This window comes from Carex rostrata, chromosome 7 (genome assembly GCF_964058835.1).
Source record: "Carex rostrata chromosome 7, lpCarRost1.2, whole genome shotgun sequence".
Classification (NCBI taxonomy): Eukaryota; Viridiplantae; Streptophyta; class Magnoliopsida; order Poales; family Cyperaceae; genus Carex; species Carex rostrata.
Genome location: NC_135924.1, coordinates 13,294,712 through 13,421,389, shown reverse-complemented (window position 1 = coordinate 13,421,389; position 126,678 = coordinate 13,294,712). Strand labels below are relative to the sequence as shown.

General features: G+C 34.8%; 21 protein-coding genes and 2 long non-coding RNA genes across 28 annotated transcripts; 7 read left to right on the top strand and 16 right to left on the bottom strand.

The window, feature by feature from the left end:
* The first annotated feature begins 6,809 nt into the window (after window positions 1-6,809).
* On the top strand, window positions 6,810-8,712 carry LOC144556980 (gibberellin 2-beta-dioxygenase 8-like). The gene is made up of 3 exons (XM_078305500.1): window positions 6,810-7,475; window positions 7,706-8,033; window positions 8,398-8,712. The coding sequence occupies exons 1-3, from the start codon at window positions 7,015-7,017 to the stop codon at window positions 8,629-8,631; spliced, it is 1,023 nt and encodes a 340-aa protein (XP_078161626.1). The 5' UTR covers window positions 6,810-7,014; the 3' UTR covers window positions 8,632-8,712.
* Window positions 8,713-9,223: 511 nt separating this feature from the next.
* LOC144557639 (Pentatricopeptide repeat (PPR) superfamily protein) lies at window positions 9,224-13,158 on the bottom strand. The gene is made up of 3 exons (XM_078306238.1): window positions 10,580-13,158; window positions 10,015-10,340; window positions 9,224-9,765 (listed from the first exon to the last, which is right to left on the bottom strand). Exons 1-2 carry the CDS (start codon window positions 13,099-13,101, stop codon window positions 10,217-10,219), a joined length of 2,646 nt encoding a protein of 881 aa, XP_078162364.1. The 5' UTR covers window positions 13,102-13,158; the 3' UTR covers window positions 9,224-9,765; window positions 10,015-10,216.
* Window positions 13,159-20,562: 7,404 nt separating this feature from the next.
* LOC144557515 (uncharacterized) lies at window positions 20,563-22,271 on the bottom strand. Its single transcript, XR_013512684.1, has 2 exons — window positions 22,161-22,271; window positions 20,563-20,836 (listed from the first exon to the last, which is right to left on the bottom strand). It is a non-coding gene; the product is annotated as an uncharacterized LOC144557515 (long non-coding RNA).
* A 3,942-nt stretch (window positions 22,272-26,213) lies between these two features.
* Window positions 26,214-29,779, bottom strand: LOC144557319 (transcription termination factor MTEF18, mitochondrial-like). Of its 2 annotated transcripts, XR_013512609.1 has the most exons (4): window positions 28,514-29,779; window positions 27,838-28,248; window positions 27,173-27,329; window positions 26,214-26,836 (listed from the first exon to the last, which is right to left on the bottom strand). XR_013512609.1 is itself a non-coding variant. In XM_078305878.1 (1 exon), exon 1 carries the CDS (start codon window positions 29,712-29,714, stop codon window positions 28,578-28,580), a length of 1,137 nt encoding a protein of 378 aa, XP_078162004.1. In that variant the 5' UTR covers window positions 29,715-29,779; the 3' UTR covers window positions 28,422-28,577. The 2 variants fall into 2 exon arrangements, 1 of the variants encoding a protein (XP_078162004.1); XM_078305878.1 differs by lacking the exons at window positions 26,214-26,836; window positions 27,173-27,329; window positions 27,838-28,248 and having other exon boundaries at window positions 28,422-29,779.
* Window positions 26,596-27,793, top strand: LOC144557321 (uncharacterized). Its single transcript, XM_078305881.1, has 3 exons — window positions 26,596-26,788; window positions 26,904-26,990; window positions 27,149-27,793. The coding sequence occupies exons 1-3, from the start codon at window positions 26,596-26,598 to the stop codon at window positions 27,229-27,231; spliced, it is 363 nt and encodes a 120-aa protein (XP_078162007.1). The 3' UTR covers window positions 27,232-27,793.
* Window positions 29,780-30,588: 809 nt separating the features above from the next.
* Window positions 30,589-31,863, top strand: LOC144556849 (transcription termination factor MTERF15, mitochondrial-like). Its single transcript, XM_078305325.1, has one exon. The coding sequence runs from the start codon at window positions 30,616-30,618 to the stop codon at window positions 31,756-31,758; it is 1,143 nt and encodes a 380-aa protein (XP_078161451.1). The 5' UTR covers window positions 30,589-30,615; the 3' UTR covers window positions 31,759-31,863.
* A 2,544-nt stretch (window positions 31,864-34,407) lies between these two features.
* On the top strand, window positions 34,408-37,031 carry LOC144557320 (zinc knuckle (CCHC-type) family protein). Its single transcript, XM_078305880.1, has 5 exons — window positions 34,408-34,857; window positions 35,104-35,226; window positions 35,637-35,736; window positions 35,866-36,032; window positions 36,611-37,031. Exons 1-5 carry the CDS (start codon window positions 34,519-34,521, stop codon window positions 36,830-36,832), a joined length of 951 nt encoding a protein of 316 aa, XP_078162006.1. The 5' UTR covers window positions 34,408-34,518; the 3' UTR covers window positions 36,833-37,031.
* Window positions 37,032-44,764: 7,733 nt separating this feature from the next.
* Window positions 44,765-50,669, top strand: LOC144556381 (inactive leucine-rich repeat receptor-like serine/threonine-protein kinase At1g60630). Its single transcript, XM_078304729.1, has 4 exons — window positions 44,765-46,012; window positions 46,394-46,642; window positions 49,688-50,038; window positions 50,184-50,669. The coding sequence occupies exons 1-4, from the start codon at window positions 44,875-44,877 to the stop codon at window positions 50,543-50,545; spliced, it is 2,100 nt and encodes a 699-aa protein (XP_078160855.1). The 5' UTR covers window positions 44,765-44,874; the 3' UTR covers window positions 50,546-50,669.
* Window positions 50,670-55,854: 5,185 nt separating this feature from the next.
* On the top strand, window positions 55,855-69,041 carry LOC144556452 (ARM repeat superfamily protein). 5 transcript variants are annotated; one of them, XM_078304809.1, is made up of 18 exons: window positions 55,855-56,200; window positions 56,437-56,555; window positions 57,080-57,125; window positions 57,530-57,602; window positions 57,699-57,756; window positions 58,027-58,122; window positions 58,410-58,527; window positions 58,874-59,140; window positions 59,507-60,457; window positions 60,799-61,047; window positions 61,447-61,640; window positions 62,112-62,334; window positions 62,630-62,749; window positions 63,091-63,455; window positions 63,748-64,141; window positions 64,721-66,534; window positions 67,070-67,360; window positions 67,843-69,041. In XM_078304809.1, the coding sequence occupies exons 1-18, from the start codon at window positions 56,105-56,107 to the stop codon at window positions 68,798-68,800; spliced, it is 6,432 nt and encodes a 2,143-aa protein (XP_078160935.1). In that variant the 5' UTR covers window positions 55,855-56,104; the 3' UTR covers window positions 68,801-69,041. The 5 variants fall into 5 exon arrangements, with proteins under 5 accessions (XP_078160935.1, XP_078160934.1, XP_078160933.1 ...); XM_078304808.1 differs by having other exon boundaries at window positions 59,507-60,466; XM_078304807.1 differs by having other exon boundaries at window positions 57,512-57,602.
* A 2,891-nt stretch (window positions 69,042-71,932) lies between these two features.
* On the top strand, window positions 71,933-72,830 carry LOC144557391 (protein LURP-one-related 5-like). The gene is made up of 2 exons (XM_078305958.1): window positions 71,933-72,235; window positions 72,317-72,830. Exons 1-2 carry the CDS (start codon window positions 71,990-71,992, stop codon window positions 72,689-72,691), a joined length of 621 nt encoding a protein of 206 aa, XP_078162084.1. The 5' UTR covers window positions 71,933-71,989; the 3' UTR covers window positions 72,692-72,830.
* Window positions 72,831-73,736: 906 nt separating this feature from the next.
* Window positions 73,737-76,463, bottom strand: LOC144557372 (uncharacterized). Its single transcript, XR_013512640.1, has 5 exons — window positions 76,315-76,463; window positions 75,415-75,543; window positions 75,136-75,266; window positions 74,728-74,830; window positions 73,737-73,992 (listed from the first exon to the last, which is right to left on the bottom strand). It is a non-coding gene; the product is annotated as an uncharacterized LOC144557372 (long non-coding RNA).
* A 694-nt stretch (window positions 76,464-77,157) lies between these two features.
* LOC144557182 (putative invertase inhibitor) lies at window positions 77,158-77,700 on the bottom strand. The gene has a single exon (XM_078305711.1). The coding sequence runs from the start codon at window positions 77,698-77,700 to the stop codon at window positions 77,158-77,160; it is 543 nt and encodes a 180-aa protein (XP_078161837.1).
* Window positions 77,701-79,135: 1,435 nt separating this feature from the next.
* Window positions 79,136-79,678, bottom strand: LOC144557181 (putative invertase inhibitor). The gene has a single exon (XM_078305710.1). It carries the CDS (start codon window positions 79,676-79,678, stop codon window positions 79,136-79,138), a length of 543 nt encoding a protein of 180 aa, XP_078161836.1.
* A 1,435-nt stretch (window positions 79,679-81,113) lies between these two features.
* Window positions 81,114-81,656, bottom strand: LOC144557180 (putative invertase inhibitor). Its single transcript, XM_078305709.1, has one exon. The coding sequence runs from the start codon at window positions 81,654-81,656 to the stop codon at window positions 81,114-81,116; it is 543 nt and encodes a 180-aa protein (XP_078161835.1).
* A 1,435-nt stretch (window positions 81,657-83,091) lies between these two features.
* LOC144557179 (putative invertase inhibitor) lies at window positions 83,092-83,634 on the bottom strand. Its single transcript, XM_078305708.1, has one exon. It carries the CDS (start codon window positions 83,632-83,634, stop codon window positions 83,092-83,094), a length of 543 nt encoding a protein of 180 aa, XP_078161834.1.
* Window positions 83,635-85,069: 1,435 nt separating this feature from the next.
* Window positions 85,070-85,612, bottom strand: LOC144557178 (putative invertase inhibitor). Its single transcript, XM_078305707.1, has one exon. It carries the CDS (start codon window positions 85,610-85,612, stop codon window positions 85,070-85,072), a length of 543 nt encoding a protein of 180 aa, XP_078161833.1.
* A 1,435-nt stretch (window positions 85,613-87,047) lies between these two features.
* LOC144557177 (putative invertase inhibitor) lies at window positions 87,048-87,590 on the bottom strand. Its single transcript, XM_078305706.1, has one exon. It carries the CDS (start codon window positions 87,588-87,590, stop codon window positions 87,048-87,050), a length of 543 nt encoding a protein of 180 aa, XP_078161832.1.
* A 1,435-nt stretch (window positions 87,591-89,025) lies between these two features.
* Window positions 89,026-89,568, bottom strand: LOC144557176 (putative invertase inhibitor). The gene has a single exon (XM_078305705.1). It carries the CDS (start codon window positions 89,566-89,568, stop codon window positions 89,026-89,028), a length of 543 nt encoding a protein of 180 aa, XP_078161831.1.
* Window positions 89,569-91,003: 1,435 nt separating this feature from the next.
* On the bottom strand, window positions 91,004-91,546 carry LOC144557175 (putative invertase inhibitor). Its single transcript, XM_078305703.1, has one exon. It carries the CDS (start codon window positions 91,544-91,546, stop codon window positions 91,004-91,006), a length of 543 nt encoding a protein of 180 aa, XP_078161829.1.
* Window positions 91,547-92,982: 1,436 nt separating this feature from the next.
* On the bottom strand, window positions 92,983-93,525 carry LOC144557174 (putative invertase inhibitor). The gene has a single exon (XM_078305702.1). The coding sequence runs from the start codon at window positions 93,523-93,525 to the stop codon at window positions 92,983-92,985; it is 543 nt and encodes a 180-aa protein (XP_078161828.1).
* A 1,435-nt stretch (window positions 93,526-94,960) lies between these two features.
* LOC144557173 (putative invertase inhibitor) lies at window positions 94,961-95,503 on the bottom strand. The gene has a single exon (XM_078305701.1). It carries the CDS (start codon window positions 95,501-95,503, stop codon window positions 94,961-94,963), a length of 543 nt encoding a protein of 180 aa, XP_078161827.1.
* Window positions 95,504-96,936: 1,433 nt separating this feature from the next.
* LOC144557171 (putative invertase inhibitor) lies at window positions 96,937-97,479 on the bottom strand. Its single transcript, XM_078305700.1, has one exon. It carries the CDS (start codon window positions 97,477-97,479, stop codon window positions 96,937-96,939), a length of 543 nt encoding a protein of 180 aa, XP_078161826.1.
* Window positions 97,480-125,280: 27,801 nt separating this feature from the next.
* On the bottom strand, window positions 125,281-125,823 carry LOC144557170 (putative invertase inhibitor). The gene has a single exon (XM_078305699.1). It carries the CDS (start codon window positions 125,821-125,823, stop codon window positions 125,281-125,283), a length of 543 nt encoding a protein of 180 aa, XP_078161825.1.
* Between the last annotated feature and the right edge of the window lie 855 nt (window positions 125,824-126,678).

The window sequence follows — 126,678 nt, the reverse complement described above, 5'->3', positions numbered from 1 at the left end:
AGATTTAGTCACAGCACGAGATGTAGTCACGCGAATTACATTTAATTAGGACCGTTAGATCTTGATCAAATGGTGAATCTTGAATAAACTAATCTAAATCATGATTAAATGACCATGCGAGTCACGTTTGGTCACGGTACGTTTAGGCACACGTGGCATGACTATTCGCGTGCCGTAATCGCCCCTTGACATTTTAATTAGTCACGGCACGGCATGTAAAAAATTAACTTGGTCACAGTAAGGCACAGCATGAGACCAAAATCATGACGTGTTAGTGACAATGCGGCATGACACATAAAAAATTAACTTGGTCACAGTACGACATGACACGAGATCAAAATCACGACGTGTTAGTCACGATGCAGCATGACACAACACGTTTTTTGCACTCTACCCCCACCCCCTCGTTTGATCTCTTTAATATTTAATTTTAATTATTAGGGATGATTCGTATGTCAAGAGTATTTTCTGCTCATCAAATTTTGATTCATTGAATAAATCTACGTAAAAATGCTAGTAATTAAAAGCAGAAACTATTCAACTAAAAAACAAAATTATTACGAACCAACTTTTATAACCTGAATGAGAATTCTTGTAACTATTAAATAATTGAGTGATTTACTTTCAACATTTTTTTGATAAAAGAAGCTAGATGCCCAATTCCATTAGAAAAGAAAGTTAATTAACTTGCATCACAAAAACAAAATGTTGAGCTAAGAAAAAAAGTACTTTTACCCTAACAGTATAAAGCTCCAATAATTTCACAAACATAACAAACAAAAGCAGTTTGATAAAGCTAACACAACTAAGCCACACCTGGGGATTAAAGTATGAGCAAAATTTGTCGAAAAAGCCATGACTAAGTCAGTTATCTGCATCTTCATAGGGCACAACAACAAGGTAGGTACTTTTTGCGAGAGAAAAAACGCATTTATGACGGTACTCCGTCGTAAAAAGTATCGCCACTAATAGAAAAAACACGTTTATGACGGTACTCCGTCGCGAAAAGTGCCAGTCTTTTGTAGTGGGGGACTATCTGATTCCCTGGATAAACATTATACGGTTCCTCTTCTTCCAATACCTGGAGGTTATCAGAATTCCAGCTGGCCAGTGGTATAGCATCCATATCCACCGGCAACCAGAGCGTTGTGGAGGTCTGAACCTGTGGCTTCACTTGCCCTGCCCAATAATGCACAAGAGAAACAATTAGAAAAATGAGTAATGCAATATTCATTTGTTTAAGATCCAGTATACCTAAACTTCCAAATTTCTTAGCTAAACAAGCAGTCTGCCAATTAATAAATGAATATTTTGTTCGTTCTGTAGTACCTTGCCATAAGAATTTGCACCTGATTTGGTCTATTTTTTTTTAAGGACAAACATAGGAATTTTATAAACAAAGAGAAAATAAAGAGGGACTGAAGAGGACTGGATTTAGCAATGTGATTCTGCCCCCTATCGATAGTAGACTACCTTTCCAGTTTTGAAGTTTCTTCTCTATCTTATCAATAAGAAAAAATCAGTCTTTTTTTTTTTTCCAATTTTTGAGTATACATTGGTAAGCCTAAATATTGCAAAGGAAAAGATAAAGGATTACAGTGAAATATTTGAGCATAGAAAGTGATTTCTGGGATATTGATTGGATACATTGAAGTTTTATCAAGATTCTAAATAGCGTTTATTGTGTCATAGCGGGAAGCCTAAAAAAAAACTATAGCGAATAGCGTTGCTATAGCGAAAACTATGCTACATAGCGTTTTTTTTTATAAAAATTATATCATATATTTGTACTAAATATTAACATTATCTAAGTCTCATAAACAATAAATAACATCAAATTGATTAAAAAATTATAATATTCATATTGAACCAATACAAAGTCCAAATTGCGACTCAAAATATCCATAGTAATACTAATATTATAAACTATCAATCTTTTTCTATTCAAAATATATTTAGCATGATGACATAATCTATCTTTTTTCTATTTAAATTTTAAAATAACCTAGACATCCTGGCATAATTAACTATCTTAATCTATTCAAAATATTCAAACTATCATATAGTAAGTATCATTTTGTTACTTCAAGAAATATCTTAATATATTCAATATGAGCCTTTATTTAAAGCCCATATAAATTGAAAAGAAAAAAAAACAGCTCAAGTTGCATAGCGCGTTGTAGCTTCCTTATTTGATTTCGTTTGATGGATCTCTCATTTAATAATTAATAGTTTAGTATAAAACTTAGTACGTCAATTGCAAAAAAAAAATCACGGTTAAAATCAAATCTGAACCTTTATTTAAAGTCCATATAAATTGAAAAAAAAAACAGCTCATCTTGCATAGCGCGCGCTATTTGCGCTACACGCTATGCGCTATAGCGGACCGTTATTACCGCTATAGTGCCTGTAGCTCAAATAGCGTGTAGTCTCCAAAAACGCTATAGCGCGCTATTTAGAACACTGAGTTTTATGGTAATTAACTTTAATCCCAAATAAGGCTTCAAAAGCATAAAGAGCCCACCAAGCCTTTTCAATATTGTGTTCATCAGCTTTGAGAAATATGATAGTATCGCCTCCATAGTGGCAGTTGGTATGAGGATGATTATCTAAACTATTTGGCCTGATTACTATAAGATGATTAGTAGTTTTACCTTTGAAATATTTTATTAAGGGTATCAACAACAAGAATGTAGAGATAAGGAGATAGAGGAACTCCTTGTCTCACACCTCGTTTATAGAAAAAATAATTTGTTAATTCTCCGTTTATGTTGACACAATATTGTGAACTATATAGCCATTCTTTAATCCATTGTATTCATTTGGGACCAAAACCTCTATGCTCTAATAGATTTAAAAGGTATTGCTAATTGATTTTATCGTAAGTTTTTTCGAAGTCAATTTTAATAACTATCCCTTCTTCTTTGCTATGGTGACAGTAATGTAAAATTTTCTAACTTAGAATAATATTGTCAAGTATATATCTATTTCTAATAAAGACTGCTTGACTATTGTCTATAATTTTATTCATAATTGTTTCAAGCTTTACTTTCAACTTTTACTAAAAAAAACAAAAAAACACAAACTTATTGTCATGAATAATCCGATAAGTCCTTGCTTGGTCTTTGGTTTGTGACTTGCATAGTTGCATGTGAGTATGTGACATGTAACCAGTCAATTATGAGGGTTCAATAAGTGGGTATGGGTAAGATTTTTTTTCGTTAGTTTATTGAGTATGGATAAGAAAATTTTTTTGTTATCCAAATGGATAAGGATATGAATAATGACTATTTCGTACCCGTTACCTATAAGTTAATTATAAAATCTAAATATATATTCAATTCAATTTCCAATTCATCTAAATATATATTCGTGTTTTTAAATTTTCTTTCTTTATAAAAAAAAACTAATTTAGTTGGAATTGATTGCACATTGTTGTGTATTTTAGGTATCGGATAATATGTCAATTTAATACACTTTTTTCACTTTTAAATTTATAAAACCTTAATACACAATAATTGGTCGGTTGCAAGTATACAACCTATCTTTGTAGTAGAATAGGTATCGATCCAAAGATAACAGAAAATATTATTTTTTTACTAAATTAATTAATTCTAAAAGGTGCAAATAAAGTAAATGGGGAGGGATTTGTTGCAAATTGGTTTGGTTGGGTTCAATATCCAAATAAGAATTTAACTAAATCAAAACAATTTATACAAACAAATAAAAATGAGTTTTGTGATTTAATAAGAGAGAAGTCTAGAGGCTATCGGCATACAATCAGTGTTGCAAATTGGTTTGATATACAAACAAATAAAAATGAGTTTTGATGCAAATTGGTTTGATATATATACTTTTTTTTTCAAGTCTTCGTACCTCCATTTAATTACTTGTGATAATTAAGTTTAAGTCGGGCAAACTAAAGTATAAAATTACAAACATATATAGAGAGATAGGCTACCATGCTTAATTTGCAAATTAAAGTGAGTGTTTTAATTTGCACTCATGTCTCTAGTTTTAAAATTCAAATAGTCAATCCGAACTTCTCAGCATGTTATTTATATTGAAATGTGCTTGGAGACCAAATATTATATTTATTGAAATTTTTTTACTATTTTTTTAGGATGTTTCAAAATCAGTGTTTTTCATTTGTTTATTTAATGAAAAACGGTTTGGATCGACTATTTGGACTTTAAAAATGTAAGGTGTAATATGGTGTCACAAAAAAAAAGGTGCAAGTGGATCCCTCCTCTCTCTCTCTCTCTCTATATATATATATAATTCAACATAGTTATAAAAATGTCTTATACTAAATATTTATCCATCCAATAATATTTTGGGATTAATCTCTGCACTTATTGTGCCACAACTACAAAAATAGAAAGCATTTCATATTGAACCCTTGGAGGGGAGAGAGGTGTTTTATTTTTAAATTTTTATGGTTTGCTGGTCATTTTCCAGAGATGTAACTCTGACTCATTCAGAGTCGTTTTTAAATTTTTGGCGGCAATTATTATTACACTATCATCCTGTCAATGTCATATAAAATTATAGTGTTACAATCAATTTTTATTTTATTTTTTTTACATATAGTCTCAATTTTAAACTAACATGCTTCAAATTTCTCCCCAAATTGCCCAGCACATGTGATTGATATTTTAAATACATTTGATTAGCACTTGATAATATATTTACAAAAATATGTAACAATTGATACAGCCAAATTGAGGAAATTGACATTTGAAAACAAATTTAAGGAATGATATGACAAAGAGTTTTTTTGAGTAAATGTTGGAGTTTTAAGTCATTCAACTATTTAATATTAAAAAAAGTTGGTTATTTCTGATTTTGAATCTGCAACCTCTCAGACAGAGAGTATTATTTTTGTCATTGGTTCTCAAAAATAGAAAAATAGTTGGCAGAGGGAACTATTCACTGTGAGCCAAATCTTTTTACCTTTATAATTAGATATACTAGTATCACCAATCTGATGCAAAGGATGGATTCTTTTTAAAAAAAAAAATAGAATTAATCCATTTTTTATAAGAAAAAACAACTAGGGGTCGGTGGAGGAGAGAATAAGTAATGGTCCTTGTTTCATTAAAATAATTAAAATGATTCTATTTATAAAAAAATCCATAAAATGTACAGTTAATAAGAAATAAATCTGTAGTTATTCCGGTCTCAACTGTTTATATTTTTCATATGCAAATCTTAATGAATCTTTTTTTTTTTCATTTGAGAATCTCATTGAAGTTCAACAGTTGAGATCAGAATAATAGATTTTTGTCATTCCAAAGGAATATATAACATCATATTTATTTCCTAATTAAGTTTTTTGTCAGTTGAGGACAAGACTTGTTGGATTTTAAGTTAACAGGGAAATTAAATATCTCTGTGACAAGTAGCTCCATTATTTGTTCAATGTAATGTGTTGGAAACAAAAGTAGAAAAAAGTTAACCTTTTATGGATATATATTCATTTCCTTTTTGGTGTAGAACAAATTGGGAAACAATAAAGAGAACTATTCCTATCATTCATTTTATCTTCTTTGATTCCAGCAAGCAGCATCCCCAGCTGTTGCATGTGAACTAGCCATGTCAATTATCTAATCAGGGGGCATGATATTACCACTATTTAATTAATCTTTTTATTAACACAACATTATCCTATCCGAATATTTTCATATATAGACTAATTTGCCCTCCATTAATTATTTTCCTTAGAAGTTTCTAGAATATAATAATATTCATTCTTTCTCTCTCATATATTATTATATGATTTTATTTTGTTAAAAGTTAAATTTATCAATTAAATATATATTTCATAATATCCGTTATTTATATTCATCGTACTTTTAAAATCTTAAATATATTACAAGAATGAAAGATTTTATTATTTTATTGAAAATCTATCAATATATACATTTATTTTACCCAACTTTACAAGTATCTCACAAATAGCTTGGTGAGCTTAAGATTTAAGAACACCCCAAAATCCCATATATACTATAAAGTATAAAGTAAATAATTAAAGAAAGTGGTACCTTGGGAACAAATATTCCAGAGCTCCTTTCTTTGATCTTTTTAATAAATGTTTTTCTTTATTGTACTTTTTAATGGATTGTGCACCTGGTGTTCTAATTGAAAATGCATTATATAATTTTGCATGTTCAGTTTATGATGATTCTAATTAATTATGTTCACTATCAGACATCATTAGAAAGAAATAATTGTTTTGCATTGATACAAGTGATAGTTGGAGACCTTTTCTGTTAGTTGTTATAAGATAACAATTCTTTATAAAGTATGTATAAATTTTAAAATCAGATGACAGCAGAAGAGTACCTTTCTTTTTATAAAAGAACATTATTGCATGTTTTGGTTTCTTTTTTCTTTGATAACATATGAGAACTAGAGAAAGTACAATAGCCATGATATAATATCCAGGAAGTACAAATTCACTGCTTCCTAAAATAAAATTATGATATTTCCACTGGGAATGCACTGTAATTAAATAAATGAAACTGAATAACCCATCTCAATATATCAAGAAACTAAAATATTATCTATAAAACCAAAGCAACTTAGCAACCTTTGTTAGAAGAACATAAGGGAAATACATACCTCACAAAGAAAAAAAAAAGGTAACCTATCTCAATTATGATAATGACTGCATTATAAATTACTGGAATGCCAAATTTAAAATCTAGGAAATGCATACCTCACAGAAAGAATAACAATATACATATAATCAAGGAAATGCATACCTCACAAAAAGAGGCGTACTAGATCAAGAAATGTATATCCAAGTCAAAGAAAAAACAAAAAGGAGTATGTATACTGGCAGCAAATCTAAAAAAACATCCCTCTTATTCAAATTCCATATAACCGTATGCTGTTATTCGGCACGCATGGACCACTATAAATAAGTAGCACTCCTATGAAGAACACCATACATGAAAATAACACAATTCAGAGAAATTTACACAACTTGTAACAACTGGCACAGAGATGCCATACTATTTAACCTCTAACCCTCCATTGGAAGAATCCTACACGAAATTGCCCAGCAATGCTTTGCTTCATCAACAAAGCTTGAACCGAGATAACACAAGCACAAAAGAATATGAAATCCCCACCATAAACTTACATGGCTTAACCAGCGGTATCTTACAAGAGAGAATTAAATGCAAAGAAGATATTGCAAAAGCCGCCTCAGAATGGGGCATATTTCATGTGTTAGACCATGGAATAAGCCAGAAGCTTCTGCAGGTCACGAGGAGAGAGCAAGTCAGGTTGTTTTCAATGCCGTTTGAGAAGAAGAGGTCTTGGTGTGGCCTCCCATATGGCTCTTACAGGTGGGGCACACCTACTGCCACCTGTCGGGAGCAGTTCTCCTGGTCTGAAGCGTTTCATGTGCCTCTGTCAGATACTGGAGACAATTGCTCGAGCGAGGAATTCAAAACCTTCAGGTACTTGAGTAAATATCCCTACTAGGTGGAACTAGGCAGCACATGCAAAAACACCACATCATCAGGCAAATGCAAAATGCCAAAAAACGAACACTCAAGTCTTTTTTACTACCCAAAAATTAAACACAACAATATTTATTTGTTAGTAATATTGGCATTATCATGTAATGGCCATGTCTACCCCCAAATACCTACACTGCTAATGCTTAATCAGAATTTCTTTGTAGCAGAGAGGTGATGGACAAGCTTACAACAGATTTGTCAAATCTCGCAAATATAATAGCAAGGGCATTATCGGAATATTTGGGCGAACCTAGCACTAGATGCATTACCAAGAGTTGTAGCAAGAGCACGTCCTTCTTCAGACTAAATCACTACCCGAATTGCCCCCTTTCAGGAGAAACCTTTGGCTTGGTGCCCCATACTGACAGTGATTTTTTGACCATAGTGCATTCTGATAAGGTGGGCAAGCTACAACTAAAAATGAAGGATTCAAAATGGGTATCAGTGCAGCCGAAGCCAGGTGCTCTTATTGTTAATATTGGAGATCTATTTCAGGTATGAGCTTTTTGTATTTAATGTCAGATGAAACTGGTACAGTAATCCTTAATTAATCATGTACCACCTTGAAGGCTATCTCGCTATTCTTATTTTTTTTTTCTCGTCTTGTGCTTAGTTTCATTCTATGGTGAAAATGATATTATGTAGGGTTACTATACTTGTTTAGTACACCAGTCTAGCCTAATAGTCATCAGCAGGGTACAACTATGAGTTACTTTAATTATACTTCCAAAGAAACATTATTTCCAATCTATTGAACAACACAACTGCCACACTAAAAAGGAGGGCAAACAGAATCAATTTTGTTGTAGTTTGAAGTTAATGTGTTGCACAATCCTTAATTTGAATATCTCAATTACAGGCTTGGAGCAATGATGTATACAAGAGTGTAGAGCACAGAGTTATGCCTCATCGCGGAGTAGATAGATATTCCATGGTGTATTTTCTCTGTCCATCATACGATTCTCCAATTGGAAGTTGTACAGGCTGTGCCCCTATTTATAGGAACTTCACCTTTGGGGAGTTTAGAAAGGAGGTGGATAAGGATGTGAAACAATTAGGGTGCAAAGTGGGACTCCCAAGATTTCTCTTATAGATATGTCTAAGTGGCATTTCAACATGTGCTATAGTGTGTTTTCATCCCTTCATCTTGTATATCTATGTTTTATAGCTCAGAGCCAATGGTTTCTTTTAACTAAGTTGATTGAGTAAGGAGTGCTTATATATTTTCCTCTTTTAACTGTGTTTGAAAGTAACTCCGTTTGTGTAGAAACTACACAGCCCGTCCCAAGCCAGGAAAAAGGAGGGTTCGTGATAGACTTGGCGAGCCAGCGGTAGAAAAAAAACAGCCTCTTTATGGAAATGAAACCTTCACGAATTGGTCAGGAGTAGTACTAGGATGGGTGACCTCTTGGGAAGTCCCTGTATTACTGATTCCGATTGGATTTCATTTCTAGCTTACCCCAACTTATTTGGGAATAAAGGCTTTTAAGAAGAAGAAGAAGAAGAAGAAGAAGAACTATGTTTGAAGGTATAAGGGATCAGGAAATAACTATTATCCTATCTTAGAGTGGGGACAAGAGTTATCCGTTGCTTCCCCGCTTTACCCACTTCCAAATGAACCCTTGGAACAAAATTCAACACTCCTCTAATTATGCAATATTCTACACAAACAGAAGGAATATCGCTTTATCAAAAAAATGCAAGTCATATTGTACATTTGTACAATTACAAATTGAAGATATGTGAAATGTGTTAGAAAATTTTCTAATGGGGAAAAAAAATCCTGGCTTTCATGAAGAACCAGGGGATTCATTTACAGCAATATAGCACAACACCAATAATAAATTAAGAACATTGCTCACTCCCAGATTCTATCTCTGAAGATAACTGTCTCTATTTTCAGAAGACCAAAAGTTTCCATCCTTGCAATTATTTTGCAATAAAAGAAGCGCAGAATAATTGCAAAGAACCTAAAATTTCTGTTACATTACAAGCATCTTTGGATATGACTCCCAAAGATTTCGGCATCGCATGTCAGCTCGGATTTGATGAAGAGATCATTATCTTGTTTCATTTGGCTTTCATAGGTTTTCAATTGGAACTATAAACCTTCTTAACTTACATTATCTGAAAGATACCTGCTGGTTCAAGCTTGTACTGACAGCCTACAGCCCTATAGCCATTGCAAATAAAGCTAAACAATGCATCCTGGCTGAAATATCGGTAACTGTCAAATAAGAAGAAAAAAGAAAATTTCTACTTCAGTGCAACGAGATATTGTACGGGCCAGTACTGGACATGACCATTCAGTGAAAGCTACCAACGTTACAGTATCATCTAGTAGGTTTGTACAGGCAGAACAATTTTTTATTAGGCTTAACTAAGCAACAGCTATTTAAAAAGTAACTACAAACTGAGATTTGAAAAATACAGGCATACACATGAATATAACTAATTAGAAAGGAAAAATGGAAACCTGTAAGAAATGTTCTCTTCAATTGAAGAAACCTATATGGACCAAGTATCCATATGCCGGGAACAGTGTGCCTCCATAGGCCACTAAGCTAGGCCCAAAACTGAGCATATAGAAAAGATCCACTAATCAAGATATTCACTTGGTTTGGGCATAAACTTGGGCCATTGCTTGCTTCGACTCTTTGGTTAGTATAAAATTAGAACTAGCCTGTTACTTCCCAATCAATTAGGTCAGAATTTCTCGTTCTAGGATTTGGAATGCCGCTCTGGCCCCACCCCTTCTGGACCCTCTTCAGTACTTTTAAAGCAACACCAGACCCATCATCCCTAAATTCAGAGCAAAGTAAGCTGGGTCACAATATGATGGTTTGTCATAATATTTTATTTTTTTCATTCGTTTGTTTATTCTGACAAATAGAAAAGATGCAGTTCAAAACATGTCTAGGAGTCCTTGTTTGTGTTCTTTATCTTCTATTTTATTCAATTGTCAGTCTGGTTTGTGATTCATGTATTTTGTAGAATATAAATAGAGAAATATTAACAAAGAAATTTTAAAATAACAGCACCTGTGCAGTAAAGCACGCCAATTTCTCTCCCTAGAAGCCTTTTCTTTGAGTCTGGCTTGTCTATCATTCTTTGAAAAAGGATAGGTCATATCACTGGACGCCTCCAGTTTACTAGCCATGTGCATCATCTTTTCTGAAAGCTTATTAGCCTCAATTCTGCTTCCTTTTTTATTTAATCCATCTATTACGGGCAAAAAGGCGGCCGGGTCAAACACCGATCCCTTGTCAACCATCAAATTAATCAAATTCAATGCTTCATCTACCTTCTCTTTCTTGCAAAGCTCTTCTAAAAGGGATATGTAAGGAAATTTCTCAATCAAGAACCCTTTTTCTACTGCAACCTCTAGCATATTCAAAGCTTCAAGAAAATTCCCACAATTGTGAAACTCACTACACATAAAGCTATAGAGTGCTTGTCTTTGACCGCAAGTACTCAAAGCAGTGTCAAATAGTCCCTTAGCCGTGTCAAAATCAGGGACACGAAAGAAAGCCTTGATCAAGATTATGAAGGTGGTCACATTTGGGGCTATACCATTTTGCAACATTTCTTCGAAAAGTTGTACGGCTTTGCTTACTGCTTCTTGACGTTCGCATAATGCTCGAATTAAATTATTATAAGAAATGATGTCAGGAAGAATCCCTCTTTCTTTCATCTCAGCCATTAAATTAACAATTTCATGAGGTTGATTATTGTTTTGGAGCCCCCATATAAGCAAATTGTATGTTCTCAGACTAGGATTGCACCCTTTCCTTTCCATGTCCCTCAAGACCTTAAGAGCTGATGGCACCTTCCCATGCTTACAGAAACCGTGAATAAATATGTCATACACCATGGAATCGACTAAAATACCCCTTTCTACCATCTCAACCAATTTTTTCTTAGCTTCACTGAACCGGCCAGCAGCGCACAAACCGGAGATGATTATGGAATATGTAAACTTATCAGGCTCGCATTTTTTATTGCTATTTGAATTATCTACTAGACCAAGGTACAAATTTCCAAGGACACCAAGAGCAGCACTGCCATACTGCCACATAGAATCTACAATTGCAATAGCCTTATCTAACTGCCCATTCTTGCATAATCCATCTATTACTATGTTGCAGGTTACACTATCAAGGCCATACCCCTTTGCATTCATTTTCTCTAGCAATCTATCAGCTTCATATATGTTACCTTCTTTCAATAAGCTCTTCAACAAAATATTACATGTGAAGTTGTTAGGGAAACAATCATTCTTGCACATTTCTTCTAGAACCATTCCAGCTGCTGGTGCATTGCCATTTAAACAGTATCCTTGGATTAATGTTGTGTAAGTTACTATATCGGGTTCCATTCCACCTTTTCTCATCAAACTCAAAACCGACTTGGCATAAAACATCATGCCTGCCTTACATAACCCATCTATGACAATATTATAAGAATAAATATTAGGTTCAACCCCCTCGTTTGTCATTTCATCAAGCAATTCATGCGCCTCCAACAGTCTCTCATTTTTAACCAACCCCTTTAACCATCTGTTGTAACTCTCAACCCTTCTTAAAAAGCCATTACTTTTCATTGACGAAATTAGAACTCTAGTTTCTTCAACCAAGCCTTCCTTACAAAATCCATCAAGCATTATATCAAAGGTTGCTTGATTTGGTCTTGGCAAACCCATTTCTTGATCCTCCTGCATATCTTTGAAAATTGAATATGCCTCCATAACTTTACCGGCCTTACAAAGAGCTGTAATTCGACAATTGAATGTAACAACATTTGGAAAGAGACCCTCTTTTCGCATTCTCTGCACCAATTTCTCTGCCTCATTGACCTTTTCTTCTTTACATAAACCCCATATCAAACTGTTGCAAATAACCAAATTCATGCTGACCCCAAATTGCTCCATCATGTCAAAAATCTTCATTGCTTCGATGCTTTGGCCACATTGGCAATAACCATTTATCAAAATCCCAAAAGTATGTTCATTTGGGGGGCAATTTCTCACGGGCATTTTATCAAACACCAAACGGGCATTCTCCACCTGGCCAGAATCACATAAATACTTCATGAAAATGTTACACGTGAAGGTATCGGGTTTAACACCAGAGATTACCATGTCCTTATATATAAGCTCCACTAAGTCGGGACGCTCGAACTTAAGCGAGAGGTGCAAAAGAGAGCTGTACAAGCGAAGAGGCGGAGGCGCTGAGGGGGAATGAGAGCGTAGAGAGAGAAAACAGGAGAGAGCAGGAGAGAGGAGGGAAAGAGAACACAAGGCTAGTGATAGGTGAACGAGAGAGACGGAAGGGGAAGGGGAAGGGGAAGGAAGGGAGACGAGCAACAGACGGAGAGAGTCTAGCTGGGGAAGATGGTTGGAATGGGCGAGGAGTCTGGAGAGGAAGGAAATGGAGGAGAGGGTGATAACTGGAGGGGAAGGGGAGGTGGCAAGGCGGAGGAAGAGGTGCCATGCGAGGAGAGGATCGGAGGCGTTGCGGCGGAGGAGAAAGGTTAGGTTGGTGGTGGCGGTGGCGGGTGGCATGGGAAGGTACGAGGAGACTGGGCCCCGCTTTCAGACCTTTTGAATTTAAGTTTGGGAAATTTACACTTGTAACCCATGTAAAAGTAAATTTATCAGACCGTACTTTCTTTCTATAGGCTCCTCTAGTCGTCTCTCTCTCTCTATTGGTCTCTGGATATGAATGGAAACTTGGCGTACTTTATGTTAGCTGTAAGAAAGTGAGAATTTTCTTTTATAAACCATAATTAGAGAAAAGATTTTTATAAAACTAACGTGATTACTTCTTTTTTTACACAAACTATAAAAATCGAAATGTCATTTCTGTTCCAATTTTTTGTTTTTTTTGGACCGAAATGGCAATTCAGTCTCAGGTATTCCATTTAAGCATAACATCTCATTCAAACGCACGCGAAAAATAACTATCCAGATATTTTGTGTTAATGTACAATTAATGTAGAAACAAAATAACATTTAGTATTGTCATTTCATTCTCAGTGCATGAACTAGGTTTTGTTTGATTAAAATTTTAAAATTTTGTTGTGTGAAATTAGCTACATAAATACTCTAATTTTATAAAATAAGAAACTGGTAGATGCCAATACATCATTGGCTTGGAATTGAAGGAGTCTCCCCTCTAAAATTGAGAAATTGACCCGAGTGTTCTCATTGCCATGCTATTTTATTTTTGTGCATGCATGTGCAAAGGGAATGCTACCTACTAGTCTTATATACAATTTCAGCCCATTCATTGAGTAAAATGCCATGTTCTCCTAAATTGTATATCTCTCCCTTCACTATTGACAACTTCTCTTAAGCATAGTGAGTGACAAATGAATTATTCGGATTCGGTTCCGCAATGTCAAAAATTTGTGATTTGAAAATAATTCGGGTATAATTCGGGAATGATTCGGAATTATCCGAATTAGAGATCTCAGTTCTGCAAGAAAGAAAAAAAATACCAAATTTTTTTTTTTTGGAAAAATTCGCAAAATTCATCAATTATTCGGGTTTAATTTAGTCAAAGTTTGGTCAACCGAATAATTCGGCGTTCGATTCGGCATCACCAAAAAAACAAATAACTCCAAAAATACAATTTCCAAATTTTATTGTTTTTGATTAAAATCATTATTAGTTCGATTCTCCCTCACAATTTGTTTTGATATTGTTTCCTTTTAAGAGTTGCTCTTCAATTCTTTAGTTTCATGGGCCGTCATTGTTGACGGATCATCCTCCAATTAATTAATTAAAATCCACTTGTTATTATCAACAAAATCTCATTTACAATGATATGATATGCATTGACTGAACACGCTGCCAACTCTAAAACCTTAACCTAAGAATTCTATGCATTTGGAAAAGACAAAACAAAAGCACTTTATTCTAACTACCACTACAACAAAGTAGACACTTTTTGCGAAGGAAAAAACGCATTTATAACTGTCGTTCGTCGCAAAAAGAAAAAACTGAACAATGAGAGTAGTCCGTCGCAAAAAGTCATTTTTTTATCCTCACGAAAAGTGTCTCATTCTTGTTGTGTACGTACACGGCATATGATATATATAAGTATAACTATGGGCGATGCACCAACCATGCAATTAAGGCAGGGAATTTAATGAATGCCAATTGGATGGAGAACAGAACCACTATTTGGCCAATGCAGTGCTTAATTTGCTACGGGAATAATAAATCTGATCATGCATATGCTTTGTGCCATGAATTGTATATTTGATTCATCTATGAACTTTATATCTTGCTTTGACTTGTAATGTTTTGATTGTTTTCTACTATTTTATATTAATTTTAGACTACAAGTTGATCCAAGTGGTGCTCACCTCATTATTAGTTTTAAGTTTTCACACCCACAATTAAAAAAAAAAGAGAAAAAAAGAATATGAATAATACTAAAGAGAAAAGAATTAGAGTTGTTACTCGTATCATTGGCAACTACACTACTCTTATCTAAATCTTATTTTAGTTTGAGCATTTCATCAAATACCTTTAATGCATTCATCTATTTAATACGATAAACTCAAAAGATCAAGCTTTTTAAGTGCATGTTTTACAAATTCGAATTTAATGATTAAAGGAAATTACTTACATAATTTGATGCATATTTTTTGTGGATTTCGTTTCTAAGTCTAGCCTTCATAATGAGATTGAACCTATGGACAATACACAACAGTAAATAGAAGAAACTTGAAGGAAAAAAGAGAACCAATTTCTCATTTCCTTCCATCTAAGAGGGAAGAGAAAAGGTAAGAAATGGAGAATCCAAAAAATTAGAAAGTACGAAAAATCAGAAATCAGAGAGAAGAAGATACATGAAATCTGATTTGAACCGGGGTTTTACGTGATTTTCTCCAGCAAAATTTTAATACTTACGAGCCGGTTAAATCAGTTTTCACCGATCATTTACTTATGCGATAATTTAAAAGAACCGAATCGGCCGGGTGATTGGTTTCGGTTTTCTCTGGTCCAATCGACCGGTCCGGTCCAGTTCTGGTAACATTGACTTATGCAATAATTTAAAAGAACCGAACTGAATAGGTAATTAGTTCCGTTTTTTTTGGTCCAACTGACCGGTTCGGTTCAATTCTAATAACACTGTTTATTTAAGTTCATTATAGTTAAACTTTCCAATACTAGAAGCTAGAGCACTTCATATATCAACTAAAAATATTTATGGTATCATTAACAAATAGTCCACAAAGGAGCATTGAAAGTTCACCTTGTAAACATATGTGGTCCGGTTCAGTTCTGATAACATAGGTTAGGTGATGTACATACTTTTTCTGGTACACTGATGTAAATTGAGGTGTTGTACATGCTTTTTTTCGATTATATATTCTAAAGAGAGTGTATTATAAAATAGAGAAATTTGAGAATAGTAAATAAAAATAGAGAAAAAATAGTGATTTTTAGATTAGTGTGAAAATGGTGTCATTCGGATTAGTAAAAATGTTGTTTGGATTATATATTTGGAATAGTGAATAGTTGTAACCGATAAATAATAGTATTAACAAGGTGTTAATTAAGATGAAATATAGGCAAGTGGTGTTAATAAACGAATTGTCACAACGTGAAGATAACATAAAGTAGTGTCAATTTTGTCATTTCGGGAGCATGTTGACGATATAATACGAACACGATGTTAGATGAGAACGAACACAATGAAGCCCTGATTCAGTCAGTCACACAAATCAACCCATGAGGTCACGGTCGAACTGGTGAAAACTTCTTCATATACTCAAGCGGCGGTGAACATTTTCCAACCTCGCTAAATAGCGGGGTAGGCGAGAACGAACACGATGCCCAATTTGTGTCGATCACACAAACCATAGAAATGATGCACGATGCACGAACATTCTCCCTCCTTATCAAATTGCGAAGGAGAGGTACACAGGGTCTCAAATATAGTACTAACCTCATCCTCAACCTGAACCCCATCATAAACTTGGTCTGAAATATACCCAGACCTCTCACTACTCAATGACGAACATAAGAAAACTGGGGAGGAATAAGTCGGTTTGATAGGTGGCCAAGAGGAGGAAAAACAGTATATTAGCACTAAAAAGTGGAATACTTTTCCCAAATCAATGACCAAGAAGGTGAGAAACAGAAAGTGTTAGGTGAGAACGAGCACGATGAAACCTATGTTACCACGATCGAACCGGTGGTAACTTCTCCATATACTAATGCTCCGGCGAACATTCTCCCTTCTAGCCAAATTGCGAATAAGATATACCTGAGGTCTCAAACGGAGTACTAACCTTACCCTCAACCTAAACTCCATCATAAACTTGGTCCGAAATATACCCAGACCTTTTACTGGTCAATGACGAACATACCAAAATCGGGGAGGAATAAGTCGGTTTGATAGGTGGAGCAGCGGCAGCTTCGAACTTGGGCACTGTTGAAGTGGGAGCTTGTAAAACCTCATGCCCATAGAAGAAATGTAATGTGGTTAGTTTTGAAATTTGTTGCGATTTTTGGTTCGAGGATTCTAAGTAAAGATTTTGATTCGGATCATTTTTTGGGATTTTACATAGGAGGCGACGAAGTCGGCCAAGAAAAGGAAGAAGATTATATTAGCATTAAAAGTATAATATTTTTCCCAAATCAATCTCCAAGAAAGCAAGAAACATAGTGTATTAGACGATAACGAATACGATGAAGCACGATTCAATTGGTCACACAAACCGACCCATGGGGTCACGGTTGAATCGGTGACAACTTCTTCATATACTCAAGCGGCGGCGAACAATTTTTCTCGCTAAATAGTAGGCGAGAACGAACATGATGCCCGATTTGTGTCAGTGACACAAACCGACCCATGTTGCCATGGTCAAACCGGTGGTAACTTCTTCATATACTCGAGCTGCAGCGAACATTCTCCCTCTTTGCCAAATTGCGAAGGAGAAGTACCCGTGGTCTCAAACAGAGTACTAACCTCATCCTCAACCTGAAGTCCATCATAAACCTGGTCCGAAATATGCCCAGACCTCTCATTACTCAATGCCGAACATACGAAAACTGGGGAGGAATAAGTCGGTTTGATAGGTGGAGCAGCGGTAGCTTCGAGCTTGGGCACTGTTGACGTGGATGCTTGTAAAACCTCATGTGTGTAGAAGGAAGGTAATGTGGTTGGTTTTGATATTTATTGTGATTTTTGGTTCGGGGATTCTAAGTCGAGGTTTTGATTCGGATCATGTTTTTGGATTTTGACATGAGAAGCGATGATGTTGGCCAAGAGGAGTAAAAATAGTATATTAGCACTAAAATGTAGAATATTTTTTCCAAATCAATTACCAAGAAGGTGAGAAACAGAGAGTGTTGAACTAGAATGAACACGATGAAGCCCAATTCAGTCAGTCACACAAACCGAACCATGAAGTCACGGTCGAACCGGTGGCAACTACTTCACATACTCAAGCGGCGACGAACATTTTCTCTCCTCGCTAAATAGCGAGGTAGGCGAGAACTAACACGATTCCCAAATCGACGACCCTTTCGTTTCTTCTCAAATGGACAATGAAAAACCAAAATTGGCGTGAAAAAAAAAAGCAGAAGCAGCCCCAACTAGAAGAGAATCTCTCGAAATAGTGTGAATCGGACTGAATCGAAAAAAAAACTTGATTGAATCGGCCAATTCAATCCAGTTTAACCCAGTTTTTCGTCAAAAACTCACATACCGCGTAACTCAATTGGATCTAATTCCGATCCAATTCGGCCAAACAAACCATGAAATAAACTTGTAACTTAATTTGAAATATTAGCACTTGACATTATACTAAGTTAATTTGAAAATTTATAAATTTGAGATATAAACAAATCATTCATGATTCATAAAGTATATTGATTTCATGATTTGAACTTTTCATTTGAAATCATTATAATTGATTTTGAAGTTAACCTTACTAAAGACTTGGTGATCTTAAGATGACAAATTATAATTAATGAAGGTCTATGTTATGAATAATAGGGCAGATACTGACAAGAAAATATTATTAGAGCACAAAATAAATATAAGCAAAATATACTGACAAGAAAATATATATCCTTTCTAATAGTTGCACAAAATAATTATTGAAGCAGCTTCACAAAAAAAATATCGACTTTTATGCATATAAGAGCTATAGGAATACATTATAAGCAAATTACATGCATATTCGATGTTTTCGTTTCATTCTGATTAGAACCAAAGTGAACATCAAAACCGACACTTACGGGAGATCGAATCGTCTGCTCCCCTGGAGGCAAGAATTTCATGTCCCCAGAATTACTGTTAGTGGACCTCAAATTCAAAAATGAACAGTGACCGGCTCTCTTTAAGAGTGACTGGTCTCAATTACAAAGATAGAGAAGACAGAATTTTCCAGCACCGAGGAACAGGGGTCTGCTCTCCACTTACGGTACGACCGAAGCAAGACAAATTAAACTAAGTGCTCTCCTCAATATTAAGGGAATCAGATAATAGCCCACGAGTCACACATTGATTCGATTTTCTGGTCAAAGTAGGCCCCGGATGGGCCACACATCTGCACTAGAAGAGGCATGACATGCAGTTATAATAGAACTGTAAATACGTGATATGTAATGTCACAGCTTAAAAAGAGCATTTTTTTATAAAATCTAAAAAAGAGAAGTCATAGTTATTTTCATAATTATTATATTTTTCTTTTGTTGTTCAATTGTTAGATTCTTCTCATAATTTTGGTGTGAAATGTAGAACCGATATGTGCTCCTTAGTTATGAATAAAAATGAATTATGTGTGAAAGCTATTATTTATATCTTATAGTTATTAAATTGATTGTGTGAAAAAATAGTTGTTCGTATTAAATTGTTAACTGCTATTGATAAATTAGTAGTTTGAAAAGTATGTTAATATATAGTTCTATAGTTTTTCATCTAAGATAGCAGAGTAAATTAAATATAATATTAATTGATCTAATGATTTGAATTGATTGTTTGAGCAAATTAGAACGTAATGATTCTAATGAAATAGCTGCGCCACCTGCGCCTAATGATAACGGGTACCTAACCCTTCAAGATGCATTCAGAATTGGAGATAGATTTCAAAAGAAAATAAGGGAAGAACAAAAATCAAGAATAACATATTAATAGTTTAGGCCATAGTTTTGTCGAGAAGTAAATTAGATTTTTAAGAATGTTTTATGCAATGTGATAAGTTTTTATTAATTTTTTTTTCCTTCATCAATAGCCTGTAGGTTTATTACAGCTGAACTCCCTCATCATAAATTGGGAGATTAATACCCTGCCTATTCTATTTACATCTTCTACCCTGATTAGCTAAATCATGAGCCAATTTGATAAATTCATATTCTCTGGGACAATAGGCAACTTTGATGTCAGCTGTGCTATTTTTTTGAACCCTCCATGCATCCCATATTTGACTAAATGATCTCCGGTTCATAATGTTTGGCATCCCATCAAATCAGTGTTTTATTAATCGGTTCTTATTCAGTCTTCGGAAAGCCACCGAATACCGCATATACAGTATGCGGCCTAATATTCGGATTTTTATTCGGATTTATATATTTGAATTTTCAAATAAAAATGATAGGCATTAACTCTAATAAACATAGATAAACATTACAAATAAACATAAATAAAACATAACACTAGTTAGAACAAGTTAAGCATAAATAAAACATAAGTTCAAACTTAAATAAATAAAATTATAACTTATTCGGTTCTTATTCGGATTCTTATTCTCTATTCGGAAATATTCAGCCGAATATTCGAAACCGAATATTGGACCGAATACTCATTTTCTATTAGGATTCCAACCGAATACAAATATTTGGCCGACTAAACTGACTTTTAAAACACTGCATCAGACAGTGACTTGACTATATCTGTCACACCCCAAACCAGGAATTCTGGATTAAGGTGTGATCAACCTCGCCTCGTGCTTAATTAATCATTAAGCACGCAAGGCTAATCATAAATAATAAATCAAGCAGCAGCGGAAGCAAAATAATATAAATGTCAAGCATCAGTCACATAGCAAATAAATAAACATACACATACATAACATATAATTCGATCCATCTCGGATCCAAATAACACCATCTATAGAAGGGGATACATGATCTATCGAGCCCGTATATATAACACAGAAAATACGGGACTCGTAAACCTAATCAAAAGCCTAACCCTAACTAGGTCAAGTGGTATGGCCCTCAGGGACAGCTCCTGACATCTCCTGCTGCGGACCGCCAGAACCTGTACCTAAAACCCACGAAACAACTTGTGGGCGAGCAACGAATCGCCCAGTATGTGACCCAGAATTATCCCCTCAGGGATTCTCTACGGTCAAAGCACTTTTATTTATAAAATGAATACAATTGAAAATATGCACATGTGCGAACCTATATTAATAGCTAATAGAATTTACAATACTTTTGAATGATGCCATGATGCGATTATTCTATTATGCCAACATGCGAAATAAACCCAAAATAAAATCAAGGTGTAATATCGGATATAAATCAAGTCGGAATCCAGTACTCCTTGCACTGTGTGCCCAAATACAATAATAATAATAATAATAATACGGATAAAGTAATCACCCCGTGCCGTGCCAATAGGATCAAAAAGATCCAAACAATATAATCCAAGGACTGTGATCAGAGTGCAATGATACACGATGCCTAGTGACATCGAGCATTGCTCCACAAGATAATAGCACACTAGCTGATGGTTATATCAAATCCAGTGTGTCATCTCGCCTAACGATTCATCACCCAAACATATCCAATAGGAGAAATCATACAATGCAGGTCATAAAAAGTTAATATCTTCCCTCATGAGCAGGAGAGAACTCTACCGTCTGGCCAGTCCAATAGGTACACCACGCATGATTCCACAAGGCTCGAGACCGGCTGAGACCGGCTGAGTCCGGCTATGAGTCCGGTCATTGGGTCCGGTGTGAGCCCGGCACAACCGTAGGCTCCCGTTGACCCCCGTTGACTCCCGTAGGCTCCCATAGCTCGACCTTGGAATCCATTCTAGGCAAAGTAGCTCCTAATGTAGGGAAGGAATAAATCCCAAATCGTATCGTGCCACAGAACTCGAGATCGGAACTGCTCACATGAAATAGTAAAATGATCGAAAAAGGGTATATATATCAAAGTGTATATATATAGTATAATCCTAAAGCCATCCAAGGATCAAGTGACCCTCAGCTCAGTGGCTGTCGGGCCGTTCCATGCCAAGTGACACCAAGACGGAACGAAGTCACTCGGCTCTGCTCAGCTCTCACCAATGCATGCGTATGCACGTAAAATAATAATATAGTCTTCTACGAGAAAAAGACTGCTAATAACCTAATATTCTAATAAGATATATATATAATATTATTTAATTACTCTACTCTTAAAATACAGTAAATTCGAGTTTTTCAGGGTTTATGCAATTCTACCTACAGTGCAGAAAGGATAAACATGCTCTAAAGTTTTAATGCAACTACTTAAAAATAAAGTGCGGATGTCAGGTCAGATGGAACGACTGGTAAGAGTACGCCCACGAAAAGAATAATTCAGATATCCCACACCTGTAGGGCTGGAGTCTCTGTCGCTAATAATCAGCGCGCTCCGCGTATGCTCCGAACAGCGGGTCAGTCGGATCAGCCCAATGATCGAGCTCGTACGGGATCTGCTGATCTGAAATTACGTAATTATAACTATTTAAGATCTACTCTAAATTATTCTAACCGTTGTCCCAGTTAATATGTAAATTAAATTATCAATTATTTTGATTTTATAAAGATTACCGATTCAGTCAGTCCGACTAAACCGGTTAGTCAGATATTAATTATTTACTTTGATTTAAATTATCCAAATTTTAATTCTAAATAATTTATAGTTTTAATAATTTAATTTGAAGATAAATTGCTTATAAAAATTCTAAAGTCGAAATATTCGCAAAATTATTATTCGTGAGTTACAAAAATTTTATACATGTTCTTACCTATTTAATATATCCTAATTACTCAGCTATTTGTTTTATTCCAACTTAACTATAACTATTCTAACCGATCGAATTGCAGTTTTGAAAGTTAATTTATTATTAAAAATTCCTAATATTACTATTCTTATAAAAATGCATAAATTATGTAATTATTACTAAACTAATAAGTATTATAATATGCTTTTAGTTATATTATAATTTAGATACGTAAATTGATTTTACAAAATTTTAGAAAAAGAAATGTTTACGTGTTTTTAATTATTTTGAACTAAGCCGCACAATTTGATATTTTATAACTACTCTAATTTTACGTTTATCTCAGCATTTCGAATCTAAGTATAAAACAATACTTTTCGTTGCTAATTAATTGTCCTTTTATTAATTAGCAACGAAGTTTTTATAAAAGTTTCGAAAAGTTTAAAAGTTTTAATTAAAACTTATTTATTAGACTTTTATTTTATTTAACATGTGGAGTGTTTTAGTTTAATCTAACAATTATGCATCTTAGCTTTTAAACCAAATACCATAATTTTTATTTCAAATGCTAAGTTCAAGCCCAATTCAATTTTAACAATTCAACTATGCATTTATTAAAGGCCCAAGCCCTTAATCCATTTATCTATATTTTTATACATGTCATTTCGGCCCAGCAAGGAAGAGGCCCAAAGTCTAATTAATATACATCAATTCAAGGCCGAAATTACCATATTTCATATCAGATTTGCATAGAGGCCCCTCCCTTTTAATTTATTAACACAACAAGGGCAACTAGCATATCACCCCCCCCCTAAATTTTAGAAATTACATCAAGGCCCCTGCAAATCATATACTGGTAAAACCAGCGCCATAAACTACCAGTAACTGCCATACACTACCAGTAACTCAAGGCACGAAGGCCAGCAAAACAGAACAGAACAAGGCAACAGGTCAAAGGGCAAAACACCCAGCGAAACAAAACAGAGCAAGGAAACAAGTCAAGGCAAACAGAACCAGAATGGAGCAAGGCAAGCACAGACAAAGCAACAGGTCAGAGGGCAAGGCAACACAGCCACGTGCATTGGCTTGCCGGGAAAATCAACAACCCGGGCAAGCCACAATTCTAACGATTATAACTTGACAAGGCACAAATCAATCAAATAAAACGAGGCATTTCGAAAGATTACCCGAATAAGCAAGGGAAGAGATGGAGATGAAAAACAGTCGGTTCCAAGCACGGCTCGCGTCTCGACCGTCTAAATCGATTTTTCGTACCATTGAAAGGCCCGTTTCTTAGAAATGCCTCAAGAACAACCAACAACACAGATTCACAATTACAACAGAAAAATCGAATTCAAAAGAGGGTTTTTCTCAACACATGAGAGAGAGGCAGAAAGAGAGAGAGAGAGAGAGCAACCAACCAAAGGGGAGAGGGAGGGTTTATATACCCGAAATAAGAGAGGAACCACACGCAACAGGGACAGCCCGTACGACCGACTGACAGCGGAAGAGACAACGGCGAAATTCGCAGCTTCGCAATAAATTCGCCCCCAAAAGGGGCGTGGGCGTTCTGACTTGCGATGGGACAGTGGGAGAGAGCGGGGAAAATCGAATCCAAGATCCTTCTCCTGGAAGGAACGAGAGAGGGGATTTCCTTAGTGGGGGCCGTGGGTCAGGGAGAGAAGAGAGAGTGAGCTAGGGTCTTGAACGGGAGAGATGGAGGAGGCGGAAAAGAGAGAAAAGAGAGGAGCGAGGGTGGGGTTACACGAACAGAGAGAGAAGAGAGAAATAGAGAGGGGGGTTTTAATTAATTGATGCTTTAAGATTCGTGCCAATTGTATTTGAATGGTTGAGATTCCTCCCGGAATGAAATAAGAGAGAGGGATATAAGGTGCGAATCCGAACAAAATTTCAATTTGGTTAAGAGTGAATTTGCTCCAAACATTCAATAGGGAAATGGCTTTGAGATTAGTGCTAATCATTTGAACGGTTGAGATCTCCATTAATTTAAAGAATGGAATTGGTCTTCTAATCAAGTCGAACTAACAAAACTTTTGTTTAAAAATTATACAATATTTTATTTCACTATCTGATTGAAACGAGAACATATCTAATTTATAAATTAGTAACATTTTTATAATTACGAATCTTTCGAATATTAAAACTAGTTCCTAAGTTTTATAGTTTAGTTTCAAATTTTATTTATTATGTATTAACCTCATAAATCCGGTTATTTTCGTTACTAGTTAATCTAATTTTATCGATTAATCATGTTCTAATAATTCACGAGTAATGAATTCATTCTCAATTATTTGATTTCTCGAATTTCTCGAATATTCCGAATTTTATCTTAGTTTTATAAGTTCTAAACTTTTATCTTTAAATCTTAAGTTAGAAATTTTTAATCCTATGATCATTTATTTTCGAAATTTTAGTTTTGTTTTAATTACTCGAATATCGTTTGATGCACCATTTACTTAAATAAAAATTTAATTTAGGAGTGATTTTAGTTTAGCTAATTAATCCTGTTTTAAAAATTCGGAATATAACAATATCAACTTGTTTTACCTTTTTATTTTTTTTGTGGAGGGATAAATAGTATCACATGTTGTTGTCATCTTTTAGCTAAAAACATTTTTTTAAGTTTAATTGTTTTAGTGGTTCTGAATTGAATATAGTTAGAAAATTATGATTTTTGTTGTTCTTACATTTAAATGTGGTAATTTTGAATTTTTGGAATATATAATTGTGAATGAAGGCACAAATGATAGAGATATTGGATTGCCTCTTTTATTTAGCTGAGAGGCAATGTAGCTAGGTTGTATTAGATTCAGGTGGGTTGGGTATTTGATTAATTCTGGATCTCTACCAAACCACCTAACAAGCAATGTATCTGAAATTTGGCTAGTTAATCCTACATGAAAAAGTTTTAACTATTTTTCTCTACTGAATGAATGTATAAAAAAATATTATTATAGCTTTAAATTACAATCTTCTGTAATATAGCAGGTAATGTAACAACTAATTAGTTTCTTGTAGCTGATTAGCTGTACAGAAGGTTTTTTTTTTTTTTAACAAAAGGCAACTTAAGGTATTTTCTGATAAAAGAACAAAACTTTACGATATGAAAATAAAGATAATTGCAGTATAGCTCCAAAATGTACTGATATTGAACCCCTGATGGAGTCCCTGATTTTTGGCTCCAATTAGCCATATTGTTTTCCCAGTGTATATGACAAACATCGTGCTTTTGATTCATAGATAGATTGAAAGTTGATGGATTTAGAAAATGAATGTGTTTTTTTGGAACTTGCTTTACTGGCACCATCATTGCTATTCTTTAATCAGTGTAAGATATTGAGAAATCGCCATAAATTGTGCGGTTGTACCTTATCATAATGTCTCCCATTGCCGCTTCATAGTTCTGAAAGCATAAGCAACTGATTTGAATATATGCTATTTTGCCTTTTTAAGCCTTACTGATTGATCATTAGAGGTAAAATATTAGCAAAAAAAATAGTTTCAAGCACTTACCTGAACCCTAACAGTGGAAGAAACGCATATCCATGAGTTGCTTCAAAAGGATCAATTAATTTAATTATTAATCGAAAATATTTGCTAAATATTGAGAGCTAGTTTCTACATGATATTAGAGTAGAAAGAATAGAACAGTATCATCAATAAGAAAACATATTATTTACAAGGAAAAAAATAATTAGGTATATATAATTATATATATATATAGATGTTGAAAAAACATAAATAATTAAGTAATAGTTATTTTTATAGATCGATCCTAATAACATTGCAACTAAATTATAACAAGCATGCTAATCCTATTACTACATTATTAATTACAAAACATTTGTAGAACAATACTTTACCCCCAAGGTAAATTTGGTAGACAAAATCATTATAGCCAAGTGAGGTAGCCTGGGACAGATTTGCAAAAATATTATTCAAAAGGGACTGCATAAGGTAATCTCCTTCTCGCCGCCTCAAACACCTCGAAAGCATACTCACTTGCATAAGGTAAATTTGGTATGGTGGCATTTGTTCCTGCTGTGACCGGGTTCAGATGTAGTGGCGAATTTGAATCATTCTTGTTATTGCTTGCATCTACTGGCTACTCCAAATTAAACAACTTCACTAGTGATCAACCGCACCCTCAGAATATGTTTCCTAATGTTTCAGCTAAGAAATCATTGGTCAAGGTTACTGCTTGTGATCCTAAAGGTAGTTACAATTCTGCTACCTCTTTATTTCGTTTCTTTCATCACACATCTGTTATTAGTGTATCACAAATATATAAAAAAATATTAGCATTTGACAAATTTTCAAAGTATTGTAGGTAAAGCAGTTGCTGCACTTGGGAATCAAGAAACCAAAAGAATGGCTTTAAAACAATGGATCAAAGATAACTACATAAGCTCTCCAGGTATGTCTTGGCTGTCTGTGGTCTGTACTAGTCATATTAGGTCCTGATAGGCGTATACTAAGATCTGATTCTAGCTTTTGATGTATTTCTTTAATTTTCTTGTTACTTTAAGTGTGTAAATTCATTTTCTTCAATGATATTTTTCTGGGTGAATGTAGATCAGGACCAGCCTGATTTAGTACCAATTCCATTGGGTGAGAAGTGCCAACTGTGTGCCATTGATCTTGGATTCCTGCCATGAAACTCTAGTTCTGGCACCTCTACTGACCCTCCAATCTGTGCGATTCTGCCATGTGGCCACACCTTGCATGCCTCATTGTTTATCTTGTGCCTGATCACCTGCAAACAACGGCAAATAAAATTAGTGTCATGAAAAAATATATGGGGTCTTTGGAGATGTTTTCTGTTTCTTTATTTCTGACTTCTTTATATTTGGAAAAAAGAGTCATAGATAGGCAAGGTAGATATGACTGGGGCAGCTAATTGTTCAGACAATGTAGTTCAGATTAAGTTGTGCTGATAGGGTATAATTAGTTTTTTTAATTTTGTTATCTAACAACAACATCGTGCCCTCTTAAAAGGTGGAACAGATATCTTAAGGTCTAGAATTGATCTTTCTCTTTACCAGCACAGAAGGTTTATTTGCAGTTCTATTATGCTGATATCTCTTTTTCATTGCAAAATTGATAACTATAAACTATTTATTCCGGTTTGTGTTAAGTTGATTTAACGTTTTTAACTTTCTCCAACATCAATACATCAGGCATTTATTTGATTAATTTACTGTTGTAAAACTGAAGCCATTATCCATCCGATCTATGTTTGTTAAAAGGATAAGAAATTTGACCTTTTGAAAGACTGAAGAATTTGCTTGCATTCTCAAAAACTGAAATCTCAAGAATTGTCTGTTTATTAAAACAAAATTGCACTCAGACCATGAAACAATATTTTGGAGAATGCCTCAAGAAGCTGGGGTCCATCAGGAAAAACAAGCAAGGATTCAAATGTCTTGGAGGGTGTCTTGGATTTTTTGGTACCTTTTAAACCCTACATTTGTTACTGCCATTGCTAGTGTGTGGATGGTATCAGAAGCCCACAAAGCGTAGATGCTAGGTTCACTAGGCATTTCTTGTGTTTGTAACATAAGTGGCGCATCGAGATCTCCTCCTCATTGCACTGATTACACTTGGATTGAAGGAGTCGATCATGTTTGTAACTCCATTTGTCATGACCCATATCTCTCCTTCGCTCATCATCCCTAGTTTTTTAGCATTTCACAAAATAGATTAAAGCCTCTGGAAGATGACATGTGGACGACAAAAACCCTTGTTTGACATTTATAAAAGGACAACATGAAAGCAAAAAGATGGAGATTAAATTTCAATTGAGAGATGAAGAAGTATAGTGTAGATGAAATTTAAGCACTCAATCTAAACAAAAATAACGGTTGATGATCATTTTACCAATAGTTACAAAGTGACACTTGCATAAAAAATATAGAAAAAATAATCAAAAAATCTAACCCGGTAAAAAATGAAAAATGCAGTATCTAAACCTTCTTTGGAATTCAACTATAGATACTCTTAACTATTCAACACCCCCAATTTTCCCAGCATCAGCATATGCTCGGTGGAGATCAGGAATAGCATTTTCATGTGGCAGAACAAACTTCTCCACAAATTCCTTATCACTTGGCCTAATAAAAGAAGCAAATTTTAGATTTGCCCCAGGAAGTCCTTTTGACATCAGAAGCTTTCTGACAAGGTTCCGTGGAATCAGCCGGTTTTCCAAGCTGGACATTAGCAAAAATGGATTTCGGATCACATGCAACTTATCAATACCAGCTTCCTTCATCAGGAACTCCATTTTTCTACCAATCATCTCTTCTGTTTTGGTCAACAACAAAGGGGCTTTACCAACCAAATAATCTACCTCCTTCAGTGAAAGCCCAAGATTTCTCAAGTTATTTAGCCTTGCATCTATGGTGTGTTGACTCAGACAGCATACAACAATCAATGCATCCGTAAATATGCCTGATGAGCGTGCATTCACCAACCCCGCAGCCTTTTCAGCTTTCATTTTCACAATTTCAGGTCTATATGAGATCACTCTAGGAGCTGACTTCATCAGCCGGACAATCTGACGAGGCGATAAACCACATTCCTCCTGAAGGAAAGATAAGTTGGGCATGATAACATTTTCCCAGTTGCTACCGAGAGGTGCACCCCCCCACACTTTGAGTACCACAGAAAGACTCTCTACCGATCCAAGGAACTCCATCCAGAAATCAAGCTTTGGCAAAAAATTGAACCGAAACAGATGAGGGTTGCGGGAAATGAGACCTGAGATGAATTCAGTAGAGAATCCAAGCTCTTGTAGCTTGCCAATGTTTGGTCTCCAGTTCTTCTCCACATGGGAGCAAAGGATGCGAGGATCCCGTGACACGGCGGCTCTTATATCTGACTCGCTTAGGCCAATCTCTCTCAGGAAACAGAGCACTGTGTCGGGCTTCTCAGGGGACTTGAGGTGTGGGATATGCTTGGATGCTCTGAGTGCCTGGGCGGAGGAAAGACCGCATGATTGAACGAGGTACTCTACAGCGAAGTGGAGATTTGGGGGCGACGCTTGAGTGGGAGCGGTGGAGGAGGCGAGTGGTGTGCTCCGATGGAGAGGAAGAGATGGACGGAGGCAAGGTATTCTCCCCACAGAAAGACTCATAGACATAGATAGGCACTGTCTCACTGAGCTCAGCTTGTAATGGTCGAAAGGTTTTTGACCTCAAAAGACGATGGCTGTTCCGTTCGGATGAGGTCAGTTAAAACAGCAGTCCCGATTCTCTGCATTTTCAATACGGACCGTCGGATCCGGACCAACCCGACAAACCAAGCGTCTGTAATGTACGGTAATACTTTAAGATTCGTGCTAATATATCGAACGGATAGTATTCAGTTAAAAGACGATGCAACCATATGAGCGGATTGGATCCAATTTCTCAAAAGTGAACCTTTTTTTTTCCAGAAAGGCCCGTGACAAGAATATTTCCCAATCTGTCCTCCTACTTTTTTGAAATTGAAATTACAAGCAGTTGATATTGAGAGAATATGAGAACAGTGAAGAAAGCCAAAGAGATACCTTCGAGAAAGAAAGAGGCATCTCCCGTGTGCGACGAGAGGAAAAGAGAGATCGTACATTTGGAGTCGAGACTGAGAGCTGCGCCTCTTCGCCTCACCTACAGTCGAGCTCGCCATGGAAACCGCTGATATCAAAAGAGGGATGGAGAGGGATAAAGTACCAATTTTTAAAAAGATTGAGGTCTAATATAAAAAGTGTAGTTAGGTCCGTTTTGACGTTTGTTGCACAACTCTGTAATTGAATCTTGTTAGAGGGGTTCAAATGAAAGGTTATAAATAATGTTTGGAATTGTTTACAGCCGAGCCGAGTTGAGAATAAAACATAGTTTTGGGCTTTTAAACTAAATGTGGGTTTATTTTAATCTTGTTTAAATCTGCACCGTCGACCCCTTTAGATCAGCTATCTAGAATTCTAGATCGTTAGCACAGTTATCCGAAAGAATAGAAATTGAATTTAATCCACTCATTTGGTTGTATCTCCTCTTTCAGTGGCCATGTCTATGTATCCGTTTCTTGTGAGAATCCATAGCCTCTGTCCATCTCTTCCTCTCAATCGAAGCACATCACTCACCGCCTCCACCGCTCCCACTCAAGCGTCGCCTCCAAATCCACACTTCGCTGTAGAATACCTCGTCCAATCATGCGGTCTTTCCTCCGACGAGGCACTCAAAGCTTCCAAATATATCCCCCACCTCAAGTCCCCTGAGAAGCCGAACGCAGTGCTCTGTTTCCTGAGAGATACTGGCGTAAACGAGTTGGACATAAGAACTGCCGTGTCACGGGACGCTCGCATCCTTTGCTCCAATGTGGAGAAGAACTGGAAACCAAACATCGCCAAGCTACAAGAGGTCGGCTTCTCCATCGAAGACATCTCAGGTATCATTGCTAGCAGCCCTAGTCTGTTTCGGTTCAATTGTGCGTCAAAGATTGAATTCTGGATAGGGGTTCTTGGATCAGTAGAGAATCTTTATGTGGTACTGAAAACGAGGGACGGTGCGCTTATCAGTAGCAGCTTGGAAAAGGTTATTTTGCCTAGGTTGTCTTACCTTAAACAGCAATGCGGTTTATCTAATCATCAAGTTGCTCGGCTGATTAAGTCAAATCCTAGATTGATTTCAGCTAGGCCTGATGTTTTTGAAAAGGTAGTTGAGAGGGCTCTGGAATTAGGTGTTGCTCCTTCATCAGGAACTTTTATCAATGCATTGATTGTTGTCAGCACCCAGAACAAGCACAACATAGATGCAAGGCTAAATAACTTGAGGAATTTGGGGTTTTCACAGGAGGAGGTAGAACTTATGATTCGTAAAAAACCTACGGTGTTGGCTGTACCAGAGAAAATTGTAGGTAGCAAAATGGAGTTCCTAATGAAGGAAGCTGGTTGTGATAAGTTGCATGTGATCCAAAATCCAGTTTTGTTCACGTACAGCTTAGAGAAACGGCTGATTCCACGGAACCTTGTCAGAAAGCTTCTGATGTCCAAAGGACTTCCTGTAGCAAATCTAAAATTTTCTACTATTGTAAATCCAAGTAATGAGAAGTTTGTGAATAAGTTTATTCTGCCATATGAAAATATTATTCCTGGTCTACACCAAGCATATGCTGATGCTATTGCTGGTAAAATTAAGGTTGTTGAATAGTATATAAGAGTATCTCAAGTTGATTTTCATGCAAGGCTTAGATTGCATTTTAGATTTTACCAGGTTAGATTTCTGGATTATCTTTTCTAAAATGGTTATCAACCATCAATTTTGTTTTATTGAGAGCTTAAATTTCATCTAAGCGATACTTATCTTTGTTAGTCATGACTCCTCTCAATTGAAACTTAAATCATTATCTTTTCTCATTCATGTTGTGCTTTTATATGATGATCAATTATTATCTAACGGAGAAAGTAAATATAGTATCAATTAATTTAATAAATGTTATTGACTTGTGGTAAAATTGGCCTCTGCCATGTATATTTGTCTGGCTCCGTCGCTGCCTGTTAGTCAACCCATCTTCTAAGTTGAATTTTGTTAAATAAAGGGTTATCAGTATTATTTTCTACAAAAAGTTGATATTCCTTCTTGATCTCTTATTTTTATTTTCTACTTTCCATTAGTTGCCATGAATTTTTTTATTATGAATATCCGAATATCTATCAATTTTGGAAACAATACAAGAATGGTCCATAGATGACTGCAAAAATATTATAAAAAATTGAACACCATTTGAGGCGTATCTGATGCCTAATGGTGCCTCCTCTCGTGATGTTTACTGATTTATTGGGCGGCCTTGAGGCGAGGCAACACAAGGCTGGTGCGCACCCGTCAGTACCAAGAAACCCTCAATCAAGCACCGAGGAATCAATAACACAAGAAATAGCACCGTACCAGTGCACATCAGCACCGAGGAATCCAAAATTTTACATAGCACTTAATTTGAATGCATAACACCCACCAAAAGCACAAACATCCTCTAATTTGAATGCATTTCTGCTTGAAATTATTTGTGCTAAATTTACACATAATTTTTTTTTAATATATCTACAACACATAACATGCTCTTATTCGAGCTCGTAAACAATTAGAGCCACAATTCATGTCATATAATCACTTAAACTTAAAGAACTGTTTTCTAGATACACAAGGGCGAATTGACCTCAATTTTTTTTCCCAAAAATAGTTAATTTTTTTTTAAAATTTTGGATTTAAGTGCTATGTAAAATTGACTCCCATATTTTTTTTTTTTTTGTGGAAGTAAACTTTTGACCTCCATAACTTAAATTTTTGCCTACTTGACCAAAGAGACGGACACAAAAAAAAAAAATTCAAACAACATGCTAGAATGCTTTTTTAGCATCTTGTGTATGTGCATTTTTCATTTGATTACCATATTTTCAGTCATATAATCACCAAAATCAACTTATATTATATAAATATATTTTTCCGTACGTAGTTTATTTATTTAAAAATAAAAGATACGTCACTAAAATGTGCACAATTAAATAGAATACCGACAACAAAGAACTTGAACAAGAGAGGCTTTAGCTTGGTCGACATTTATATTAATTAATATCTAACTTTAAATATAAATATCCACTTATATCCAGGTTTTTTAATTTTTTTTTTTTAAATATCCAAACCGCTATATTATATTGCAGATCGGATTTTTATTTCAATCCGCAAATGACGAATGTACTGTGCACTTATTCAATAAGTATCCAATTACACATATTTTTAATCAATTAATACCACATTTTTACTAATAGTATCACCAAAGTATAAAGTAAATTATACAAAAATTACTCAGAGCAGCATTTAGTTTCCAAAGTTTTAAAATCATCATATATACTTCTGAAGTCTTTATTTTGTACTTAATCAATCCTACTGTAAGTAAAAGTTAAAAAATAGATGAAAATTTATACTAACATCTGTTAAATAACAATGCTAACGCAGTAACGCTAAGAATATAGATGGGGAAAAAAAAAAAAACTGTTTTAAAAAATAGTGAATTTTGTTTAAGAAAACTTTTAACATTAAAATAATTTGGGGAAATTTCATATATACCACTAAAAAATTGTTAAATTACGTATGTATTATTCAATTTTCTATAATTACATATTTACCATCTAAAAATCGAATAACTCACATATTTACCTAATAGAACGTTAGTATATATCAAATATACCCAAAATTCAAATTAATTATGTGTAATATTCTTAGAACTATAATTAATTAAGAATTAACTTAACACCCTATCTTTTTTTTCTTAAATCAGTTCTCCTTTATATCCAATATAAGAGATTAAAAACAGATATTCTAAACTGAGCTAGTAACAAAACACAAATTCTCAAACTCAATACTACTTTGATAACGGATTGCGATATGAGCATCGAATTCAGTTAGAGTTGTTATGTTGGAAAATGTGAAGTGGTTACATTGTTTTTAGACAATCAGGCTGGAGCTAAAATTCTAGTCTTTGAGTCTGTTACTCCCTTCTATCCGAGTTTTAGCAGGAGAGATGAGACGAGGATAGAATTTTAGCAAGAAAGAAAAAAGTTACGCCAAAAAAAGCGGCAGAAAAATATATGCGCAGAAAAGGAAGAGACTAAATGAACTTTTTTAATCTCATTTTTTGATTAATTGAGTAAATATGTGAGTTATTAGATTTTTAGATGTTAAATGTGTAATTATAAAAATTTGGATGGTAAATACGTAATTTCACAGTTTTTAAGTGGTACATATGAAATTCTCTCAAATAATTTTTAGGAAATTGTAGGACACAAATACAAAATGGCATTCTTCACTTAATTTATTTCCACCCGCTAAACATTTCCCGCTTCGTTTTCCCGCCAATCGCCATTATACCCCAACCAAGGTTTCCCACATCGCACTGTTCCCCTGAGAGAGAGATCAATGGCGGAGGCAGCACCAACTGGTTGCTTCAAGTGCGGTCGACCTGGTCACTGGTCTCGCGACTGCCCTTCCTCGTCTTCCTCCGCTCCATCAAACCCTAACGCTAGCCATACCCTTAATTTCTCCAAACCCAAGACTCCATTTTCGAACTCCAAATTCTCTAATAAATCGAATCCTGCGAGTAAATCGGTAGAATCCTCTGGTACTGATCCCGCCTCAAAGAAGAAAGCTCGATCCAGACCTAACCTGACAGCCGATCTATTGTTGTCTGATGATGGGCTGGGTTATGTGTTGCGACATTTCCCTCGAGGTTTCAAGTACCATGGCCGTGGCCATGAGGTAATCTTTCACGATCTTGTCTTTGTTCGAGGGTTATCATTTAATTTCACTTGTGGGTCTAGATTTTTGTTTTGATTTTTTGTAAACTGGAAAATCTTCAACCTATATTAGTAATTTATGCTTTTGGTGAATCTAATTTAGGACATATTTAGTTTATCAGCACTCCAATTGAGTACCAAATTACTTTGATTTAGCTTAGTTTTCCTGGATTTTTACCAAGATATCCATATAATTTTTCTTCTGTAGGTGACGGATCTAGGCAACTTGATTGGGTTATATTCGGAATGGCACATGCGCCTAATACCATACTATTCTTTCGAGCAATTTGTCCAAAAGGTTGAGCGAGTGGGGGCCAGCAAACGTGTCAGAGTAAGTTTCTATTTGTTAGGGTTTTAAATATTATCAGAATATGTTTAAAAGCCTCCTACGAACTTTTGATATAATACACCAAAAAAATATTAAATGTGTTTATCTTAGGGTTATCTTCTATGAAAAGATTAGTTTTTTTTCATGTGCTAATAGATTGCGCTTCTTTTTGTAAAGTTATCAATTAGCTGGTACCTAATCTGACCAGTATGGTGCATCTCAGACATCACTCGTACTCAGATAAACTCAGTATGGTAATCATTCCATGGTTCCACCCTTTGCTTTACCAGAAAGCAGAGAAAATTTGTACTCTCAATGTTACCAATTTCCATCTCAGACTTCATAGTTTTTTCAGTTTGAACTTAAAATATCTTTTTGGTGTTCTTTTTGTTCTCTTTTGTGCCATACCCAAGAGATGCATTGGAGAGTTAAGAGAGAGAGTGGCCAGGGGCGGGGATCCTACAAAACTGCATGAGTCACCTTTTGAAGAACCTACTCAAGAGCATGAACCTGGTAAGTAACATTTTTAAATGTTCCAGTAATTATTTTGGTGACGCCATGATATAGCAATACTAAATTTACAGTAATATACGCTGGAGCATTAATCACTGTTCTCACATAGCCAGCTTATAATTATTACAGATGGAGACACAGCAAACGATCCAGTTACTGACCCGGCTGATTCGCCAAACGAGAATACTCCTGCAACAAATGATCGAGTTCCTGAACCGGCTGACCTATTTGACCCGGCTGACCTGGTTGACCCACCTGAGGATATGTTAGATGAGATCTACCACAATGCCACTGAAGTAAGTTTTCAAGTGCTTTTCTCAATTCTTTGTTATAATAACTGAATATCTTCATTCAAAAAAATTATTGAATATCAGTCTGAATGTCATCTGTACCCATTGCAAACCTCACAATTTTCTCATATGCCCCTGCCAAACGAGGCATATCATTGATGCCCCTCAGTGCACAGTATATTTATAGGATGACAGTTTGGCCATTTTAATAAGATAATTCCAAAATTACCCCTCTTTATCAACCCTCCACCCCCACCCAAAAAGAAAGAGAAGAGGCCATAATACATATTGCAAAACAGTAAACTTTCATATGTTATATATCAAATGGCCTTTTGACGACTACCTTTAAGGATGAGACTTACTGGATGAGCAGTGTTTTTATTTGACAAGATTGTTAATTTAGGTGATGCAATGTGAACATGGATTTAATTGATTGATCTTGATGACCAATTAATGATATGCTGTTGAAATGTTGTTGTTATATATGTTTTGATGTTTTCCTGGGCATCCATATATTTCTCATTTGTAAGGATCTGTGACACTAAAGCATCGGCGTTTGACATGTTTTTTATTACATCACACAGGAACCAGAAGCTGTTGCTGGTAAGGAAGTGACTCAACCAAAGGAAACTTCTAACGGGCAAAATACTGAGCCTTCATCTTTAAATGAGAAATCTAGTGAGAGTACAGTGAAGAGAACAGCTGTTGAACTGACAGAGGAGCAGAAGGCCCGCATTGAAGCCAACCGCCTCAAGGCCCTAGAGCGTGCCAAGGCCCGAGCACTTGCTGCTCAAACTCAGTCTTGAAATGGTCTCTGATTTGTCCAGCGTACCTTTTTTTCTTTCAAATCCAGGGTTTCAATTCTATGGCATTCCATATTTCCTCTACTTTTGTTTCTCAAAAAAAAAGATATCCTCTAATTTTCTGTTCTAGGATACATCTTTCGTTGTACGTGATCGTGATTGCTGTTCTGAAAATTGAAACATATAATGTTGATTTCTGGTCGGTGCTCCTTTTTTTTCCTGTCTTGTTTTAGGTCTGAACCATTATACCAAAACTGTCACAAAAAAATGACACAGTATAGGAAAGGACTTCTGATGATGAGAATAAAAAGGTGCACTCGATAAAAATGGCATCACATATGGTTCTTAAGAAAAAGCAAAAAGTTTTGTCTTGCCAGGTATTTTTATCTGCGACAACATTATGAATTGGACAAAGAGTAGTGTAATAATAAAGCTTTTAGAAATGGTCTGTTAAATTAGTGGAGTAGTGTAGAACTAGTGAACTCAAGTCTAAAATCTATTCAATCGACTTTGAATGACGAATCTGAACCGTTGAAACATGTCTACCTTACGAGTGATGCGTTTACATGTAAAAGAATTTAATTTTGAAATTAATTTTGCATAGAGTCAATAGGTAAAAAAACATTCAAAAAATAAATGCATTAAAATTAATTTATTAACCTTCTAATTCTGACTGCTTGACTTTGTACTAAATTAATTTGAATGTTTAAAATTTTTACATGTAGATACATTACTCGTAAGGTAGAAGGGTTTCAACGGTTCGGATTTGTTATTTGAAGTCGATTTGCTAACTCAAAGAAATCTTAGTTTATTATTCATCGAGAAGTTTGATTAATAGCGGGACATACTATTTTTTTAAAAACTTTTAATTAAACGTTTAGATTGCAAATAAGATAATAACTTGCAGTTAGCATCTATTGTAATATTTTAAAACTTAAATGAAATACTTTTTTCCATTTTCCGTGACCTTTCCTGTATATCTAAATAGTAGCGAATTGAATATTATCAAATGGTGTGACTGTTTTAGATTTGACCCGTATTCCAGCGTAAAAACCAGCCGCAGAATATCCGGCGGGAGATCTCCTTCTGAGTGCGCCACGTGACCCGTGGCCATTGGCCATTGCGCTCCAAATGGAATGGTTGTGATGAAGTTGTATCCTCCGCATTAACTCAAAAGGGAATCTTTTGAGTTAATAAATCCTGATCATTCGATCTGTTTTAAAGGACCCTTATGCTGAGTATAAACATGAATCGGATTGGTTCCGTTTAAAATCAAATGGTTGAGATTTATTAACTCAAAAGATTCTTTTTTGAGTTAATGCAGAGGATACGGATTCGGTTGTGATAGGTGTTCCAGGGAGGTTTCCATGTGTGACATATATGCCTAAGCTGAGGAGACAAATCTGCTGTGATTCTCTTTTTCAAATCTTCCCATTCATTTGTTTTGAGATTTGTGCATATAAAACAACAGATTTTGAGATTTGTGCATTTAAATAAAATGAATAGGATCCTGTGGTCAGTGACGGAGTTAGTATGGATCAAGGATAGACAACCATCTATCTCTCGATTTTGAAAATTATCTATACATTAGTATAAAATTATGGGATCGACTAACAGTCCCCCTAGTTCAGTCCCCTATCTGTCCCCCGCACTAAAAGACAAAAAAAATAGTTAAAACGTGTTAACTACCACCAAAGAGCAAGATTAATGCTATTTTATTAATAGTCAAAACGTATAGTATTCATACCTACGAATTTATAGTATTCATACTTATTATCAGAATCATTCGTCATATGTAAACACAAGTTGGAGGGGACCAGTAACGACCAGGGGGACCGCTGACGTCTTGTGACAGCCTGGATTGGGGACCACAACCGTCTGAAAACGACATTTGCCAAGATTGGGGACCACTACAGCGAATCTATATATTATTCATATCTAAATAAAGAAGTATTCATATCTAAACAAATGAAGTATTCATACTGAAGATTACGAAGTATTCATACATGTTTTCCTACTTATTTATAGTATTCAAAATTCAAAGTCAGATTCATCTCTCTCACCCCACCTCTTCCAAGAAGTATTCATACTGACGATTACGAAGTATTCATACATGTTTGAAATAATTTATACAATTCAAAATTCAAAGTTAGATTCATCTCTCTCACCCCACATCTTTCAAGAAGTATTCATACTAACGATTACGAAGTATTCATACATGTTCGAAATAATTTATACAATTCAAAATTCATTGTCAGATTCATCTCTCTCACTCCACCTCTTCCAAGAAATATTCATATCTAATAACATGAATACATATCTAACAAATGAAGTATTCATATCTAACTAATGAAGTATTCATATATTCCACTCTGACAACCTTCGCTGGGCTAGCATGGACCCCCTCCAATGGTGCACCACGCTCTCTCCGCCGGATCTCCTCGCCGGATCTTGACGGTGCACCACGCTCTCCCCGTCGGATCTCAACGGTGCACCATACTCTCCTCGTCGGATCTCGACGGTGCACTACGCTCTTCTCGCCGGATCTCGACGGTGCACCACGCCGAGAAAGAGAAGAAGCGGAGGACGTGAAGGCCATGAAGAGACGGAGGAGAGACTTCAGTCTGATTTTGTAAGTTTGTTAGAAAATGGATCTGTTTATAACTTGGAGATAGAGAAGGGTTAGACAGTTAAGGGGACAGTTAATTAGTTAGTTGTTAGGGGTACACTTAGGGGACGGAATTGCGGGGAACAAAATCTTTACTCTAAAATTATATCATTGTCTATTTCTATTTTAGTCAATTGTCTACTTCTGTAGCGATTCTCTTTTAGGTTGTGCTTCACAAACTGAGAGTAAAACCTTATTAAAGAGAAGGGAAGGGAGGAGACAGGGTGGAAGCTCTTCTTCAAACAGTAATCTGTACACCTCGATTTGAAAAGTAACGATTTCGTCAAAACTGAACACGGAGCTCACTTCTGAACAGTGTTTTCTCCCCTTCGCTCCCTCTCCGATTCTCTCCTGCTGGAGCAAGTAAACTCGCCCAGTCAGATCCGGTCTGGTGTGTGTTCACCTCCGCACAGTGATTTCGCCCTTCCCCTCCCTCTGTGTACCCCCGTCTGGAGCACGCCCTTAGTTGTGACTTAATTCGGTCATTTTTGTGTCAATTTTAAATTTAACAAAACTAAGTTTTGTTGTTTTGGATACTTATTTCAAAATAGACTTAGTATATTGGTCCATTATGTATAAAAATATGTAATTATTAGTTCACAGATAACCACGAGCATTTAAAAATTATTTGATTCTTAACATTCAATTTTAAAGTTTCAGACCATTGTACATTGCTATTTGACGATTTTAACATACAGTGAATCCATTTATTTTTAAACTATCACAAAAATTATCTTAATCACAAATTATAATTTTTAACCCGTTTTATCTAGAAAAAAATAATAACTAATTTTTAATATATATATATATATATATATATTTTGCTTACTCCTGATAAATAAAAGAATAATTATAACAATCCCCTCAACCCTGTCCCCCCATTTAACCCCGCACTCTCTCTCTCCAAATTAACTCCCTTAATTGCCTTTTATCCCCGCACTAATTCCTCTAAGAATTTCCATTTATCCCCGCATTAATTATTGCCCTTTAATAACAATCCCCGCATTAATTAACAATCCCCACATTAATTATACTGTCCTCTAATAACAATCCACGCATTAATTATACTATCCTTTAATAACAATTCCCGCTAATAAATATTAATCTGTTTATTGATGTTCAAGAAAGTATTTATCATTGTTCTGACAAGTATTTATCCTTATGTCTGAGAAGTATTTATCATTGTCCCTGACATGATAATACTTTGATTTGATTAAACATTACTTATTGACAAGTTCAAGAACAAAGTTCAAGAAAGTATTTATCGTTGTTCTGACAAGTATTTACGATTATATATGGGAAGTATTTATCATTGTCACAGATGTTTTACTGTAAGTTGCAATTATGTCTGAGAAGTATTTATCCATGTAACATATAGTATTTATCCATATATCATAAAGTATTTATCCTTATGTCTGAGAAGTATTTATCATTGATATTGTACTAAAAGTTGCAATTATGTCTGATAAGTATTTATCCATGTAACATATAGTATTTATCAATGTATCATAAAGTATTTATCCTTATGTCTGAGAAGTATTTATCATTGGGTGAGGGGATTGTTTATTTAATGGTCCCCAGTTTTGCGGGGACAATCCAGAAAAAAAAGGAAATTTTGTGCGGGGATAAATGACAAGTATTTATGAGGGGATTGCTTATTTAATGGTCCCCAGTTGTGCGGGGACGATTCAAAAAAAAAGGAAATTTTGTGCGGGGACAACTCATGGGTTGATTTATTCTTTCCTAAATAGATATCATTGCATAGAGATTAATACTTTGATGCTTCAAGTTAAATACTAACAGTTTCTGCGGAGCATTAATGACTGGGCGGTTCCCCCCATGATATTTTTGACAGTTTGTGCGGAGATAGACCTGCGGGAATTGTTATCAGAGTCCTAAATAAAAATAATCCTAACTTCGCCGCTATATGCATTAAACCGCCTAAATGCGCATTACATATGCTGTCAAGCTAAAAACAAAACTTGCTGCATCATATGAAGTAACATTTGGGCTTTATCAATCATATCACACTTCCCCAAGTAGTTGTTCGGCCCACCCACTTCTGACTAAGTAAGATACCTCTTTTGAGTCTTTTCTGTTTTTAATTTTTTTTTTAACTTTCAAATTCAAATGCTCATTTTGATTTTATCATTTTACAAACTTTTTTTTATTTTTTTTTAACAATCCCATTATGGGATAAGGTTAGAGCTGCAAAAGAAAAGAATTTAACCCAGTTCGAGTTCGAGTTCGAACCAATTTCAAACTAAACTGGTTTGAAATCGAAGTAGGATTTTGAACTTAAAAGAAGTGTTCGAGTTTGATTCGGTACAATTTGAACTAGTTTCGAACCAAGCTGATTCAAAATTGAAGCAAGGTTTATAACTAAAAATAAGAGTTTTGAACCGAATCAAACTCAATTCGATTCGTTTCAATCTTTTTTTTTTTCCAAATCGAACTCAATCGAATCAAAAACTACGAGCTTTTAGTGCATCCTAGATAAGGTTATGTCGATTTGTGAAAATCAATAAAATCAAGTATTAAAATGAAAAAAAAAAATGCAAGTTTCTTTCCCATAATCTAGAAATGTGTTATATCATTTTCACTTGAATTTTTTTTATTATCATTCATCAATTGGTTCATACTTTACAAGTGACCATATATTTTTAAATTAGATTAAAACTTTCACATAATCTATATAAACTACATAAAGCATAAATTATGATAACATTTTATTTTTCAAAATGCAATAATGATATGTGATAATCAAGTACCGTGCCTAAAAAAAACATAATAATAATGTGCATAATCAAGTGCCAGCCTTTAACTTAAGTATGTCATACAGATATGATTACAACATATGGTTAATTTTCTGAAATTTTTTTAGAAACCATAAATAAAAAAATAAATTTTACAAAACTAATTTGATTGCTTTGTTTTTAACAAAAACCATAAGAACCGAGATGCCATTTCGGTCCCCCTTTTTTTTTTGAGACCGAATTGTCATTTCGGTCCCAGCCGTTTTTATAGATTTCGAGAAAAAAATATGTTGAAAAATTGTGAAAATACCTGGGACCGAATTGTCATTTTGATAAATAAAAAAAAAACAAAATTTTCAGAACCGAAATGGCATTTAGTTCTTATGATTTTTGCCAAAAAAAAAAAATAATCATGTTGGTTTCTAATTTTTTTTTTTAATTATGGTTTATAAAAAAAATCTTTTCCCGGGGTGGTATGAAACATTTTGTTAAAAATTGTACACAAGTTTCCGCGCCAACAAAATTTCAGAACAAAACCCCTCAATTTATAGAACACGTTCTAATTTCTACGATAATTTACGTTGTGATATCAGTGGATGATAGGTCCTTCACGATTGGTTCCTCTCAGTGTAAGATTGCCACGTGCTCAGTGTTTGGGTAGCTGTAAAATATGCTGGAGGCGGATTGTTATGGGTTCAAACAACAATGCGTCATTAACTATCGCTCTCTCACTATCTGGAGATTGTATCCTCTATTATTTTTTTCTCCCAATTTCAGTAGCATTTCAACTCAAATTCTATTAATCGCTATGAATAGGGGTGTTCAAACGGTTCGGTTATTTTAGTTTATTGAATCGGTTTGGTTAGTTTTTCAAAACCGAATTATAACTTCGGTTCGGTTCGGTTTGAAAATTTTCAAAATCGAAATAACCGAACCGACCGAACTTTCATATAATATGAATTTGATCGGAACCACCCCAGTTTATTTTTTAATACTCCGGTTTTCTTAATCAATTGCTTTAAATACTTGGTTTATTTTTAAATATCTTAGTTTATTTCTTAATATACTTCAGTTTATTATAAATCAATTGTTTTAAATAAAATCTAAAACATGTTTGTGCGTTACTTTTATTTAGTTTGAGATTTTTAACATTTTTTTTTATTTTGTATAGTCTATGATGTTAAAAGATATTTTTCTTTTTCAAAAAGTATTATTTTAAAATTATTACCGAATCAATTCTATTATACATGTTGAAAATTGCAATAAAATATGAGTGAGCCTATGGTCCGACATTTTTATTAATAACCAACTTAAAATATATTTTATCACAAATAATTAAATTTTTGAACTTTTATTAAAAATACCTAAACAACAATATTTTATTGCAATTTTATTTAGCTTGAGATTTTTAACATTTTTTTATTTTGTATAGTCTACGATGTTAAAAGATATTTTTTTTCTAAAAAATAAATTTAAATTATTACCGAACCAATTCTATTATACATGTTGAAAATTGCAATAAAATATGAGTGAGTCTATGGTGCTTCCCAATATACATTTATCTAGTTCTAAATAGTGCGCTATAGCGTTTTCAGATGATAAAGGCTATGCCGCTATTAGCATTATATGGGCATAGCGCTGTTTTTTAACCATTTCGCTATGACGCGATAAACGCTATTTAAACCTTTGATCTAGCGTACTTCAATACAACAATTGTTAGCTATACTTTGATTTCATCCAGCGTACATTTTGACACAAATCTATATTTAGGGGTGACAAAAAAGCTCGTAGCTCGTGGATCGATCGTGACTCGCATCTGACTTGCTCAAACAGCTCGTTCATTAGTGGACCAAGCTATTAATGAGGCAGTTCATTACTAGCTCGACTCAAAATTAATAAGTTTTAGCTGGGACCGAGCTCGCTGGCAAGCCAGCTTGGTCCAAATATGAATTTGTGTGAATTTAATATGCATAAATTTATTTTGTAAATTATGTTTGTATGAATTTGAAGATTTATTTAGTATGCATGAATTTAGTTACAAACTTAATTTATAATAGTTGATTTTATAAAAATTATCTAATATATTTGAATTTTTGGTTCATGAGCTTTTACAAGCTGGCTCGGCTCGTTTCTTACCAAAACAAATGAGTCACAAGCCATTTTTTCAGCTCAGATCCAAATGTTAGCTCGCTCATAACTCGCTAATTGCTAAAACAAGCGAGCCATGAGCTTGATCTAACTCGGACCGAACCTGCTCGTTGCCAACCCTATCCACATCTAATGTATCAAAACATATTAATTGGTAGATCTACATTACAAACTATAACCTCACCAATAAAATATTGTGACATTATTATATAACTTTTGTCATTCTTTTTAATTAAATATATTTTTGTCTGGTTTAACCGCTACCAAGTAAAATTGCACCAACATGAAATTCTTGGTATAACAGAGGGGCATATAGATTCTCTGCGTCTGTCTCTCACACTGCTCAGTGCTCACATTCACGTGGAAACCATTCGCTTCATCGTTTGCTCTCTCTCTCCCTCCATTCCTCTCCCATGGCGCGCGCCACCTCTCCGCTTATCCATTCCTCTTGAACAAAATCTAAAACCACCCAAATGACTCCAAAAGCCCCTCTTTCTCTCGTCCTCTGTTTCTTTCTCCTACTCGTGCCACATTCCCTTTCCCAATCCTCCATTAGCGACGCTCAATCCTTGCTCCTCCTCAAATCTGCTATCGACGTGTCAAACTCTCTCCCTTGGAGGTTAGAATCAGTCTCCTCTCTTTGTACCTCATGGATAGGCGTCAAGGAATGCTCGTCAGATGGTCGCGTCACCAAGCTTGTTCTAGAATCGCTAAATCTCAGTGGTGCGCTAAAATCCATCTTCCTCTCCAGTCTAGACCAGCTCCGTGTGCTCAGTTTCAAATCAAACAATCTCTCAGGGGAAATCCCTGATCTCTCTTCCCTCACAAATTTAAAATCTCTTTACTTGAACCAGAATAAATTCTCTGGAAAAATACCTTCGTCTCTATCCTTGCTTCACCGATTAAAGGTCGTAGTTTTATCTGACAATCTTCTTTCTGGTTCAATTCCTTTGGAATTGATCTCAGTTCAACGGTTGTATTCTTTGCAATTGCAAAACAACCAACTTACTGGTGAAATCCCACCATTCAAGCAATCCAGTCTTCGTCTCTTGAATGTATCTTATAATAATCTCTCTGGTAAAATCCCATTGACTAAAGCTTTGTTCCAATTTAATCTCTCTTCCTTTTCTCAAAATCCTCATCTCTGTGGCCAACAAATCAACAAAATTTGTACGAGAGATTCATTCTTTCCTCCTCCTCTGAGCCCCAATGAACCATACTCAGCATCAATTGCAATACCTCCATTAGTTACCTCTAACCATGAAAAAACCCACAAAAAGCGCATGATTGCCATTATTGCCGGTTCAGTTGCCGGTGGAATTATCCTTTTGGCACTTGTCTCAATACTGTTGTTTGTGCTAATTTTCAAGAAAAAGAAAAAAAAGTCGGCTGAGGTGAGCGCCCAGCCGAAGGAACACGAACTAAAAACCACCGAAATAGAAACTGAACCAACAACTCTTCAACACAGAGACGAACCACAAAGGCCGGTTAGTAAACCGGCATTTTCATGGGAAACAGAGAGCTCTGGCAAGTTGGTGTTTTGTGGAGGTGTTGGAGAGATGTATAGCATGGAAGAGTTGCTTCGTGCATCAGCTGAGACACTTGGTAGAGGTACTGTCAGAGAAAATTCTAATTATTTGTTGGATATATTTTGGGTTCTTGTAAATTTATCTTGTTGTTTTATTACCGTTTATCTTTTTGGTATATTCTATATATAGTGTTTGAACAATGAACTATCACAAGAACTTAATTTCCCAATGATTTTTCTTTTAGCCTAAAATCTAGCTAAGCACAAATAAGACAAAGGTGTTAACCGGTCCCCTAGCCCTCCTTTTACCCAAATAGGATTTGCCAGTTACTTTTCATCAGCTCTTCCTTTACAAGTGATCTGAAGAAATCATTACCAAGCTGTTTAAAAATAGTATAATTTTTTTTTTCCAGTCTATTAAGCTTTTTATAGTCATATGATTGGAATCAATATCAATCCAATAGGTACGGTTGGATCAACCTATAAGGCGGTTATGGAGACGGGGTTTATAGTGACAGTGAAGCGGCTGAGAGAGGTGGCAGGAAAGGAGAATGCGGCCAGGGATGGCGAGGAGTTTAGCCGAAAAGCCAAAGAGTTGGGTCGAGTGCGGCATCCCAATATTGTGCCTTTGAGAGCTTATTTCCAAGCAAAGGAAGAGAGATTGCTTGTGTATGATTATTTCCCCAATGGAAGCCTCTTCTCCCTCATTCATGGTTAGTCTCTTTTTTTTTTCTTGGGAATGTTTTTTCGCCCCAAAATAAGCATCAGTTTGGACTGATGCAACCATAGTCTCTACTATGTTGTTTTCCTCCAAGATATTGTTAATTATACTTTTATGTACACCTGTATATAATTATAATATTACTTTTGGGGCTTGACTCTTGACTCTAGTCTGACTAGAGCTTTCTGGTTTTTTGACAATGGGTTTTCTGGGTAGTCTCTATCAACTTTTTTTTAAAAAAAACTTTTATCCATACACCTATGTTACTAACACTAATGGGGCACTATCTATTCTTAGTTTCTTACCCAATGCACAACACGATATGTTTTCTCAGTAATTAACAAGCCATTTAGTAGTAATTAGGTTTTATGTGACATGGACAAAACTTAGTGGGTCACTGCAACTCAGTAGATGCAGTGAATTCTAGGCTGTGATTTCATTATCTAGAAACAGGGTTTAGGAAACATGGATTGCACCAAGAAGCCACAAAAATAACTGGAGGTATCCATTATGTGTTTACTGGAGATCGGAGCATCTTAGTTTGTGCAGTCAAAAGAGGAGACAGAAATAGGAATCAAATGTCCCGTGACCGTGTTAAACTAAGAATAAGAGCCTCACTTTGGGGAGAAGATAACTGGTGGAATGTTAGTAATAGACTGGTATAACATGGTATGGTGATCCATGTAGTGGGTCAATATTGTTTCACTGTAACTACCTGCTACATGTTAACCATGGAGTTGTCTTTACAGAGTTACTAGTTGTGGGACTTGAAAGCTTAAGGGCTACACTGTAGTTATTACCTTTGGAGAAAGTTGGTAGATTAATTACTATTAAAACTTGCCAGGTGCATCTAATAAATTTACATAGTTGGGAAGCAAAAAGCTAATGCACCATGTAAGTTTTAATATACAGAGCTGTCTTCTTAATTACATGACTGTTCTATGAGTAATAAGTGGAATCAGCAGATGAAATGAATAGAGTGAGGCTATGGTACTCTGCAATGCACAGATCGTTTCGTGCATTGGATTCATATCTCTGTCTTCAAAGTCCAAATAGTCGATCCGAATCGCTCAACATTATTATCATATGAAAATATACTTGGAGACCAAATTTTATATTTTTAGATCAAGTGATTTTCTAATTGTCTCAAAAAATAGTAAAAAAATCCCAAAAATTATAAAATTTGGTCTCCAAGTATATTTTCATATGATAATAATGTTGAGCAGTTCAGATCGACTATTTGGACTTTGAAAGCAGAGATATGAATCCAATGCACGGAATGATCTACGGTTTGCGAAGTACCATAGCCTCACTCAAATGAATATGCATATCTACTTGTTGTATTGCTACACATAATTTGCTGTAGTTTTGAGATGCCAGGTAATAGTAGCGTCTTTTACTAAAACATGTATTCAGAGTTTTTTCGTATGCATTTCATTTACAATTGGATTTAAATAACCCCTATGTGACCATGCTATCTGGGAATTGGGATCTAGATTCCTTCTGCATTTAAATATTCCACCATATTTTATTAATTTGGATGATGCTTAATACAAATTGTTAATGTGCATGATTGTTATTCTAGTCTTGTTCTCCTCCATATCATACTTGTGCCTCAATATGAAGTCAACAAATGGTTTGCTTGTAATACCAGAAAAATTCTGTCTACATTTAATGCAGGGGGTTGCTTTGGGTTGATAGGTTAATTTATATTTACATTTAATGCTTGATGGATTAGAGTAACGAAGTCCATGTGAGGAGATGGGGAACAAACATACAATTAATAACATCCTCTTGCTCTTATCTGGCTATGGACCTCTATGCTGTGGGCCCCTTTCCAATTACCATGTGAAGTGCACCATACTTCTCGTTCTTCCTCCACATTTTATTGGTCACTGTTTGGGGAGGTTAATTACGTATCGATAGCCTATACTCTAGGACTGTAAAACAAATAAGCAACTAAGAATTATAGAAGAAAATGCTATGATAAAAAACTATATCCAAGTTAAAAGTTAAATTAATGAAGTCATTACTATGTCAAAAAGTATACTAAACAAAAATCATCCTTTCTCAATACTAATTCGGTTCGGTCCAAAACCAATTAAACCGAACCGTTTGAACACCCCTATTTCCCTGTGTAAGAACACTATATTGGTTTCAGAAGGTCTTTTGTTGTTGGTTGTTTGTCATTGGGATCAGGTGAGTTTTCCAATATTAACTTTTTTGTATGTTTTCCCCAAATAAAAAAAAAAAATTCCATGTTTTCCTTGGGCCAAATCTTTATCCAATCAGTTTTGTTCTTACATTGTAGAGTTATCTGACAGTCAAAACCTGTGGTCTAAGGCATCTACCATGGATTTTAGCTGCTAGCAATAATGTGGCCAAAATCTTTTGTACTATTACCAGATCCACCTGTGCTCTCTTTATTACAAGAAGACAGTTATTGATTTTAATAGAATAAATTCAAATCAATTCGTAGGAAATTGGTCCCTGAGGGGGTAGCCTTTTTTCTTTAGAGTCATTAATCTCACATTGTTATATGGTTGGGACATAACTTCTCTGAAAAAGGAATTTGGAAATTGTCCTCATATGACTGCTTTTCTTGCTCTTTTTTTTTTTTTTTGGGCTCTCTCTGTATCTACTATCCAATGCAAGTTGGGTTGAGGATTTTCTCTGTATCTACTCTGCAATGCAAGTTGGGTTGAGGGTTACTAATACGAAAGAATATTACATAAATAAATAAACAATTAAGCTAACAGATAAATATTTGCATATCATAAGGAAAACAATTTCTGTAGCATTAAATAATCTAAGAATATTAATTAGGAATTTAGGATTCCTCTCCAAATGCTGTTAGTATTTACAACTGGAGGACACTTCTACTGTCAAAACTTGTTCTCTGGCATCCTATTTGAACCAATATATATATATATATATATATATATATATATATATATATATATATATATATATTTTATCAATAGTTTAATTATAATATTTATTTGATAATTACACTGACCAAATATTCATTATACAGGGTCAAGGCCATCAGGTAATGGAAAACCTCTCCATTGGACGTCTTGCTTGAAGATAGCAGAAGACGTGGCAACCGGTCTGTTCCACCTGCACCAGTCAGGCCTTGTGCACGCCAACCTAAAGCCGTCTAATGTACTTCTTGGTGCCGATTTTGAGTCGTGCCTCACCGACTTCTCTCTTGTACCGACATTCCTCCCTCCCTCCCCTTCTCCCTCCTCTTCTCTGCCATCCCCCTCTTCTTCCAGCCTCTTCTATCGGGCGCCGGAGACCCGCAACCCAAAAAGTTCAAATCCGTTCACCCCTAGCTCTGATATTTATAGTTTTGGCATTCTTCTCCTGGAACTACTCACAGGTATGGTACACTAGCCCAGTATTCAATTTAAAGGCCCAACTAGCCCAAAATATATTAGCCCATGACACCTTTTTGGACTTGTGCAATATTTCAAAATTTCCAATATATATACTTAACATTGACAATTGAGAATGTATTTTGGCAGGGAAAGTACCATTTCAAGAACTAGTGGAGGAGCACGGGGAAGACATCCCGAAATGGGTAAGATCGGTGAGGGATGAGGAGAAGACGGAATCAGGGGAGGAGAGTGACACAGCAGAGGAGAAGCTGAGCGTGCTTTTGGAGATTGCAATTGCTTGCGTGGCAGTAGATGTGGCGAGGAGGCCAGGGATGGAGGATGTTCTGAGAATGGTACGGGATGCCAGGGCAGAGGCAATGGTGGCATCATCGAACAATAGTAGCGATAGAGAGCGGGACCGGCCTGGAAACTCGCCGGGCCGGTGGTCAGATACTGTACAGAGCCTGCCGAGGGACCATGGTTCAGAGAGCTTTGCGGAGAGGGATTGATGTAGCGGAGGCAGAGAGTGGTTTGGTGTACATTCTTTGGTAGGAGGTTGTGCGGCTGAGATGGTGACGAGTTTCCAACTTTCCATTCTTGTTTTCTCTCTTTTTTGTATCCGTATCCTCCCAGGTGGTGATCGGGATGGCAGTAGGAGGCAGTATTATTTTTGCTTTGAGATGCGTGCCAAGTTAAAAATTCCATTTTCAGACCGTCTGATTCAATTCTATAACCTGAGGGGATACGAATTCCTCCTTTTTCTCATCTATTTTCTTCTTTATTATGGAAAATTCTCTCATTTTTAGGTTGTTAGGTTGTAGGATTGTTGCTTTGCCCGAGTTTTGGCGGGTCTGGCATTTTTTTTCCCTTGTCGTTTCAATTTTTGCTTTCGGGTTCGTTTTCTAGAGTAATTGTTTACATTTGGTCTCGAGCCGAAGGGGGCTCTTGATGTGTTTTTGTAAAACTTCGTAACTTTATTTTATTGGGCCGGGCCGTTTTGGGCCAACATTTCTAATTGCTTTATCTCAACTTTCCATTAAAAAAAGATTCAATTCATTGAATTAGTTAATTGCAGCAAAGTAAAAGGGACCCACAACATTTTTACTCCCCTTCATGCGTTCTTTGATCTTTCCTTTTACACATAAATCTTTCAAATAGAGCCCTAAAATCTATAGGAAAAATAAAAAAATTACTCTCCAAGTCCTTTCCCCGCTAGTCACCATAGTCACAAGATTCGCAAATTAAATTCAAATAATTTGTTTTTTGATGATGCCGAATTGAACGCTGAATTATTCAGTTGACTGAATTAAATCTGAATAATTCGTAAATTTTATGATTTTTCCTGAATTTTTGCTATCTTACAGGATTGAGATCTCTGATCCAGATAATTCCGAATCATTTCTGAATTATACCCGAATTATTCTCGAATTACAGACTTTTAACCTCACCTCACCGAACCCGAATAATTCATTTGTCACTATGCTAGTAACCATATTAAAACATCTGAATTCCTCTTGTGGAGTCATCTCTTGATTTTTTTAGTTATCTTATTCTTTGTATTTCTTGAACCCTTTAAAAATGAACTATTATTCTAATTTTTAATCTTTCTCTTTCTTTCTTGCCAAAATTTAAACAGTGACATAAAATTTTAGGAGGAGACATAATTATATAATTATTTTGTAATTTTTTTGAGAAAAGCATAAAAATAAAATTATATTTTGGAAAAAAAATTATAGTGAGGTATTTTTTAAATTTCTTTTTAAGCCAGAAAGGCAAGTGTCTCGCTTGATTTATGCTATTTCACCACCGCTTTCTTGCCTTTGAACCCTTCTCCAACGAATTTTGATATCTTCGGCTTAATTATCTATTTTTTTTAAATGAAATTGCAAAGATTTAATTAGCGTTTATCACACCATAGCGAAATGGCTAAAAAAATGACGTTATGTCCATATAACGCCGCTATAGTTTTTATGGTCTGAAAATGCTATAACAGTGCTATTTAGAACCTTGCTTAATTGTTTATTTTTATAAGGGATGCAAGAAAGAGTTAGTGTGGTTCAACAAGTATCAATCAATTTTTAATAAATAGATCTCTTTTGAGGGAAAGTTGGGATTAAATGATTTAGAAAAGTAACACCGTTAACCTCATTTTATAATTTAAAATGCCAAGTGGCAACCAGCGGTTGGCTGAGCTATATGATGCCGGTGGTCAGGAGATTCGGTCCCACAACACAATTGTTGAGGTTTTAATGACGCAGGAATTGGTATAATTTTATTACAATTTTTTTTTAAAATAAAAGTTAAAAATGAAGTTATCAAATTATTTTATAACTATAATGAAGTTTTAAATTGGATTTTAGATATGTAATATTTTTTAGAGGAGGGTTCAAATGCCTCGTGCTTTTCATGCTTTATCATACTTTGTATTCTATATCTCTATTTTTAAAGTCCAAACTATCGATCCGAACCACTTAACATAATATTCATATTAAAATATATTTTATAATTTTTGGATTTTTTTTAGATAAGTACATAAACAATGATTTTGTACCTACTTAAGAAAAATAGTAAACAATTAAAAAAAAATTGTTCTCCAAACATATTTTAATATAAATATCATTTTGAGTGGTTTGAATTAACAATTTGGACTTTGAAAATGAAGATATAAAATATGAGGCATTGTATGAAGTATTTGAACCCTCTATTTTATACGAAGAATATTATTTTTGTCGCTAGATCAAAATATTATTTTTCGAAGTCAGTACTGTTGTTCATACAATAATCATTTTCGTCTATTTGACTAATTTGTAAAAACATACAATTATTGAATTTTACGATTTCTTCTATTTTAAGATTATGTAGGTTCAAGAAGAGTTGGAATTGCAATGTAATATGCTTGGACAGAAGAAATCATGAAGACCTTTATCAAGAATATAAAATGTAAAATCAGAAACTTGGTAAAACATGTTTGAGGCTGTTTTTACAGAGGGAAAACGTTGGTAACGTTTTTAAAACGCTGGTAACGTTTTTAAAACGCTGGTAACGTTTTTAAAACGCTGGTAACGTTTTTAAAACGCTGGTAACGTTTTTAAAACGCTGGTAACGTTTTTAAAACGCTGGTAACGTTTTTAAAACGCTGGTAACGTTTTTAAAACGCTGGTAACGTTTTTAAAACGCTGGTAACGTTTTTAAAACGCTGGTAACGTTTTTAAAACGCTGGTAACGTTTTTAAAACGCTGGTAACGTTTTTAAAACGCTGGTAACGTTTTTAAAACGCTGGTAACGTTTTTAAAACGCTGGTAACGTTTTTAAAACGCTGGTAACGTTTTTAAAACGCTGGTAACGTTTTTAAAACGCTGGTAACGTTTTTAAAACGCTGGTAACGTTTTTAAAACGCTGGTAACGTTTTTAAAACGCTGGTAACGTTTTTAAAACGCTGGTAACGTTTTTAAAACGCTGGTAACGTTTTTAAAACGCTGGTAACGTTTTTAAAACGCTGGTAACGTTTTTAAAACGCTGGTAACGTTTTTAAAACGCTGGTAACGTTTTTAAAACGCTGGTAACGTTTTTAAAACGCTGGTAACGTTTTTAAAACGCTGGTAACGTTTTTAAAACGCTGGTAACGTTTTTAAAACGCTGGTAACGTTTTTAAAACGCTGGTAACGTTTTTAAAACGCTGGTAACGTTTTTAAAACGCTGGTAACGTTTTTAAAACGCTGGTAACGTTTTTAAAACGCTGGTAACGTTTTTAAAACGCTGGTAACGTTTTTAAAACGCTGGTAACGTTTTTAAAACGCTGTAACGTTTTAAATCTGTCAAAAACACTGAAGTAAAAGGTTGATCAAACTCAGAAATAACCTAAAACGTTGTAACGTTTTCATAAAACGTTATAACGTTTTAGAAATGGTAAAAATGCTGAAGTACAGGCTTACTGAACGACCTAAAACGTTGTAACGTTTTTACAAAACGTTATAACGTTTTAGGATTGTCTGTATCAATGTTAAAGTCAAATTTAAAACGTTGTAACGTTTTAATTAAATCTGAGTTTCAAACAATTCCTGTTTTTGATCAAGATTTTACAGAGCAAAACGTTATGTAACGTTTTATAAATGTTGTAACGTTTTGGATAAGTTAGCCGAGCTGTCAGAAAAGTGTAAACCTAAAATCGCATTATAAGCTAAAACGTTGTAACGTTTTAGCTCAATTTGCCCAGTTTTGAGCTGTCTTTATAAATAGAGCAGTGAGGTTTTCTTCCCCAAGTATCCTAGCCGACCCTAATCATTTCAAAGGCGATTTTATGAGAGCTTAGCCCACTCCATTGTTGTGAGAGCTTAAAACTTCAAAATCCTGCAAATAACCTCAAACCCACTTCACTAATCTCAACTTAGATTAGGTTAGAGTGATCTATTGAGTGTTTCTCTTGAGTAGCTTGAACTAAGAGACCTTGTTCTCATCTCTTTGAGTTGGTCGTTTGACTTCCCGCTTGGTGTGTAAGGGTTCAACAGTTCACAAGTTATAATCCTTTCGTATTGGGTAATAGAAAGGCGCACCACTCAAGGTTGCGAAGCCTCGGAGACGTAGGCCTTTGTTTTGCCGAACTTCGTTAACATCTCGCGTGTCAAATTTCTCTAAACTCTTCTCTTTACTTTCAATTGCGATTTAATTTCAGTTTTTGAGCAATTAGAGGTGCCCCTTAGTTCAACAAGTACAAATTAGGACAAAATATACATTTTAATGATGTACCAATCACATTTTTTCAGTTTCCAACATTATTATACATTTATTGAGCTAGGAACTTAAAACCTAAAATGTAAATAACTTACATTACATGTCGTATAATGCAGATATTTTATGAAAAAAAAAATTGTTGAAATTTCAACTATACTTGAGAATCTTTTGCGATTTGTATGCGGCAGGATATTAACCCACATCTTACATTGCATACAATTTAATAATATTTTTAGCTCAAATAAAACGCAATCTATAAGATTCTCATCCGATTTTTTCTTATTTAATAATTTAAGCTCCCAAAATACAGATTTGCATATCTGAGCAAACCAAAGGGAGATCTCAATAGCTTAACCTCACGTGCAATTTATATTTATAATTAGTAAAACAAACAAACAAAACGAACTCATAGGCCATTAGGCCTCAATTCGTATCCTCTGCAGTAACTCAAAAAGGAATCTTTTGAATTTATGCATATGGACTGTCCGATAAGCTTTAAGATTCGTGCGAATTAAATTCGTACTAATATTAAAAACTCTCTATATTTTAGGCGGGAGCCGGATGGGCTCCGTTTACCATCGGACGGTCGGATTTTATTAACACAAAAGATGCTTCTTTAGCTCATTAGGCCTTCCAGCTGTGTACGAATTCGCATCCTCTGAGATATCTCATATTTTGCGTGATATTTTGGAAAATCTTAACTGTTCAAATCGTTATGCACGAATCTCGAAGCTCAAATAATACTGGCCCACTACGCTATCCCCGAATAGGCACCGGACACGTCGGTCACGCAAAATACGAGATATTGCAGAGGAATAGGATACGCATCCTCTGAGTTATCTCAAACTTTGCGTGACTTTATGGAAAATCCCAACCGTTTAACTACGTTCTACACGAATCTCAAAGCACACATAATAGTGACCCCACATCACCCCCGAATAGGCACCGGACACGTCGGTCACGCAAAAGTTGAGATATCTCAGAGGATACGCACTCGTGTATCAGGCGCCGCGCAGGCAGGCTCCCGTTGATGAAGTCGTCGAGTTTATCTCTCAATTTATTTTTACCAAAAGAACAAAAAAAATTTACAAGCTGTTAAAAATGGTAACTCTAGCTCGGAAAAGTGGTTAAAACTCGTCAAAACCCCGTTTCCCGTCGCCGTCTCACCAGAGCCGGATACACTGTATAAAAGGGAAGCTTCTACCCCATTCCACGAACTGGATCCCTCCAGTTCCCTTCCCTTCACCTCCCTCCCCTTTCCTCCCCCTCCCATCCCGCGTTCCTCTTCCAGTCCCTCTCTCGCCCAAATCACTGTCAGGAAATACAATTTCAGTGGAGATATGAGCGCTGGCAACGCCGCTAAGCAGATCGTCGATTCTCTCCTCGCCAGGTTTATTCCCCTCGCGCGACGGCGTATCGACACCGCTCAAGCTCAGGTTAGTCGTCGCATCGGGGTCTTTTTTAGTCGGTTAGCCTCCGACCTGAGATCATTGATGATCTCATAGCTGCGGGGATGTCTTCCATTCGCTACTCCTTCCCCATTCTCTCTTTTTCATTGTATCTGTCTGTCAATTTTAAAGCTATATATTGCAATTATGGAGGGTTTTGTATGTTGAATGCAGCATTTTTCAACCCAAGCTCTTAATAATGAATGCTATCCTTGTGTAAGCAGGATTTGCTGTATCTACGGACGTCGGATCCAAGCTATGAGCAAGTGTTGGATTCTTTAGCTATGGTCGCCAGACACACGCCTGTGCCACTTCTAGAAGCTCTGCTTCGCTGGAGAGAAAGGTACACTTTACTGATATCACTCTATTTGGGTTTCAGGATTGTGAACTGGGTTTAATTCCTGCTAATGAGGTCTTAATACTGTTACAAACAATTGGTTAGCTTAATTTAGGTAAAATAGCTGCGTTTTTTAGAACAATGTTTCTGTTTTCGTGGGCCCTTTTGATGTTAACAGGACAAGGTTCTTAATGGCAAAATTGGCTGAGCTGAGGCCCACTATGAACAATTGCAAATTGAGGGTTGATTGAGCTAGAATTGGTTTGATTTGATGTGTAGCTGTACTTATTGCAAATTGTATTTACTGGCACCATGCAATGCTTATATTAATTCTAGTCGGGAATTAAAATCAGCATATACCAGTTGAAATGTCACCCAACAGAGAAAATTGGGATCCATAGGAAATAAAAATCCCGGTGAGTTTTAGTGTACTTGTAATCTCTATCCATATGCTTGTGGAGATACATTTTCTTATGGCTGAACAAGGAAGCTATTTGTCGAGCCTAACTATCATGATTTGTACCTTCCAGCGAGTCACCAAAGGGTGCCCATGATGCCTCTACATACCAAAAGAAGGTCGTGATTAATTTTACAATTAAATTGCATGAATTTATGTAAAAGGTTGTTGAGTAAGGTGTGCTCTGTTTCTCTTTTATGCTGTACAAAATAAGCACTTGATGTTTTTGATCAAGTAGCTTTGTTGCTTCTTATGCCTGTTGGCCATGATTGATATAGTGATGAAGTAGATAGTTCTTATCACTATTCACACATGGGATAAGAGTTATCCCCTTGTTCCTCCACTTTATCCCTCTATCAAACATACTAATAGCAGCTAAGCATGTACCTATTGATCTACTTAGCCCCATGAGCATGGGGGGACATGTTATGCTATTATCACTGTACTTTAATTGCTTATATATTATTTGGCAGTTTACTTTTGTGATGTTTTTTATTTGATTTAGTGCCAACAATTTGTTCAGCTTGCAGTGGAGTGTGTCTTCTGTTCAGCTTGTATCCGATTTGCTGAATGCTGTCCTCAAGAGGGAATTACAGGTTCTTCTGAATCCCCTTCTTTGAATCAAAAATTACATTTTTAAACATATATTGTGAAACCTGCTTTTGAAGTTATGTAAATTTGCATTTGTACAGAAAGACTATGGTCTGGCTTGGAAAACTTCGTCTTTGATTGGTTGATTAATGCTGACAGGTGAGGCACCTCTAAATTATAACATCACAAGGCAGGTTATTAGTAGAGGGGAACCTCAGTCTAAATACATTACACGATACTGCTAACTGTAAAATTAAACCTCCATTCAAGATGCATCACGCCTCAATTTTTTTCAGTTATTCCTCCGTTTGAACTTGTTTTGATAGTTGGCCTCACATCACTGCAATTTATAATTACAAGTAGATAATATAGTTGCTTATTCTTTTAGCATGATTCATATTGCAATTTATTTTGTTGCTTCCTGTACAGGATAGTCAGCCAAGTTGAATATCCATCATTGGTAGATTTGCGGGGTTTACTTTTAGATCTTGTGGCACAATTGCTGGGAGCTTTGTCACGGATAAGGTATGCGGATTTCAGTCTTTCATGTTGCTGTTGTACCAGTCAGGTCTTTTACTTGGGTTTGGTAGTTGGCATGAAACACATGTTGATGTGGTAAGAAGCAACTTAATTGTGGTCTGTTAGAACCAATTGAACTTTATTTGACCAAATTCATGAAAGTCTTGCAGTTTCATCCTATAGACAGCTCTGACATGTCTTTTCTGTTCATAAATGAAGTTTACACATTTTGTTAGTTGATGTATAAAACTTCTGATAAAATTATCTGATATCGTAGTGTTGATTTCATACAGATTTAGTTCGGTGACAGAACGTTTTTTCCTGGAGCTAAGTGCCCGGGGTCTTGAGACCAATTTTCTGAGAAGCCAGAGCCTGAGCATTATCAATGGCATGCGCTACCTTAAATTAGGGGTATGCATTTTAGTACCACTTTCTTAAATTAGTATCTATATATGCACCATTATTTGCAATACTTTGAAATTTTCTTTGGCAGTAGCCGTCATTTGTATGGTTGTTACCGTGTTGTACATAATTAATCAGGTGTGCATTAAAGCCCAAATAAGATCAACTGAGCTTCATAATCCACAATTTTGCATTTAATTATCCATTAAACCTCAGCTGTGCAATTTTCGCCATTTTTGTTTGAAATACCCTTATCTGTGCAATTTAATTCCATGCCAACCAGCCGGGCATTTAATACCAATTGCGAAGATTGGAGGTTCCGGTTATTGATGCAACTAAAGTGAATTTTTTGCAGGTAAAGACAGAGGGTGGACTGAATGCATCAGCCTCATTTGTAGCTAAAGCGAACCCTCTGAACCGCTCTCCTAACAAGAGAAAGAGTGAACTCCAGCATGCCCTGTGCGTCATGCTGTCTAGCATCTTGGCCCCACTTGCAGAGGGTGGGAAGAATAGCTGGCCACCTGTCGGTGTAGACCCTGCACTTTCTCTCTGGTATGATGCAGTTGGTCGGATTAGGGGCCAGCTTATCCACTGGATAGATAAACAGAGCAAACACATTCCAGTGAGTATGAGTTAATTTTTTTTTTATTCTTTAACATGAGTATTCTTAGGAATGTGTGAATGATGTCGTGCCAGGTTTACTGAATAATTGGTCATGATTTACAAGGGTTTATGGACCAGACGATAGTACTATTATAGTCAATAGTTTCCAGTGTGTACTTGTTTCGGGCTTTCTCTTTAATGCGCTTCTGACATTGTTATGTGTTTTTTAATTTTGCCCCCTTTTTTTGTGGATTTATTTTGCTTTACCACGGGGGCTAATTGGGTTAGCATCTAGTTCTTAAACCTTGTTTTTCTTTTTCCAGCAGGGAGCACTCTCTAAAAGTTTATCTGGTTGTAATACCTGTTAGTTTATGTTCATATGCAGGATGGGTTTCCCTTAGTTACCCTCTTACTTTGTCTAGGCGATCCACAAACATTCAACAGCAATTTTGGCCAGCACATGGAGCTGTTGTATAAGCATCTCAAGGACAAGAACCATAGATCGATGGCACTTGATTGCCTCCATCGGCTTGTCAAATTCTATCTTAATGCATACGCAAATCAGCAGTCAAAAAACCGTGTCTGGGACTGTCTTGACAGCGTCACAACCCAACTCTTAACAGTGTTAAGAAAAGGGCTCCTAACCCAAGATTCTCAACACGACAAGCTGGTTGAGTTTTGTGTGACTCTGGCTGATAGTAACCTTGACTTCACAATGAATCACATGATTCTTGAGCTGTTAAAAAATGACAGCTTGAGTGAAGCCAAGGTGATCGGACTTCGTGCTCTTTTAGCCATTGTTGTTTCTCCATCCAACCAGCAAGTTGGCCTTAATCTTTTCCAAGCACAAGGTATCGAGCATTACATCCCAAAGGTGAAATCTGCAATTGAGACAATTCTAAGGTTGTGCAATAAGATCTATGGCCAAGCGCTCCTGACCTCTTCAAAGACTTCTGTTGAAACTGTTACAAAGGATAAGTCTCAGGGATCTCTCTTTCGTTCGGTGCTCCAATGTATCCCTCATCTAATAGACGAGATTGGTCGTGGTGAAAGCTCCAATAAGATAACTGAAATTATCCCCCAGCACAGCATAAGCATCGATCCTGGTGTGCGGGACGAGGCAGTTCAAGCAATGAATCGCATTGTGCGTTACCTTCCTCAACGCCGGTATGCTGTCATGAAGGGTATGGTGAACTTCACACTCAAGCTTCCTGATGAGTTTCCTCTTTTGATCCAGACGTCTCTAGGCCGCCTAGTGGAACTTATGCGGCTTTGGAGGGTATGTCTGACAGAGGATCTTGCAAGGGAGACGGAGAGAGCAAGACGGTTGGGTCAGGCGAGAAATGTAAGTTTTTATATCCAATGCCTTGTCTTGGTGCTTTACCCTAGCATGAGTAAAAGTGTTGTACTTCCTTTGATGTTTCACTGGAACTCGGCGATCAAGCCTAAGCAACCCCAATTGGCCATAAAACCTCAATTAAGCACAAACAGAAGATGGTCGTAATGTTGTGTTTTCCAAGAGTACGGAAAAAATTTATTGCATAAAAACTAGATAACATGAGAAGTCGTATATGATAACCAAAATTTTGAAATGTAAATTGTTAATGCATACCCTACTATCCATTCAAGATGTATGCTTACCAGTATGTTGTCAACTAAACTGAGATATCCTACTAGGTCCTGGAGCCAACTATGTCAGAGCTGCGTGCATCAGAGCAACGTGCATCAGAGATGGAGGCAGTTGGTCTCATTTTTCTGTGCTCTGCTGATGTCAAGATACGGCATACTGCTTTGGAATTATTGCGGTGTTTACGAGCCTTGAGAAGAGACATAAGAGGCTCCTATTCTGCAGAAGAATTGGGTGACAGGAGTCTGGACCCTGAGGTGGGCCCCATTTACCTTGTTGATATCCTTGAAGAGCATGGGGTGAGTTCTTTTTGTCATCTTTGATCAGTTTTGGCACACTGGAAAAACAAGTTGGTATTATGAATGCTTATTCTTTGGATTGGCTTTTTATATCCTAATTATAATTTCACTAGTTGATTCTTATTGAAAAGATGGACTGGGAACAAGAAAAGAAACTATATGTGTGTGAAACCTTAAGAGTTTGAGATGCTCAGACTATTCAGTACTCTAGTATCATTGCTGAGTTGGTCAATATGAGTACTGACTGGTATAGGTAAGGCGTGAAGTAGCAGAAACTTCATGCATTGTAAGCCACTGTCTGAACTATAATAATACGACCTCAGTACGGGGACTGGTAGAAACATTTGTTGAGACTAGTATTTATCTTCTCTTATTGGCCCTTGGCATGCATTATCACAGGATGACATTGTCCAGAGCTGCTACTGGGATTCGGGCCGGCCTTATGATCTGCAACGTGAGTTTGACCCGGTTCCGTCTGATGTGACTCTTCAGTCTATTCTAGAAGGCCTCGACCGGGGTAGGTGGGCCCGCTGTCTCAGTGAGATAGTAAAATATGCTGGTGAACTCTGTCCCAGTGCTGTGCATGAAGCTAGGTTGGTGTATTTTTCTCTCTAAATGTTTCAATTGATTTCTGTATGCAATGGTAAATGGTGGTTCCTGCAGTATGACTCAACTTCACCGGACTTGGAGCATGACTGCTCTGAGTTGGAAGGAAGTTGTCGAAGAAGAGAGACAATTAGAATATTTGAATTAGCACCTAAGCAAGCCTGAGTTCACAACCCAAAAGGAAAGAGAGAACTCAGAGAGCCATAGAGCTGTATATTTTATATCTAGCTAGTATCTTATTTGGTTAGTTTTAACTGGGGCACAAGCAAGGGGATTCAATTCAAATACAACATAATATTTGTACTACACATGTTTTGTGTACATGAGAACCACTACAGTGCTGCCTACTGTGCATATAGTTCCACCCATACTAAATATCTAAACACATAACATACTCGTACAGGGACATTTCTTGTTTATCTTTTATGCAAATTTTCTTGAACTCCTATAATTCACAGAGTTGAGGTAGTGAAAAGGCTTGAGCAGATCACGCCAGTTGAGTTAGGTGGGAAAGCCCAGCCATCTCAGGAGGCTGAATCAAAGCTCGACCAGTGGCTCATTTATGCCATGTTTGCTTGCTCCTGCCCTCCTGAAGACAAAGACAGAGACAAAGACAGAGTTGCTAAAGAGATCTTTCATATAGTTCTTCCTTCACTTAGGCATGGTTCTGAAGCATATGCTGTAAGCTACTATAAAAATCTACTATTGTTTGCATTTCCCAAAAAATAATTAATGTGACACAGATTGCTATGTTGGTGACTTAATTTGAACATCTTGATACCTCTTGTTCTAGTAAAGGCTGCCTCACCATTAATGGATCTTGAGAAAGTGATTATCTTGCCCTGTCGAATGTTATTATCTTACTTGATGGATCTTGTTTGCTTTTTCAAGATAATATTACCTAGTGTGTGGTTTATCTCATTGACCGCTTCTAATTTGGAAAAGTGAAATAATAGAAAGTTTGTTATTTGACCAGTTTGCAGCAACAACTGCTCTTGGCCATGCACATCTAGATGTCTCTGAGGTTATGTTTGTTGAACTGGCAACCTTTGTTGACGAGGTTTCATCTGAAACTGAGGCAAAACCGAAGTGGAAGGTATACATCTACTATTCTCTTTTCCTACATGTTTGTTGAAACTTGAGTGCTGATGGGCAAATCAGACTACTCTTGCCAAAGGTCGAGAGGTCAAATTATAAGGAAAGCACATGTAAAAACCTGCAGAGTAAAAGAAAACCTACATATGACGAGAAAGAAAGGTAACTAAAATAAGGAGATGCAAGGAAATCCCAAACTTAAATCTATTACTATTATAAGGAGGCTAATTGACATAACCAAAGATCTAGTCTGAAACTGGACTTCCATCACAAGAAAGAAAGGTCACTAAATTTTTTCATTTGGCAAATTTTTCATTTAACAAATTTGTATTCTATTGGCAGAACACAAGGTCACGGCGTGAGGATCTGCGTATCCACGTTGCAAATGTGCGTCGCATGATTGCCGAGAAGGTGTGGCCTGGAACAATCAGCCAGAAAAGCATGTTCCGCCACCACTACCTCCGGTTTCTAGAGGAGACATACCGTCAAGTTACCAATCCGTCTTCCTCTGACTCCTTCCAGGACCTCCAGCCACTCCGTTATGCCCTTGCCTCAGTTGTGCGATATCTAGCTCCGGAGTTCATCGACTCCAGAACTGAGAGGTTTGATACCAAGATGCGTAAGAAGCTATTTGAGCTGTTGTTTAACTGGTGTGATGACTCAGGTGGCACGTGGGGCCCGGAGGACTACCGACGTGAAGTTGAAAGGTATGAATCAAGGTGCCCTAATTCAATTAAGCGAACCCAAAGCAACCTTGAATAAAACGGAAGCAACTTTGGGAATAGTAATAGTAGTACTAGGGCCATGAGTTGTAGTGATTCCAAAATGCTTTACTGAACTTTGATCGAAGTAGCAAACCCAGTCAATCAATTGTGTGCCATTTACTTCTCCAAATTCCATAATCAGAAAGCTGACGCTGACATATGCATAGCTGCTCATCTCTGAGAAACATGTACAAGTATACGTTACCAACTTCCTATTCTGTATGCGGACCAACAGGTACAAATCAGGCCCACACAGCCGGTCCAGAGAGTCAATTGACAAACTCACATTTGACCGCGAGATGTTGGAGCAGGGGGAGGCGCTCCATTGGGCAGCCATGAACGCCATAGCATCTCTATTATACGGGCCGTGCTTTGATGACAATGCAAGAAAGATGACTGGTAGGGTTATCTCATGGATCGATGCCTTGTTTGTAGAACCTGTCACTAGAGCTCCTGTCGGGTTCTCCCCAGCTGATCCGCGAACCCCGTCTCACTCAAAGTTTGCTAGTGGAGATGGTGTGAAATTTGGAGGAAAGGACAAACAGAAGTTTCGGGTTCTTTTGGCTAAAATCGCACTGAAGAACCTATTAGGGACAAATCTTGATCTATTCCCTGATTGTATTGATCAGGTACCTCAGTTTAGCAAAATGTGCAAACACTATTCCCTTGCTTCTGTTTTTATTATATTTTGTCTGCATTGATTGTTATACTCTAAACAATTTTTCTGACAAATTGACCATGTTAGTTTTTTGTAATATCTTTTTTTTACTAGCTTGTAGGACTTGGATAAATGTGATTGCTGTTTAAATTGGTATGACTTGAAAATAAGTGTAAATTTAAAAGCAATGAAATATTTGAGATGCCCCTGCACAACTAGGAAGATATCACTGAAGACTTGGCTGCCTGACTCAGTTAATTTGACCCACATCAACATTGCTTAGTTGTAGCACCTTGAATATGTTTAAAATAAATTTCTTTTACCTAGGTAATCTGATAAGTGAATAAATATTGTTGTTATGAATTACTGTGTCATATCTCGTGATATTCTATCCCAAACAAGTGTGAAACAAGAGAAAGGGAGGGGCAATTTTGTAATATTATACTTAAATAGAATAAATGACATTCTAGAGGTTTTTTTTTTTTTTTAATTTATCATCATCATCATGATTAGTATTCTTCTTCTTAATGTTTTGCTTGTTATGTTGCAGTGCTACTTGCCAGATCCAGTCATAGCAGATGGTTATTTCAGTGTGCTTGCTGATGTGTATATGCGTCAGGAGATTCCCGGATGTGAGATCCAGCGTCTTGTGAGCCTGATCCTATACAAGGTAGTGGACCCCACAAAGATGATCCGCGATAGTGCCCTTCAGATGCTCGAGACATTGTCTGAGCGTGAATGGGCCGAATATGACACTGATGGGTATGGATCTGGCCGATACCGAGCCTCTGTTGTGGGCAACCTGCCAGACTCATACCAGCAATTCCAGTACAAGCTTTCATCCAAGCTTGCCAAAGATCATCCTGAATTAAGTGAGCTCTTGTGCGAAGAGATCATGAAACGCCAGCTTGATTCGGTCGATATTATTGCTCAACATCAAGTGCTAACATGTGTGGCTCCTTGGATAGAAAACTTGAACTTTATGAAATTGTGGCAGTCTGGATGGAGCGAAAGGCTTCTCAAAATGTTGTATTATGTTACGTGGCGGCATGGCGATCAATTCCCTGACGAGATAGAGAAGTTGTGGAGCACAGTAGCAAGTAACACTCGTAATATTATACCAGTACTTGACTTTCTGATCACCAAGGGTATCGAGGACTGCGACTCAAACCCATCACCTGAAATTACTGGTGCATTTGCAACTTACTTCTCTGTTGCTAAAAGGGTTAGTTTATACCTTGCCAGGATCTGTCCCCAGCAAACCATCGACCACCTTGTATGTGAGCTGTCGCAGCGAATGCTTGAGGATACAGACGAGCCTGTCAGACCTGTTAGAATGGATCCATCAGTGAACATTATTCTCGAGTTCTCTCAGGGTCCTGCTCCTGTTCAAATAGCCACAGCAGCTATTGTAGACAACCAGCCCCACATGTCACCCTTGCTTGTGCGTGGATCTCTAGATGCAGCTGCTGCACTAAGAAACACAAGTGGCAGTTTGAGCTGGCGAACCTCAAACCTTACAGGACGGAGTGTGTCAGGCCCATTAAGCCCACTAGCAGCAGCGGTACCTGAGGTTGCATTCACAAACCCTTCCACTGGCCGCTCAGGCCAGCTTCTCCCATCATTGATGAACATGTCAGGCCCATTAATAAATGTACGTAGCTCAACTGGCAACTTGAGGAGCCGTCACGTATCTCGGGATAGTGTGGACTGCATGATCGAGACACCTCACTCTGGTGAACTGCACCTGGGAGGCGGTGGGGGCTACGGGATCAATGCAACTGAGCTTGTGTCAGCTTTGCAGGGCCACCACCAGCACCTGCTATCCCGTGCCGACATTGCCTTAATCCTGCTTGCTGAAATAGCTTACGAGAACGATGAGGATTTTCGAGAGAACTTGCCCCTCTTGTTTCATGTGACTTGTGTCTCAATGGATAGCTCAGAGGATATTGTTCTGGAACACTGTCAGGATTTGCTTGGAAATTTGTTGTACTCTTTAGCTGGGCGGCATCTAGAGTTGTATGAAGTGGAGGGAAAAAGTGACAGAGAGAACAAACAGCATGTGGCAAGCCTAATCAATCACATTCAGTCCAAGAGGGGAAGCTTGATGTGGGAAAATGAGGATCCCACACTGGCACGTGCTGTACTCCCCAGTACAGAGCTGCTGGCGGCACTGGTGCAGGATATGGTAGGTGCAATATTCTTCCAGGGGGATTTGCGGGAGACATGGGGAGCTGAGGCGCTCAAGTGGGCCATGGAGTGCACGTCAATGCACCTCGCCTGCCGATCCCACCAAATCTACCGTTCCTTACGCCCAACTGTCAAGAGTGACAACTGTGTGTTGCTCCTCCGGTGCCTTTATAGGTAAATTTGTTTTGCTTCTGGTTCTATTCTTTGTACCTTTCAAAATTATACCTGATGTATTGTATTTTGTAAATATCTTCTAATGCTTGTTCTGTTTTATTGACAATACAAAACAATTAAGTGAAAGCTGGCCAAAACTGCCCTAAAAGAATGAGAATTATTTTTTTTATTTTGTTTGTCAGATTTGTAGTCCTGGATTTTCTACTTGTCTGGCTTGATTTTTTCAGTCCTTGGGTCCTAGACCAACAGAAATTAAAAGATGAGCTAGGCAATGAGTAAATTTCTGAATATTTGATGGAATTTGTCTTTTCCATCATATTTGAAGGATTGATTAGTATTTGTGAAAATCCTACAAAATGATAAGTTTTTAGCGTTACTAATTTGGCTATTATCTGCACATTTTTTAAAAAGAGGGGTCAGCTTTTTAAATTTAAAAGCATCTGTTGTTTTATGTTCCAAGCTGAGATTCAGGTAGTTAGTGTTCTCTATTAAATTATTTCCTTGATATTATATAACATAGTTTTTTTTGCAAAAGGTGCTTGGTAAATCCTGTGCCACCGGTTTTAGGGTTTGCAATGGAAATATTGATGACACTCCAAGTGATGGTAGACAACATGGAACCGGAAAAGGTCATACTATATCCACAGCTCTTCTGGGGATGTGTGGCCATGTTGCACACCGATTTTGTGCATGTGTACCAGCAGGTGCTTGATCTCTTTGTGCGTGTCATTGATAGACTGCAATTTCGTGATCGCACAACTGAGCTTGTGTTACTTTCCAGCATGCCACGCGATGAGCTCGACACTGACCAGTCAGATTTTAGCAGGCAATTCTTATTTAAAATTCTTTCTTTTCTATATTTTTTCATGGAATTGTTTACATTTCTTTGTTTTTGAATATTTTAAAGTTACTCTTAAGGCGCTACCTATTTCCCATTCTATAACTTGCTATATTGGTCATAAATTTTATGAATTACATTTGGGTGACCTGTTACCATAATGTAGTAAAAGAAAAGGAGGTCAGAAATCCTAGTCAGCATGGAAATAGGATTAGAGGAAAGTAATTTCTCCTGAATTACTTTTATGTTGACTCTGAACTGCAGCCTGTCTCTTTTCTTTTTCTTGGGATATATACCCTAAGATTACATGAGGTGCATCTATGGTAGGTTATAATTACAATAATGGCTGCATCTTGACTGACACAAGGATGGACCACTGTTGATTCAGCCCTTATATATCCCGGGTACAAGTTTTGAAACAAAAGTAATACAGTGACATTTCGGCTAACCTAATGTTTTATTTTATACAGAATGGATTCAAGGTCAACCAGTGAACGTCTGCTGACTGATGGCGGTAAGGTCCCGGTTTTTGAGGGTGTGCAGCCACTGGTACTGAAAGGGCTGATGTCAGCAGTGAGCCATGAATCAGCAATCGAGGTTCTCTCTCGTATCACAATCTCAACTTGTGACTCCATTTTTGGCAAACAAGAAACACGCCTTTTGATGCACATCACTGGCCTCCTTCCTTGGCTTGGCCTCCAGCTTGCGATTGACGTGCCAATACATCAAGATCAGTTTCAGAAAGCATGCCAAGTGGCAACTAACATCTCCCATTGGTGCCGTGACAAGGCGCTCCATGACCTGGCGCTCGTCTTCCAAGCATATGCACGAGGAGACATATCTTCTCTAGATGATCTCTTTGCACGCACTTCCCCACTAATCTGCTCTGAGTGGTTCCCCAAATACTCCTCCATGGCATTTGGCCACCTACTGTGTCTTCTTGAGCGGGGTCCGCTTGGTTACCAGAGAGTAGTGCTTTCAATGCTGAAGTCGCTGTTACAACAGGCACTGGTAGACCCTGCACAGATACCCCTTGTGTACAATGCTGTGTCACAGCTGGTAGAGAGCCCGCTCTGTTCGGAAGCACTGAATGTTCTAGAGGCACTTCTGAAGAGCTGTAGTGAACCGGGTTCGGGTTCTGGTACAATGGATAACGGGTTTGGGGACAAGACCTTGCAGGCAATGTTTGGGAGCCAGACATCATTCAAGGCACGGAGCGGGCCACTGCCTTTTGTTAACACCGGGTCTGGATTTGGATCCACTGGATGGCAAGGAGGTGGGGGTGAAGCTGCTTTTGGTGGAGGGTTGGTGCCACGTGAGGTGGCACTTCAAAACACACGATTATTGCTTGGTCGTGTGCTTGACACTTGTTCACTTGGTAAGAAAAGAGATCACAAACGGCTTGTGCCATTTGTTGCAAATATGTAATTGTTTTAGGATATTTTGTGGTAGTATCAAACTGTGATTAATTTTGTTCCGGGATTTTTACTTCTTTTTGGTCAACTTGGTATTATTATTATTTTCTTTTATCTGGGGAGGGGGGGGGGGATAGGGAATCTGTTATAGATAGTCCGAGAAAGAATAACATAACACTGGGCGGGCCCACTAAGGCAAGAATTTGTAGATGAACAGGTCAAGTGTGTGATAGCTAGCATGAATTTCTTTTTAATTATGTTTATTTATTTTTTGGCTGGGCTTCTATATCGAAATTATGTCTTGTTGACTGTGTGAGTTGAGCAACACTGTAATGTATATAATATTGTAGATGACAATTCGGTCACATATATTTTTACGAGTTTAGCTTACTTTTATGAGTTTGGGACCGAAATTGCAATTTGGTCCTAGGTATTTTTACAATTTTTTAACGTATTTTTTCTCGAAATTTGTGAAAACAGCTGGCACCGAAATGCCATTTCGGTTCTTATGGTTTTTGTAAAAAAGAAAGTCATGTTGGTTTCATAATTTTTTTTTCCTGTAATTATGGTTTATAAAAAAAAAATTCCAGGTTTGATACCTTGTTTGTCTCACTGTATTGATTCTGTTTACTTGTGCAGACTTGGCCTAGTAGCCATTTGTGTGGTATAGCATTTAGTATGATCACCATAGCGGCATAGCCTAGTCCTAGTTACCTATTCTGTACAAGCAAAGAAATTCATTTGATATGGTGATGATCCAAAAATGCTCATGTTCTAAGCTGGCGGTTTATATTATAAATTTGCTGATTATGTAGTGATGGTTCAAAATGCTTATTTTGTTAGCTTAGTTACTTTTATTAGTTTGGCTGGAGTGAAGTTAACATAAAAAATATTGAAAAATGAATGTACCAAAATGTATGCCTTTGCTTAGATATAGAAAAGGACGACATCCTCAAATTAATTTTAAAGAAGCGAAACATAAATTGTTCTTGTCTTTTGCAAATTATTAATATTGTATTTAGAGCATTGTCAGTAGTCAGGACCAATACTTGGCTAATGTGTTGAATTTTGATGAATTATCACAAAAGTCATGATAATATCGCATAGCATTAACCAGTTTGTTTACTTCAATTTCTGATAATCATTATTTATATTGGCTGTGATCGATCGAAAATGTGAGTTGCAGCTCGACTTCCGCGATCACCAACCCCAGCAACTGCTGACATTTACAGCACAGAAAGGGAGGGAGAGGAATCTTCCATCTTCCATAGAATAAGATGTTAGACTGTGCAGTTCAGATTAGCAGCAAGACTCAAGTCATATGTGTTCTGAATATAATTTTAAAAGATTTTGGTGTGCAGTAGGTTGGATTTTATTCTGTACATGATCTGATTCTTTATTTATGGTTAGGCTTAAGTTAGCCCAAGCTACTACTTGGTGGCATTTTCCTCATTTTTTTTTAGTTAACTCCTTTGCATAGCTTATGCTATTTCAACATAGTTATAGTCTCAATAAAAATTTCACCGATATTGGACTGATAATCATTATTTATATTGGCTGTGATCGAATCGAACATGTGAACCTTTTTAAAATTTAAAATTATATATTTGAAAACTAGTCTTTGATCTAGCTGCAAATATTATTCTCAGTGTGAGACATCATATTCAAAATTTGATTAAGAGATTTCAGTTGAATATTTAAGTTCGGAGGCTTGATTATATTTTATTGAAAAAGTAAAATTTGAAATTGTTTTTGCCTATCATTTTGAAGCTTCAAGCACTAATAGCTTAATTTATAGATGAAAAAATTGTTCTTGTACCAACTGTTTTATACATGGTATTTTGACCATCATATCAATAAGAAAAAGTTGTCAATTAAAAATGTATAAAAGCAATATTATCAAATATTGTTTCTTTAAAATGAAAAGTTATATTAAGGATATCATATTGATATAATAAGGCACTTGGCAATATTTTCTTAGTCCATTCTTTAGTTTCAAACGACCATAATATTATCAAATATTGTTCCTTTAAAATGAGAAGTTATATTAAGGATATATCATATTGATATAATGAGGCACTTGGCAATATTTTCTTAGGCCATTCTTTAGTTTCAAACAACCATTGGCATGAGCTATATATTTAAACAAAATATTTAGTGCTCTTTAATCTTTACCAACTGCTCCTCTTCTTTATTCCAAAGTGGTATTAGATGTAGATCATCTTTATACCTTTCTCCACACTTTGTCCATAATTGGTATCCGCTTGGATTTGAAATTAGAGTTAGAATTTGTGCTTCGTTTATAGGATTTTATAAGGTGCATAGGAACACAAATATATATATACTCCAAACCAATACAAGACATGCTGATCTAATAATTGCTGGATGCTTTCATTAACATATATGGCAAAGTATAATTTTTCTGCTTTTGAAAATAAGGCAGTTGTAAAAATAAAATGATTAATTTATGGAAAATGTTTATTTCAATATGTATAGAAGAAATAATTTAATTTTTAAATTGAGACAAAATAACATAAAATAGAATGCAACATAAAAAAGATATAAAAATTTCAATAAATGATCACATAATAAAATAATTAATTATATATCGAGTTAGGTAGGGTATACTCCATTAATTTATACATGCATGATTATTAATTTATAAAAAATATATAATATTTTCCATATGATTAAATTCAACATTAACAATTAATGATTGATTCAATGATTGAAAATAACAATTAATGATTGATTCAATGATTCATATATAATTAAATAGGTTGCTAATTAATTAATTACAAAAATAGCTGGAGATGTTCCTTTTCCAACCTTATTGTAGAGTGTGAGAAATGTGATCATGAACAGGACATTACTACCAAAGCTTACCCAAACGGCCAAACCTCTCCATTTATATATAAATACAACTGGAGAAGAACTGGACAGCTCACACCACCAGTCCAAATTAAAGAGCTTGCCATGGGCATAAAGTGCTCTAATCAATCTTACAAATTTGCTTTGTTTAAAATATAACAAACGTGCTATACATGATACATTAAAAAAGAATATACACCCAAATTAATGGAGCAAGTAGGATCATATATAAGAAGTACATAACCAATACATTGGTCTCCAATCCAAAACACCCTCTTAATTACTATAACTTTCCTGATATATACAGTCTAGTCTACAGACAACACTAAAGATGACGAGTAACATGCAAGGCCAGCACACAGAGAACAAGCTGAAGAATATCGACAAACCGAGGGTTTTCACGGTGTGGCAAAAATCGAGTATGGGGTTTCAAGGAACTGATGGTTTCTCGGTATACGACGATTCTGGACGGTTAGCTTTTCGTGTCGATAACTACTCGAGAAGACAAAGATATTTAACCAAAGAGATTGTGCTCATGGATGGAGATGGCAAGGCTCTTCTCTGTTTACGCCCTCGGGTATGTATTATTTTCAAGGAAATTGAAATTTACAAATCTAGCAAGTTATAAATTTCTTATATATGCTATATATTGTTGCAGTTTTTGAGCTTGCACGACAGATGGAATGCGTATGAAGTCGAAGAATGCGAAAACAAGCAACCAAACTCAAAATTATTCTCAATGAAACGATACTCAATGCTTCAAAACATTGATAAAGCACAAGTTTTGCTGAGAAACTTGGCAGATAATAACAACCCGAAACTAATGCCGAGTTTTAGAATCGAAGGTTGCTTTGAGAAAAGAAGCTGTAAAATTTACAACAGCATAGGGGATGAGGTGGCACAAATTTCAAGAAAAACAACGGGTGCAACATCCGTATTACTAGGAAATGACGTGTTTAGCCTTGTTATCAAGCCGGAATTCGACTGCAAATTGGTGATGGCTTTCATCATTGTAATGGATCGAATACACTAGAAGCCATTGGAGCGAATGTTGAGTTTGGTTATTGATGACAAAGATTTCTCTTTTCATCTTTGTATGGACATGCTAATAATGAATGTAATTAATTCTTAATCTTTTTTAAATGATAATGTCTCCTCTAAATTATTTTCTGGCTCCAACAATTTTATGGTCATGTAAATGATAATGTTCATCTCGTTTTAATTGTTTATTGTGATACTATAAAATTAATTAGTTGTTTATGCAAGTGATCATAAATTACAAATTAAAGAAATAATGTAGTAATTAAGTGGGAGAAATATGATAAAACACAATATTTCTCATCACTATAAGAATCAGTGTTAAGGTCGACGTGATAAAAAAAGAAAAAAAACGACTAATCCCATGTGTAAGTCCTCGTGATAACTATCTCCGAGGAAGTGCTCATGAGTTTGCGTGCAAATTTTTTACGAGAGGTCCTTGTCCCCTATATCACAGTTTGTGATTTGGAGAGGGAACGACGTGCGAGAATTTTTAGAGACTCAATGGTCACAGTGGAGATCTCTTGGAACAAATAATGGTGCAATATTGCTACTCACAAATGAGAATTAACTCCTGAGATGCATTCTGGTAGAGACACATGATCTCATTTGCAATTGCTGATTACTAATATGAAGGCCTGCGTTTTTTCTCCATTTCTTTTTTTAGTGCCTCCTATCTTTCTTTCTTTTTTTTTTTTTTTTTTTTCCTAGATAAGCTCATTACCATTAATTAGCTGCCTCGTATTTTATTTCTATTTGCTACAAAATTTATGTAACCTTTTACCATCAATTAAATGAGACACTAGTACAAAAAACCCCTTCACTGACTGTTTAAATACCCCTACACCGACTGTTATAGCAGCGTCAGTAAAACCAACGCCAGTGAAGGTTACCTTTTACTGATTTTTTCAAAACAGTCAGTGTTGTGCACCAACACCGACTGTTTTTCTGTGTTGGCATGATTCTGTTTTGCTAGCCATATATTACCATTCAACATTTATTGACATTAAAAAATTAATATGCCACAATCACAAACAAAAGACACCAAACAAGTTAATTGCCATTAAAAATTATCCAAATTACATGCCATATATCCACAAAACACACAAAAGACACCAAATTATCCAAGTTAATTGCCATCAAAAATCTATTTACTTGACTTAAATAAAAAATGCTTCTCTTTTTTGCAGCCTATAACTAATATAAAGGATAGTACCACCCGAGAAGAGATGACATTCAATTGACGAGGCCTATTCAACGTAATCAACCTCACATTGCTACTTCACCTAGTACAACCTACGGATAGCAATTAGTGAAAATTAGAATTTGTGCCATTAAATTTAATATCACAATGATAAAGTGTATGACAAGAGGGTAGTATGACAATATACCGTAGAAGTGTATTCACTCCATGCAAACTCACTCTGCAAATTATTCTCAAATTAATGCAAGCTCACCCATTAAGCAAAATTAAGAACATAAGCAGTGTTGTTTTAGCAATTGATAAGAAACAGGTCTAAAGTAGGAAGAGAAGATCGAGATAGATCAATGGAAAGAAAACCAACCCAGATCTGAGTTTAGCTGCTGTCAGCCAATCTTTAAAAATTAATTATGGACAATCTACAAAGTCAATTTTTTTTGTTCTTTTTATAGAAATGTAAAGGAAAGTCTAAACTACATGCTTGCCAAGTTTCAGGATTTTAGTAATTTTCTAACTATTTTTAACATATGCTTGAATGTAGGGGCAGATTGGTAAAAGATGCAGAGAACAGCATTTTTTTGGAGATTCAGAAAGCAAACTTTAAAAATAGCTAGTAAATCATAGAAAAATGCTATGAATGGAAAAATTGGGTCTAAAGTGTGTGTTTTTGAGTCCTCTATCTGACTGTTCATGTGGATTTTTGGTTTGGACTCCTGATCAGCCTGCACTGGCTGATCTGTCACAGAAGGTCATTCGGGGTTTTTGAGGTACCGGTAGAATTTCAAGGGTCAAACTTTAAAGCATTTAGTGAACAAAAATAATGAACTTACCATCTTGTAGAGACATATTCAGTATAAGGAGACAACGAATAAAGTTCCCTTGCTAGCCCCAAATTCGCAATTTTAACTATTCCATCCTTAACCAATATATTTTCTACAAAAAATTGAAGCATCTTTTCATTGTTGCATCCCATTACAGAATTTAGAAATATGCTCACACAATTCAGCAGTTACATATTTACCCTTACAAATTATATCTCACAACAGGTCTACTACAGGGCTGTTACTGGTATATACTGGTCAGTACCATACTAACGATGAAACATCAAGAACCACTTAGAATGTAAGGAAGACTACTTAGAATTTGATACATTATTCCTCTTAATAAAATAGAGCAATCAAGAACAATAAATAAAAATCGGAGCAATCAAGAACATCAATAACTGCCTTAGTAATTACCTTCAAACCAGTAGTCTTTTTCGACATCACCATCGATTGCACCTGGATGGCGGCCCCCCACCAGCATAAAAGTTGCAATCCAGATCTCAAGCGAATCAGAAAGTGGGAACAACAAATGCAGTAGACCAAGTCTTTTACAAATTCAATACATGCATAGAAAAACAAAGAAAAATCTAAAATTGCAGCTTAAATTGCAAATCAATAGTTATAAGAAGGATTTCTTTCAGTTCTGAGCATCTAGTTCAATTTTATATTAAAAAAAGGGGGAAGGATGGGTACCATCTCAAGACAAAAAGCAAATCTGAGGTCCATGGTGGTCTCACATCATATCATATAACGGGATCGTCTTGAAAATCAAGTCAAAGGAAGTCCAAACACTGTGCTCCTGGTACTGTCTGCAAATCAGGCCTAAAAACACAACAAGACCCCAAAAAAAAACCAATTCCTTTTACAAACAAAAACTAGACATTATAATGGATATTTAGAAACAAACCTCATGTCATTTGGATTTTTATAAAATAATCAAAACATTTCAAAGTTCTAACTCTAAAAGGTCAAAATATACTGGTAAATAACCTTGCTGTCCCAGAATATGCCCTTTATAAAATTACAAATTAAAAATAGATTTAGGTCTTCTAATTTCTTGAAACTTTTCGAGGATATAGATTGTGCTTTACTGAAACTTTTGGTACTGAGAACACCCAAATCAGAATTGTAGTCTGCCCTGTACAAATTTTACAAAAAAGGTCATCAGCAAATAAAAATTGGTACTGGGTTGAAACTCTCCTCTTATAAAAGTTATTAGAAACCATGGCTAAAAAAATACAGAAAAACATGAAATAAATCAAGGGTATAGTTGCATCCTCCTGAGAATTTTGGTATAAAGAACAAGAAATTTGGACATATGGGCTGTCCTAGCACCATAAAACAGAATTTCATCCTTGCAAAAACCATATGATCCCAATTTTCGCGAAGTAACAGTACAACATTCAGTGAGGCATAACTATGTTATCTAGTCTTTGCACAACTTGATGAAGTATTTCTCATGAACCATAATTACAATCATTACTTCCACAATTCTACAACTCCGGCGGGGAAAATCAACAACCCGCGCGAAACATCATAGAACTAAATAAATTTGAAAACAAGCAACAATAAAAGTGAGTGATTTTTAATTACCCGAGAGAGGAGCAAATCGCCAAGCGGGGCAAGAAGGGGCCGGTACCAAGGCTGAGACAGCAAAGGACAGAGAGAGAGTACCCTGAATCCGACTGAGCGGGCCGAGAGACAGCAAGGCGGCAGTCCAGAACCAAGGCCGGCCGTGAATAATTTCCTCTTATTTTTCCTAAAAACAATTAAATAAAATAAGAAAAAAAGTTGAAAAGACCGTCTTAGCCTTACCTCATTTTGACATATATAATCTATTTTTAAATTTTAAAAATAAGAATCTCTCACAGATCCAGCTTCCATTGATCACAAACTCTAACACCAGTTGAATTGAGAATCGTTCTTGAGTTCTCATCAATAAAGTTCGAATTGGTTGTGTGTATACGCTATTATTTAATTACCAGATCGATTTTTAATTAAGTACTGGATATTGTAGAATTGTCGTGAGTGACTTTTATGTTTGTGTGTCCTAAGCGTTGTGTTCTATGAAACAACATTTTTTTACATTTCAATTTGGTTTAGTTTGATTAGTTTCGTTATTATTCAAATTTTCTGAATTTTTTACTCCAAAAAAGACTGTGTTTCTGATTTTTTTTATTAGAACTTAATAGACAAACAATAGTGGAGGAACAAATTGAAGTGCATCTACTATATATCTAAATATTTTGGATATTTTTGTATATATATATATAATATTCATTTTATTGTATACATAATTGAATTTAAATTTAGTAGTACATACTGCATATTTGTTCGATAAAACTCAACATATATTTTACAGTGGAGCAAATCTCATATAAGAGTTGATGTGCACAACACAACCCGCGCTACGTGCTTCGAATACAATAAAAGTATCTAAAGTTTCCTAAAATTGTTGAGAAAGTTAAGAGCCATTGCACATAGTTGAAATGTATTATCGTGCTCCTTAGACAAAATCGACTGGTTACTGCTTTGATCCTGGCAGTCATCCATTGAAGTCAAAGCCGCAGTAATTTTCCAATCGACATTAGTATGATCATCATTGCTTGACAAACTGATTTGCTTGGTAGCATCATATAGATAACCGATTGCTTCAGTATACTGATCTCGGCAGAGGCTTAGGTCCTCCTTGAGATGAGCATATGCCGAGTTCGAAAGTAGATGTCTTATATGTGATACGGCTCTTGTCGTATTTTTAATAGCAAGGTTTATGCTGATATGAAAAAGACCGGTTAAGTTGGCCGATGCGCTCTTTGGATCGGCTTGTAAGGATGTCAAGCAGAAATCACGATTTATAGCTTCATCATTGGCTGCTGCTTTACTACATGCATCAGATAAAAAAGAAGCATTGTTGAAATGTGGAAGGGAAACAAGCAACACAAGAAGCAAGACAACAATTAAAGGAGAATAAAACTTCATGTTTGATGGAATAATTTTCTGAAATTTGTCGTTGGATATGAATAAATTTACGGTGTTAATATTTTATTGGGTTTGCTTCAAATTAAGTGCCAATGTCTCTATATATAAAATAAATAAACCTTTTGTATAGCAATATTTCCTAACTGATTACCTTCTTTTTTCTATTTTTGATAGCTTTTGGTGAACAAAAACGAGTTGTCGTGCAGATTTTGATTAACAAAACGAGTTTTATTGCATTACTGGAATATGTATGATACATTGATTTGTCCAAATACAAACAATTAATGGTATGTCAACTTTTCATTCATCAATCTCATTATAATAATGTAGTAGTTTCACATAGAACCAAATATCCATGCTTTCCACTGATAACGTTCAAAACTGTACTGTTAAGTTATGACGTACTATTAAAATTTCAGTCAAATTGAAATTTTATTTGTCTTGGAGCAAATAATGGTGCAACATCGCTACTCACAAATGAGAATTAATTCCTGAGATGCATTCTGGTCGAGACACATGATCTGATTTGCAATTGTTGATTACTCATATGAAGGCCTGCGTTTTTTTTTTTTTGTATTTTTCTTTCTTCATTTCTTTTTTCGGTGCCTCCTATCTTTGTTTTATTTTCTCTCTCTGTTTTTTTTTCTTTTTTCTAGATAAGCTCATTACCATGAGCTGCCTCGTATTTTATTTCTATTTGTTACAAAATTTATGTAATCTTTTACCATCAATTAAATGAGAGCTCCACTCTTATTTTTTCTAAATTTTTTTAAATAAAATAAGAAAAAAGCTGAAAAGGCCGTCTTAGCCTTACCTCATTTTGACATATATAATCTATTTTTAAATTTTAAAAATAAGAATCTCTCACAGATCCAGCTTCCATTGATCACAAACTCTAACACCAGTTGAATTGAGAATCGTTCTTGAGTTCTCATCAATAAAGTTCGAATTGGTTGTGTGTATACGCTATTATTTAATTACCAGATCGATTTTTAATTAAGTACTGGATATTGTAGAATTGTCGTGAGTGACTTTTATGTTTGTGTGTCCTAAGCGTTGTGTTCTATGAAACAACATTTTTTTACATTTCAATTTGGTTTAGTTTGATTAGTTTCGTTATTATTCAAATTTTCTGAATTTTTTACTCCAAAAAAGACTGTGTTTCTGATTTTTTTTATTAGAACTTAATAGACAAACAATAGTGGAGGAACAAATTGAAGTGCATCTACTATATATCTAAATATTTTGGATATTTTTGTATATATATATATAATATTCATTTTATTGTATACATAATTGAATTTAAATTTAGTAGTACATACTGCATATTTGTTCGATAAAACTCAACATATATTTTACAGTGGAGCAAATCTCATATAAGAGTTGATGTGCACAACACAACCCGCGCTACGTGCTTCGAATACAATAAAAGTATCTAAAGTTTCCTAAAATTGTTGAGAAAGTTAAGAGCCATTGCACATAGTTGAAATGTATTATCGTGCTCCTTAGACAAAATCGACTGGTTACTGCTTTGATCCTGGCAGTCATCCATTGAAGTCAAAGCCGCAGTAATTTTCCAATCGACATTAGTATGATCATCATTGCTTGACAAACTGATTTGCTTGGTAGCATCATATAGATAACCGATTGCTTCAGTATACTGATCTCGGCAGAGGCTTAGGTCCTCCTTGAGATGAGCATATGCCGAGTTCGAAAGTAGATGTCTTATATGTGATACGGCTCTTGTCGTATTTTTAATAGCAAGGTTTATGCTGATATGAAAAAGACCGGTTAAGTTGGCCGATGCGCTCTTTGGATCGGCTTGTAAGGATGTCAAGCAGAAATCACGATTTATAGCTTCATCATTGGCTGCTGCTTTACTACATGCATCAGATAAAAAAGAAGCATTGTTGAAATGTGGAAGGGAAACAAGCAACACAAGAAGCAAGACAACAATTAAAGGAGAATAAAACTTCATGTTTGATGGAATAATTTTCTGAAATTTGTCGTTGGATATGAATAAATTTACGGTGTTAATATTTTATTGGGTTTGCTTCAAATTAAGTGCCAATGTCTCTATATATAAAATAAATAAACCTTTTGTATAGCAATATTTCCTAACTGATTACCTTCTTTTTTCTATTTTTGATAGCTTTTGGTGAACAAAAACGAGTTGTCGTGCAGATTTTGATTAACAAAACGAGTTTTATTGCATTACTGGAATATGTATGATACATTGATTTGTCCAAATACAAACAATTAATGGTATGTCAACTTTTCATTCATCAATCTCATTATAATAATGTAGTAGTTTCACATAGAACCAAATATCCATGCTTTCCACTGATAACGTTCAAAACTGTACTGTTAAGTTATGACGTACTATTAAAATTTCAGTCAAATTGAAATTTTATTTGTCTTGGAGCAAATAATGGTGCAACATCGCTACTCACAAATGAGAATTAATTCCTGAGATGCATTCTGGTCGAGACACATGATCTGATTTGCAATTGTTGATTACTCATATGAAGGCCTGCGTTTTTTTTTTTTTGTATTTTTCTTTCTTCATTTCTTTTTTCGGTGCCTCCTATCTTTGTTTTATTTTCTCTCTCTGTTTTTTTTTCTTTTTTCTAGATAAGCTCATTACCATGAGCTGCCTCGTATTTTATTTCTATTTGTTACAAAATTTATGTAATCTTTTACCATCAATTAAATGAGAGCTCCACTCTTATTTTTTCTAAATTTTTTTAAATAAAATAAGAAAAAAGCTGAAAAGGCCGTCTTAGCCTTACCTCATTTTGACATATATAATCTATTTTTAAATTTTAAAAATAAGAATCTCTCACAGATCCAGCTTCCATTGATCACAAACTCTAACACCAGTTGAATTGAGAATCGTTCTTGAGTTCTCATCAATAAAGTTCGAATTGGTTGTGTGTATACGCTATTATTTAATTACCAGATCGATTTTTAATTAAGTACTGGATATTGTAGAATTGTCGTGAGTGACTTTTATGTTTGTGTGTCCTAAGCGTTGTGTTCTATGAAACAACATTTTTTTACATTTCAATTTGGTTTAGTTTGATTAGTTTCGTTATTATTCAAATTTTCTGAATTTTTTACTCCAAAAAAGACTGTGTTTCTGATTTTTTTTATTAGAACTTAATAGACAAACAATAGTGGAGGAACAAATTGAAGTGCATCTACTATATATCTAAATATTTTGGATATTTTTGTATATATATATATAATATTCATTTTATTGTATACATAATTGAATTTAAATTTAGTAGTACATACTGCATATTTGTTCGATAAAACTCAACATATATTTTACAGTGGAGCAAATCTCATATAAGAGTTGATGTGCACAACACAACCCGCGCTACGTGCTTCGAATACAATAAAAGTATCTAAAGTTTCCTAAAATTGTTGAGAAAGTTAAGAGCCATTGCACATAGTTGAAATGTATTATCGTGCTCCTTAGACAAAATCGACTGGTTACTGCTTTGATCCTGGCAGTCATCCATTGAAGTCAAAGCCGCAGTAATTTTCCAATCGACATTAGTATGATCATCATTGCTTGACAAACTGATTTGCTTGGTAGCATCATATAGATAACCGATTGCTTCAGTATACTGATCTCGGCAGAGGCTTAGGTCCTCCTTGAGATGAGCATATGCCGAGTTCGAAAGTAGATGTCTTATATGTGATACGGCTCTTGTCGTATTTTTAATAGCAAGGTTTATGCTGATATGAAAAAGACCGGTTAAGTTGGCCGATGCGCTCTTTGGATCGGCTTGTAAGGATGTCAAGCAGAAATCACGATTTATAGCTTCATCATTGGCTGCTGCTTTACTACATGCATCAGATAAAAAAGAAGCATTGTTGAAATGTGGAAGGGAAACAAGCAACACAAGAAGCAAGACAACAATTAAAGGAGAATAAAACTTCATGTTTGATGGAATAATTTTCTGAAATTTGTCGTTGGATATGGATAAATTTACGGTGTTAATATTTTATTGGGTTTGCTTCAAATTAAGTGCCAATGTCTCTATATATAAAATAAATAAACCTTTTGTATAGCAATATTTCCTAACTGATTACCTTCTTTTTTCTATTTTTGATAGCTTTTGGTGAACAAAAACGAGTTGTCGTGCAGATTTTGATTAACAAAACGAGTTTTATTGCATTACTGGAATATGTATGATACATTGATTTGTCCAAATACAAACAATTAATGGTATGTCAACTTTTCATTCATCAATCTCATTATAATAATGTAGTAGTTTCACATAGAACCAAATATCCATGCTTTCCACTGATAACGTTCAAAACTGTACTGTTAAGTTATGACGTACTATTAAAATTTCAGTCAAATTGAAATTTTATTTGTCTTGGAGCAAATAATGGTGCAACATCGCTACTCACAAATGAGAATTAATTCCTGAGATGCATTCTGGTCGAGACACATGATCTGATTTGCAATTGTTGATTACTCATATGAAGGCCTGCGTTTTTTTTTTTTTGTATTTTTCTTTCTTCATTTCTTTTTTCGGTGCCTCCTATCTTTGTTTTATTTTCTCTCTCTGTTTTTTTTTCTTTTTTCTAGATAAGCTCATTACCATGAGCTGCCTCGTATTTTATTTCTATTTGTTACAAAATTTATGTAATCTTTTACCATCAATTAAATGAGAGCTCCACTCTTATTTTTTCTAAATTTTTTTAAATAAAATAAGAAAAAAGCTGAAAAGGCCGTCTTAGCCTTACCTCATTTTGACATATATAATCTATTTTTAAATTTTAAAAATAAGAATCTCTCACAGATCCAGCTTCCATTGATCACAAACTCTAACACCAGTTGAATTGAGAATCGTTCTTGAGTTCTCATCAATAAAGTTCGAATTGGTTGTGTGTATACGCTATTATTTAATTACCAGATCGATTTTTAATTAAGTACTGGATATTGTAGAATTGTCGTGAGTGACTTTTATGTTTGTGTGTCCTAAGCGTTGTGTTCTATGAAACAACATTTTTTTACATTTCAATTTGGTTTAGTTTGATTAGTTTCGTTATTATTCAAATTTTCTGAATTTTTTACTCCAAAAAAGACTGTGTTTCTGATTTTTTTTATTAGAACTTAATAGACAAACAATAGTGGAGGAACAAATTGAAGTGCATCTACTATATATCTAAATATTTTGGATATTTTTGTATATATATATATAATATTCATTTTATTGTATACATAATTGAATTTAAATTTAGTAGTACATACTGCATATTTGTTCGATAAAACTCAACATATATTTTACAGTGGAGCAAATCTCATATAAGAGTTGATGTGCACAACACAACCCGCGCTACGTGCTTCGAATACAATAAAAGTATCTAAAGTTTCCTAAAATTGTTGAGAAAGTTAAGAGCCATTGCACATAGTTGAAATGTATTATCGTGCTCCTTAGACAAAATCGACTGGTTACTGCTTTGATCCTGGCAGTCATCCATTGAAGTCAAAGCCGCAGTAATTTTCCAATCGACATTAGTATGATCATCATTGCTTGACAAACTGATTTGCTTGGTAGCATCATATAGATAACCGATTGCTTCAGTATACTGATCTCGGCAGAGGCTTAGGTCCTCCTTGAGATGAGCATATGCCGAGTTCGAAAGTAGATGTCTTATATGTGATACGGCTCTTGTCGTATTTTTAATAGCAAGGTTTATGCTGATATGAAAAAGACCGGTTAAGTTGGCCGATGCGCTCTTTGGATCGGCTTGTAAGGATGTCAAGCAGAAATCACGATTTATAGCTTCATCATTGGCTGCTGCTTTACTACATGCATCAGATAAAAAAGAAGCATTGTTGAAATGTGGAAGGGAAACAAGCAACACAAGAAGCAAGACAACAATTAAAGGAGAATAAAACTTCATGTTTGATGGAATAATTTTCTGAAATTTGTCGTTGGATATGGATAAATTTACGGTGTTAATATTTTATTGGGTTTGCTTCAAATTAAGTGCCAATGTCTCTATATATAAAATAAATAAACCTTTTGTATAGCAATATTTCCTAACTGATTACCTTCTTTTTTCTATTTTTGATAGCTTTTGGTGAACAAAAACGAGTTGTCGTGCAGATTTTGATTAACAAAACGAGTTTTATTGCATTACTGGAATATGTATGATACATTGATTTGTCCAAATACAAACAATTAATGGTATGTCAACTTTTCATTCATCAATCTCATTATAATAATGTAGTAGTTTCACATAGAACCAAATATCCATGCTTTCCACTGATAACGTTCAAAACTGTACTGTTAAGTTATGACGTACTATTAAAATTTCAGTCAAATTGAAATTTTATTTGTCTTGGAGCAAATAATGGTGCAACATCGCTACTCACAAATGAGAATTAATTCCTGAGATGCATTCTGGTCGAGACACATGATCTGATTTGCAATTGTTGATTACTCATATGAAGGCCTGCGTTTTTTTTTTTTTGTATTTTTCTTTCTTCATTTCTTTTTTCGGTGCCTCCTATCTTTGTTTTATTTTCTCTCTCTGTTTTTTTTTCTTTTTTCTAGATAAGCTCATTACCATGAGCTGCCTCGTATTTTATTTCTATTTGTTACAAAATTTATGTAATCTTTTACCATCAATTAAATGAGAGCTCCACTCTTATTTTTTCTAAATTTTTTTAAATAAAATAAGAAAAAAGCTGAAAAGGCCGTCTTAGCCTTACCTCATTTTGACATATATAATCTATTTTTAAATTTTAAAAATAAGAATCTCTCACAGATCCAGCTTCCATTGATCACAAACTCTAACACCAGTTGAATTGAGAATCGTTCTTGAGTTCTCATCAATAAAGTTCGAATTGGTTGTGTGTATACGCTATTATTTAATTACCAGATCGATTTTTAATTAAGTACTGGATATTGTAGAATTGTCGTGAGTGACTTTTATGTTTGTGTGTCCTAAGCGTTGTGTTCTATGAAACAACATTTTTTTACATTTCAATTTGGTTTAGTTTGATTAGTTTCGTTATTATTCAAATTTTCTGAATTTTTTACTCCAAAAAAGACTGTGTTTCTGATTTTTTTTATTAGAACTTAATAGACAAACAATAGTGGAGGAACAAATTGAAGTGCATCTACTATATATCTAAATATTTTGGATATTTTTGTATATATATATATAATATTCATTTTATTGTATACATAATTGAATTTAAATTTAGTAGTACATACTGCATATTTGTTCGATAAAACTCAACATATATTTTACAGTGGAGCAAATCTCATATAAGAGTTGATGTGCACAACACAACCCGCGCTACGTGCTTCGAATACAATAAAAGTATCTAAAGTTTCCTAAAATTGTTGAGAAAGTTAAGAGCCATTGCACATAGTTGAAATGTATTATCGTGCTCCTTAGACAAAATCGACTGGTTACTGCTTTGATCCTGGCAGTCATCCATTGAAGTCAAAGCCGCAGTAATTTTCCAATCGACATTAGTATGATCATCATTGCTTGACAAACTGATTTGCTTGGTAGCATCATATAGATAACCGATTGCTTCAGTATACTGATCTCGGCAGAGGCTTAGGTCCTCCTTGAGATGAGCATATGCCGAGTTCGAAAGTAGATGTCTTATATGTGATACGGCTCTTGTCGTATTTTTAATAGCAAGGTTTATGCTGATATGAAAAAGACCGGTTAAGTTGGCCGATGCGCTCTTTGGATCGGCTTGTAAGGATGTCAAGCAGAAATCACGATTTATAGCTTCATCATTGGCTGCTGCTTTACTACATGCATCAGATAAAAAAGAAGCATTGTTGAAATGTGGAAGGGAAACAAGCAACACAAGAAGCAAGACAACAATTAAAGGAGAATAAAACTTCATGTTTGATGGAATAATTTTCTGAAATTTGTCGTTGGATATGGATAAATTTACGGTGTTAATATTTTATTGGGTTTGCTTCAAATTAAGTGCCAATGTCTCTATATATAAAATAAATAAACCTTTTGTATAGCAATATTTCCTAACTGATTACCTTCTTTTTTCTATTTTTGATAGCTTTTGGTGAACAAAAACGAGTTGTCGTGCAGATTTTGATTAACAAAACGAGTTTTATTGCATTACTGGAATATGTATGATACATTGATTTGTCCAAATACAAACAATTAATGGTATGTCAACTTTTCATTCATCAATCTCATTATAATAATGTAGTAGTTTCACATAGAACCAAATATCCATGCTTTCCACTGATAACGTTCAAAACTGTACTGTTAAGTTATGACGTACTATTAAAATTTCAGTCAAATTGAAATTTTATTTGTCTTGGAGCAAATAATGGTGCAACATCGCTACTCACAAATGAGAATTAATTCCTGAGATGCATTCTGGTCGAGACACATGATCTGATTTGCAATTGTTGATTACTCATATGAAGGCCTGCGTTTTTTTTTTTTTGTATTTTTCTTTCTTCATTTCTTTTTTCGGTGCCTCCTATCTTTGTTTTATTTTCTCTCTCTGTTTTTTTTTCTTTTTTCTAGATAAGCTCATTACCATGAGCTGCCTCGTATTTTATTTCTATTTGTTACAAAATTTATGTAATCTTTTACCATCAATTAAATGAGAGCTCCACTCTTATTTTTTCTAAATTTTTTTAAATAAAATAAGAAAAAAGCTGAAAAGGCCGTCTTAGCCTTACCTCATTTTGACATATATAATCTATTTTTAAATTTTAAAAATAAGAATCTCTCACAGATCCAGCTTCCATTGATCACAAACTCTAACACCAGTTGAATTGAGAATCGTTCTTGAGTTCTCATCAATAAAGTTCGAATTGGTTGTGTGTATACGCTATTATTTAATTACCAGATCGATTTTTAATTAAGTACTGGATATTGTAGAATTGTCGTGAGTGACTTTTATGTTTGTGTGTCCTAAGCGTTGTGTTCTATGAAACAACATTTTTTTACATTTCAATTTGGTTTAGTTTGATTAGTTTCGTTATTATTCAAATTTTCTGAATTTTTTACTCCAAAAAAGACTGTGTTTCTGATTTTTTTTATTAGAACTTAATAGACAAACAATAGTGGAGGAACAAATTGAAGTGCATCTACTATATATCTAAATATTTTGGATATTTTTGTATATATATATATAATATTCATTTTATTGTATACATAATTGAATTTAAATTTAGTAGTACATACTGCATATTTGTTCGATAAAACTCAACATATATTTTACAGTGGAGCAAATCTCATATAAGAGTTGATGTGCACAACACAACCCGCGCTACGTGCTTCGAATACAATAAAAGTATCTAAAGTTTCCTAAAATTGTTGAGAAAGTTAAGAGCCATTGCACATAGTTGAAATGTATTATCGTGCTCCTTAGACAAAATCGACTGGTTACTGCTTTGATCCTGGCAGTCATCCATTGAAGTCAAAGCCGCAGTAATTTTCCAATCGACATTAGTATGATCATCATTGCTTGACAAACTGATTTGCTTGGTAGCATCATATAGATAACCGATTGCTTCAGTATACTGATCTCGGCAGAGGCTTAGGTCCTCCTTGAGATGAGCATATGCCGAGTTCGAAAGTAGATGTCTTATATGTGATACGGCTCTTGTCGTATTTTTAATAGCAAGGTTTATGCTGATATGAAAAAGACCGGTTAAGTTGGCCGATGCGCTCTTTGGATCGGCTTGTAAGGATGTCAAGCAGAAATCACGATTTATAGCTTCATCATTGGCTGCTGCTTTACTACATGCATCAGATAAAAAAGAAGCATTGTTGAAATGTGGAAGGGAAACAAGCAACACAAGAAGCAAGACAACAATTAAAGGAGAATAAAACTTCATGTTTGATGGAATAATTTTCTGAAATTTGTCGTTGGATATGGATAAATTTACGGTGTTAATATTTTATTGGGTTTGCTTCAAATTAAGTGCCAATGTCTCTATATATAAAATAAATAAACCTTTTGTATAGCAATATTTCCTAACTGATTACCTTCTTTTTTCTATTTTTGATAGCTTTTGGTGAACAAAAACGAGTTGTCGTGCAGATTTTGATTAACAAAACGAGTTTTATTGCATTACTGGAATATGTATGATACATTGATTTGTCCAAATACAAACAATTAATGGTATGTCAACTTTTCATTCATCAATCTCATTATAATAATGTAGTAGTTTCACATAGAACCAAATATCCATGCTTTCCACTGATAACGTTCAAAACTGTACTGTTAAGTTATGACGTACTATTAAAATTTCAGTCAAATTGAAATTTTATTTGTCTTGGAGCAAATAATGGTGCAACATCGCTACTCACAAATGAGAATTAATTCCTGAGATGCATTCTGGTCGAGACACATGATCTGATTTGCAATTGTTGATTACTCATATGAAGGCCTGCGTTTTTTTTTTTTTGTATTTTTCTTTCTTCATTTCTTTTTTCGGTGCCTCCTATCTTTGTTTTATTTTCTCTCTCTGTTTTTTTTTCTTTTTTCTAGATAAGCTCATTACCATGAGCTGCCTCGTATTTTATTTCTATTTGTTACAAAATTTATGTAATCTTTTACCATCAATTAAATGAGAGCTCCACTCTTATTTTTTCTAAATTTTTTTAAATAAAATAAGAAAAAAGCTGAAAAGGCCGTCTTAGCCTTACCTCATTTTGACATATATAATCTATTTTTAAATTTTAAAAATAAGAATCTCTCACAGATCCAGCTTCCATTGATCACAAACTCTAACACCAGTTGAATTGAGAATCGTTCTTGAGTTCTCATCAATAAAGTTCGAATTGGTTGTGTGTATACGCTATTATTTAATTACCAGATCGATTTTTAATTAAGTACTGGATATTGTAGAATTGTCGTGAGTGACTTTTATGTTTGTGTGTCCTAAGCGTTGTGTTCTATGAAACAACATTTTTTTACATTTCAATTTGGTTTAGTTTGATTAGTTTCGTTATTATTCAAATTTTCTGAATTTTTTACTCCAAAAAAGACTGTGTTTCTGATTTTTTTTATTAGAACTTAATAGACAAACAATAGTGGAGGAACAAATTGAAGTGCATCTACTATATATCTAAATATTTTGGATATTTTTGTATATATATATATAATATTCATTTTATTGTATACATAATTGAATTTAAATTTAGTAGTACATACTGCATATTTGTTCGATAAAACTCAACATATATTTTACAGTGGAGCAAATCTCATATAAGAGTTGATGTGCACAACACAACCCGCGCTACGTGCTTCGAATACAATAAAAGTATCTAAAGTTTCCTAAAATTGTTGAGAAAGTTAAGAGCCATTGCACATAGTTGAAATGTATTATCGTGCTCCTTAGACAAAATCGACTGGTTACTGCTTTGATCCTGGCAGTCATCCATTGAAGTCAAAGCCGCAGTAATTTTCCAATCGACATTAGTATGATCATCATTGCTTGACAAACTGATTTGCTTGGTAGCATCATATAGATAACCGATTGCTTCAGTATACTGATCTCGGCAGAGGCTTAGGTCCTCCTTGAGATGAGCATATGCCGAGTTCGAAAGTAGATGTCTTATATGTGATACGGCTCTTGTCGTATTTTTAATAGCAAGGTTTATGCTGATATGAAAAAGACCGGTTAAGTTGGCCGATGCGCTCTTTGGATCGGCTTGTGAGGATGTCAAGCAGAAATCACGATTTATAGCTTCATCATTGGCTGCTGCTTTACTACATGCATCAGATAAAAAAGAAGCATTGTTGAAATGTGGAAGGGAAACAAGCAACACAAGAAGCAAGACAACAATTAAAGGAGAATAAAACTTCATGTTTGATGGAATAATTTTCTGAAATTTGTCGTTGGATATGGATAAATTTACGGTGTTAATATTTTATTGGGTTTGCTTCAAATTAAGTGCCAATGTCTCTATATATAAAATAAATAAACCTTTTGTATAGCAATATTTCCTAACTGATTACCTTCTTTTTTCTATTTTTGATAGCTTTTGGTGAACAAAAACGAGTTGTCGTGCAGATTTTGATTAACAAAACGAGTTTTATTGCATTACTGGAATATGTATGATACATTGATTTGTCCAAATACAAACAATTAATGGTATGTCAACTTTTCATTCATCAATCTCATTATAATAATGTAGTAGTTTCACATAGAACCAAATATCCATGCTTTCCACTGATAACGTTCAAAACTGTACTGTTAAGTTATGACGTACTATTAAAATTTCAGTCAAATTGAAATTTTATTTGTCTTGGAGCAAATAATGGTGCAACATCGCTACTCACAAATGAGAATTAATTCCTGAGATGCATTCTGGTCGAGACACATGATCTGATTTGCAATTGTTGATTACTCATATGAAGGCCTGCGTTTTTTTTTTTTTGTATTTTTCTTTCTTCATTTCTTTTTTCGGTGCCTCCTATCTTTGTTTTATTTTCTCTCTCTGTTTTTTTTTCTTTTTTCTAGATAAGCTCATTACCATGAGCTGCCTCGTATTTTATTTCTATTTGTTACAAAATTTATGTAATCTTTTACCATCAATTAAATGAGAGCTCCACTCTTATTTTTTCTAAATTTTTTTAAATAAAATAAGAAAAAAGCTGAAAAGGCCGTCTTAGCCTTACCTCATTTTGACATATATAATCTATTTTTAAATTTTAAAAATAAGAATCTCTCACAGATCCAGCTTCCATTGATCACAAACTCTAACACCAGTTGAATTGAGAATCGTTCTTGAGTTCTCATCAATAAAGTTCGAATTGGTTGTGTGTATACGCTATTATTTAATTACCAGATCGATTTTTAATTAAGTACTGGATATTGTAGAATTGTCGTGAGTGACTTTTATGTTTGTGTGTCCTAAGCGTTGTGTTCTATGAAACAACATTTTTTTACATTTCAATTTGGTTTAGTTTGATTAGTTTCGTTATTATTCAAATTTTCTGAATTTTTTACTCCAAAAAAGACTGTGTTTCTGATTTTTTTTATTAGAACTTAATAGACAAACAATAGTGGAGGAACAAATTGAAGTGCATCTACTATATATCTAAATATTTTGGATATTTTTGTATATATATATATAATATTCATTTTATTGTATACATAATTGAATTTAAATTTAGTAGTACATACTGCATATTTGTTCGATAAAACTCAACATATATTTTACAGTGGAGCAAATCTCATATAAGAGTTGATGTGCACAACACAACCCGCGCTACGTGCTTCGAATACAATAAAAGTATCTAAAGTTTCCTAAAATTGTTGAGAAAGTTAAGAGCCATTGCACATAGTTGAAATGTATTATCGTGCTCCTTAGACAAAATCGACTGGTTACTGCTTTGATCCTGGCAGTCATCCATTGAAGTCAAAGCCGCAGTAATTTTCCAATCGACATTAGTATGATCATCATTGCTTGACAAACTGATTTGCTTGGTAGCATCATATAGATAACCGATTGCTTCAGTATACTGATCTCGGCAGAGGCTTAGGTCCTCCTTGAGATGAGCATATGCCGAGTTCGAAAGTAGATGTCTTATATGTGATACGGCTCTTGTCGTATTTTTAATAGCAAGGTTTATGCTGATATGAAAAAGACCGGTTAAGTTGGCCGATGCGCTCTTTGGATCGGCTTGTAAGGATGTCAAGCAGAAATCACGATTTATAGCTTCATCATTGGCTGCTGCTTTACTACATGCATCAGATAAAAAAGAAGCATTGTTGAAATGTGGAAGGGAAACAAGCAACACAAGAAGCAAGACAACAATTAAAGGAGAATAAAACTTCATGTTTGATGGAATAATTTTCTGAAATTTGTCGTTGGATATGGATAAATTTACGGTGTTAATATTTTATTGGGTTTGCTTCAAATTAAGTGCCAATGTCTCTATATATAAAATAAATAAACCTTTTGTATAGCAATATTTCCTAACTGATTACCTTCTTTTTTCTATTTTTGATAGCTTTAGGTGAACAAAAACGAGTTGTCGTGCAGATTTTGATTAACAAAACGAGTTTTATTGCATTACTGGAATATGTATGATACATTGATTTGTCCAAATACAAACAATTAATGGTATGTCAACTTTTCATTCATCAATCTCATTATAATAATGTAGTAGTTTCACATAGAACCAAATATCCATGCTTTCCACTGATAACGTTCAAAACTGTACTGTTAAGTTATGACGTACTATTAAAATTTCAGTCAAATTGAAATTTTTATTTGTCTTGGAGCAAATAATGGTGCAACATCGCTACTCACAAATGAGAATTAATTCCTGAGATGCATTCTGGTCGAGACACATGATCTGATTTGCAATTGTTGATTACTCATATGAAGGCCTGCGTTTTTTTTTTTTTGTATTTTTCTTTCTTCATTTCTTTTTTCGGTGCCTCCTATCTTTGTTTTATTTTCTCTCTCTGTTTTTTTTTCTTTTTTCTAGATAAGCTCATTACCATGAGCTGCCTCGTATTTTATTTCTATTTGTTACAAAATTTATGTAATCTTTTACCATCAATTAAATGAGAGCTCCACTCTTATTTTTTCTAAATTTTTTTAAATAAAATAAGAAAAAAGCTGAAAAGGCCGTCTTAGCCTTACCTCATTTTGACATATATAATCTATTTTTAAATTTTAAAAATAAGAATCTCTCACAGATCCAGCTTCCATTGATCACAAACTCTAACACCAGTTGAATTGAGAATCGTTCTTGAGTTCTCATCAATAAAGTTCGAATTGGTTGTGTGTATACGCTATTATTTAATTACCAGATCGATTTTTAATTAAGTACTGGATATTGTAGAATTGTCGTGAGTGACTTTTATGTTTGTGTGTCCTAAGCGTTGTGTTCTATGAAACAACATTTTTTTACATTTCAATTTGGTTTAGTTTGATTAGTTTCGTTATTATTCAAATTTTCTGAATTTTTTACTCCAAAAAAGACTGTGTTTCTGATTTTTTTTATTAGAACTTAATAGACAAACAATAGTGGAGGAACAAATTGAAGTGCATCTACTATATATCTAAATATTTTGGATATTTTTGTATATATATATATAATATTCATTTTATTGTATACATAATTGAATTTAAATTTAGTAGTACATACTGCATATTTGTTCGATAAAACTCAACATATATTTTACAGTGGAGCAAATCTCATATAAGAGTTGATGTGCACAACACAACCCGCGCTACGTGCTTCGAATACAATAAAAGTATCTAAAGTTTCCTAAAATTGTTGAGAAAGTTAAGAGCCATTGCACATAGTTGAAATGTATTATCGTGCTCCTTAGACAAAATCGACTGGTTACTGCTTTGATCCTGGCAGTCATCCATTGAAGTCAAAGCCGCAGTAATTTTCCAATCGACATTAGTATGATCATCATTGCTTGACAAACTGATTTGCTTGGTAGCATCATATAGATAACCGATTGCTTCAGTATACTGATCTCGGCAGAGGCTTAGGTCCTCCTTGAGATGAGCATATGCCGAGTTCGAAAGTAGATGTCTTATATGTGATACGGCTCTTGTCGTATTTTTAATAGCAAGGTTTATGCTGATATGAAAAAGACCGGTTAAGTTGGCCGATGCGCTCTTTGGATCGGCTTGTAAGGATGTCAAGCAGAAATCACGATTTATAGCTTCATCATTGGCTGCTGCTTTACTACATGCATCAGATAAAAAAGAAGCATTGTTGAAATGTGGAAGGGAAACAAGCAACACAAGAAGCAAGACAACAATTAAAGGAGAATAAAACTTCATGTTTGATGGAATAATTTTCTGAAATTTGTCGTTGGATATGGATAAATTTACGGTGTTAATATTTTATTGGGTTTGCTTCAAATTAAGTGCCAATGTCTCTATATATAAAATAAATAAACCTTTTGTATAGCAATATTTCCTAACTGATTACCTTCTTTTTTCTATTTTTGATAGCTTTAGGTGAACAAAAACGAGTTGTCGTGCAGATTTTGATTAACAAAACGAGTTTTATTGCATTACTGGAATATGTATGATACATTGATTTGTCCAAATACAAACAATTAATGGTATGTCAACTTTTCATTCATCAATCTCATTATAATAATGTAGTAGTTTCACATAGAACCAAATATCCATGCTTTCCACTGATAACGTTCAAAACTGTACTGTTAAGTTATGACGTACTATTAAAATTTCAGTCAAATTGAAATTTTATTTGTCTTGGAGCAAATAATGGTGCAACATCGCTACTCACAAATGAGAATTAATTCCTGAGATGCATTCTGGTCGAGACACATGATCTGATTTGCAATTGTTGATTACTCATATGAAGGCCTGCGTTTTTTTTTTTTTGTATTTTTCTTTCTTCATTTCTTTTTTCGGTGCCTCCTATCTTTGTTTTATTTTCTCTCTCTGTTTTTTTTTCTTTTTTCTAGATAAGCTCATTACCATGAGCTGCCTCGTATTTTATTTCTATTTGTTACAAAATTTATGTAATCTTTTACCATCAATTAAATGAGAGCTCCACTCTTATTTTTTCTAAATTTTTTTAAATAAAATAAGAAAAAAGCTGAAAAGGCCGTCTTAGCCTTACCTCATTTTGACATATATAATCTATTTTTAAATTTTAAAAATAAGAATCTCTCACAGATCCAGCTTCCATTGATCACAAACTCTAACACCAGTTGAATTGAGAATCGTTCTTGAGTTCTCATCAATAAAGTTCGAATTGGTTGTGTGTATACGCTATTATTTAATTACCAGATCGATTTTTAATTAAGTACTGGATATTGTAGAATTGTCGTGAGTGACTTTTATGTTTGTGTGTCCTAAGCGTTGTGTTCTATGAAACAACATTTTTTTACATTTCAATTTGGTTTAGTTTGATTAGTTTCGTTATTATTCAAATTTTCTGAATTTTTTACTCCAAAAAAGACTGTGTTTCTGATTTTTTTTATTAGAACTTAATAGACAAACAATAGTGGAGGAACAAATTGAAGTGCATCTACTATATATCTAAATATTTTGGATATTTTTGTATATATATATATAATATTCATTTTATTGTATACATAATTGAATTTAAATTTAGTAGTACATACTGCATATTTGTTCGATAAAACTCAACATATATTTTACAGTGGAGCAAATCTCATATAAGAGTTGATGTGCACAACACAACCCGCGCTACGTGCTTCGAATACAATAAAAGTATCTAAAGTTTCCTAAAATTGTTGAGAAAGTTAAGAGCCATTGCACATAGTTGAAATGTATTATCGTGCTCCTTAGACAAAATCGACTGGTTACTGCTTTGATCCTGGCAGTCATCCATTGAAGTCAAAGCCGCAGTAATTTTCCAATCGACATTAGTATGATCATCATTGCTTGACAAACTGATTTGCTTGGTAGCATCATATAGATAACCGATTGCTTCAGTATACTGATCTCGGCAGAGGCTTAGGTCCTCCTTGAGATGAGCATATGCCGAGTTCGAAAGTAGATGTCTTATATGTGATACGGCTCTTGTCGTATTTTTAATAGCAAGGTTTATGCTGATATGAAAAAGACCGGTTAAGTTGGCCGATGCGCTCTTTGGATCGGCTTGTAAGGATGTCAAGCAGAAATCACGATTTATAGCTTCATCATTGGCTGCTGCTTTACTACATGCATCAGATAAAAAAGAAGCATTGTTGAAATGTGGAAGGGAAACAAGCAACACAAGAAGCAAGACAACAATTAAAGGAGAATAAAACTTCATGTTTGATGGAATAATTTTCTGAAATTTGTCGTTGGATATGGATAAATTTACGGTGTTAATATTTTATTGGGTTTGCTTCAAATTAAGTGCCAATGTCTCTATATATAAAATAAATAAACCTTTTGTATAGCAATATTTCCTAACTGATTACCTTCTTTTTTCTATTTTTGATAGCTTTAGGTGAACAAAAACGAGTTGTCGTGCAGATTTTGATTAACAAAACGAGTTTTATTGCATTACTGGAATATGTATGATACATTGATTTGTCCAAATACAAACAATTAATGGTATGTCAACTTTTCATTCATCAATCTCATTATAATAATGTAGTAGTTTCACATAGAACCAAATATCCATGCTTTCCACTGATAACGTTCAAAACTGTACTGTTAAGTTATGACGTACTATTAAAATTTCAGTCAAATTGAAATTTTATTTGTCTTGGAGCAAATAATGGTGCAACATCGCTACTCACAAATGAGAATTAATTCCTGAGATGCATTCTGGTCGAGACACATGATCTGATTTGCAATTGTTGATTACTCATATGAAGGCCTGCGTTTTTTTTTTTTTGTATTTTTCTTTCTTCATTTCTTTTTTCGGTGCCTCCTATCTTTGTTTTATTTTCTCTCTCTGTTTTTTTTTCTTTTTTCTAGATAAGCTCATTACCATGAGCTGCCTCGTATTTTATTTCTATTTGTTACAAAATTTATGTAATCTTTTACCATCAATTAAATGAGAGCTCCACTCTTATTTTTTCTAAATTTTTTTAAATAAAATAAGAAAAAAGCTGAAAAGGCCGTCTTAGCCTTACCTCATTTTGACATATATAATCTATTTTTAAATTTTAAAAATAAGAATCTCTCACAGATCCAGCTTCCATTGATCACAAACTCTAACACCAGTTGAATTGAGAATCGTTCTTGAGTTCTCATCAATAAAGTTCGAATTGGTTGTGTATACGCTATTATTTAATTACCAGATCGATTTTTAATTAAGTACTGGATATTGTAGAATTGTCGTGAGTGACTTTTATGTTTGTGTGTCCTAAGCGTTGTGTTCTATGAAACAACATTTTTTTACATTTCAATTTGGTTTAGTTTGATTAGTTTCGTTATTATTCAAATTTTCTGAATTTTTTACTCCAAAAAAGACTGTGTTTCTGATTTTTTTTATTAGAACTTAATAGACAAACAATAGTGGAGGAACAAATTGAAGTGCATCTACTATATATCTAAATATTTTGGATATTTTTGTATATATATATATAATATTCATTTTATTGTATACATAATTGAATTTAAATTTAGTAGTACATACTGCATATTTGTTCGATAAAACTCAACATATATTTTACAGTGGAGCAAATCTCATATAAGAGTTGATGTGCACAACACAACCCGCGCTACGTGCTTCGAATACAATAAAAGTATCTAAAGTTTCCTAAAATTGTTGAGAAAGTTAAGAGCCATTGCACATAGTTGAAATGTATTATCGTGCTCCTTAGACAAAATCGACTGGTTACTGCTTTGATCCTGGCAGTCATCCATTGAAGTCAAAGCCGCAGTAATTTTCCAATCGACATTAGTATGATCATCATTGCTTGACAAACTGATTTGCTTGGTAGCATCATATAGATAACCGATTGCTTCAGTATACTGATCTCGGCAGAGGCTTAGGTCCTCCTTGAGATGAGCATATGCCGAGTTCGAAAGTAGATGTCTTATATGTGATACGGCTCTTGTCGTATTTTTAATAGCAAGGTTTATGCTGATATGAAAAAGACCGGTTAAGTTGGCCGATGCGCTCTTTGGATCGGCTTGTAAGGATGTCAAGCAGAAATCACGATTTATAGCTTCATCATTGGCTGCTGCTTTACTACATGCATCAGATAAAAAAGAAGCATTGTTGAAATGTGGAAGGGAAACAAGCAACACAAGAAGCAAGACAACAATTAAAGGAGAATAAAACTTCATGTTTGATGGAATAATTTTCTGAAATTTGTCGTTGGATATGGATAAATTTACGGTGTTAATATTTTATTGGGTTTGCTTCAAATTAAGTGCCAATGTCTCTATATATAAAATAAATAAACCTTTTGTATAGCAATATTTCCTAACTGATTACCTTCTTTTTTCTATTTTTGATAGCTTTTGGTGAACAAAAACGAGTTGTCGTGTAGCTTTTGATTAACAAAACGAGTTTTATTGCATTACTGGAATATGTATGATACATTGATTTGTCCAAATACAAACAATTAATGGTATGTCAACTTTTCATTCATCAATCTCATTATAATAATGTAGTAGTTTCACATAGAACCAAATATCTATGCTTTCCACTGATAACGTTCAAAACTGTACTGTTAAGTTATGACGTACTATTAAAATTTCAGTCAAAAAGAAATTTGATTCGTAATGCATTAAAAAAAGCTAAAATTTGACTGTTTTTTTTAAAAAAAAATGTACGATTACTAAATTACTATCAAATAGTTGGTTCAAAATAATACACGTCATATTTAAAAAAACGAATAACAATTCTAAAATTGGTGGCAGTGGAATTTTTCTAATGGATTTTTTTTGTATTTACTTGCGTCAGATGTTCTATACGCATTTCAGAGATTAAAAACCAGCACAACGTTTTTTAAGAAATAAGGATATATTTTAAAAAAAGAGACATTGTTTCATAACAAAGTGTGTTACGGATTTCACAATTGTTTAATGTTTATTTTAGTTGAAACACAGTAGTATCGTGAATTATTTTTAATGATTCATGTTTTTGTGAGACTTAATTAACAGCAAAATGCTATATATTTGTGACAAAATTTTACGGTAGTTTTGTCACTGTTATATTAAAATAATAAATTAGAATCTTTTTGGAAGCATTAAAAATTATTGAGTGTTGGCCATGGAGTTCTACGCTTGTGATAAAGATTGAGTGTGCTAAAAAAATTTGATTATAGTTGCGTCCATAAGAAATTAGAAATTATTAGGCATTACATTTATAAAACTATTTTAAAGTATTGGAGACAACTAAAACCAAAAACTTATAAAATGGCCCACTTTTACACCTGTCCGATTTAGGGGGGGGGGGGGGGGGGGGGGGGGGGGGGGTTGGGGACAAGATTTTCATTTAAGTTTTTTTATCTTCAAATTAAAGCATAAAAAATAGGAGGCTGATAATTAACTCCGCACCTCCCACCCCGCAATTAACCCCGCACAAAATGCCAAAAAACTCCAGCTGTCATTTTTTTTCATAAGGTATTAATACTTACGTACAGAAGTATTTATCTCTAAGAACGAAAGTATTTATCTCTAAGCACGAAAGTATTTAGGGGACCATGCAAGTTTTTTTCATGGAAGGTGGGGAGAATCTCAAATCACATGGGGGACCATGCACGTTTTTAGAGGTGAGTTTTTTTTATCTCATTTCAATCTCGTCCACATTTCTCACAATCTATGAGAAATTTTGCGAATCTAAAACCACGAACGTTTTCTACGTAATTTTCTCTTTCAAATGAGATCCATGATGACATACTTCCGAGCAAGTCGTTACAGAAGTATTTATCTCTCATCGTGCAAGTATTTATATCTATACTTGAAAGTATTTTTTTGCATATAATACTTATAATACTTGATATTAATACTTTCATATGTCAGTATAAATACTTATAATACATGATATTAATACTTTCATATGTCAGTATAAATACTTATAATACTTGATATTAATACTTTCATATATCAGTATAAATACTTATAATAATTGATAGTAATACTTTCATATGTCTGTATAGGTATAAATACTTGCACGATGAGGGATGAATACTTTTGTAACGACTTGTCCGAAAGTATGTCATCATGGATCTCATTTGAAAGAGAAAATTACGTAGAAAACGTTCGTGGTTTTAGATTCGCAAAATTTCTCATAGATCGTGAGAAATGTGAACGAAATTGAAATGAGATAAAACTAATTTGGCGAGAGATAGAGTGGGGGGATGGTGGGGGGATGGAATGGGGGGGAGTAATATAATTGTTCTAAAAAATAATAACATTTTCTCAAATTTATGAATTCCTATAGAGTCTAGACAAACTCAAGAAAAGTGTCGTTAGCTAAAATAATATTATTTTTGAATCTCTCTTAACAAGTTATGATGATTATGAAATAAAATTCCTATTATATACACGTTAATGTATATATTTTTCTTTTTTTCTTTTAAAAAATATGGTGGCAAAAGCCACCTATATCATAACCAATGCAAGTATTTTCAATTAACGACAAGTTACAGTTTATTCATTAAATAATTAACCACTTGTTAATAAATATCAAGCTGTCTGAATCACTAAACCGCCATTAATTAATGTTCAACACAAAGACCCAACAAATAATAGAAAATAAAAATAATGAATTGGGCCTCAGAAGCCCAATTTCCTGTTACAATAACAAGCACATTTCCTGTTAGCTTATCTCTCCTTTGAAAGGTTGGGTTCTTAATTTCCAAAGGAAGCAAAAAGATGCTCTCTATGGTGCTCCTTTGGAATTCAGAATGATGTTTATCCACATTGTGCTACCATTGTAATTCATTGAAAATATTAGCACCAAAATGTTGATATCAACTACCTGAGAGTACTTTACATAGACCCCGTTCATCTGGCAGGAAAAGAACAGAGTAGCAGCTCGATGTCGGTCCTATATATTATGGTTACATTCACCAAGACGCGTGTTGTTAATGATGAGGGTCAAAATGGTCATAGCTCTGGTGGAAGTGTTCTAAGCTCACGGCTACAAGACGATGAAGGGTGTCTGCTCCAACATGAAGCACAGAGCGAGTTTGAAGGCGATGCGACTGTGGAAGGCAAATAGGTTCGAGTTATAAACAAGGTACCACAATTGGCATGGAGCCAAAACATAATTGTACTTGCTCAGATTTTGAGGGACAGAAGCCTCTTAGGGTACTTCTGATTTTCTTTACTCTTTTTTGTTGCTTGGATTGGAACAAAGTCTTGCAAACTTAGCCTTTCTGTTTGGTGAAATTATCAAATTACATTGCCCTGAAAGGCTGAACTGGTTTCAAGTCTTCACTCATGAAATTATCTATAAGAAACTTTTCTATCGTTGAACCCGCATCTTCACTCAGGAAGCATTGTATTTTATTAGACTTTTATCTTTTGTCCTTGAATTTTATCTAATTTTATTATGATTCGATGTTATGCATCAATGGTTATTATATTTAGCCTATTTGAAAAATTCAAAGTAAAAGGTAAAATCTGCACAAAGTTTATTACATTTATCGATACAATGTTTCATATATTACATCAATGGTCACCGATATAAACTGAATTACAATTTACAAATATAGCAACTGAAGAAAAAATAATAATAAATGGAACTAATGAAAAACTAATTTTCCTTTGATGCAGCATCTACTTATCTCCACCTGACGGCGTCATCTTTTTATTTTCCTCTTCCAAAACTAGAATTATTGTTTTGCTCTCTAACAATTTTTGCTCTCTTCAACTCAGCCAAACTTTTCGGAGCGGGGAAATCTGATGCATTGATTTCTCTTCTGTTAGTAAAACCTCTTTCTCTTTCACGGTTGCGTCTTCTGTGAACCAGTTTTGTGTGCTGAACCGGATAGCCGTTAGGTGAATCTCTCTTCTCCATACTGTGATATGCAGTTGCTGGTATGCTTGTTTTAGGGAACCTTATCCTGCCATGTAGCCTTGAGCTCAGATTACCTCCAGAAGAGCTATGACCATTTTGACCCTCATCATGGGCAACATGCGTCTCGGTGCATGGAACCTTAACAGGACCGACATCTGTGCATCTGATTTTGCTTTCTGCTTCCTGCTCCAGTGGTCTTTTCCGACCAGATAGACTGGGTCTGTGAAAAGTCCTCTCATATGAATTGTGATACTCTAGCCTTCCATACCATTCCATCTGGATTTGACTCGTCAAGTAGTTGGATGAACCGTACCAGACGGCTCTTTCCAAGAAATAACTTGGATTATCACCCAAAATAATATCAAATGAAGCATCTGAGTCTGACGACTCCTCAGAGGAGCTAGGACTGTTATTTTGTTCCTGAGGTGGTTGTGCGTTGTGTTCAGGGTTTATGGGACGAGGCAGGGCCGAGTTCTTTTGTGGCTGTTCTTGTGATGATGAAGGTGGCGCATGCATGAAATTACAGTTAGCTCCTCTAGCACAGTAACCACTTAGGAAGTAATAGCAGGGTCTACTTGACTTGTCTTTGCCATGAGGCTGAGGAAAACACGTGATTTCAGTATCTTAAATAAAACCTTCAACAGTATATATACACCAGTTGTACCAGGACCCCACTATCTACATAGAGAGCAGATTAAGATTTAACCTGATATTGAGTTTTGTTGTTAATTACTATTTTCTTTTATACTGTGTACAATGAGGTGTAATAATAAAGTGGAGCTTAAAATTGTACCACATTCTAATATGGTACTAATACCAGTATTACCAGCCCAGTACTAATTTGAGTAAATATCATGATTGAAATTTGTAGACAGAGAGAGAGAGATACCGGGTGAAGAAAGGGGCAATAAGTATTGCGGCAACCTCCATTTAACCAATACCGACAAAGTTTTGTGCTTATTGCGGTACCGGGGACCGGATTACTCATCTTCAATTTGTTGAACTGAATCACAAATTTGAAAATGAATTAACTCATACGTTTTACTGTCACCCACTTGTTATATTAGCTTAAATAGTAGGTACAATACATGGCATACTGGTAACAAAAGTGATCCTATCAATACATTTGCAAAATGAGAATAACTAAAGCAAAATTGTGCTCAAATATGGAAATGACAAATTTAGGTTGCTTGTTTTTCAAAAAGAAAAAGAAAAAGAAAAACTAAAGTGCCTGGGGTGTCAATATATGGTACCTTTTTAGCTGTTTACCCAACCTGAATCGTATTCCATAAGGTGGGTGTGGGTAAGGTATGGGAAAGAGTAGGGTATGTATTAAGAAAAACTAATTATTATATTAGTATTCTCCGTTATTCACCCGCTACCGTTTCGTTATCCCAATAATATTAACGGGTAAGAATATGGTAGAGTAAGGTCAATTTTTAATGGGTATGAGTAGGATATGAGTAAAGTCAATTATAATGGTTATGAGTATGAAAATGCCTCCACCTGACTCATACGGTACCCATTGACACCCCTAAATGTGCCTTTTGTTAAATAACAGAATAACCTAAAGCATGAACAAAATTTTTATTCTAAAAACTGTTTCATCAAAGAAGAACAACGAGAACCGAAACTAATAAATCATTAAAAAAGAAAAAAACAACAAATTTACTACAATATTGTTTTTGAGTCGGCTGTTTAGGGTTTATTTAATTGTCAGAAGAATTTCCGATTAATCAGCAAAGTCAAGTCTGAGAAAGAATTTCTCAAACGCAGAGAAAAGAAAGAACAAACTAAAAAGAAATAAATTCATTAAAAGGAGGTAGTACCTTGTAAGAACTTGTGTTAAGCAAAAAGAGCAACTTCAAGTTCTCAACTAGCTAGAACAGAGGCCGATTTATCAGCAAAGCGCAAGAAATTCCTACGTATTTAAATGTTCCAAACATACTATATTTAAACGTTCCAAACATACTATATCTAAACATATATACTATATTTAAATATTCCAAACATACTCATAGACCGAATTTGCACGATATATTTGCACAAATAGAAATCTAATTAAGCACACACATGTCTGTTTTTAATTGGAAATCGTAGATTGTGCTTCTTTTAAGTGCTGTTTGGTTTAGAGAGAAACTTTAAATATAGAAAATTAGCATTCACCAATCAGGAAGTTTAAATATAGAAACTTTAAATATGGAAACTGGTTTCAAGTCTAATAACTTCAAATATCTATAAGAAACTTTTCAGTCGTTGAACCCGCATGTTCACTCAGGAAGCATTGTATTTATTTAGACTTTTATCTTTTGTCCTTGAATTTTATCTAATTTTATATTTAGCCTATTTGAAAAATTCAAAGTAAAAGGTAAATCTGCACAAAGTTTATTACATTTATGGATACAATGTTTCATATATATCAGTGTTGTAAAAAACGTCCGTTTAGACCGATTAATCGGCCGATTAGCCGTTGGCGGTGATCAAACCGTCATGGATTTTTCCGATTAATTAGCCGATTATTCCCGATTAATCGCTTGGCAGTACCCTATCCTTCCGACGACCGCATACCATTATTTACAACACTGATATATATATCCCAAATGAAATAATGGGTTTCAATAATTGTTCATTTTTGACATTTGTTAAAATTGTAAGGTTAAATAGTAAATAGATTATTAACCTTCAAAAAATAGATAACAATCTTTTTGCTCTCTTGGAAATCTCAAACATTATTGATTAGCACTTTCGAATATTTCAAAAGAAACAAGATGTTATGCTCTTAATACAGGATTATAGGATTTATATATAACTTTTCTTTTTTTCAAAATTATTTCCAATATAAATACTGTTTGCTATGTAGCTTGCTAAACGCTCTTTCTATATATACTAAAATATCTTCTTTCTCGGTTTCGATTTGGATGATTGTAAAAAGAAAATTTTGAAATATTACTTATTTGCAGCAATAACACATTTTTTTCTGTAATGTAACTTACATTTATTCACCAAAACAAGTTAGTATCAACAATATTCTTCTTCTTTTTTGGCAATTAAAGGGGAACCAACTGTTATAATTAAACTGAATAACAATTTACAAAGATAGAATCTGAAAAATAATAATAAATGAAACCAATGGAAAACTAATTTTCCTTTGAGGCAGCATCTACTTATCTCCACCTGACGGCATCGCCTTTTTATTTTCCTCTTCCAAACTAGAATTATTGTTTTGCTCTCTTCAACTCAGCCAAACTTTTTGGAGCGGGGAAATCTGATGCATTGATTGCACTTCTGTTAGTAAAACCTCTTTCTCTTTGACGGTTGCGTCTTCTGTGAACCAGCTTTGCGTGCTGCACCGGATAGCCGTTGGGTGAATCTCTCTTTTCCATACTGTGATATGCAGTTGCTGGTATGCTTGTTTCAGGGAATTTTATCCTGCCACGTAGCCTTGAGCTCAGATTACCTCCAGAAGAGCTATGACCATTTTGACCCTCATCATGGGCAACATGCATCTCGGTGCGTGGAGATGGAACCATAACAGGACCGACATCTGTGCATCTGATTTTGCTTTCTGCTTCCTGATCCAGTGGTCTTTTCCGACCGGGTAGACTGGGTCTGTGCAAAGTCCTCTCATATGAATTGTAATACTCTGGCCTTCCATACCATTCCATCTGGATTTGACTCGTCAAGTAGTTGGACGAACCGTACCAGTCGGCTCCTTCCAAGAAATAACTTGGATTATCTCCCAAACTAATATTGAACGAAACATCTGAGTCTGACGACTCCTCAGAGGAGCTAGGATTGTTATTTTGTTCCTTAGATGGTTGTGCGTTGCATTCAGGGTTTATGGGGCGAGGCAGGGGTGAGTTCTTTTGTGGCTGTTTTTGTGACGATGAAGGTGGTGCATGCCTGAAATTACAGTTAGCTCCTCTACAACAGTAACCACTTAGGAAGTAATAGCAGGGTCTGCTTGACTTGTCTTTGCCATGAGGCTGTGGAAAACACATGATTTCAGTATCTTAAATAAAACCTTCAACAGTATATATATGCACCAGTTGGGGAGTAGATTAAAATTTAAGTCTGTCTTGTAAACTTAGCCTTTGTGTTTGGTGAAATTATCAAATACATTGCCCTGAAAGGATGAACTGGTTTCAAGTCTTCACTTATGAAATTATCTATAAGAAACTTTTCTATTGTTGAACCCGCATCTTCACTCAGGAAGCATTGTATTTTATTAGACTTTTATCTTTTGTCCTTGAATTTTATCTAATTTTATTATGATTTGATGTTATGCATCAATGGTTATGTCAAATTAATATCACAAAAAACACCAAACTCCCTTGAATTCCCTCCCTCCCTTATTTTATTAATCAAGCTTAATATTACAAGCAAGTTTTCTTTTCTGGTTTTTTCTTCTTAATTAAAACAGAGACGCACCTCCCTAGTTATATCCATCTAAGAATGAAAAATAATGCAACAATCATCTAGATATAGTAAATAAATATTGACCACCTATACATAGCTAAACATAACAAATAAAAAAGATAATAATAGATGCCAATCTTCTGGAAATATCTCTCTGGATCTTGCGTATCAACTTGCCAAATCCAACATTCCCCCTCAAGTTTATACGTAAATATCCATCATTCCTAATTTATTAAGCGATTCCTGAAATGTCTTGGTTGACACGGCTTTTGTCAGCATATCAGCTAGTTGTTCACTTGATCTCACAAAAGGCATTTTGATGACTTTCGCATCTAACTTCTCTTTGATGAAGTGTCTATCAATTTCAATATGCTTTGTCCTATCATGTTGAACCGGGTTATGAGAAATATCTATGGCTGCCTTGTTATCACAATAGAGATTTATTTCGGTTTGTGGCCCATATCCTAATTCCTCGAGCAATCTTCTTAACCATAGTAGCTCGCAGATGCACTTCACCATTCCTCTGAATTCGGGTTCAGCACTTGAAAGTGCCACCACGTTCTGTTTTTTGCTTCGCCATGTCACTAGATTTCCTCCCACAAAGGTAAAGTACCCTGCAGTCGATTTTCGATCTACCACACAGCCAGCCCAGTCAGCATCACTGTAACCACTCACTTCTAAATGTTTGTTCTTTCGGAACACAATTCCTCTTCCTGGAGCTCCCTTCAAGTACCTGATAATTCTCATAACAGCTTCCATATGCTCATCACTTGGTGAGTGCATGAATTGACTCACAACACTTACTGCATGAGCGATGTCAGGTCTGGTATGTGATAGGTAAATTAATTTTCCTACCAACTTTTGGTATCTTTCTTTGTTAACTGGTGTTTGATTTGGGCTCACATCTAGTTTTACATTTTGAACCATGGGTGTATCAGCTGGTTTACACTCTAGCATCCCGACTTCGGCAAGAAAATCAAGTACATATTTTCTTTGAGAGAGAAATATACCTTCTTTGTTGTGAGATACTTCGATTCCAAGAAAGTACTTAAGTCCACCTAGGTTCTTCATCTCAAATTCTTTTGACAATTTATTTTCTAATTCTTCAATTTCATTACGATCATTACCTGTTATGATCATATCATCAACATAAATAATTAAAACAGCAATTCTCCCCTGATTCTTTTTGTAGAACATAGTATGGTCGGATTCACTTTGAGTGTATCCACATCCCTTCATTACTTGACAAAACCGACCAAACCATGCCCTTGGTGACTGCTTTAATCCGTACAAAGCCTTCTCTAGTTTGCACACCTTTTCTTCTCTTCCCAATTGTTCATAGCCAGGTGGAATATCCATATATATTTCCTCCTTTAAGTTTCCGTGCAAGAAAGCATTCTTCACGTCAAATTGATGTAGAGGCCAGTCTAAGTTTGCTGCAAGGGATAAAAGAACTCGAACAGAATTTAGTTTAGCAACTGGTGAGAAAGTTTCTTGAAAGTCAATTCCATAGGTTTGAGTGTACCCTTTCGCAACTAACCTCGCTTTATATCTTTCGATTTTCCCTTCTGCATTATATTTTAGAGTATAGACCCACTTACACCCAACTGTTTTCTTACCCTCTGGTAAGTCAACTAAGGTCCATGTACGATTTTTCTTTAATGCATCCATTTCGGATTGCATTGCCTCAATCCACATTGGATCCTTTAATGCTTCTTCTAGTTTTTCCGGTACTATGACCGATGATATTTGGTTCACAAATGTTTTGAGTGGTTCACACAAGTTTTTAGTGGTGGTAAAATTAGCGATTGGATACTTGACTTCTTTGCTTGTTCCATCCTCTGGAACATAGCGTTTTGGTGGTTTACCTCGATTAGTCCTAAATGGTAAATTAAAAACAGGCTTAGCACGACTTACCTCATGATCATCCTCAGGAGTCATTGGCCTTTGTGGTACTTCGGATTGTAACTCTTCATTTGACTCGGCTACCTCAGGTACCACCCTATCCGGGCCAATATCTTCTGGATTGGGATCTTGTGGCGTATGTTCATCATGAAATGAGCTTTCCAAATTTTGCTCATCAAAAATTGATTTCGGGCCTTCACATGGTTCGGGAATAATTAAATTTTGGATGGGAGCAATTAAATCCGTAGCTTGATATGGTTGCCTTAAAAAAATCCAAATTTTGTGAATAATTGAATTCGTACTCAATTTCCTCCTGAATTGAATTATTTCCCTTGAAAAAATATTCACTTTCCAAAAAAACAATATCCATGGTTGTAAAAAATTTCCTTGTATTTGGATTGTAACATTTGTATCCTTTTTGATGCATCCCAAATCCTAAGAATACACACTTCTCAGCACGGGGTTCAAACTTTGATCGGGAAGGTTTTTGAAGATGAACATATGCAACACAACCAAATATTTTTGGAGGTAAGTTGAGAATAGAAGGAATCCTAACATGACTGGATAATATTTGGAGTGGTGTTTTGAAATTATTGACTCTTGTTGGAGTTCTATATACACAGCAAAAGATACTGCATTATCCCAAAAAATCGAAGGCATATGACTCTCAAACATGATCGATCGGACAGTTTCAAGGATATGTCTATTTTTTCTCTCGGCAATCCCATTTTGTTGAGGAGTACCAACACACGTGGTTTCGTGCAAAATGCCATTTTCCTTAAAATAGACTTGTAAATTTTTATTTACATATTCTGTTCCATTATCACTTCTCAAAATCTTAATCCTTTTATCAAACTGATTTTGTACCATCTTAAAAAATTTTTGAAACACATTTGTTACCTCATCTTTGGTTTTTAATAAATAAACCCATGTCATCCGGGTACAATCATCAGTGAAAGTTGTAAACCACCTACATCCTGATTTAGAGACAACTGGGGATGGTCCCCATACATCAGTATGAACCAAATCAAACGGAACCAAACTTCTTTTATCACTATCAAAATAAGATGTTCTATGGCTTTTAGCCTTAATACATGTTTCACACACAAATTGTTCATTCTCTAAACCAACAAATAAATGAGGGGAAAGTTTTTTTAAATACCCAAAAGAGGGATGTCCTAGCCTCTTATGCCATAAAAGAATTGTTTCTCTCGAGTTATTAGGTTTCGTGCTTGACAGATAGGTTTTTCCAATCTTCACTTCATCAAGATAATACAATCCGTCTCGTTTAGTACAACGGCCAATGACCTCCTTCGTGAGGATATCCTGAAAGATAACATAATTGGGAAACATAAGCGCTACACAATTCTGTTCTTCTGTTAATTGTCCGATTGAAATCAATTTGGTTGATAAGGATGGGACAAATAGTGTATTTTTAAGGGTGATATTATCTGACACGGGCACATCCCCTGCCCCTTCTACCGGGTAAGTCACCCCATTTGCATTAAAAATATCATTTTTCTTTGTTTTCCTATTGGTCACAAAATCTCTTTTTGAATATGTCATATGATCCGTGGCCCCTGAGTCTATTATCCATTCACCTGGTTTTTTATATTCGGGATAATTAGAGAAATGAGTTTTACCTGGGCCTTCACATGTACCAGATGTACCTGTTGCATGTAAGGCAGTTGATCTCGTCCCTTGACCTGTTTCATGACCCATTCTTAGCTCTTGTTCTTGGCTGGAACCGGCCCAGTAGCTCTCCTCTTGACCCGACATCTTGCCTCGAGGTGGTGTTTGCTTCAGCTGGAGTTGTTGATTCGGCACCAGATGAGGCATCGGGTTGACTGTTCCTTGGGCTTGATTCGGCACAAGATGAGGCATCGGGTTGACTATGCCTTGGGCTTGATTCGGCACAAGATGAGTTTCGACTGTTGCAAGTGCTGCCTTACCCTTTTGCATTTGTTGTTTATTTTTCCTCCTTTCTACATACCACTCAGGGTATCCCACAATTTGAAAACATTGCTCCTTCACATGTCTAGTTCCTCCACAGTGTGAACATTTCAATTTAGATTTATCAACTAGGTTATTTTTATTGAGAGTGAGCCTTACCTCTGCGGATTTAAACCCTTTAGAAACCATCGCCATTGAATTTTGATACCCTCCATCTCCTTTGATCATAACCTCCTGCCTAATGTTCTCACGCCTTACGTGCCCATATGCCTGTTCTATTGTGGGGAACGGGTTGAGTTTGAGAACTTCGGCTCTGACATGATCTAGCCGGTCATCAAGGCCATCAAGAAATGCATAAACTCTATTCTTCCTGATATATGTGTTGAATGCTTCTATGTCATTAACACACTTCATCGGATTGGGACACCGAAAATCGATTTCTTGCCACAATTTTTGCAAGTCATCGTAGTACTCTTCTATGGCCCTGTCTCCCTGTTTAAGGTGAGATACTTGCCGGTTGAGTGCAAAAATTTGTGCTTCATCACATCCATCATAGAAGGTCGTAGCTATTGCTTCCCACACACCTCTTGCTGTAGGATATCGGATGTAGCTCCCCCTCAGCCTTGGTTCGAGAGAGTTGATTAACCACCCTTTGATAATAACATCATCGACTGGCCATTTTTGATACAGAGGTTCGGTTATGTCCGGTGGTTGAGGTGTGCCCGTGAGATGCTTCATTCTCTCGCGTCCTTTTACGTACATCTCAACTGCTTGACACCAAAAAGCATAATTTGTGCCGTCCATCTTTATGTCAATAGGATTGGGATGTATAGCTCCATCGGTCACAGCCAATGGTTGGTTTACGGGCTGTGGTGGTGTTTGTGGTAATGAAACAAGCGTATTCTGCATTGTTATCATTTGGTTTTGTTGTAAGGTAATTAGGTGGGTTAATTTCTCAAGCAAGGTAGCTGTTTCGGAGGTGGCTGTTCCAGAGAGGTTCTCGGGAGGATTCATCATGAAAACGGGAAAAAACAGGAATCAAAACTCCTTAGAGCAATATAGTAAAGAGAATAGTAGTTAAAGACAAAGAAGAACTATAATTCTCTGAACTATATCACCAGGTTAATCGTCCTGCTCTGATACCATGTCAAATTAATATCACAAAAAACACCAAACTCCCTTGAATTCCCTCCCTCCCTTATTTTATTAATCAAGCTTAATATTACAAGCAAGTTTTCTTTTCTGGTTTTTTCTTCTTAATTAAAACAGAGACGCACCTCCCTAGTTATATCCATCTAAGAATGAAAAATAATGCAACAATCATCTAGATATAGTAAATAAATATTGACCACCTATACATAGCTAAACATAACAAATAAAAAAGATAATAATAGATGCCAATCTTCTGGAAATATCTCTCTGGATCTTGCGTATCAACTTGCCAAATCCAACAGGTTATTATATTTAGCCTATTTGAAAAATTCAAAGTAAAAGGTAAAATCTGCACAAAGTTTATTACATTTATCGATACAATGTTTCATATATTACATCAATGGTCACCGATATAAACTGAATTACAATTTACAAAGATAGCAACTGAAGAAAAATAACAATAAATGGAACCAATGAAAAACTAATTTTCCTTTGATGCAGCATCTACTTATCTCCACCTGACGGCGTCACCTTTTTATTTTCCTCTTCCAAAACTAGAATTATTGTTTTGCTCTCTAACAATTTTTGCTCTCTTCAACTCAGCCAAACTTTTCGGAGCGGGGAAATCTGATGCATTGATTTCTCTTCTGTTAGTAAAACCTCTTTCTCTTTCACGGTTGCGTCTGCTGTGAACCAGCTTTGTGTGCTGCACCGGATAGCCGTTAGGTGAATCTCTCTTTTCCATACTGTGAGATGCAGTTGCAGATGTGCTTGTTTCAGGGAACCTTATCCTGCCACGTAGCCTTGATCTCAGATTACCTCCAGAAGAGCTATGACCATTTTGACCCTCATCATGGGCCACATGCGTCTCGGTGCATGGAACCTTAACAGGACCGACATCTGTGCATCTGATTTTGCTTTCTGCTTCCTGCTCCAGTGGTCTTTTCCGACCGGATAGACTGGGACTGTGAAAAGTCCTCTCATATGAATTGTGATACTCTGGCCTTCCATACCATTCCATCTGGATTTGACTCGTCAAGTAGTTGGATGAACCGTACCAGACAGCTCTTTCCAAGAAATAACTTGGATTATCACCCAAAATAATATCGAATGAAGCATCTGAGTCTGACGACTCCTCAGAGGAGCTAGGACTGTTATTTTGTTCCTGAGGTGGTTGTGCGTTGTGTTCAGGGTTTATGGGACGAGGCAGGGCCGAGTTCTTTTGTGGCTGTTCTTGCGATGATGAAGGTGGCGCGTGCATGAAATTACAGTTAGCTCCTCTAGCACAGTAACCACTTAGGAAGTAATAGCAGGGTCTACTTGACTTGTCTTTGCCATGAGGCTGTGGAAAACACGTGATTTCAGTATCTTAAATAAAACCTTCAACAGTATATATACTGTATACAACAGTTGTACGTACCAGAACCCCACTATCTACATAGGGAGTAGATTAAGATTTAACCTGATATTGAGTTTTGTTGCTAATTACTATTTTCTTTTATACTGTGTACAATGAGAGGTGTAATAATAAAGTGGAGCGTAAAATTAATTGTACCACATTCTAATATGGTACTAATACCAGTATTACCAGCCCAGGACTAATTTGAGTAAATATCATGATTGAAATTTGTAGACAGAGAGAGAGATACCTGGTGAAGAAAGGGACAATACTTATTGTGGCAACCTCCATTTAACCAATACCGACAAGGTTTTGGGCTTATTGCGGGACCTGTGACCGGATTACTCATCTTCAATTTGTTGAACTGAATCACAAATTTGAAAATGAATTAACTCATACGTTTTACTGTAACCCACTTGATATATTAGCTTAGATAGTAGGTACAATACATGGCATACTGGTAACAAAAGAGATCCTATCAATACATTTGCAAAATGAAAATAACTAAAGAAAAATTGTGCTCAAATATGTACTGGAAATGACAAATTTAGGTTGCCTGTTTTTCAAAAAAGAAAAAAAATAAATAGAAAAACTAATGTGCCTAGGGGTGTCAATGGTACCTTTTTAGCCGTTTATCCAACCCGTATCCTATTCGATAAGGTGGGTATTGGTAAGGTTTTTTTTCGTTAGCTTATTGGGTATAAGTATGGGTATGGATAAATTTTTTTACGTTAACCAAATAGATAAGGGAGTAATGACTATTTCGTACCCGTTACCCTATAGGGTAATTATAAAATCTAAATATATATTCAATTTAATTTCCAACCCACCTAAAAATATATTCGTATTTTTTAATTTTCTTTCTTTATAAAAAATAATTTAGTTGGAATTGATTGCACATTTATTTTTATTTTTTATTAGAAATGCAATTACATACTGTGAAATGAATGAGTTTTTGATGTTTAATCTGTAAAATATAATAAAACTAATTATTGTATTAGTATTATCCGTTGTTCAACCGCTACTGTTTCGTTATCCGATAATATTAACGGGTAAGGGTAGGGTAGGATAAGGTAAATTTTAATGGGTATGGGTAAAGTCAATTTTAATGGTTATAAGTATGAAAATGCCTCCACCCGACCCGTACCGTACCCATTGACATCCCTAAATGTGTCTTTTGTTAAATAACAGAATAACCTAAAGCCTGAACAAATGTTTATTCTAAAAACTGTTTCATGAAAGAAGAACAATGAGAACTGAAACTAATTAATCATGACAAAAGAAAAAACAACAAATTACATCCGACTTCATTTAGGGTTTATTTAATTGTCAGAAGAATTTTCGACAGCATTTCTTATAAAATGAACTCAATTGTCTGAGAAAGAATTTCTCAAACATAACAGAGAAAAGAAAGAACAAACTAAAAAGAAATAAATTCATTAAAGGAGGTAGTACGTACCTTGTAATAACTTGGGTTAAGCAAAAAGAGCAACTTCAAGTTCTCAACTAGAACAGAGTTAATTAGAGAATTGAGGGAAGAGGTCGATTAATCAGCAATGCGCAAGAAATTCGTATGTATTTAAATGTTCCAAACATACTATATTTAAACATATATACTATATTTAAACATTCCAAATATACTCATAGACCGAATTTGCTCAATATATTTGCACAAATAGAAATCTAATTAAGCATGCACATGTATGTTTTTAACTGGCAATCCTAGATTGTGCTACTTTTAAGCGCTGCTTTGTTTACATAGAAACTTAGCAATCACCAATCACCATTTATTAGATTTCTATTTAAAGCATCTATCTCAAAAGATTATGGAATCCCAAATGCAATTTTGAAATACTGTTAAAGAGGGTCTTATACTATGATTAAAATCTAAAACTAGAAAAGCTGCCACTTAATTATTATGTGTCATCTATTGAAGGCCATGCTTAATTTTTGGAAGTTTTAATTTCTAATATTGAGCGCTTCTATTTTTTTTTGGGGAGTGCTATTTTAAGGTCAACAATTGTAATATTGAGAGCTAAGAGAAAGTTTTCTCTCTGAATACCTATTTTACCCTTAGACTCATCTCTTTTACATCTATCTCATTAATTGAGATTAATAAAGAAAATGATTAATAAGGAAGTTACATGAGCTGTTCCTTCAATTGATAGTTTTTTTAGTGAAATTGTTTCGTTGGTTTCTTTCCTTTATTATTTCATTTTAGAATGAAATCTTTTGCTAATCTCAGTTAATGGAAACAAGATCTTGTTGATTTTTTTTATATGTCATTTAATAAAAATTCTAATAATAATTATTTCAAATTTAATTTTGAATTAGCGTCAGGATTCATAGAAAATAAATGTATTGTTACTTTTTTCTTTATTTGCAAATTACTGACGTTTTCATTTAGAATAATCTGATCATTTATTATTATAAAAAACATATATCATATATAAGGATATTGTGTAGAGTGTACACGGATTGGATACAAATGGATAGTAATCGAATTGTATGTGTATCCGTTATAATTTATCTGATATAGAGCAAAATAATTTCACTCAAATAACCCGATTTTGTACTCCCGCCGGCACTCGTTGAGTAGATAAAGCATTCAACTGGCATGTTTCCTTAGTTTTGTTGTAGTATTCAGCGTAGGTAATTAAGTTTAGGCGACCAAAAGAATTTCATTTTCAAAAAGATAATAAAAGAAATAAATAAAAAGAACCAACAAAAGGATATCACTCAAAATAAATTTTAATTGGCCGTGGAACTTCCTTATTAACCATTTCCTTTATAAACTTTCTTAATTAATGAAACTTTCTTAATTAATGAGACAGATGTAAGAGAGAGGAGTTAAAGGGTAAAGTAGGTATTTAGAGAGAAAATTTTCTCTCAGCTCTCAATATTACAATTGTTGACCTCAAAATAGCACTCCCCTTTTTTTTTTTTTTTGAATAAGTTGAGTGCTTCTATTTTTAATGTCGGTTTTTCCCTTAATAATTTTTTTTGTCTCTAATAAATACTTGTTATTAATTTTGAAAGTTAACAGATTTTGTAAATTTTTTATGCGCATTCTAGTAAAAACTTTTAGTGTATTTGACGGGTGACTTTATTTAATTATTTAGAAATATGAGATTTTATGTGCCTACATTCAAGTTTTTCATTTGTCTATTTCTTCAGCAATAATTTCTTCATTGAATTCATTGATCTGTTAATGAATCATAACAATAGTAAAGCACAATTGACACAAAAATTAGTCAAATCTAAATCCTTTAAAAAACAATCAATAAAATTGAATAAAACTGGATCTGGTAACTGGCTAAAAAAGAAAGAAAGATGAATTAATGTTTATATGGTGTGGACTAATTAATTTGTTTATTTTTCGATATCAACCATTATTGAATCCGAAGAACTAATGTCAGGTTAGGAACTGAACAATATATCTATGCCCCAAACTGGTATGTAACACATTACAAAGATAATAATAAAAGATGAGAGATTCACTTAAACTATTTTTGGTGACATCGAATTACACTCTACATTTTGAAAGTTTTCCTAGTTCAAATAGTCGATCCAAACTGTTTAACATGATTGATATATTAAAATGTGCTTGAAGATCAAATTTTACATTTATTTTTGAATTTTTTTACTATTGATTAAGTATTTTACAAAATCGTTGTTTTCATACCATTAAATTTTTATACCCATCTTAATAAATAGAAAAAAAATTCAAAAAATTATAAAATTTGATCTGCAAGCTCATTTTAATATATCCATCATATTGAACGGTTTGAATCGACTATTTAAACTTTGAAAATGTAGAGTATAATCCGGTGTTACAAAAAAATGATGTAAGTGGATGACCTGTTCCAGAACAGAGCAAGTCACTGAAAGGCTTGATATTAGGTAGCCAAAATCACAATCTCAAAATAGGACAACCACAGATTAAATTAATTATCAAGTTTTTATGCCCCTAAAAGTATAGTTTGATTATTGCTGGTATGTAATGGTTAATTATGGTTGATTACAGGGCCATTTAACAAAGGTCCTAGCTAATAGACTTTTTCTAAGTCAAGTACCAAACCCGCCGAATAAATTCTCAAAACCGGGCCGCACGAGACTCTCAGCAACCCTGCTTGGCATGAGAAGGTCCATCCCAAATTCGAGATCACCACAATGGAATGATCACTATAACTGTCTGTTTATGTACGATCTATCAAGCAGATTGTCAGATTACTAGATCGTCGCCACTATACGATAGTAATAGGCCGACCTATATAAGACTCAAAACTCAGTCAAAAAAGAGGTTCATAATTTCACTTAGCAAGATGTCTATGGGAAAGAGTCCGATACTTTCACTTTCATTTTCGAGTCCGCCTCGAAAATATACGGTCTAGGTCCATATATAGCATCTCACCGACAGTGACTCTAGAGGCAAGAGGGGGCCAGAGGATTCGGTCTCCTTTGAAAGTTAATTAATAAGTGCCATTAAACATATGTAGCTTCCCATATTGACATATATAAGGCCTGTTTTATGCTTTAATTAATGAATATGACCAACTAAACCAACAATCAGAATGTAATTATAATAAAAAAAGAAAAAGAAGAAGATTTTTCAACCAGTTATAAGTTTCATTAATTTTAATTCATTTTTTTGTTTGTTTAAATTTCTTGAAAGGTTTTGATTTTGACTAATTTATGTGTCAGTTCTCATAAGATCTAATTGGTTTCGTGTATCATTTATCATCGATTTGATTTTCATGCCTTGTTTTTATTTTATATATTTATTATGATTCATGGACAGACGGATGCATTAAATCAATCATTCTTGTAGAAATGGAGAATGAGAAATTGAGTTTAGACAAGAAAATTCTCATGTTTCTAAATAAGTAAATAAATTCAACATGTCAGATGTACTCAAAAGTTTCCTTAAATTGATAATAAGATAGTTATTAAGGAGTCTAGAACAGTTACCTTCCTCAATTAATTGTAAAGATAAAAAAAAAAACAATATCTATTAAGGAGCAAAATGGACATTAATAAGTAAAATTTTATTTTTGCGCTGATATATATATCATACAGATTACATAATAAATTTTCCTTATCATTTTTATTTTCCACCAAAATATATCATTAAAGATAAAATGAATTAAATATCACAAGTTTATGATATGTTAAAGAGCAATATGGATATAAAAATAAAAATATTTTAATTTAGGGTCTCAATAATCAAAATAAATAGGATTTTGTATGTTGATTTTAATAAGTTTATGTTGTAATTTGATTTTATCTTATATCATATAAATGGGGAGGGATCCACTAACACCCTTTTTTAGTGACACATAATTACACTCTAAATTTTTAAAGTTTTCAAAGTCTAAATAGTCGATCAAAACCATTCAACATGATAGATATATTAAAATGTGCTTGCATATCAAATTTTACATTTATTTGAATTTTTTTTACTATTATTAAGTATTTTACAAAACCGTTGTTTTCAGACCATTGAATTTTTGTACTCATCTTAATGAATAGTAAAAAATTGAAAAAAATATAAAATTTCATCTACAACCATATTTTAATATATTCATTATATTGAACGAGTTGAATCAACTGTTTGGACTTTAAAAATGTAGGGTGTAATCCGATGTCACCAAAAAATCTCAAACAAAACCTCTCCAAGATCGCACAAAGTGCAAGAAATCACACAATTCGAAATTTAAAAACAAATATGCATAAAAACTTAATTAAAGCGAATTTTAGCAAACTAATTGCAACAATTAAATTCGATACAAAACAGGAAGCAATTAAAACTTAATAAAGATGGCTTAAGGGTATCATCTAGATCATTAAAACCTTAAATTCCTACATAGGTGGCTCTGATACCACTTGTTAGATTTACTTTGTGGGTTTTCCTAATTACTATAAAACTAGAAAAATAAACTTACTCCCACAAAACTTAAGATATATACATTCATCAACTAAGTTAGACTGGAACCCAAATGAGCTAACAACTTTGTGAAACTTGTAATACCATTGTCGAGATGCCTGTTTGAGCCCATAGATGGATTTCTTAAGTTTGCAAACCGTAGACCCTGAGTCACCTGATACAAAGTTTTCTGGTTGCTTCATATAAATTGTTTCATCAATGTCATTATTGAGAAACGCTGTCTTTACATCAATTTGATGGAGCTCTAAATCAAAATGTGCTACCAGTGCCAATATAATCCTTAAAGAGTCCTTTGATGAAACTGGAGAAAATGTCTATTTATAATCAATGCCTTCTTTATGTGTGAAACCCTTTACAACAAGACGTGCTTTGTATTTTTCAACATTGCCTTTAGAATCCCGCTTAATTTTAAATATCCATTTGCAACCAACGGATTTCTTACCCTTAGGCAATGGAACAATATCCCAAACATCATTGTCATACATGGATTTCATCTCTTCATTCATTGCATCATTCCACTTTTGAGAGTTAGAGCTTTCCATAGCTTATTTGATATTTACAGGATCATTTTCAAATATGCCAATGTCAAACTCATGTTCTTTAAGATAAACAAAATCTTTCGATATTGTAGATCTTTTCTCTCTAGTAGATCTCCTAGTTGGCGCAGGTTTTATATTTCTTTGAAAAAATTTTACAACTTGATCATCAACAGGAGAAGGAACATCATTGCCAACTTCTAAATCTCCCACAGGCTCGTGGCCAACAACATTTATCACTCATGGCAATGTCAGGATTTGAGTCAGATTCAGGTCTATTTGTGTTCTCTACATCATGCTGAGTCTCTATTTGAGATGGAGTTTGCCTATTGACATTAGATGTATTTTCAATATTTGACGGAATCAGAATTTGGACAAAATCAGGACAAAATCGACTGGTTACTGCTTTCATCCTGGCAGTCGTCCATTGAAGTCAAAGACGCACTAATTGTCCTATCGACATTAATTAGTATGATCATCATTGCTTGACAAACTTATTTGCTTGGTAGCATCATATAGATAACCGATTGCTTTAGTATACTGATCTTGGCAGAAGCTGAGGTCGTCCTTGAGATAAGCATATGCTGAGTTCGAAAGTAGATATCTTATATGTGATACGGCTCTTGTCGTATTTTTAATAGCAAGGTTTATGCTGATATGAAAATGACCGGTTAAGTTGGCTGATGCGCTCTTTGGATCGGCTTGTAAGGATGTCAAGCAGAAATCACGATTTATATTTATATCATTGGCTACTGCTTTACTACAGGCAGCGGAATTTTCCTAATGGATTTTTTTTGTATTTACTTGCGTCAGATGTTCTATACGCACTTCAGAGATTAAAAACTAGCACAACGTATGTTTTTTAAGAAATAAGGATATATTTAAAAAAAAAGAGGCATTAATTGTTTCACAACAAAGTGGCCTGGTTACGGATTTCACAATTGCTTAATGTTTATTTTAGTTGAAACACAGTAGTCTCGTGAATTATTTATAATGATTCATGTTTTTGTGAGACTTAACAGCAAAATGCTATATATATATTTGTGACAAAATTTTACGGTAGTTTTTCACTGTTATATTAAAATAATAAATTAGAATCTTTTAGGAAGCATTAAAAATTATTGAGTGTTGGCCATGGAGTTCTACGCTTGTGATAAACATTGAGTGTGCTAAAAAATTTGATTATATATAGTTGCGTCCATAGAAATTAGGCATTACATTTATAAAACTATTTTAAAGTATTGGAGACAACTAAAACCAAAAACTTATAAAATGGACCACTTTTACAGAGCGAGTTTGAAGGCGATGCCACTGTGGAAGGCAAATAGGTTCGAGTTATAAAAAAGGTACCACAATTGGCATTGGCATGGAGCCAAAACATAATTGTACTTGCTCAGATTTTGAGGGACAGAAGCCTCTTAATTGTACTTCTGATTTTCTGTACTCTTTTTTGTTGCTTGGATTGGAACAAAGTCTGTCTTGTAAACTTAGCCTTTGTGTTTGGTGAAATTATCAAATTATCAAATTACATTGCCCTGAAAGGCTGAACTGGTTTCAAGTCTTATAACTTCAAATATCTATAAGAAACTTTTCAATATTATGCATCAATGGTCATTATATTTAGCCTATTTGCACAAAGTTTATTACATTTATCGATACAATGTTTCATATATTACATCAATGGTCACCGATATAAACTGAATTACAATTTACAAAGATAGCAACTGAAGAAAAATAACAATAAATGGAACAAATGAAAAACTAATTTTCCTTTGATGCAGCATCTACTTATCTCCACCTGACGGCGTCACTTTTTTATTTTCCTCTTCCAAAACTAGAATTATTGTTTTGCTCTCTAACAATTTTTGCTCTCTTCAACTCAGCCAAACTTTTTGGAGCGGCGAAATCTGATGCATTGATTTCACTTTCACGGTTGCGTCTGCTGTGAACCAGCTTTGTGTGCTGCACCGGATAGCCGTTAGGTGAATCTCTCTTTTCCATACTGTGAGATGCAGTTGCAGATGTGCTTGTTTCAGGGAACCTTATCCTGCCACGTAGCCTTGAGCTCAGATTACCTCCAGAAGAGCTATGTCGACCATTTTGACTCTCATCATGGGCAACATGCGTCTCGGTGCATGGAACCTTAACAGGACCGACATCTGTGCATCTGATTTTGCTTTCTGCTTCCTGCTCCAGTGGTCTTTTCTGACCGGATAGACTGGGTCTGTGAAAAGTCCTCTCATATGAATTGTGATACTCTGGCCTTCCATACCATTCCATCTGGATTTGACTTGTCAAGTAGTTGGATGAACCGTACCAGACGGCTCTTTCCAAGAAATAACTTGGATTATCACCCAAAATAATATCGAACGAAGCATCTGAGTCTGACGACTCCTCAGAGGAGCTAGGACTGTTATTTTGTTCCTGAGGTGGTTGTGCGTTGTGTTCAGGGTTTATGGGACGAGGCAGGGCCGAGTTCTTTTGGGGCTGTTCTTGTGATGATGAAGGTGGCGCATGCATGAAATTACAGTTAGTTCCTCTAGCACAGTAACCACTTAGGAAGTAATAGCAGGGTCTACTTGACTTGTCTTTGCCATGAGGCTGTGGAAAACACATGATTTCAGTATCTTAAATAAAACCTTCAACAGTATATATACTGTATACAACAGTTGTACGTACCAGAACCCCACTATCTACATAGGGAGTAGATTAAGATTTAACCTGATATTGAGTTTTGTTGCTAATTATTATTTTCTTTTATACTGTGTACAATGAGAGCTGTAATAATAAAGTGGAGCGTAAAATTGTACCACATTCTAATATGGTACTAATACCAGTATTACCAGCCCAGGACTAATTTGAGTAAATAACATGATTGAAATTTGTAGAGAGAGATACCTGGTGAAGAAAGGGACAATACTTATTGTGGCAACCTCCATTTAACCAATACCGACAAGGTTTTGGGCTTATTGCGGGACCTGTGACCGGATTACTCATCTTCAATTCGGTGAACTGAATCACAAATTTGAAAATGAATTAACTCATACGTTTTACTGTAACCCACTTGATATATTAGCTTAGATAGTAGGTACAATACATGGCATACTGGTAACAAAAGAGATCCTATCAATACATTTGCAAAATGAAAATAACTAAAGCAAAATTGTGCTCAAATATGTACTGGAAATGACAAATTTAGGTTGCCTGTTTTTCAAAAAAGAAAAAAAATAAATAGAAAAACTAATGTGCCTAGGGGTGTCAATGATACCTTTTTAGCCGTTTATCCAACCCGTATCCTATTCGATAAGGTGGGTATTGATAAGGTTTTTTTTCGTTAGCTTATTGGGTATAAGTATGGGTATGGATAATTTTTTTTCCGTTAACCAAATAGATAAGGGAGTAATGACTATTTCGTACCCGTTACCCTATAGGGTAATTATAAAATCTAAATATATATTCAATTCAATTTCCAACCCACCTAAAAATATATTTGTATTTTTTAATTTTCTTCCTTTATAAAAACAATTTAGTTGGAATTGATTGCACATTTATTTTTATTTTTTTATTAGAAATGCAATTACATAATGTGAAATGAATGAGTTTTTGATGTTTAATTTGTAAAATATAATAAAACTAATTATTGTATTAGTATTATTCATTATTCACCCGCTACCGTTTCGTTATCCGATAATATTAACGGGTAAGGATAGGGTAGGATAAGGTAAATTTTAATGGGTATGGGTAAAGTCAATTTCAAAATTGCAAGGACACAAGACACATTTTGGGTCACAGTGTAAATTCCTCTCCCACAAATCTGTACTGCATATGAACATTGAAACATCAAGTGCATTGCTGTTTCGATACCAGTTGATCGACATACTGCACATCCCGTGGCACAACCTATATTGCACCTCTACAAAACATCATGGGTTAATTATTTTTCTGTTAACAATAGGAATATGAACATCTTCACCGTACTTGGAATTTGTACCTCCACAAAACAGTATCCTTGGAGTGATTCTGCCAATACTCATTAGCATGTCGTAGATTGATTTAGCAGAATATGTGCCTGCAGTCCCTCATTTCCACAGTATTTCTATTTGTTACAAAATTTATGTAATCTTTTACCATCAATTAAATGAGAGCTCCACTCTTATTTTTTCTAAAAGAAATTAAATAAAATAAGAAAAAAGCTGAAAAGACCGTCATAGCCTTACCTCATTTTGACATATATAATCTATTTTTAAATTTTAAAAATAAGAATCTCTCACAGATCCAGCTTCCATTGATCACAAACTCTAACACCAGTTGAATTGAGAATCGTTCTTGAGTTCTCATCAATAAAGTTTGAATTGGTTGTGTGTATATGCTATTATTTAATTACCAGATCGATTTTTAATTAAGTACTGGATATTGTAGAATTGTCGTAAGTGACTTTTATGTTTGTGTGTCCTAAGCGTTGTGTTCTATGAAACAACATTTTTTTACATTTCAATTTGGTTTAGTTTGATTAGTTTCGTTATTTTTCAAATTTTATGAATTTTTTACTCCAACAAAGATTGTGTTTCTGATTTTTTTTTCATTAAAACTTAATAGACAAACAATAGTGGAGGAACAAATTGAAGTGCATCTACTATATATATAAATATTTTGGATATTTTTGTATATATATATAATATTCATTTTATTGTATACATAATTTAATTTAAATTTAGTAGTACATACTGCATATTTGTTCGATAAAACTCAACATATATTTTACAGTGGAGCAAATCTCATATAAGAGTTGATGTGCACAACACAACCCGCTACGTGCTTCGAATACAATAAAAGTATCTAAAGTTTGCTAAAATTGTTGAGAAAGTTAAGAGCCATTGCACATAGTTGAAATGTATTATCGTGCTCCTTAGACAAAATCGACTGGTTACTGCTTTCATCCTGGCAGTCGTCCATTGAAGTCAAAGCCGCAGTAATTTTCCAATCGACATTAGTATGATCATCATTGCTTGACAAACTGATTTGCTTGGTTGCATCATATAGATAACCGATTGCTTCAGTATACTGATCTCGGCAGAGGCTTAGGTCGTCCTTGAGATGAGCATATGCCGAGTTCGAAAGTAGATGTCTTATATGTGATACGGCTCTTGTCGTATTTTTAATAGCAAGGTTTATGCTGATATGAAAAAGACCGGTTAAGTTGGCCGATGCGCTCTTTGGATCGGCTTGTAAGGATGTCAAGCAGAAATCACGATTTATAGCTTCATCATTGGCTGCTGCTTTACTACATGCATCAGATAAAAAAGAAGCATTGTTGAAATGTGGAAGGGAAACAAGCAACACAAGAAGCAAGACAACAATTAAAGGAGAATAAAACTTCATGTTTGATGGAATAATTTTCTGAAATTTGTCGTTGGATATGGATAAATTTACGGTGTTAATATTTTATTGGGTTTGCTTCAAATTAAGTGCCAATGTCTATATATAAAATAAATAAACCTTTGGTATAGCAATATTTCCTAATTGATTACCTTCTTTTTTCTATTTTTGATAGCTTTTGGTGAACAAAAACGAGTTGTCGTGTAGCTTTTGATTAACAAAACGAGTTTTATTGCATTACTGGAATATGTATGATACATTGATTTGTCCAAATACAAACAATTAATGGTATGTCAACTTTTCATTCATCAATCTCATTATAATAATGTAGTAGTTTCACATAGAACCAAATATCTATGCTTTCCACTGATAACGTTCAAAACTGTACTGTTAAGTTATGACGTACTATTAAAATTTCAGTCAAATTGAAATTTTATTTGTCTTGGAGCAAATAATGGTGCAACATCGCTGCTCACAAATGAGAATTAACTCCTGAGATGCATTCTGGTCGAGACACATGATCTGATTTGCAATTGTTGATTACTAATATGAAGGCCTGCGTTTTTTTGTATTTTTCTTTCTTCATTTCTTCTTTCAGTGCCTCCTATCTTTGTTTTATTTTCTCTCTCATTTTTTTTTCTTTTTTCTAGATAAGCTCATTACCATGAGCTGCCTCGTATTTTATTTCTATTTGTTACAAAATTTATGTAATCTTTTACCATCAATTAAATGAGAGCTCCACTCTTATTTTTTCTAAAAGAAATTAAATAAAATAAGAAAAAAGCTGAAAAGACCGTCATAGCCTTACCTCATTTTGACATATATAATCTATTTTTAAATTTTAAAAATAAGAATCTCTCACAGATCCAGCTTCCATTGATCACAAAATATAACACCAGTTGAATTGAGAATCGTTCTTGAGTTCTCTTCAATAAAGTTTGAATTGGTTTTGTGTATATGCTATTATTTAATTACCAGATCGATTTTTAATTAAGTACTGGATATTGTAGAATTATTGTGAGTGACTTTTATGTTTGTGTGTCCTAAGCGTTGTGTTCTATGAAACAACATTTTTTTACATTTCAATTTGGTTTAGTTTGATTAGTTTCGTTATTTTTCAAATTTTATGAATTTTTTACTCCAACAAAGATTGTGTTTCTGATTTTTTTTTATTAAAACTTAATAGACAAACAATAGTGGAGGAACAAATTGAAGTGCATCTACTATATATATAAATATTTTGGATATTTTTGTATATATATATAATATTCATTTTATTGTATACATAATTTAATTTAAATTTAGTAGTACATACTGCATATTTGTTCGATAAAACTCAACATATATTTTACAGTGGAGCAAATCTCATATAAGAGTTGACGTGCACAACACAACCCGCTACGTGCTTCGAATACAATAAAAGTATCTAAAGTTTGCTAAAATTGTTGAGAAAGTTAAGAGCCATTGCACATAGTTGAAATGTATTATCGTGCTCCTTAGACAAAATCGACTGGTTACTGCTTTCATCCTGGCAGTCGTCCATTGAAGTCAAAGCCGCAGTAATTTTCCAATCGACATTAGTACGATTATCATTGCTTGACAAACTGATTTGCTTGGTTGCATCATATAGATAACCGAGTGCTTCAGTATACTGATCTCGGCAGAGGCTTAGGTCGTCCTTGAGATGAGCATATGCCGAGTTCGAAAGTAGATGTCTTATATGTGATACGGCTCTTGTCGTATTTTTAATAGCAAGGTTTATGCTGATATGAAAAAGACCGGTTAAGTTGGCCGATGCGCTCTTTGGATCGGCTTGTAAGGATGTCAAGCAGAAATCACGATTTATAGCTTCATCATTGGCTGCTGCTTTACTACATGCATCAGATAAAAAAGAAGCATTGTTGAAATGTGGAAGGGAAACAAGCAACACAAGAAGCAAGACAACAATTAAAGGAGAATAAAACTTCATGTTTGATGGAATAATTTTCTGAAATTTGTCGTTGGATATGGATAAATTTACGGTGTTAATATTTTATTGGGTTTGCTTCAAATTAAGTGCCAATGTTTATATATAAAATAAATAAACCTTTTGTATAGCAATATTTCCTAACTGATTACCTTCTTTTTTCTATTTTTGATAGCTTTTGGTGAACAAAAACGAGTTGTCGTGTAGCTTTTGATTAACAAAACGAGTTTTATTGCATTAACAAAACGAGTTTTCATTCATCAATCTCATTATAATTGTCACACCCCAAACCAGGGATTCTGGGTTAAGGTGTGATCAACCTCGCCTCGTGCTTAATTAATCATTAAGCACGCAAGGCTAATCATGAATAATAAATCAAACAGCAGCGGAAGCAAAATAATATAAATATCAAGCATCAGTCACATAACAAATAAATAAACATACACATACATAACATATCATTCGATCCATCTCGGATCCAAATAACACCATCTATAGAAGGGGATACATGATCTATCAAGCCCGTATATATAACACAGGAAATACGGGACTCGTAAACCTAATCAAAAGCCTAACCCTAACTAGGTCATGTGGTGTGGCCCTCGGGGACAGCTCCTGACATCTCCTGCTGTGGACCGCCAGAACCTGTACCTAAAACCCACGAAACAACTTGTGGGTGAGCGACGAATCGCTCAGTATGTGACCCAGAATTATCCCCTCAGGGATCCTCTACGGTCAAAGCACTTTTATTTATAAAATGAATACAATTTAAAAATATGCACATGTGTGAACCTATATTAATATCTAATAGAATTTATAATACTTTGAATGATGCGATTATCCTATTATGCCAACATG

Coding starts and splice junctions, on each gene's coding strand:
- LOC144556980 (XM_078305500.1), top strand. CDS start 7,015: ATGCCATACTATTTAACCTCTAACCCTCCATTGGAAGAATCCTACACG. Junction 7,476..7,705: donor GAGGAATTCAAAACCTTCAG/GTACTTGAGTAA, acceptor TCTTTGTAGCAG/AGAGGTGATGGACAAGCTTA. Junction 8,034..8,397: donor ATATTGGAGATCTATTTCAG/GTATGAGCTTTT, acceptor TCTCAATTACAG/GCTTGGAGCAATGATGTATA.
- LOC144557639 (XM_078306238.1), bottom strand. CDS start 13,101: ATGCCACCCGCCACCGCCACCACCAACCTAACCTTTCTCCTCCGCCGC. Junction 10,341..10,579: donor TGGCGTGCTTTACTGCACAG/GTGCTGTTATTT, acceptor CTCTGAATTTAG/GGATGATGGGTCTGGTGTTG.
- LOC144557321 (XM_078305881.1), top strand. CDS start 26,596: ATGGTGGCATTTGTTCCTGCTGTGACCGGGTTCAGATGTAGTGGCGAA. Junction 26,789..26,903: donor TACTGCTTGTGATCCTAAAG/GTAGTTACAATT, acceptor AAAGTATTGTAG/GTAAAGCAGTTGCTGCACTT. Junction 26,991..27,148: donor TAACTACATAAGCTCTCCAG/GTATGTCTTGGC, acceptor GGGTGAATGTAG/ATCAGGACCAGCCTGATTTA.
- LOC144557319 (XM_078305878.1), bottom strand. CDS start 29,714: ATGTCTATGAGTCTTTCTGTGGGGAGAATACCTTGCCTCCGTCCATCT.
- LOC144556849 (XM_078305325.1), top strand. CDS start 30,616: ATGTCTATGTATCCGTTTCTTGTGAGAATCCATAGCCTCTGTCCATCT.
- LOC144557320 (XM_078305880.1), top strand. CDS start 34,519: ATGGCGGAGGCAGCACCAACTGGTTGCTTCAAGTGCGGTCGACCTGGT. Junction 34,858..35,103: donor ACCATGGCCGTGGCCATGAG/GTAATCTTTCAC, acceptor TTTCTTCTGTAG/GTGACGGATCTAGGCAACTT. Junction 36,033..36,610: donor TCTACCACAATGCCACTGAA/GTAAGTTTTCAA, acceptor TACATCACACAG/GAACCAGAAGCTGTTGCTGG.
- LOC144556381 (XM_078304729.1), top strand. CDS start 44,875: ATGACTCCAAAAGCCCCTCTTTCTCTCGTCCTCTGTTTCTTTCTCCTA. Junction 46,643..49,687: donor CCTCTTCTCCCTCATTCATG/GTTAGTCTCTTT, acceptor TTCATTATACAG/GGTCAAGGCCATCAGGTAAT. Junction 50,039..50,183: donor TCTCCTGGAACTACTCACAG/GTATGGTACACT, acceptor GTATTTTGGCAG/GGAAAGTACCATTTCAAGAA.
- LOC144556452 (XM_078304806.1), top strand. CDS start 56,105: ATGAGCGCTGGCAACGCCGCTAAGCAGATCGTCGATTCTCTCCTCGCC. Junction 56,556..57,079: donor CTGCTTCGCTGGAGAGAAAG/GTACACTTTACT, acceptor TGTACCTTCCAG/CGAGTCACCAAAGGGTGCCC. Junction 58,123..58,409: donor GGAGCTTTGTCACGGATAAG/GTATGCGGATTT, acceptor GATTTCATACAG/ATTTAGTTCGGTGACAGAAC.
- LOC144557391 (XM_078305958.1), top strand. CDS start 71,990: ATGACGAGTAACATGCAAGGCCAGCACACAGAGAACAAGCTGAAGAAT. Junction 72,236..72,316: donor TTCTCTGTTTACGCCCTCGG/GTATGTATTATT, acceptor ATATTGTTGCAG/TTTTTGAGCTTGCACGACAG.
- LOC144557182 (XM_078305711.1), bottom strand. CDS start 77,700: ATGAAGTTTTATTCTCCTTTAATTGTTGTCTTGCTTCTTGTGTTGCTT.
- LOC144557181 (XM_078305710.1), bottom strand. CDS start 79,678: ATGAAGTTTTATTCTCCTTTAATTGTTGTCTTGCTTCTTGTGTTGCTT.
- LOC144557180 (XM_078305709.1), bottom strand. CDS start 81,656: ATGAAGTTTTATTCTCCTTTAATTGTTGTCTTGCTTCTTGTGTTGCTT.
- LOC144557179 (XM_078305708.1), bottom strand. CDS start 83,634: ATGAAGTTTTATTCTCCTTTAATTGTTGTCTTGCTTCTTGTGTTGCTT.
- LOC144557178 (XM_078305707.1), bottom strand. CDS start 85,612: ATGAAGTTTTATTCTCCTTTAATTGTTGTCTTGCTTCTTGTGTTGCTT.
- LOC144557177 (XM_078305706.1), bottom strand. CDS start 87,590: ATGAAGTTTTATTCTCCTTTAATTGTTGTCTTGCTTCTTGTGTTGCTT.
- LOC144557176 (XM_078305705.1), bottom strand. CDS start 89,568: ATGAAGTTTTATTCTCCTTTAATTGTTGTCTTGCTTCTTGTGTTGCTT.
- LOC144557175 (XM_078305703.1), bottom strand. CDS start 91,546: ATGAAGTTTTATTCTCCTTTAATTGTTGTCTTGCTTCTTGTGTTGCTT.
- LOC144557174 (XM_078305702.1), bottom strand. CDS start 93,525: ATGAAGTTTTATTCTCCTTTAATTGTTGTCTTGCTTCTTGTGTTGCTT.
- LOC144557173 (XM_078305701.1), bottom strand. CDS start 95,503: ATGAAGTTTTATTCTCCTTTAATTGTTGTCTTGCTTCTTGTGTTGCTT.
- LOC144557171 (XM_078305700.1), bottom strand. CDS start 97,479: ATGAAGTTTTATTCTCCTTTAATTGTTGTCTTGCTTCTTGTGTTGCTT.
- LOC144557170 (XM_078305699.1), bottom strand. CDS start 125,823: ATGAAGTTTTATTCTCCTTTAATTGTTGTCTTGCTTCTTGTGTTGCTT.